Source organism: Cheilinus undulatus, linkage group 11 (assembly GCF_018320785.1).
Source record: "Cheilinus undulatus linkage group 11, ASM1832078v1, whole genome shotgun sequence".
Lineage (NCBI taxonomy): Eukaryota > Metazoa > Chordata > Actinopteri > Labriformes > Labridae > Cheilinus > Cheilinus undulatus.
In genome coordinates this window covers 18,219,820-18,363,998 of record NC_054875.1, presented here as the reverse complement: position 1 = coordinate 18,363,998, position 144,179 = coordinate 18,219,820, and the positions used below count along the sequence as shown (strand labels likewise).

General features: G+C 39.6%; 2 protein-coding genes across 2 annotated transcripts; one reads left to right on the top strand and one right to left on the bottom strand.

The window, feature by feature from the left end:
* Positions 1-861: 861 nt before the first annotated feature.
* hes2.1 (hes family bHLH transcription factor 2, tandem duplicate 1) lies at positions 862-2,012 on the bottom strand. Its single transcript, XM_041800238.1, has 3 exons — positions 1,886-2,012; positions 1,613-1,796; positions 862-1,497 (listed from the first exon to the last, which is right to left on the bottom strand). The coding sequence occupies exons 1-3, from the start codon at positions 1,973-1,975 to the stop codon at positions 1,166-1,168; spliced, it is 606 nt and encodes a 201-aa protein (XP_041656172.1). The 5' UTR covers positions 1,976-2,012; the 3' UTR covers positions 862-1,165.
* Positions 2,013-25,394: 23,382 nt separating this feature from the next.
* espn (espin) lies at positions 25,395-143,741 on the top strand. Its single transcript, XM_041799987.1, has 15 exons — positions 25,395-25,872; positions 36,986-37,179; positions 81,442-81,628; positions 82,015-82,197; positions 83,177-83,308; positions 87,080-87,335; positions 87,927-88,207; positions 110,662-110,820; positions 116,041-116,275; positions 116,982-117,035; positions 123,059-123,204; positions 123,737-124,114; positions 135,913-135,992; positions 137,126-137,137; positions 143,171-143,741. Exons 1-15 carry the CDS (start codon positions 25,573-25,575, stop codon positions 143,316-143,318), a joined length of 2,745 nt encoding a protein of 914 aa, XP_041655921.1. The 5' UTR covers positions 25,395-25,572; the 3' UTR covers positions 143,319-143,741.
* The last annotated feature ends 438 nt before the right edge of the window (positions 143,742-144,179 follow it).

The following is a 144,179-nucleotide window of genomic DNA, read 5'->3' as shown; positions in this document are numbered from 1 at the left end:
TTCAAGGCAATCTGTTTGCATGATTTTTTAAGTAAGGTTAACTAATTGGATTTTACAGTGTACATAAATAATGAATAAATTTAAGTAAGTGAAGAGTAACTGTACAGTACTTTTACTTGAGTACAATAGTAGTGTACCTCTTTTAAAGAGTCAAATTTAACAATGTTTCGAAGTACCCAGATTGGAATTACATTTACTTTTTATCAGCTCTAAATAGAGTAAGTAAAAAAAGGCTAAATGTATTCATTTACTTTAAAAATGTTTGCTAAAAGTTATTCAAATAAGTTTTTAGAGCTATTTTCACTATAGTGTTATAGTGAAAATGGGGAGGGGAGGTTATATAATTGATGTTTACCATGTCCAAGCCTGCTACAAACGAATGGATAATCAATTGTTTGTTGGGGTTGTACCAAATTTTTCATTCTAAGTAAAGAATGCAGTCGTCTCTATGTGTCCCAACCAGCCTAACTTCTTCCCACCAATTTGGCGGCACTTTGAGAGGCGCCTCACATCAGCAACAATAGAGCAGCTGCTCATCTGCATCAATGGGCTCAGTAGACCTGTTGCTTTATGCGTCTGCGCGCCTGTTTCACTGCTCTCATCAAACTGATATTCATCTCCTAGAAATGTATCCATCCCAGATTTATCCATCCCCTGGCTTAGGGAGATCAGATCAAGTTTTTAATGATTAAGGTAAGATTATTAGACCACATATCAAACAACACAGCCATCTTAATTTGAGGAATATTTATTAAAAACTTGACCCATTAGAAAACATTTTAAGTGTTACAAACTTTTTTTTCATGCTTCAATTAAATGTTTTATTAAATTAACACATAGTGTTTACAGACTATTCTTTTGCACAGACCAAATACTAAAAGTATAGTAAGTAATAAGTCCAGCGTGCAAACCTCAAACAAAACAACCCTTGGGGTTTTACAAAAGTGTTGTCAACAACCCATGTCTTTGAAACCCCAAAGAGGATTGCATTAAGAAACGTCCAAAGATCTGTGCTCAGTTCTCTGACATCAAACTTGTCAAGAAACAAATGCTGGATTACATCAATATCCAACAATAAAACAGTTCTTCATTGCTATGTCTACGGTTATATAAACTTGATAAACACACAAAATAAATAACACACATGAAATAAATGTCCATGTTATCACCAGGGTCTCCACATGGCCGCGCTGACAGCCTGTGGGACTGACTGCGCGCTACCATGAGCCACAGCGTCACTGCTGCTGCGGGAGTGGCTCTCCTGTCTGGAACCAATGCTGGATTTGAGGCTCAGGAGTCTCTGCTGGATTTGAGGCAGGGCCCTGGAGCTCTGGGCACAGCAGTTTAGACAAGTTGGGATGAGCGTCGCAGATGCTGACTGTTGAACGAACCCGTTCACTCGCTGGCACGCGTCTTGATCCAGACTCGTTTTGGGAAGTAGAGCGGAGACGCGCAGAAGACATGCTTTATACCCTTCTCTGTAACTCTCTGTGGGATCTGAAGAGAGGAGAGGGCTGATTAGTGGTTTGAAATGAAATTATAACGCTCAGTCTTTCACGGGCAAAATTTCAGATGCGTAAAGCTTTATTGCACCCCAGGAGACGGTGCTCACCTTTGACAGAAGTGGACGGAAGGTCTCTGAGGAATCGAACGGTCATTTCCAGAATATCAGCTTTCTCCAGTTTGGAGTAGCGAGCGTTGTCTTTGCCAATCAGAGGAAGAATTAGGCTTTTCAGGTGACTTAGACTGTCGTTGATACGAGCACGCCTTCTCTTCTCTAGTAAGGGTTTAAGAGTCTGGACGAAACGAAGAAAAAACGTTATTCAGCTGCACTTAGAAAAAGTCAAGCATTTCAGAGGTTTCCGAAGTTTATCTCTGTCCTTACCTTTCTCAGTTCGTTGGCTTGTTTTCTCTGGGCCACGGTGGACCTGGCAGGGAGAGACTGAGTAGTCTCGGCAGTGATGCTGGGACTCATTTCGTCTGCTGTTGTGCTTTTTGGGGGTGATTCTTGCTCTTGGATCAGCTGAGCTGAGTGTGGCTCTGAACTGCGAAGCCTCCTTTTTATGTCCCTCTGGCGCGTCAGAGGGGAGGAGACACAAGCCATCATGCAAAGGGGTCCGACACGGAGGGGCGGGGGTGAAGCCTCTGGGAGATGAAGGGAGCTCCGTTGGGACCATCTGGTTCCGTCGATCTCCCGCGTTTACCGCTGGTATGCGGAGTTTCGTTGTGATTAAGTATTCTAATGCTTTTCAAATTTAAATTGTCAACGTTCATCCAAATCTGATAATGCAAAAATGCAGATACTTGAAGATTACAGACTGTTAGACAAACGCTTTTTGCACTTTTTTGAGCAAGGCATGCATATTTTAATCTGGTATTGTCAATGAAGCTATAACGTTTATTTGTCGAAGTTTTATGTTATGTTTTATTCTTTTTTTAAGGATTGAGTTTCAATAGAAACTCACTGCAAACGAGAAACAAAAACTTACATTCCCCCTTCTCCTCAAAACAAAGGGCTCACAAAAACAAATCAGTAATTTTTGGGGTGACAGGAGTAATCTGGTCCTAAAATGAATAAAACAGAAACCCAAGCGACGCCATGTATGGATTAACATCTGCTTATGAACCATCAGCAGCTTGTTTCCAATGGAAACAACACTGTGTTTACCTGGAGCAATGTGGGAGGAGACTGACCGACATGATCAACCCTCAGCACAAACTCAGAGGTGCGACATCTGCGTGTTTGTCTGACAGCACAGTCTCAGACAAATGAAGACCACGGGTTTCAATGAAAAAATGACTCATAAGAAGGATATTCGGATATGTGAAAAAAGGGATAAATCAGCAAAAAAGTGACAAAACCCCACATTTAATAAAGTAAACAACAAGACATACCGGTGTATTTTTAACAATTAATAATAATGCATCTTAACTATCCTACAATACTTTTATTGAATTCAAGTATTCAACCAAACCGTTTAGCCAGCGTCCAGGGGGATTCACGCGTTCGGCACGCGCCACTACCGTGCAACAGATGGGAAACCCCCCTTTCTCTCATCTTCTGTCATTACAGCCCAAACCCTCCTCCCCTCTCACACTGCAACACCACTCTGCTTCTTCCATCAGCATTCCACCCTGATTTCCTGTGTCCCTTCACCGTCAATATGGGGGTTTTGGAGGGAAGTTTTGGTCACAGCGCACAAAAAACAATGGCTCATTTAATTTGAACAAATCAAAGCAATGAAAACAAGGTTTCACAGCAACACAGTGGAAAACATAAAGAGTGTTGAACAGTTATTGAAATTCAGAAAAACAGTTATGAATCAGAATGGTTTGGTACTGAATAAGTTTGGATAATACTGTACGTTTGGCACATTTACGCACGAACTTGTCAACTGAAGAAAAGACAAAAAGGAAACGTAATATCAAAATATCGTTGCCAGAATTTTTCGAAGCCCATATCATTTATAAAATTCTAAACTGCACCTCGACTGCAAGCTGCTCTCTCGTAGCTCGAGGGTTCTTGCCCATTTTTGAAAGCATTATGCGTGGTTTTGCACGCGTCCTGTCCCATGGGGCCCCAAATAACTGCCATCAGGTCCAGTCTGGGAACGGGCCCTTTGAGCTAAGATGGGGAAAAAAGGTCGAAGACAAGCTTCGGTTGGGACCTTTCTTGTCCTACTTTTAGCGTGGGTATCCATCTGTGCAAGATAAAAGCAGTTGGATCCTTTGTTAAAGGATGCAAAAGGAAGATTTTTGGAGCTAACCTGATGGAAAGAGACATGACCAGGATATCATCTGGTTCTTCTAGTTTAACCAAAAACTAAACGGTTCACTCGCTTTAATCAATTAATTTCGTAAAATGAGAATTTCAGACTCCAAAGTGTTTAAAAAGTGTTTAGAATTTGTATTTTAATATCACCAGTAACTGCAGTTACAAGTTATTTTAGAACAAAAGATGGAAAAATAGACATATCTTTCCTCTTTTTTCTTGATGATTTGATTCACTGTAAAATATTAAGTTGAAATGTCGATTCTGATGATTGTGTATCTGGTTGTATAAACGGCATGGGGCTTGACACGAGCCACACTTCAGACAGATGGAGTCTGCTCCCGTTTATTGATGCGTGATACCCAAACGCGTCAGCGCGTCGGGTGATCGTGTCCACCCCGGCTTTGCAGAAGCTTTCAGACCTCGTAGTATCCCTGCTTTTAAATTTTGACTGCAGTTGAAAAGAAGTCTGGCATCCCAAGCCGAATTGTACGCCAACAGGATCTGCATCAGACACAAGCATCTTATCCAACGTTTACTGTTTGGAGCAGACTCAATCATGAGGGAACAAATCAAATAGATCTCTGTCCCTGAGAACTTCCAAACTAGACTTTACATCTGGGTATTACGTCCAGCTACTACTAAAAGTCTTTGCATCAGTTCAAACTGTTCATTCATACATTCTTTATGAGAGGTCTGAGAAAAAAAATTGTATTTACACAAAGGTCTATAATAAACATGTATCAAGAGAATGCTAGACCTTTGTATGTAGCTATGTATTATTTCCTTTAATTTATTGTTGTAGAATTGATTGTTCTAAGCAGAGTATTCTGACTTAGTTTGGATATTGAACCTTTGACATTATAAGGCAAACTATAGAATGAAACTGGCTCCGTTAATTTAAGTTGAGCAAGTCCAAGAAATTTTAGAGTTACAATAAAGACTTCAAGTGCCCAATTTCCTGAATAACTACATCAGTTCAAAATGACTGACAAAGAAAAAACTTCTTCATCATTGATTATCAGTGATGGACAAAGTATTCAACTCCAGTACTTGAGTCAAAGTATTGATACTCATGGTCAAAGCTTACTACAAGTAAAAGTTGCTTGGTGAAATTTTACTCAAGTTAAAGTACTAAAGTATTTACTTTTAAAGAATACTTAAGTATTCAAAAGTACACGCATTTAAAAATACTTAAGTATTCAAAAGTACAAAGTACATTTTCTAATATCAGTACATTGCTGCATTGTTTTCTCAGTGCTTTTACAGAACCTTGCAACTCTCTGAAACCACCTAATGATGTACTGACTTACATGTAGAACCACTCTGCTACAAAAAGTCTATAAAAACACCCGTAAAAACTAAAAATACAATCAAAAACAATAAGGAAAATTATTGTCATTTAATTTTTTTATTTAATCATTCCCACCCACAAAAACAGGAGGGCCGTTTTTTTTTCAGCGTGTGGCCAGTGGGCTCTATGCACGGCAGGGGGTGGCGTATTTCCGGTGGAAAATAAGATCGTTTCACAACTTCCGCCCAACGATATGTGCTAAGCCAAAAAGGAGTCTAAACCCTCCTATACTGCCTTAATTTGTCAGTTTCATTGAAGTTTTTTGTTTCGATTGTTGTTTGTGTTTACTCTATCATCATCGCTTGGCATCCAAACATGCAAAAATTATGTTTCAAAAACAGGTTTAAAGCACTTCTGGACATCGTTGCTGCGTGCTGCAATGTCATCTTCAGCTAAATTTAACTCGTCATTGACAGTCAGCTCAGGTAACTCATGCAAACAGCGAGTAAACCGCAACGAATTTGCCATCATACGCCTTTCTCTTCTCCCAACTGGAAGTGTGGGAGCGGTCTAATGCCAAATGCGGAAGCAGTTAATGCATAGAGCCCATTGCATTTTAGAAAAGAAAAACACCAACATCTGACTTCAAAGCTATGCTGAACTTAAAAGGAACGAGTAACGACAACCCATTAGAAATGCAGTGGGGTCGAAAGTACAATATTTATCTTTGAAATGTAGTGGAGTGAAAGTTATAAGTTTAAAAAAAAAAAAAAAGACAAATACTCAAGTAAAGTACAAATACTGAAAAAATGTACTTAAGTACGGTACTCAGTACCGTTACTGTCCACCACTGCTGATTATTGATATGTTGCAGTTCTGTCTTGTAGAGAACAGATGAGGAATTGAGCGCACCAGTCCAGTCTTTTCTGCCTGAATGCTAATATTTTGATAGCTCTTAGATAAAAGTATAATGCAATATTTTTAAACATCTTTTCCTTCTGAAGTTTGCTGTTCTTTAAGTTCCTGGTTGGCCCTTATGTGGTGACAGATGCACAAAAGACTCCAGTCTGACAGTAAACTTAAGAAGATCACTCTACCTAAGAGATCATGTTGTGGTGTATTCGGACTGTGAGTTTTATTTTGTATTTTATTTTGATGATTTTTCCGGTCGCCGACTTCCGGCATCCATTGTTTTGTTGTTTAACTTGTCAGTGCTTCTCCTGAGGTTCACCATCCCCCACGGCGCTGCAGAGTAGGATCACACCTGCTACTAATCATCCAATCTCGACTACCTACAAGAGGCTGCTCGTGATTCTCTGCAGTGCCAGAGTTTTGCTCTTACTTACCTGTGGTAAACTTCCAGCACTCGGCCTTATTACCTTCGTGCATTATTGTATGTTTCCAGTATCTACCTGTTGGCTATTTTCTAACGTGTCTCTCTGTTCTTTTCCAGTGCTTCATTCTACGCTCACCTGCAGCTTTGTACAGCACTCTCTCCCACGCAGTTCACTCCCTGGACCTTTCCCCCTGTCTCAATAAAACCTTTAAAACTGCTTCATCGTCTGCATTTTGGGTTCAAACACCACTCACACGCAACACATGTGCTCTGAAACTACAAAGTTTAGGTATGTTTGACTCATTTTTAAGGTAACTGCCAAATATTTGCTGAATCTTGATACAAGCAACAGATAACAGGGAATAAACATTCCCCTCCTTCCCTGTGTGAGTCTCACCTGCCTTTACCAACAGATTTAACCTTTGACAATGTCATGTAGATATTTTAATACAGGCATTGACTGTGCAAATATGCTTTGTTGCATGTCTCATAATTTATAAATTCACCCTCCTTACAACTTCTCACTAAAAGTTATGATTCAGATTCATGAAGGAAGGCTACTGTTGAGAATGTTGGGGGGGGGGGGCAGTTCTCTCCCCTTTCAGATTTCAGTTTCTTCTGAATATGAAGCATTGCATGCATCATATTATGTGTCAGCAGATATCCTTCTTCACTCACAGCGACATTATTTAGTTGAAGTGAAATGAAGGCAAAAAGTTGAAAAGGCCTCGGGAGATCATCAATGTAGAAAACCTCATGAACAACTTCTTTCTTAATATATTTTACATTACACTTACAGAGAGCAACATGATCATCAACAAAAGCCAGAGAATAAGAATGGCTTGTTTCAGTGTTCTTATAAACACAAGGTTACATCTTCTCTGGTCTTTTCCTAAGGCCATCTATAGTGCCTATCAAAAGTATCAACGCCTATGGATGCTTTACCCTTTAATTGGTTTTATAAATCAGTCATGGTCAATATAATTTGGCTTTTTTGACAAAAAAAAACACTTTGATGTCAAAGTGAAAACAGATATCTACAAAGTAATGTCAACTTAATAGAACTATATAAGGTAAAATAAGTTGTTGCATAAGAGTTCACCAATAGAACTCCATGGTCAAGTGGAGAAAGTTCTTTGATCTAGTGAGACCCAAAAGAGGCTTTTAGGCATACCTACCATGAGGCTTGATGGTGGCATCATCATGGCTTCTTTTTGCAGCCAGCCCTGGAAAGCTCGTAAAGGTAGAGGGTAAAATGAATGCATCAAAACACAGTAAAATCCTGGAGGACAGTGGATGTGGTCTGCAAGAAAACAATGGCTTGGGAGACAATTTATTATCCAGCAAGACAATGCCCCGATGCATACAGTGAAAGCTACACAGAAATGGTTTAAAGGCAACAAGGTGAATATTGTGCAATTGCCAAGTCAAAGCCCAGACCTCAATCCAACAGGGAATTTGTGGCTGGACTTGAAAAAGGCTGTTTACGCCCTATCTGCCTGCAACCTCACAGAGCTTGAGCAGTTTTACAAAGATGAATGGAGTAAAATCGCAGTGTCCAGATGTGGAAGCCTGAATGAGACCTATACACACTGACTGAGAACTGATTGCAGCCAAAGGGGCATCGAGTAAAACTGACTTGAAGGGGGTGCATTTTTTGCAGTCACTTATTTTACATTGCATATTTTTATTAATTGAAATTACTTTGTAGAAATCTCTTTTCATTTTGACATTAAAAAGTGTGTGTGTGTGTGTGTGTGTGTGGTGGGGGGGGTTGTCAAAAATGCTTAATTATATTGGCTGTGGTTGAATTATAAAATCAATAAAAGGGTAAAAAACTAAGGGGGCGAATAACTTTTATAGACGCTGTGTAAGTTTTCCAAAGAAACAAAAGGAGTCAGGTGCAGGTGACTGTTTCACATGTTTGTTCCACATGCTGGTTCTTTAGAGGGTGATCACTATCCATGGTGCTGAAGAGTTACGGGATTCTCTGAAAGTTCTCTGTGGTTTAAGACTGTGGCCTAGGAGGGATCTTTTTACCCCTCAAGGTCCAGGCCAAATGATAGTTAACTAAGCTACTGAGGATGTTTAGATACCAACAATGGCACTTTACTTACCGGACAATCTTAAACACCAATTCCAAAATGGTGGGGTCACTTGTGAATAACAACAGAATACAATGATTTGCAAATCCTTAAACCTATTTCAGTTTAATACAGCAGAAAGACAAGAAATTAAATGTTGAAACCTATCAACTTGATTTTATATACACACATATTCAATTAAATGCCTGCTATATGTTGCAAAAATAAAAGTTGGGACAGGGGCTACAAAAGACAAGTGAAGTTGAGGAATGCTCAGAAAATGCCTGGAGCGTTCCACAGCTAAGTTGGTTAATTAGTTACTCCTAGAAGTCTTAGTTGTTCACAATCAACAATGGTTGTTGTTCTCCACCGTGTGAAAGACTGCTTGGCAAAAAATCCAGTCAATTTATAGACAACAATCCTCAACCTGCAATTTCAAGGAGTTTAGTGATTTCCCCATGTACAGTAATCAAAAGATTTAGAGAATTTGAAGAAAGCTTTATACATTAAGGGCAAGGCTGAAGACTAAAATTGAATTCAACCCCTCAGATGGCATTGCATAAAAAGCTGGCATCATTCAGTGATGGATATATTGTCAGTGGCTCAGAAACACTTCTGAAAGTTAATGCAGTACATTGCTACATCTACAAATGTAAGTGAAGACTTTCACACAAAGCCACCCATTTTTCAACAACAATCAGAAGTACCACCAAATTCTATAGGCTAGCTCATCTGAGCTGGACTAACCTAAAGTGGAGAAGTGTACTGTGGTCTGAGTCCCAGTTGAAAATGTCTTTGGAAATAATGGCCATCAAGTTCTCCAGGCTGAAGAGGAAAAGAGGCATCCAGCACAACACAAAGTTCAAAAGCCATCATCTGTGCTGGTTTGGGGTCCTATTACTACCCATGGCATAGCTAACTTGCATATATACTATACTGCCTAAAGTATTTGCACACCTGCCTTGACTTGTATATGAACTTAAGTGACATCCCATTCTTAATCCATATGGTTTAACATGACGCCAGTTCACCCTTTGCAGCTATAACTGCTTCAACTCTTCTGGGAAGGCTTTCCACAAGGTTTAAGAGTGCGTTTATGGGAATTTTTGACCATTCTTCCAGAAATGCATTTGTAAGGGAACACACTGATGTTGGACGAGAAGGCCTGGCTCTCAGTCTCTGCTCTAATTCATCCCAAAGGTGTTCTATCAGTTTGAGGTCAGGACTCTGTGCAGGCCAGTCAAGTTCATCCACACTAAACTCTCTCATCCATGTCTTTCTGGACCTTGCTTTGTGCACTGGTGCACAGTCATGCTAGAACAGAAAGGGGCAATCCCCACACTGTTCCCACAAAGTTGGGAGCATGGAATTGTCCAAAATCTCTAGCTATGCTGAAGCATTCAGAGTTCCTTTCACTGGAACTAAGGGGCCAAGCCCAGTTCCTGAAAAGCAACCCCACACCATAATCCCCCCTCCACCAAACTTTACACTTGGCACATGCAGTCAGACAAGTACCATTCTCCTGGCAACCGCCAAACCCAGGCTCATCCATCAGATTGCCAGATGGAGAAGCGCGATTCATCACTCCAGAGAACACATCTTCGCTGCTCTAGAGTCCAGTGGCAGCAGATCCAACGCTTTGCATTGCACTTGGTGAAGTATGGCTTGGATGCAGCTGCTCAGCCATGGAAACCCATTCCATGGAGCTCTCTACACACTGTTTTTGAGCTAATCTGAAGGCCACATGGAGTTTGGAGGTCTGTAGCTATTGACTCTACAGAAAGTTGGCGACCTCTGCGCACTATTCACCTCAGCATCCGCTGACCCCGCTCCGTCATTTAACGTGGCCTACCACTTCGTGGCTGAGTTGCTGTCATTCCTGATCCCTTCCACTTTGTTATAATACCACTGACAGTTGACTGAGGAATATTTAGGAGCAAGGAAATTTCACGACTGGACCTGTTGCACAGGTGGCATCCTATCATAGTACCAAGCTTGAATTCACTGACCTCCTGAGAGTGACCCATTCTTTCACATATGTTTGTAGAAACAGTCTGTATGCCTAGGTGCTTGATTTTATACACCTGTGGCAACGGAAGTGATTGGAACACCTGATTTCAATTATTTGAATGGGTGAATGAATACTTTTGGCAATATAGTGTACATACACTACTTTCCACATTATTATGCAAATGACATTTTTCTCTTATTTTCCTAAATATTTATGCAAATGACAGAATATTGTTCAATTCATCAGCCGTTAGAGCATGATTCAAATGTTTTTGAACAAAGTTAATAATGATAACCATTATTTTTTTAAAACAAAAAACCTCAAAATGCACTGTTCCACATTATTAAGCAGGCCACAGGCAATATGGTAAAGCAATATGGGAAAGAAAAAGGATCTCTCTGCTGCCAAAATGCCTCAAATAGTCCAATGCCTTGGACAAGGATTGAAAACATTAGATATTTCCTGAAAAATTAAGCATGATCCTCTTACTGTGAAGAAATTCGTGGCTGATTCAGAGCACAGACTGGTTCTTGCAGATAAAGGCATTATGAGGAAGGTTTCTGCCAGACAAATTCATCAGAATAAGAGAGCAGATGCTAAAAAGCCATTACAAAGCAGCAAACAAGTATTTGAAGCTGCTAGTGCCTCTGGAGTCCCACCAACCTCAAGGTGTAGGATCTCCAGAGGCTTGCAGTCATGTATAAACCTATTTAGCCACCCTAACCAATGCTCACAAGCAGAAATGGTTGCAGTGGGCCCAGAAATACACGAAGATTCATTTTCAAACAGTCTTGTTCACTGACAAGAGCCATGCAACCCTGGATGGTCCAGATGGAGGAGTAGTGGATGGTTGGTGGATGGCCACCATGTCCAAGGCTGTGATGTCAGCAAGGAGGTGGCAGAGTCATGTTCTGGGCCAGATTCATGAGGAGAGAGCTGGTAGGCCCCTTTAGGGTCCCTGAAGGTGTGAAAATGACCTTGGCAAAATATATAGTTTCTGACTGACCACTTTCTTCCATGGTACAAAAAGAAGAGCAGTAACTTCTGTAGCAAAATTCTTCATGCATGACAATGCACCATCTCATGCTGCAAAGAATACCTCTGTGTCATTAGCTGCTATGGGCATAAAAGGAGAGATACTCATGGAGTGGCCCCCATCCTCCCCTGACCTCAACCCTACTGAAAACCTTTGGAGCATCCTCAGGCTAAAGATCTATGAGGGTGGGAGGCAGTTCACATCAAAACTGCAGTTCTGGGAGGCTATTCTGACATCTTACAAAGAAATTCAAGCAGAAACTCTCCAAAAACTCACAAGTTCAATGGATGCAAGAACTGTGAAGGTGATATCAAAGAAGGGCTCCTATGTTAACATGTAACTTGGCCTGTTAAGATGTTTTTGATTGAAAAAGCTTTTGATTTCAGTAAATATGACCTCCTAATGCTGCAAATTCAACAAATGACCATTTTCAGTTCTTTACAACCTATGAAATGTTTTAAAACTCTGTTGTGCATAATAATGTGGAACAGTGTATTTTAAGATCTTTATTTTTTTTTTATAAATAATGGTTATCAATATGAAGTTTGTTCAAAAACATTTAAATCATGTTCTAACGGCTGATGACTTGAAAAATATTCTGTCATTTGCATAAATATTTAGGAAAATAAGAGAAAAATGGTATTTGCATAATAATGTGGAAAGCGGGTACAGGTTTTGGAGCAACATATGCATCCATCTAGGTGATGTCTTTTTCATGGGCATCCCTGTTTTTTTATTCCAACTAGGCAATGCCAAGCAAAGCCCCATTCTGCATGAGTTACAGCAGCATGGCTTCACAAAAAAAGAGCAGTACTGACCTATCTCCCATTGAAAATGTGTGATGCATTATGAAGTGCAACATACAACATCATAATCTCTGGACTGTTGAGCAATTTCAGATATACATCAAGAAAGAATGGAAAAGAATGCTAGTTTCAGTATTTCAACAATTAGGGTCAGTGGCGTGCACAGACTTTTCAAGGGCAGGGACGAAAAGAAAAAAAAGGGCACATACAGCGGGTTCTCACCACTGAAGGGGGCACTAAGTTGTGCGTGTTTTCGAGGGCACTTTAGACATGTTTATATATTATACTAATGGCACATTATATAGCCTCAAAAACAGACTGACTAGGCAGACTATTCAAGTTAGTTTGTAGTTAGGATCAGCATCCACAAGAACTGTGTAGATTCAACACTGGACTGTGAAGAACACACAGAAATAAATAAATAAATCCCTGGGGGGTCTGGGGATCTTCCTCCAGAACATTTTCAATTAAGTAGATGCCATTTCCTATATTCTAGCGCATTTTAACACCATATTAGCACTAGATAATCCAAACTGGTCCTGTAAGATAGAGTTCTGGCCCAGTTTAGATCAAAATAGGGCCCAACATAAAAGTCAGTGCAAAAGTAATGTTTCATAGAATTTCTTGGTCCTAATGTTCTTCTGCAGTTTAATGTTTTTTCTTCACTCAAGAGGGCAGTTTTATCATGTTTTAACCAACCAAGGGGGCAGTTTAGTGTGTTTTTCCACCCAAGAGGGCAGTTTAGTGTGTTTTGCCAACCAGGAGAGCACTTCAGCAAGCATTTTGGTCCCCAAAAAGGTACTTTAGCATGTGTTTTGGCTCCCAAGAGAGCACATCAGCATGGATTTTGGCTCCTAAGAGGGCACTTCAATCGCATTTTGGCTCCCAAGAGGGCACTTTAGCTTGTGTTTTGGTCTCAAGGGCACTTTGATTGAATTTTGGCTCCCAAGAGGACACTTTAGCGTGTGTTTTGGCTCCCAAGAGGGCACTTTAACACACATTTTGCCACCCAAGATGGAACTTTAACACGCATTTTGGCTCCCAACAGGGCACTTTAGAGTGCATTTTGGCCCCCAAGAGGACACTTTAGCACATGTTTTGGCTCCCAAGAGGGCACTTTAACATGCATTTTGGCTCCCAAGAGGGCACTTCAGCACGCATTTTGGCTCCCAAGAAGGCACATCAGCACGTGTTTTGGCTCCAAAGAGGGCACTTTAGCACATGTTTTGGCTCCCAAGAGGGCACTTTAGCGTGTGTTTTGCCTCCCAAGAGGGCACTTTAGCATGCGTTTTGGCTCCCAAGAGGGCACTTTAACATGCATTTTGGCTCCCAAAAGGACACTTTAGCATGCATTTTGCATCCCAAGAGGGCACTACACTATGCGTTTTGGCTCCCAAGAGGGCACTTTAACATGCATTTTTTTAACAATTGGGCCACGAGGGGGGACGACCCCCGCACACCACTGATAAAGTCCCCAGATGCCTTTTGTTAAAAGAAATGTAACAAGCATGCCCCTGTCCCAGCTTTTTTAATAATGTGTTTTAGGCTTCAAATTCAGATTGTGTGTATTTCCAAAATAACAGTTAAGTGTATCTATTTGAACATAAAATATTTTGTCTTTGTTCTGCATTCAGTTGAATATAGGTTGACAAGAATCAGTATATTATGTTTTATTCACATTTGACATGACATCCCAATTTTTTGGAATTGGGATTTGCACCTTGGAAGTGTTAATGAAATGAAAATAAAAGATGGATGTATTTTCATTAAATCTGTTTTTGTCATTCAGTAATAATCTGTTATTGGGTTATATCAGCGAAACAAAGTGCTCATGGAATTTTAAGCACATTGATCACTTAAGGTTCAGCCAATACAATCTAATGAATTTCAGTTAGTTTTACTTCCAAAAATAAGTGAAACCTGTTTTATGTTCATTATTTAAGTCTAAAGTGTTGTTATACTGCGTATGTTTTAAATGTAGGCCTACTTCTGTTGTCTTTTTGCCCCTCATATGAATCCATAGGTTTTGTAAGAGTGGAACTCTTGGAGCATTAACATAATGGATACAGGGGTTTGAAACAAAGTGAACAGGGAGTAAACATTTTGTCCATAGTGCTTCTGCTTTTATGATGCTAAGATATCGATATGTTTATTAAATATTATTAAATATTATGTTATTAGATATCCTGATGCCAATGAAAAGCACATTGTCTCAGAGTGTTACTAGCAGAACATCACAAAGGAAGACTATGGATCATTAAAGAAAAAGAATATAAGAAAAAATACTTATTCCTTATATTATAAGCCTTTCTTTTGGCAAAGGGCTTGTTTTTAAAATTCTGTTGATGAAGTGTGGTGGCGTTGTCTCTTACCTCGGGGGATGCGAAAAGAGACGTATAAACATTTGCCAATACGCTTCCCACGCCTAAAACAACGCTGTTTTCATAAAGCATCTGCCAGCAGTACCATTATCCGAAGTTTTTTCTTCCTTCAGCACAAAGTCCATTTGACGTCACTGATTTTGTTCCCGAGTCTGCATCACCATCCCTGCAGGCCACGTGATAAACGAGACGCTACAAGAGACTTCTTGTGGACTATAGCCAATAATTCATCCTTACTATAGCCAATAATTCATCCTTTGAGCAAAGATCACAAGTCAAGCTGAATAAATATAATGATGTATGTCCGTGCTTTGGGGGAGGAGGATGTCTATAAACATAATACTATAACATAAAGTTCTTAAAGTGATATTGAGTTTTCTATAAACAAATGTAATCCTTCTCCAGTTATTTTTCCCCCGGTGGGTAATTTGTTTTGAGGATCAAACACCATTGGTGGCTTTAAAATTAAGCAATCCAAGCACTGGAAACAGTCAAACATAACTATGTTTAACGATATTTAATGGGAAAAGTATCACAGCATGATTTGATTATACACATTGATTTTGTATGTTTAAAGATATATATACAGCATCATGAAGTGCTTTAATGCGGACTCTTTCATTTTCAGTGAGCTCTCCACGTTTTACCATTTTGAACAGGAATGAGGGATTTCAAACTGAATTCATTCAAATTTGAGCCGGCTCACTGGGCTTCTCTGAAAAGTCAGAAATTAATCAAGCATAACATTCAACCACTAAAACTCATTTTTCTGTTCAGGAATGCAAGTAAATAACTATAATTTGACATATTAATCAAGAAATATTAATGTGCTTTACTGTTTTTTCAGGGGGTTTTTATAAATCAGGAAATTTGAGAATTCATGGATACAATAATAATTAGATTTAAGCATTAAAAATATCATTTCGGTTAAAGAGCTTCTACATATGGGGTATTAACCATTGCAGAAACATAAAAAATGATTTTTGTAATTACCAATGCTGTTAATTTAGGGCAGATGTAGCATAAACCTTACTTTGGTTAGGGTTAAGGTGGTCTAATAAATTTGTTAAGCACTGTATTATATATATTTCAAATTAAAGGATGTGCTTTTGAGTTTTGGTTCTACAGGCTACTCATTTTCCTGACACTTTCCAATAATGCCATGGCATCGTTATTGTTTCCCTTTGTAAATGAAATTCACAGCATTGCAAAGCATCGAGTCTGGCGTCGTTTTACGTGTCAGAAAAGCTTTTGGATTGCGCACAAACATACAACCTAAATCATATGGCTCAGACGGGATTTGAATATCGTGACAACGCCAAAAGCCACGCTTTAAGACAGAAAACACATCTGGTGGATGTTTTTGTCCTTAAGAGTCAATAAAGGGAAACTTGTATTGTCGTATGGGTTTTTAGCTGTGCTTTACAGCCCTTTTTATACACCCCCATCTTTCCTAAAAATCCTGTGCCAGCATAGCGTTTACTTCGGTAACAGTAATGTTTAAAATAAGATTATTTAGTGTTCTTAGGTATGGGCTATATTTTTACCACTGTGGGCACTGGAGCCCCCCTCTGCGTGCAGCTACTGGACAGACAGGACTGGAGGCTTGCTGGCCGTTTTTTTTTCCCTCTCTCTCTTTTTGAATATTGGATTTGTGATTGAGAGTGATCCATTGTGCTACTGTATCAGGGGCACGAGAACAGCACGAGCCAGACAAACAAAGGCAGCAGATGGCTTTCCTACTCCCATGAATGATGCTGAAGTTACTGAAACACATGAACCACTTAGGGTTGTCAGAGGGGAAAATAAAACGTGGGGTTGTTTTTAATCAAGAAGATAGGCCTACACTGAAATCAAATGTTGATTATTTCAGCGATGTCCCATAGAATTACGTACTCTTAAAATCGGCCACACGCATGGACAGGTAGTTTCACTGTACATAACATGACGCATATTATTCATTAACAGCTTATAAAAATGGAGGTAAATAAGAATACAGTTGTTGATGCATCCTTTGAACTTCAAACTACAGTTTAGCATATGTGCATCGTGTTATTTTGATTGGGAAAACAGAACTGTTAACAACTAATGTACCACTGAATTTGATAACTTGTGTGTTAGTTCTCTTACGGAGAGACAAGAGTTTACAGGTACTATGCACTTAAACAGTTAAAATGACTAATGACAAAAATAATTTTAAAATAATGACTCATTCTCGTTATTTATTTAATTATGTATTTATTCATTTTTTTATTCATTTATCCATTTGTTTTAATTTATCTCCTTCCTGCCTTGTAGGTCCTGCACAGCACAAGATGCAGCATCCAAGCAACTGGGGCGTGGCTTACATGTGGTATCCGCCCACATAGAGACAGCATCCCCGTCATGAAGCCCCTACACCTCATGCTGGGAAAAGGGCGCTCAATACAACAGCAGTCGCCCACCATCAATGATCAGGGAGCACTGCGGGCCTTTAAAAACGGGCAGAGGGGTCATAAAGTCACAGCATGGTATGGTACTAAAACGTTTTTCATTTAGTATATATACTAGTATACACCTGCTTTTGTATGCTGTTTAACGTGTTAGGTCTAAGCCTAGTTGTAACTTAATTGATAATCGTAAAATGTGATTTCTACCATCAGAGCTACTCATCTTAAGCGAAGTCAATCTTTTTTGGAAATGAAGATAATGCATTTTAGTCTTACGCTTTTTATGTGAAATATTTTCAGTCGTCATTGCTTATATATTGATATTTATACAACAACTTTAGAATCATATCATAAGGACTGCAGCGTCTGGAACACGTGGACCAGTCAGAGTTTTGTGGAGTTATGCTAAGGTATGCTCTTCTTATTAAACTTTAAACCTGCCTGCTCATTTTCTACTCTGACCTATTTATGCGCTGTAGTCTACTGTAAGTGAATTGTAACTCTAAAATGAAAAAGAGAACATCAGCATCAGTTTTTATCCAAATATTTTGTGTTAGATATGATCATATTGTTTAATTAATATGGCAGTAATTTTCTTACATGTAATACATTACTGTATTGGTAAAACGAACATTATGTTGTCAGCTTGGATTTAATCAACAGGTGGATGTTTAGTTTACTTAAAAATCCAACAATTTTCTTTTGCCTTACTGAACTTTGCCCTTTAAACATGACATTTCCTAACTCACTTCCGTAAATGTGATTTAATAGTTGGACCTCTATTACCTAACTGTATGTCATGAGACAACATGACTATTCCTTGTATTTCGTAGTTAAATGACTCTAAGTAAATGGAGCCAATCTAATAATGACAATAAATTCCACTCTGTGCAGTTAAGTGTATTCAACTTACAACTCCCGGAATTATGTAAAAATCCAGTTAAAACAGATGCAGTGGCAGCGTGTATGAAATCAGCTTTTAAATGTCTTACAGATGATGTGTATGTGAGGTTTGTAGGTTAACTTAAGTCCAACAGAGCATGAGCCCCTTGTTCGTCAGGGGTCACACCCGTTTTCCCCGTTGGATAGAATCCTGGGATGGTCTGCTCTATTTACCGTTATTTTTAAAATATTGGCGCTTATCTGCATTTTCATTGTAAAGTCTGCGGTGTTGAAACGTTGTCATTTCACATTAGTTGTCTTCTGTCGATGTCTGTCTGTCATTAATGAGCCTGAGTGTGAGAAAGTCTGACCGAACATATTCTCACTGCAGATCACGCGTGAATGGGCGCTGTGGGAGAGGCAAAATGTCAGCATGGTGAGTTCACGGTGACAGAGGACATCTGACTAAGATCTTGAAGATTTAAGAAAGAGAGAAGAAGTAACAATAATCTGAGGATAGACTGTTTATCCTGTGCTTTGTCATAATGTTGATAAATTCAGATCCCTGCAGTTACAGTAGAAGTTATTCAATAAAGGGCGTGTATGTTGAAGTAATAAACGGGATCAACAGGTTTGTATAAATGTGATTTGTCATCGTCTTGAAACTACAATATTTCTTACAACACCTCTAGATACGTTGGTTTATAGGCGCTCTTGTTTCCAGAGGCCAAAGAAAGGCTTATGTTATGACTTGTGCTGTCACATTAGAAATGGGAATTTAATCAATTTAATTTGGCTATTCAATAAACATTTTGACCAAGGGGCGATTTACCTTTCTCGAAGACTTTGATGAGAAATCAGTCTTCTTCTAATTACTATCACATTTATTGCCTATAGCAGCTGAGTTTTCAGTGTATTCCTAAGTGAATGTTTCAAATGATAGCCTCTAGGAGTTGTGCAAAGAACAAAAGGAAGACAGAAGTAAAAACATGGGAACTTTCACATGACCCCAGTTTCCCTTGCAGGACGTGGACGGATAAATAAAGTCATTTGCTCTGTGTGTGCATTTGTCTTCTTTAAGCTGCGTAATAAAGTTAATTCTGTCTGGGCTCTTCTTTAGTAGGCCAATCTACTGTTTATTATTATTATTATTATTTATTAGTGCAGTGTGATTTTTAGTCTTTAGTGTGTGTTTAACTCGATATTTCTAACCAAGATAATTTACTTTACGTTTTTGATATGTAACAACCAGACGAGTCAGACTTGCTCATGTGACTTGCTCAGACTATCCTCCTTTAGTATAGCTATCATCAGTGTTGTGTTTAAGGCGGAACAACAGCAAAGAAAAAAAGAATCAAGCCAGCAGCCCCCTCTTTGCACGCGCCCGGGCCAGCAAAGCGAAACTAATTAGCTCATGGCACGCGCCTCCCAGTTTGGCCATTACAGATGGGCGTGAGGAGCGGCTCTGTAAATCCAGGTCTTTGCTTTAAATTGATCATAACATGTTTTTAAACGGGTTTTTAAAACTGATGCATGTAGATTTAAAGATAATAATTGTAGGCTAATGTATATTTTTTAATGTTTTCAATAATTATACTAGAAATAAAATAACGTTTAAAGTCCAAAGGCCTACATTTTTACTATTCTTCCAAGACACTGCAAGCAATGAAAATTTGAATAGTCTTTGTGCCATCCAAGACAGTCTTCATTAATAATCTGTGGCAAACATAGCACAGTTTAGCATAAACTCTGGGGGAGAAAAAAAGCAATATTTTATTTTAAAATCATATTTCAAATTGATCAACACAGCTTATTGCTGATGTTCCCCCTGTATTTGACTGCTTTTCCGAGTTATGATGCTCCTTCTAATGCAGATAGACAGTAGATTCTAACCAGCTTGAGGTTGAGCAGAAACTGTCCCTGTTTGAATGTTCCCGCTCAGCAGCAGATGTGACCATACAATAGAGGGCCCCACGCCTGAATAATTGAGTCTCATTTGAATAACTGTCGCACGCCTGACGCGTGCAAGAAATATCCCAGCTTTCCCAGGCTCTGGAGGAGAACCGTTGACAGTCCTTTCCACTTGGGTGGGGACTTAGCTTCTAATTGTTTTAAGTTTTGGGAAAGTCTTTAACAAAGCCTGGGAAAATACTCCACATCACCTTCACATGATTAAATCTAGTTACTGGGCATTTCATTGAAGAGGCAGGGCTGCAGCTGCGCCACGTTCTTCGTTTATTTCTGCACCTAACTTACCAAACATGATAAGTAATCGATTAATAAAGTCCATTCCAAATAAAAATGGGTCTAGCTCGATAAATCATTAAAAAAAAAGCTTCTTGTGCGTCTTCATGGTCTAATTTTAATGGGACTGAACCACAAAGCCACATGGAAAATAAAAACCGAAAAGTCCACCAAAAATGCATGGAAACATTATCAATTGATCTCTCTCACATGCACACACTCAACCCCACACACACACACACACACACACACCCCGACACAGTTCAATTCAGTTAGCTTACTGGTATATAAAACGTATGCTGACATTGTCAAGGTAGTGTACAAATACATGTATAAATGATGATGATATAAATATTAAAAGAAAAAAGATTGCAGTATTATGATTTGCATGTATATCAACAATCTAGGTATAACCTTAGAAGTTACAGAATCAAAATGAATGCTGTCGCTTAAAGTATTTAAAGAATACTCTCTATGTCTCTCTCTCCCTTCATATAATAAATAAGCGCATCAACATCAAGCGCATCGAAATTAAGCAGTATTCAAATGCGATCCAGTTATTCGTTGTTTTTTTTTTTAAATTAAATTCCTATCTGTAACCAGAAAAAGGGGAACCCTTCTCTAAGACTGTGTTCACGGTCCCACTATAATAACTATAATAACGATTATTAGTGATGTGGTTCCCCCTGACTCGTCTGGGGAGTTGTTACTGTCTATTTCCTTTGGGGAATTAGGCCATTAGTCATCACTCATGGGAATTTCCCCTCTTCTTGGCGCGTGGTGTCTATGACAGTTGCGCCAGTGCAACAGATGGTTCAGGGAGGCACGCGCCAAGCACGAGACTTGTCCCCCCCTTTACTCAGGGGGGACAATCTCCATATCTGACAGAAGCTACTCAAGCAGAAAGTCCATCAGCATAATCTGACAGGGAAGAATAAGAAAGTAACAGGAATTTTTTTCCTCCTAGGCCTAGATATGCACATGAGGACAAAACTATTGCCCCCTATGCAATATGCTTATTATTTTACTTTATTCACTGTGGGGACTGTGTTCTTTGGGTGATACACCTCTCCCTTCTAAACATAAGCTTTGAATTGCAAAGTTAAATCATATCATTGACATTTGTTTGTGCTATGGCTCAACTAAAAGGTCAGTTCTAAAGGGGGTTAATAATTTTGACCCAGGTAATTTTTGGTTTTGATGAAATAATGTTTCTGTTTGCAAAGTCAAATAATTTCAGCATCCAAAATAAAACTAGGATGTTTGGAAAAGCTGTGTTTAAAAACTCTCCACTCTGTTTAACAGCACTTGGAAAATACTTGGTAAAAAAAATTAAATTTTCATGGGGGGGGGGCTAATAATTTTGTCCTCTATTGTATATTTCTTAAAGGGAACATGTAAGAATATGTAGAGTAGACTAAGATATAAACATGATTTGATGCAATGAGCATGAAACTTAACTTTCTACAATGTTAAACGCTCTGAACATATAAATCTTTTTTTTTCAAAATCATTATTATTTTTTATATGTTTCATGAAATTTAGTGTTAGAAAGAGCATTGTAGTGCTGTAGCTGAAAACACCTCTGCAGGTTGATTTACCTTTGTGAAGGTAAAGCTTTCCTGCCATCGTTTGGTGGTTTCAAGTATTGCATGCTAATCTTAAATGCCAACCTCATGTAATTAAATGCTCTTTCCAATAAACCTACTTTATTGTAAAGCTATGTTGCCCAGTTAAGGTAGAACTGACGTCGAGATGTGATTGGTGCTATTTTATTCATGCAATGTAACCTAGATGTAGTCTGCTGCAAATGGAAATAAAAGCTGTTAATCGTCCAATATGAGTTTAAAACACGCAGGTTTCAATAGGCTGTTAATGTGTGGACTATGGCTTGGACTTTTATCTTTTGAAAACATTCAGTGTTGTACAGGGGGAACTTTGAGCATTTGTATTAACAATACAGTCTACAGTACTCTTACAAATAAAGCCTTTCTGTACGAATTGTTCTTTGGCCTAAGAATATCCAGTTTATTTCTCAATAAAATCCCCATAAAGAAGTCGACCAAATGTATGCTGTATGTCATCATTAGCCTGCAAAATATGCCCCATAAAGAGCAAGATCCTTTAGCATAAACTGCTCATAAAGTTTGCCCGTTAACAACATCTAGTGTTTCTGTGGTGGAACTACTTCAAATTAAACTCAACAGACCTATAAGACTGCATTTATAACTGCGCTGAGTATGCTACATCCACGACTCTATAACTCTCGTTTTAAATGGATATGCTCATGCTACTGAAAAGTAGCTGCCTTATTTTACTGATACTATTTTATTTCCTCCCAGCGTCAAAGGCAGTGATACGGTACATACCTCTGAATTCCTAGTGATGAACTAATAAGATTTACAGTGCCGTGAGAAAGTATTTGCCCCCTTTCTGATTACTGAGTATTTTGCATATTTATCACATTTAAATGTTTTGGATGTTCAAACCAATTTTTATATTTCACAAAGACAACTGAAGTAAATACAAAATGCCGTGTCTGAATGATTATCTAATTTTTAAGGGGGGGGCTATCTGGCCCTGTGTGAAAAAGTAATTGCCTCCCTGAACCTAATGACTGGTTGTGCCACCCTTGGCAGCAATAACTGAAATCAAGCATTTGTGATAACTGGTGATGAGTCTCTCACATCGCTGTGGAGGAATTTTGGCCCACTCTTCTTTGCAGAATTGTTTGAACTCAGCCATATTGGAGGGTTTTTGAGTATGAACTGCTCATTTAAGGTCACACCACAGCATCTCAATTGGATTTAAGAAGGAACTTTCACTTGGCCACTTCAAAACCTTAATTTTGTGTTTTTGAGTCATTCAGAGGTGGACCTGCTGGTATGTTTCGGGTCATTGTCCTGTTGCATAACCCAGAAGCGCTTGAGCTTGATGGCACGAACTGATGGCCAGATGTTTGCCTTCAGATTTTCTGGTAGACAGCAGAATTCATTGTTCCATCAATCACAGCAAGTGGTCCAGGTCCTGAAGCAGCAAAGCAGCCCCAGACATCACACTGCCACCACCATGTTTGACTGTTGGCATGATGTTCTTTTATATCAAATGCTGTGTTATTTTTATGCCAGATGTAATGGGATGCACATCTTCCAAAGAGTTCGGCTTTGGTCTTGTCAGTCCACAGAATATTTCTCCAAAAATCTTGGGGATCATCAAGACGTTTCTCTGCAAATGTGAGACGAGCCTTTGTGTTCTTGTTTTTGTCAGCAGTGGTTTTGGCCTTGGAACTCTCCGATGGATGCCCCCTTTTGCCCAGTGTCTTTCTTATGGTTGAGTCATGAACTCCGACCTGAGGCCAGTGAGGCCCGCAGGTCTTTGGATGTTGTTCTGGGTTCCTTTGTGACTTCCTTGGATGAGTCGTTGTTACACTCTTGGAGTCGTTTGGTTGGGTGACCACTCCAGGGAAGGTTCCCCACTGTTCCCAGTTTTCTCCATTTGTGGATAATGGCTCTGACCGTGGTTTGCTGGAGTCCCAAAGCCTTGGAAATGGCTTTGTAACCTTTTCTAGCCTGATAGCTTTCTCTCGATCAGTTTGTTTCTCATTTGTTCTTGAATTTCTTTGAATTGTGGCATGATGTGTTTATTTTTTAGATATTGTAACCTACCTCACTTTGTCTGACAGCTTCTATTGAAGTAATTTCTTGATTCAACAAATTTGCCAGTAATCAGGCCTGGGTGGCCAGTGAAATTGAACTCAGCTGTCCAGAAACTGTGGTAAATCACAGTTAACTCATAATTTAACAAGGGGAGTAATTACTTTTTCACAAAGGGCCAGATATGTTTGGATTCCCCCCCTTAAAAAGATTAAATAATCATTCAGACACAGTATTTTCTATCAACATGGGCTGTCTTTGTGAAATATAAAAATTGGTTTAATGATCCGAAACATCAAGGGTGATAAATACGCAAAAAAAATCCTCAGGAATCAGAAATGGGGCAAATACTGTTTTACGGCTCTGTATCTGTAGTGAGACATCTCATACAAATATTAACTAAACTTACGGTTATATCACACTGGATATGACCTAAAACATGCACAATTATAAAATCATAAGTAACTTAACAAATGCAGGATTATAACACTTTTAATTTGGTTTTAACTAAACATTAAAACTTGCATGAGCCTTTGCTCTTCCATTATTGTCCAAATTCCAAGTGTCTGAACTGTTGGGTCGCCACAATTGCCACAATGTTGTAGTTATTTCTACAACAACCTTTAATGGCTTATCGATAAAACTTTTACTGACTGACTAGAGCAGTCTACCCCCGTGAAAGACATTATTCTATTTTATTAATTCTATTTAATTGAGTTTTGATCTATTTTCGCAAGAAAGCAATACATTAATAGCAGTAAAGGAGACACTAAAAATGAACATGACGTTTTAGCACCACTCAAATGAAATATGAAAGGGCAGTATGGTTTTCAATAGGCCACCAGATGGACCTCCTCATTGAGAAAATTGCTGGTGTCTGGTGATGTTGGTTTCACTGAACTTATGTAAAATTGATGGCGCTTAGACTGCAAGCAAACATGCCTGGGCATGTGTTCAAAAAGTCCATCTCAGACTCACTATTTGGCTAACTTGACCGACCACTCGTCAAGCCCGTTTTATTACTTTCTCCTTCTGGAGAGTTTTAAGTAGCCACTTCGTACTGTCCCTTTAACTTCTGAGCCGATTTACAAAGAGAGCAACAACCTGTAGCCTAAGCTCAGTGATCCTCCCCCTGATGGATTATTTAACAGGCGCTGAGTCCCATGTCGCCATCTGCTATAGGCAGAAAACACTGCGTATTATTCTCCCAGGCACATGATCCGAGATAGCATAAGGTAAACAAAGAACATTTTTCTAAGAGGGCGCAAAATCAAATTCAAACGTGTGCAACAAGTGTTGAGCATCCCGTGAGCATCAGAGAGAAGAAACGAATAACTAGGACAACTCGTCGAAAGACAAACAGGTAGTTATCGATCTGAGAAAAGCTAATGGACTGAAGGTAGCTTACTATGATGGAGTATTTCTTTAACCTGCCATTCAGTAAGGTGTGTGTTCGGAGACGGGTGGTTCTTTTGTCTAATTTGGCTGGCTGTACTCGGAAGATGTTTGGCACAAACTGAGCTGTCCCTCATTAACCCGGGTGACTGAAATGATCTACAATGATAAGCCTGTCCGCACGGTGAAGTGATCGGGCTCTACTCAGTACACTGAAGGCAGGGAGGAGTCGTCCAATCTGCAACAGTCATGGTGGTGGAGGGGGACAGGGCCCTGCTCGCCGCCAGACAAGGGGACTTGCAAACTCTCAGAGCTCAACTAGCGGTAAACTTGCTAACCAGCGACATCAAGGACGTGATGGGGGCTTCCCCGGTCCACCATGCAGCCCGGGCCGGGAAACTAATATGCTTACGTTTCCTGGTGGAAGAGGCAGGATTGCTGGGGAACTGTCTGGCTAACAACGGAGCAAGCCCCGCTCATGACGCGGCAGCTACCGGCAACCTGGTCTGCCTGCAGTGGCTGCTGACCCAGGGCGGATGTCGGCCAGAGGTGAGTTATACCTGAGCTATTGTTAGCTTCGTTTAAGCGATGCAGACAGAAGCCTAATTCTCTGCTTCCTCTGACCTGGATGCCTTCTCTGTCCTTTGCATGCTTCAGTTGAGTCGGTTGCATTTGAACTATTCATTTTTAACTGTCGCTGTATTTTGATTTTGTAGACATATGTAGCAATTATTTGTGATTAATGTTATAATACTTTTCAAATGCATTCTGTGTGTTTTTAAACTGTAGTTTTCAACAGCTGGATCGGGACCCAAATGTGGGTTGCAGAGCTTTTTTCAGTGCATGGGTCAGGAATATGAGCCTGTAAAAAAGATGTAATAATAGTCTGTTATGTGTGGAAGCCCAAGCATACATACAGCCATGCATTTAACTTTCATCATTATAATAAATACATTTTAGTCGTTTTCTTCTTGAGATGTCAGCCTTTCTAGCTGCTGATCAAGGGAATAACAAAGCTATTTTTCCCATAATAATGTTATGGAGGTCTTTATCAAACAGCCAAATTGACTAGGGCTCCAGTTATAATGTACTTCTTAAACATTTTTTGTCCTTATCTTTGTTTATCTTTGTTTGATTTAATGTTTTGTTGCTTCTAAGATTCAAACTACGACACATTCTTTTTTTGTCAGATACATTTGAGTGGTTGAAAATTTTGATTTCTCATGGGCCCTAAGGCTGTACCACCAGAGACCCACTGTGTTCTCTTACTGTTAAAATGGTCTGCTCAGATCAAGGGATATCAATATGATTTACACTTCATTATTTATTTACTGTCCCCAAAAGTTCTTGAACCCGGGAAACAGAATTACTTTTTTATTGTTTTGTGAAGTGAAGAGAGTTAGTGGTTTGGTCATTAAAAAGATATCACAAGATGGCAGCTGCCTGCAGAATAAATTAATAACAAATTTAGAATCAAGATCTTATGAGATGACGAGATGTCCAGAACAAGATGTGACTGCTTAATCTCAAAGCACTGCTCTCCACCCGCACACTCAGCACCTGAATGCATTTTTAGTAACATATTAAAAGTCAGAATGAAGATACACTCCAAGAGATCAAAAAATTAAAACTTTATTTTCTTACCAAACTTCAGCCCACGTAGAATTATAACAGGGAAGATCTTAGTAACTCTTAGAGACTGTTTTGGTTTCAGTTTCACTTCCACCATGCTGTCCCCATCCATCCATCCATCCATTTTCTATACCGCTTATTCTGTTCGGGGTCACGGGGGGCTGGACCCTATCCCAGCTGTCATCAGACAAGAGGCAGGGTACACCCTGGACTGGTCGCCAGTCAATCCCAGGGCTGACATATAGAGACAGACAACCAGGCACGCTCACGTTCACACCTACGGGCAATTTAGAGTCACCAGTTAAACTAATAAGCATGTTATTGGTGGTAGGAGAAAGCCGGAGTACCCGAAGAGAACCCGCGCGTGCATGGAGAGAACATGCAAACTCCACACATAAAAGGCCCTGACCGGGAAGCAAACCAGCAACCTTCCTGCTGTGAGGCAACAGCACTAACCCCTGTGCCGCCGTGCCACCTAAGAATGATGCCCCACTTCAGTGTCTCTGCTGGTAATTTGAGGAGTATTTACTTGAGAATGATTGCAACCTAGATCCTACAGGAGTCTTGGTGTAAGCTGAATTATGTCTGTGGTGTTCTCAAAGAAACACTCTTATATACCACAAAGTATACAGTATGTGCATACACAGTATTGAAGTAGCCAGTCTGGTATACCTGTAACTCTAGTAATCTTTCTGTTTTACTCAGTTTTCTAGACTTGCTGAATTTGTGCTGCAAGATATCCCAGCATGATTTAGAAAAAAGTCAGGGAACACTTTGGGCAGATCAACAGTCGTACCAAATAAGGAATCTGAGGATGTATTACACATAAGGTACATAACGTAGCAAATAATCCCATTAATGCTTGCGGGTATCTTTTTAGATCTTATTTTAAGTGTCAAAAGTTGCAGAAACACCTGCACTACTTTACAATGATTCCTGAAAAACCTTTTTGGTTCAGGGCCACAATGCTAAGATTTTAGACTATATGTAAGATATCATGATTTCTCACAACACAAACAGAAGAAGTACCTCATTAATCAGAGTTAATAAGGTGCTTGATCTAACACCATAATCTGTGATTCTAAATATGAAACAGTCTTAAGAGCTCTTTCATCAACTGTCACCATGGCTTTTAAAAGCTGCCTTACAGACTGCAGGAGAGTGACAAGGAATAAAATTAACCTTTTTCATTTATAATTTACATGAAAAATATTCGGTTGTGTCTTTGCTTTGTGTTAGTGCACTCTGATCATGACTCTAATATTCTTAAAGTTAATGTAAAGCACTCAATTGAATGGGGCCGCAGCTTTAGCTTCTTTGTAGATAAATATTGAGTATCAATACACACCTACCAAAATAGCATGGTTTTTCCATATTTGTACCCCACATCTTGACACATGCTAAAAGTTGATTTTAAATCAATATAACTAGACAACAGGAAAGCCAATTTATATCATAAAGATAGACTTTAATATCAGAGCTTTCAGATTCATAGTTATTTTCCTCTGCTGGTCATGTTTGAGAGAAACAGCCAGTACATTCTGCTTCGAAATGCAATAAATATAATCTTGAGAATTCCTTTTTTTCATGATGTGTGTATGGACTGTATTCATGAACAGAGTATACATTTTAACATTAGTTCTGTCAAGTTTGCAAAAACTCAAAAGAGGACCCACATGCAGAAAACTCAAAAGGATTTATTTCCAACACAAGGAAAAGTCTAAACTAAGGAACCATAAAGGGAAAAATGTCCTTAACGAAACTCACTTAAAACCAGAGGCCTGTACAACTAAGCTGGATTTTCTCTTATCCAGATAACTTCAGGATTAACCCTGGATTTTCTGTACGACGAAGCTGGCTCACTTCTTACCGGGATAAATCACCGCGGTAACTTATGCTGAAGGGCTAACCTGCTCCAGAGCAGGTTATATTCTTGATAAGAGATCAGCGAGAATAAAAGCACCGCACTCTTGGAAAATGGCCTGCCCATTCTTAGAAGATCCTGGTTGGTGCTCAGAAGAAGAGAAGAGCGCTAAAGAGAGAAAGAATATTTAGGGATAGATGATAGATAAATTCCGGTGATTTCATCCATACAACAGAGACAGTGTAGAGAAATAAAGCTGTCACTCACTGCTTTGGTGTATGTTTTTATATTGGATCTTCACTTGTTCCCAAGTCCTTTTAGCTCCACCAGGGTAGCATCTGAAATAATGGGGTTAATAATAATGGTCATGCTGAAATTTTCATCTGTCATTTTTTTTGGGGGGGGAACAGGCTCGATTTTATATGAAATTTTGCATCAGTCCAAGTTATCTAAATGGGTGAGTGATGATTCAAAACAGTGTCCACTGCTTCCTCCGCGCTTGCTCACCCTCACCGGACCCCTCCTCCCTCTCTCTCGCCCTAAATCCTCACTTTAAACACCAAAGTTTGCTCAATTATTTTGTGGATATAAACCATGGAAATATAACTGATAGATGGGTGATAGGTGATTCAGATCAGCACCTGTTGCTTTCTCACTCACCCCCGTCCAACTCCTCCCTCTCTCCCACTCCCAAAACATTACTTAAAACACCGTGGCTTGCAGGTGTGTCATGTGGATATCAGCTATGGCGATATAACAGCTAAAGGCATAGGCTACATTTGTAGCCTACTCAGAGACTAAATTAAAAAAGTTGCCCTCCATCTCTCCAACTTGTCTCAGTGCTATGATGCATGAATGGGTGCTGAATGAAGCTCTGTGTCAGGATGGATCCAGCAGGATTTTAAAGGAGTGACAGAGATGCAGGCTCGCAGTATGAAACTATTTACCACCTTTTAGGAATTTTCGCAGTGAAGGCAAATAAAAACGTATCAGACCCAGTGTGCAAGGTCAGAGTGCGTGACGTTTTTTTGGAATAATCCGAAAAAAAAAAAAAACGCATCCGAAAATCACGGACCCAGTGTGTAAAGACCTTTACTGCTGAAACATGGATTACTGGAATGCACAACTACTAAATATATAATAACAAAGTCAAACTGAGTGATCAGAGTGCTGTCTGTTTATATTGTCCGATGAATTAATATTGTATAATCTGACGAATTTACACATTAACAGAGTCGGCAGTTTTCTGCCAGCATTCCTTCCTGGTGTTTGCTGCAGTGACAGTGTTGCTTCTGGCCTGGATCATTGATTTAAATTCCTCATTTTTTTTTTTTTTTAAGAACGATTGTCCGTTCCTCCATTGAGAAATACACTGCCCTGCAGACTTTCTCCATGGTCAGACGCTGCAAACCCCACCCCTTTTATGTGAGCGTGCACTGATCCAGCTTGGAAAACCCTGGCTGCAATTAGCGAGTTGATAACAGCTTCGTCGTACAGCTGATCTGGATTGTGAATGTCTTGATAAGTCAATCCCGCTAACGGAGAGATATCCCAGACTTGTTAATCCAGCTTCGTCATACAGGCCTCATGTCCATAAAAACGCAAAATGCACAGGAGACACAAGGAGAAAAGCACACAGAAGCACAAGAAAGATGTATGATGATCTGACCAAGGACAGGGAGAAACACAGAATCTTAATACACAGGGGGTGATTGCCCAAAGAGAGACAGGTGTGACTAATGAGACCCAGGTGAAACTAGTGAGCGTAATCAACGTGGAGGGAAACTCAGGCAGGAAGAAAAACTGGAATCAAACACAAGGGAAGGCAACTACAAAAAAAAACAAAAAACAGAAAACATGGAACACTTCACAAGACAGTTACCAAGAAACACACAAGGACTGAAAGACAACAACACAGTACACTAGAAACTTAACTAAGGAAACACTGCAAACACAGGAGGATACAAGGGCAACAAACTATCAACCAAAGGGAATACAAAGAACACAACACAAGGAGGGCAACTCAAACACAGGGAGGGAAAGGATTTACAAAACACACTAGAACTATACAAGAAATAATGAAACAAATGGTAATAACTAGGGCTGGGACTTTATCGCATTAAGATTAATTAATTACATAAAAAATAACGCAATTGAAAAAAATAATGAATCTAATCTCAATTTATTTTTGCATTCCAAACAGCGCGGAACGTTTCTCGTTGCACAAGTTCCCGGTATACCCGTAATACTGATGCACAGGACACAATGCGCCAAACACCATGGAAATGGATGAGAAGTCGTTGCTGGGTTTGGTGGGCGGAAAATTTAGTTTTATAAAACTACCGGATGGAGACCTGGATAAAAGCACAGTTGTGTGCAAATTGCGCAAGAAAGAATTTGCCTATCACCGGCGCTCTTCTAGCCTTCGCTGCCACCTCAATGCCAAACATGCTGCAGCTAGTGCAGACAACATTCCTAGGTCGAGCCCGAGCAGGCAGTGTCGCCAATCCACACTCGACAAGATGACTGGGTTCAGAGCAGCATTTCCGCTAGACTTTTTTGTCCCCGGTCAAAATGACCGGCAGTCCTCAAGAATTCCAGCCATTTAGAACAACTAGCAGATGTTTGCTTTAACATTATTTGCTGCATTAACAGCAGCAAAACGCATAAATCTCTCTCTTGCTTATTTATTTTTTGTGTGTAAGTGGTTTAAAGTATCAAAATGAAAGCTGCGCTTTTCCTTACACACGCAGTCAGTCACACAATATACGCCGTCAGCTGCTAATATCAGTCCTCATGATCATATATACTGTAACTTCTCTAAAGAGAGACAGAGCCTTCGTTATAAGCTCCAAGTGGTCCATGCCATTCTGCACGATGTGATTCTGTGTTGACTACAATCCAACTTTATCTGAGGATTGGTCATAGGTAGTTTATCAAGTCCACTACTACTCTGTCTAGTGTAGGCATCTCTCTCTCTGCTGCTGCATAGGTGTTTCAGCCACTCTGCTAAACAATTCAGCCTTTCCATTACTTGCAGCAATGACATAAAATCCCTCCATACCGCTGATGATATCAAGCCTTTGGCTAACCAGGAAAACCTCACTTACATTAAAATTCTGCTTTACGAGAAAGCTCTGGTCAAACTTTCCCACTTTCCCTGCATAGTCCCCAGCAATACTGAGCATGCGCAGAGCTTTGACGTCGTCGTGCATACATAATTAGCCATGTGCTTGCTGCCTGAGGAGATCAACAACCCCAGCACCTTAGCTCAGTAGATGTAGTAACATTAGGCAACTTTTAGTTTATATTAACGCATTCTTGCAACATATTCTTCTAGGTTACACAAAATATTATATGAAAGTATTCAGTATTTACTTATCTGGTCATTTGCATGTTTTCTGCCGGACATTTTGACTGGTTATATTTTTATCTGCAAAACTTCCACCCTTTTTACAGGCCATTGACTGGCAAATGCTGGCTAAAGGAAACTCAGGTTCAGAGCCAAAATGAGTAAGTCTACGACTGGCAAATTAACAAACTTACTGGCAAAATGGATTGAAGTGGACTGTCGACCACTCTCGGTGGTAGAAGATAAGGGGCTAGAAGCGGTGCTACAGATAGCATCGTCTGACCCAAATTATGAACTCCCATGCAGAAAGAAAATTTCAAACAATGCAGTCATAACATTCCTTATTCATATTGCACTTTATGTTAACACTCAGTGATGAAAATCAACACGATTTTGTTGTTTAAGCTCATTTATGTGTCTATTCATTGATTCAGTCATATACCAAAATCCATTTCAATTGAAAAATGTTGCTTCTTGTGTCAAATATTGGTATGCGATTAATTGAGATTAATTAATTATAAAGCCTCTCAGTAATTAGATTAATTTGTTTAATCTAGTCCCACCACTAGTAATAGCTAAACAACACTAGAAACATGATATAACATAGAGCGCACAAACCATAGAAATACAAGGGCTACAGTAAACACCAAAGAAACTGAGAAGCTAAACAAAATAAAAATCTTGATCATGACAAGTTCAGTGAGGAAAAAATTCCTCTTCTAAAATTTTTAGGGGGAAAAAATCCCAACAAGGAGTTTTTTGCACAAACTAAATCAAACATTACACTTGGAAACCTCGTGTGTTCCATTTGATCTGACAGAAAATGGCAGAGAATATGTGCCAATACCGATACTGATTCCAAGATATATATATATATATATATATATATATATATATATTTTATTTTTTTTTTTTTTTTTTTTTACAATTATTATTGTTTTTGGCATACTAGTAATGTGTGAGGTTACATGAAGCTGTAGTAAACCACCCCTCTTATTAAAAAGCAAAAAGAAAATACAAAATGAATTGAATTTAAATGTATTCCACACAAGTTTATTTGAACTTCTACTAAAAAGTGAATATCAACTGTATCCAAAAAACGAGCTGGAAATCCCTGTCTATAATGCACTTTAATGAACCTCCCGCCAATAGAGACTACTGTAGCTTCAGTTAATGGCTGCAGTCTTCCTCTCTGACCCTTTCTCTGGATGTAAGGTTGTAAGCTGTTAGCGTGTCATAAGAAGCCCATGGTACGACAGTTTTCCAAAGTAGTAATTGGAAATAAAGTGATATGTGGGCTGTTGAGGGTTAAGCTCATGTATGACTACTCACCCCAAGTGAAAAGAGGACAAATATGACAGCACAATATTAATCTGCAAAGAGGAACGAAGGCGGGCAGCGCTAGCTTTCAATGCTAGCCACGCTGTGGAGAGTATTATCATGCTTACATCACACCCACTATTCTTTGTGTTCTCTCATCTTTAGACTAGTTTTGACTATTCAAAATATAGATTTACGTTTAATCAACTAGGTAATTATGCCGCTAAGAACATCCTAACTAATACTAGCTCCAAGGCTCTCAAGTTTTGATGTGAGATTTATGCTGGCTTGGGGGGGGGGGGGGTATCTTCGGGTTATGGCAGCACTAACTACATTTTTAAATTAAATTAACAATTTAAATGTGTACATCCAACACAATTCTTTTTTTTTGCTTTTAATTGTCAGATGTGTCACATGTATACATTTAAATTGTTTTGGATTGAACATCTTTTTTTCAACACTTTTTCCTCCCATTGTGGGCATGCCCAGGGTACAAAATTGATACAGGCCTAAACATTTTCATTAAAAATGTGGTCTATAGGCTACCATAGGGACAAAATTGACAAGGCTATACAAAGAATTTCAATGGCCTTTAGGACTCTGTTCAACTGTTTGAGTCAAGCGTAAGCCACATAGGTGTGTGTGATAGGGTTGCCACCTTTTGTGCATTAAAATAAAGGACGTCCTGCAATCCTTGGAGCCACAGCCATCACAGGCCAGAGAATTGGGGTGCCTTTACCATGACTGCTGTGGTATCACTCTTTGAGTTTTGTCATGTAGGCCATTGTTTACTTTTTGGAGTGTTTTTAAAATTACAGATTTCAATCAGGTAACTTTTGAGGGGATTACTGTACTTTTGTCAAATTACACAGCATCTGTTACTAAGTAAAATAAAAAAAAACAAAATTTTATGAAATGGTGGTCCAAACAAAAAAGCTGTTTTTACTTTATCAGCCTCAAGAGATGTGTGGGAATAAAGAACTGCGACACCACAGTTTGGCTGTTTTGGACCCTGTGTCTGTGTTGTTCTCTGGAAGCATGGATTTTATGTCTGCCTGGCCACTGTGCTCCCCAGAAAACACTTGACAGCACACACTGCATTAGGAATTCTACTCACTTTCACCACTGTTGTCCAACCAATTGTTTAATTCTCCCGCTCACTTCTGTGTATATATAAATGCTCCTGCACTGCCAGTATTTGAAGCTGTCACGGTGTCACCTCTCCCTCCCGCTCCACTTTTCGCGAAGAGAAGATACGCCTTACTTGGCCTCTGATTGGCTCTAAGTTTTAGCTGACCAATCCAACCGACAACTGCAACAAGTATTAACCAATCAGTGGCAGAGTAGGAGGTGGGATGAAAATATGGAACAAATGGCGGCATTTAACTGTCAAATATGGGACGATTCCGTATTTTAAGGGACAGGTGGCAATTGAACATGTTCCACTGCATATATAGCGGTGTAACTTGGTGGATGTCACACAATAAATTTTCATGCGTGAGAAATACCAGGTGTGGCGGGTGAGAGTGTAAAAAGGTTAAAATGCGTGTGTCACACTCTGAATGCGTGAGACTTGAGAGCCCTGTAGCTCAATTACACACAGATTGTCTCATGTTAGACTGTGGTGCGTTCATGGTCTACTGCAAACTGTAGGATGGATTTGGATTGGTCACTTGGATTGGCGCCGTCAGTCAGATATCCGATATATTGATTACTTCCATATCAGACCCGATACCGATATTGGATCGGATCGGTCCCATCCCTAGTTGGAAGTCTTTGTGAGCCCCCTGAACCTGTTTCTAATGCAGTGCCATCTGAGAGCCCGAAGATCACAAGCATCCAATACTGACCTTCAGCCTTGTCCCTAGAGATACCTCCAGACTGTCTAAATCGGTGTTGTACTGTCGGTGTTGAGATACTCAAAGTCTTCACAGTTTTACGTTGAACATCTCTCTGAAATTGTTCCACAATTTAGTTGCAGTTTTTCACAGATAGGTGAACTTCTGCTTATGTTAACTTCTGACTGAGAGACTCTGCCTTTCCAAAATGCTCCTTTTATACCCATTCATGGTATTGACCTAATTAGTAATTAACTTGATTAGTTACAATATGCTCCTCCAGCTGTTTTTAATTAGTAGCCTATCACTTATTTTTCCAGCTTTTTGTTGGCCTTTCCCTACTTTTTTGAGATTATTTTCAAATTGAGATAACATCTTACATTTAAAGGTAAATTGTCTTTCTCAGTTTCAACATTTGACAGCCTTGTTTATGTTCTAATGTGAAAAAGACATTGGTTTATGAGATTCGCAAGTCATGGCATTTTTCACAGTGCCCTAACTTTTTTAAAATTGGGGTTATTTCACTTCTATTCGTCACCGACAGTAATCGATTATTGCTTCCATCCCTAACACATTTTATTGTCGATGATTCGTTTGTTGTGTCCGTGCACCTTTTTTAGGCAGCTTGTTGCTATTATGTTTGCAAAACGTTTTCTCAAGCTGAGATGCTTAGAAGTGAGCCATCTGTTATTCATACTATCTCTATCGAGAGTTGCGCGTACTCAACAGTGATCTACAGAAAAAGAGGAACAGAGAGAAATGGCAGCACCTGATGCAACGTCTGCACGTCCTAAAATTTCCAAAGTCTTGGAATATTCAACTCTTGATGGCCCAAAAAGAAAGACAGCTTGTAAAATAAAGCAGACTATACATATCACGGGAACACAGCAGTGCACGAGCATTTGAGAAGACGTCACGTGAGACTCATGACTGATGCAGCACGCTCAGCCAGCTAATGTTTTTACTTTATATGCTAAAGAAGGTTGGTCATCCACTGGCGATGTTGTCCTGGCTTTAAAATTAATGTAATACTACAGTCCTGAAGACAAAAGCCAACGCATTTCCCTTTTTACTTCTAATTTAATAGTATAACGTAACAGTGACATTTTTTTTCCTCATCCCATTTTCTACCTCTGATGTTAACACGTTACATAGGGAGTGATGTACGTCACCTCTTTCACTGCTTGTCAGCACGTAGACAGTGAACAAATACAGAACTCTAACCAACATACAATAATTTGCATATTTAATTAAAACATTTTTATGTAATTAATAACTAATGTATTTTTATATATCAGCACTTTTGCCTGTCCTTGGTTTTAAATGGACAAAAACTTTATTTTTTACACATTTTTTGTATTAAAGCTGCAACATAAGCAGTTAAGTGTTATTAATGCCATTTTTGAATGAAGAACTTGGACTTATTGTCTAGATTCTTAGTTAATACATGTTTGTAATTACGTCAAAGTTATTTTTTAAGCTGTTAGTAAAAAAAAAAAAAAAAATTGAGCCATCAAAGCCATCAAATGATCCTGCAGTGCACCACCCGACTAGTGGACTAATTGTTTCAGTGGTCAACGACTAGTTGACTGTAGAAATAGTTTAGTTGCATCCCTAGTTCTTACTCTCTCTCTCTTTTAATTTTTTGGTTGACAGCAAAGGGACAATTCTGGGGCCAACATTCTTCACCTTGCATCCCGCTTCAGCCACCATGAGATCACTGATTGGCTTCTTAAGAGTGGTGAGGTGGACCCCGGGATCCCCACAGATACAGGCGCTCTACCTATTCACTATGCTGCTGCCAAGGGAGACCTGCCCTCTCTGCGACTGTTATTGGGACACAGCCCAAAGTAAGAGCAACATGGTTTTCATTTTGAAGTTAAATCTTGACTATAATGAAAGTAAGGTTACATACTGCTATAAAATACTGTCCACAAAAAGGTCTTGTGTAGTTAAATTTGTGATTAAATCTGTTCTACAAACAATATGAATGCACTCTTTAAGCAAGCTTGCTATCATATTGTTTCATTGAAAAAAAACCTTTTAGTATGAAGAAAGGCGTAAGACAGTGGATGTGCTTTTTAGTGATCACCTCATAAATCTCTGTCCTTTGTATCATCACTTTTTGATTATACCTATCTGTTGAGTCTTATCAGTGTTTAAAGTGTTCAAAGATACAGTGCTTAACAAATTTATCAGACCACCCTAACCCTAACCAAAGTAAGGTTTATGCCACAGCTGCCCTAAATTAACAGCATTGGTAATTACCAAAATCATTTTTTATGTTTCTGTAATGGTTAATACACCAATATGTAGAAGTTCTTTAACCCAAATGATATTTTTAATGCTAAAATATAATTATTATTGTTATCCATGAATTTTCAAATTTCCTGATTTACAAAAAAACTGATAAATTGTTAAAACACATTAATATTTCTTGATTAATATGTCAAATTATAGTTATTTACTTGCATTCCTGAACAGAAAAATTAGTTTTAGTGGTTGAATTTTACGCTTGATAAATTTCTGACTTTTCAGAGAAGTCCAGTGAGCGGGCCTGAAATTTGGATGAATTCAGGTGAAATCCCTCATTTCCTGTTCAAAATGGTAAAACATGGAGAGCTCACTGACAATGAAAGAGTCCGCATTAAAGCACCTTATGATGCTGGATGGTGTTTGAGACAAATATGACAGGTGGTCTAATAAATTTGTTAAGCACTGTACATCAATATAGATTTTTCAATGGTTCTACTTGATATATTCTGGAGGAAATACACGCTCTCATACGTAATCTACCACTTTCATTTTAGTTAGGCTTGAGGGAATTTGCTCCTACTGTTTGTAACTGAGACAGGTGGCAGTAGATCCTCTGTTCAGATTCAGATTACACACTGTTGCTGCTGTAGCAGTCTGACATTGAAAAATGATCTGGCAGATTCCAAAGTAAATAAGTTAATTCTTACACGTGAATGCTTAACAGACAAAGCAGCAGTGATATAGTGAGTTTTTATCTGCAGATTGTCATATTTAGACTTATACCGATGATCACATACCGACATAAATATTTGTCAGTGTTCGGGAACAGCCTGTACCTTGCTTTTTTGATACCTGTGCAACAATCTTAATACTTTGTGCCCAAATCTCATTAAGAAAAGAAGCTCTTACTGGTTTAACTTTCCCAAAATACTGCACACTACCCAACAATACCCATGTGCTTCTTATGTAATGCATCTACAAGTATTTCCATATTGTTGCCAGGAGTCTTAAGTGCAGCGTGAGAGTATAAGCAAATGAGTGTGTTTATGTTATTTTAACCTGCCTGCATTGCACATTGTGAGTACAGCTCATCAATGTTGAGAACAACCCCCCCCTCCCCACACACACACACACACACACAACCTCTGGGTTGTGTTTAATTGGTCAGACTATTGGTTTGTAGGTAAGACTTTTTAAGCATTTTGCTTGTGTTTGTTTTTAGTCTGTATAGCTCTCTTAATGACATCCTATTGGGATATAAAGGAATTAAAAAAACAAATGTGGAGATAATTGTTCAGATGACTGATGTTCTCTCTCCCTGTCATGCCATGGTGTCCATGTCAACTATCAACAGTGCTTACTAACTGCTGCTATAAAGAAGTAGAAATCTAATGAATTTACAACATCCTCATTAAGCTTAACAACCTTGCATTGAATTGCTTTGAATTTATTGACCTCAGCTGGACCAGAAGCTGGCCCATGCACTAATCTTGTGCTCTGCGCCTCCAATATTGTCTGGTTGCACCCCAGACAGGTGCATGGCTGCTGAAAGTTTAATGAGCCTTGGGGACATGGTAGCTCCCTGATAGCTGGGCCCCATTCACACTTCCTCACCACCGCTGTTGCTGTTTACCACCATCTCCCCGGTGACACACAGTAGCACCAACCAGTGATAAGATAATGAGGAAAACAAATCCATTTGAATGGACAGGCTGCTTTTTAGTCTCCAGCTTCAAGCATTGTTTAGAATGGAACTATGCAAACGAGAGATAGCTTTTTTTGTTTCAGGGTTCAGTGCAAGCTGCAATTTGTGTCAGCTTGTTTTAAGAGGGAGTTAAATTGTTTAAATTTTTTTTAACCTGAAAATCACAGTGTTACATCATCAGTTTAATGACTAACACAGTACATAATAATGAGAGTTTGGCTGAGAAATTAGTAAACATCACCACTTTTCTAGTATTTTCTGTTTGCTGCTTTATGCTTAATCAGCATCCCTAAATTCAATAAAGTTAGAACATTTGTAAAACGTAAATTCTAAGCGCAAATTCTAGTGCTGACAATGAGAATTTTTTTTCATATTGAAAAAGGATATGCCCAGTTTATTCGTATACAGTTTATGTACATTTGATGGCACCCATGTAAACTTAGCAAAAAGTAAGGACGTTTATGTTTGATAGATTATTTCTTTGTTGTATTTAAGCTTCTTGGCAATAAACCTTATACAGCTGGAAAGCCTGTTTATTTACCTTTTAAATGGTGACATATTTGTAAGACAACGCTGAAGAAGACTACAGGTCGAAACACGTCTGTTGTGTCTTGCCTGAATAAAACTGCTTAAAAGGACATTTTTTGAGTTCTAACATCTCAGTTTAAGTGGGTTTTTGTTTTTGTTGAGATGAGATTCTTAAGAAGTTTATTGTTTGGAGGGTGCTCCTTTTTTTGCTTTCCTTGTGCCACATTTGTAAGGAACATGTATTTGTAGGATGAGAAGCAAAGCTGAGTATGTGGGTTGCGCCCATGGTAAATTTGCCAAACCCTTTCTGCCAATTCCAAACTGCTTATTCTGTCATTGAGTTTTGTTTGGTGTTTGTTGGATTGGATGATTGAAGTCAGAAGAAACAAGACATATTGGCCATTGCACAATTGCCTAAGTGCAATTGCACAACAGTTTATTCATTTAACAAACAGGAGCATCAGTAGCGTGTGGAAGAACCACACACAGCCACAACAGCCTGGCACCTCCTCCTCGTGCTGGTCACCAGCCTGGTCACATACTGCTGTAGAATGGCATCCCATTCTACAACCAGCATTTGTCGCAAGTCAGCCAATGGGGATCACTCTGGCACAAACACCATGTCCAAGCTGATTCCACAGGTGTCCAGTGGGGTTTAGGTCAGGACTGCTGGCAGGCCATTCCATCCTCTCCACTCCAAAATTCTGGAGGTAGTCTCTGATAAACCCGCTCTGCGGGGGCGTTGTCATCTTGGAGGATAGAGTTTGGTCCCAGATTGTGGAGATACGAGATGCCACTGGCTGCAGAATCTCATCTCAATACCTCACTGCATTGAGATTGTCTCCAATGATGACAGGCTTTGTTTTTCCAGTGAGGGAGGGATGATTTTGCAAATTAAGTATGGGTGCAACCCACATACTACTCAGCTCTGCTGCTCATCCTACAAATGCATGTTTCTTACAAATGCGGCACCATTTAAAAGGGAAATAAACAGGATTCCCAATGGTATAAGATTTACAGTATTGCCAAGCATTGTTACCACAAAGAAATAATCTACTAAACACAAATGCCTCTACTTTTTGTTAAGTGTATTTTAAAAAGTGGAAACAGTGACAATAAAAGACTATAGTTGTGGAATACTTAAAAAGACTGATGGAACATCACAGTTAATAAGGTTAACTGGCAATATGATAGAAATATAAATGAGGACAAAAAGACCACCAAAGAGCACATTTTGCACTGTTCAAACTATAATAACCACAAAACACACTTAACACCTGTTGGCAGTTTAGTTTCCAATAGTGGAAGAGTTGACGTGTAAGGTGTAGGGTTGATCACCATTCATTAAACATTATTATTGTACCCCACTTTTATATGACAAAATCAAGGATTCTATGGGTGCTTTTTAAGGTATTCTGTGGCATTTTTATGCCTTTTATCAGAGAGGAAAAAGTGGATATAGTTAGAAATGAAATGAGAGAGTGGGGGAGAGACATGCAGGAAAGGAGCTGCAGGTCAGAATTGAACCTGGGTGACCCGTGTACATGAGCGCGCCCCATTCTATTAGTGTTTTGAGCTGAATTGTACTAATGTCACAGCAACAATAACCCCTTAAACTCTAAAATAAAAACAGCAACTACGGATTTATATGCACATGCTCATTGGTTGTATGAAAAAAGGAACTTGTGACTCGACTGAGATGAGGTACATGTGTTATTGAACATTGAGTGCTTTGAGCTCCAGTTTCATGTAGGACTTGTTCTTTGTTTTTAAAGTTGTTTTAGTTTTACTTGATATTGTTAAAGTTTAACAGATTTTTTTATTATTTTTATTTATTTATTTATTTATTTATTTTTAATTTTTGCAAACGGGCCATACAACGATTGAATTCAATTAAAGATCACATTTTCATGAGTAAAAAACAAGCAACTTCACTGGCTAAAGCACATGTTCAGCAAACTACAGTTCTACAAGTGTGGCTGCAGAAACACTAGAAAATCACATAGACATCTGATGGCAAAATTAGAGCCCGACCGTTTAATTAGCGGGCCAATTAATCGGGCCGATTATAGCGTATCACAGATTACTCAACATCGGCCAATATGTAGCCGATATATTATCCCTTAGAGCTCACGTGGCAGGGATCTGTTGTGGCTTTCTAATCATGTCTTCCAAGCATTCTTAGCTCTTATGGCTAGTTCAGACCACAGATTCGCAATCAGGAAAGTTGAAACTTGCAACTGCTTGCAACGTTCCACTCTGCGACGTTCTAAACAACCCCCGGTTCACACTGCTGTGATTGAGTGAGATGATTCATCGTTTCCATGGCAACGGCTCTCACTGTCACTCACTTTAAAGTGATTTTTCCAAGTGAGAGCACACTAAATCTGTCTCTTAAAGAGGGAAAGTACTGCACATTCACTGTTTTTGTGTTTTTGTCATCATTATCACGCCTTTATTTCACACGCAGGTGCATGAGAGTGATTACTCCTTCTTGTCATCAATATCGCGCAACTTCGCAATTTCATGGCACATATAATACAAAAATGCTTTGCTAGAACAGTCTTGTTATAATGAAAATGTCCGCCATTCTATCGGCCATTCTACCATTAGATGCCAGCCATTCTACCTGCCTCGAGACTTTTCTGTTGTTATTTTGTTAGCAGTCTACATTCCACTGGACACTAATGCTAAGTTAGCACTTAGCCTTTTGCTAACAGCTATAAACAAACAACAGAACACTTACCCTGACGGCGTCCTCATAGCTATGGGCAACTTTAATCATGTTGATCTAAAGACTGTGCTCCCAAAATTTCATCAGCATGTCAAATCTGCAACAACGGGGAGAAACACACTGGACTGTGTCTACTCCAACATCTCAAAAGGATATCGAGCCTACCCCTCTTACACCTGGGCCAGTCAGACCACCTGTCACTGCTGCTTACTCCAGCTTACAAGCCCAACATCAAAACACCAAAGCCCATTATTAAAACTGTTGTTTCATGGCATAAAAATTCATCTTTACAGCTCCAGGACTATTTCCAGCGTACAAACTGGGACGTTTTTTTATGATCCAGACATAGAGATTTACACCACAGCTGTTCTCTTCCACATCGAGACCTGCACTGAAAATGTCACAACCACCAAGTGCATCAGAGTTTTCCCAAACAGGAAACCCTGGATGGCAAAAGAGGTCCAGTCCCTCCTGAATGAACGTAATTCAGCGTTCAGATCAGGAGACAGAGAGAGGTACAGCACAGCTAGACACAATCTGAAAAAGGGCATTAAGGGTGCCAAAGCAGCATACAAGGAGAAAATTGAAGAGCATTTTACCAACAGGGACCCAACACGGATGTGGCATGGAATACAAAACATTACAAACTACAGAGGGAACTGGGCGACATCCACTGACAACTCCACTAGCCGTGCAGAGGAGCTCAACTGCTTCTTTGCACGTTTTGAACACTCAGGAGCTGATGAGGGGGCACCTGTTACTGTTTCTGCCCCAGACCACCCACTGATCCTGCAGACACACGAGTCGAGGCGAACCCTGTGCTCTGTGAATGCCAGGAAAGCTGGAGGGCCAGATGGAATCCCAGGATGTGTGGTTAAGGACTGTGCTTACCAACTTGCACAGGTATTTACAGACATTTTCAATCTCTCACTCGCCCAGGCTGCTGTACCCACCTGCCTCAAAGCAGCTACAATTATACCAGTGCCAAAACAGACTAACACCACCTGAATGATTACAGACCCATGGCTCTTACTCCAGTTGTCATGAAATATTTTGAGAGACTCATTTTGAAACACATTAAAGCCAGTCTTCCTGTTGACCTTGACCCATACCAATTTGCATACAGAGCACACAGATCAACAGAGGATGCTATCACCACAGCTCTTCACACAGCTCTAGACCACCTTGACCAGAAGGGGACATATGTCAGAATGTTATTCATTGATTACAGCTCTGCATTCAACACCATTGTTCCCAGCAGGCTGGTTGCCAAGCTGTTAGACCTGGGCCTCAGCAGGACTTTGGGTATGTGGATCAAGGACTTTCTTACCAACCGCCCACACAGTTAGACTCGGCACACACCTCTCATCCACCCTGGCTCTCAGCACCGGTGTGCCACAGGGCTGCACACCATACAGAGAGGAAATAAACATGCTGGCTGGATGGTGTACAGAAAACAAATTAACACTGAACATCAAAAAAAAAACAAAAAAAAACAAAGAAGTAATCATTGACTTTAGGAGACATGCTGAGGCCCACTCTCCTCTCAGAATTAGAGCCGGGGTAGTTGAGAGAGTTCCCAGCTTTAAATTTCTAGGGACACACATCACTGACGACCTCACATGGACCATCAATTCCACTGCCCTGGTAAAAAAGGCTCAACAACGGCTTTACTTCCCACAGACACTGAGAAACAACAATCTGTCAGCAGAGCTGCTGAAAGCCTTCTACCACTGCTGCATTGAAAGCACTTTAACATACTGCTTAACATCTTGGTATGTCAGCTGCACAGAGGCAGATCGGAAGAGTCTCCAACGAGTCATCAACACATCCCAGAAAATAATAGGACTGCCACTACCACCTCTGGAGGACATCTTTAGGACACGCTGCATCCGCAGAGCCACAAACATCCTGAATGATGTGACTCACCCGTGCCACCACCTGTTCTCTTTGCTACCATCTGGATGGCATTATAGAGCTTTTAAGACTCAGACCTCCAGACTAAAGAACAGCTTTATACCAAGAGCCATCACTGAACTGAATTCTCTTCAACATAAATGACTTGATCTAAGTATGTGCACTACGACGTGATGCTGGCATCATCTGTGGACACTGTGCAATATTAATACAAGATGCAATCATCTTTCGTTTTAAAAATTAAACTCCTGCCTGCCTTATAAAGCACTGTGCATCCTGTCTGTGTGCAGCTGGAAAGAGAGCCTTTTCAAATGATATAATCTATTAACCTTTCATTCTTTTTTATATTACTGCCTATTGTGATCACATCGATCCTTTTTGTTGTTACACAGAAACTTCATTCTGTCAGCTGCACATAATCCCGATGTGCTGGAGGAGGCAGGAGTTTAAAGGCAGAAGTTTTACAGCATGGCAGTGCAGTTTAATGGGGCATAAAAACACAAAAATCCTTTCTAGCTCACTCATGTCATAATGAACATATCCGCTGAGAAAAATAATTTTTCCATGGATAGATTAAGCTTATTCAGCCTGTTAAAACCTCATGGATTATCTCATAATGCGCAGTGTGTCCCGTCCATGCACAGTTGGAAAGAGAGATCCTTTTCAAACGATATAATATATTAACCTTTCATTTATTTATTTATCGCATTATTTGGAAATGACCACATCGATCCTCTTTTTGTTTGTTATTACACAGAAACTTAAACCCATCAGCTGCGCATTAAAGCCTGATGCACTGCTGGAGGAGACAGGAGTAAAGGCAGAGGTTTCCAACACTGCAGCACAGTTTAATGGCACATATAAACACAGAAAAGCTTTTCTAACTCACTCATGTCATAATCAAGATATCTGCTGAAAGCTAATGTTTTTTTGGGGAACCAGTCAACCTTCTACAGCCTTGGATTTCTCATGGTTTATCACATGAAGCGCAGTGCTTCTTGCATACAATCGCAGCTGGAGAATGGGAGACTTTTCTAAAAGGTTGTTTCTATTTCCCTTTACCATATGTCTGCTTCTTGGAAATGACTAGCTATATATTCTTTTTTTTTTTTTTTAGTTTTCACACGTAAATCTCAGTCTAAAAACTCTGCCGTCTCCTCCATCAGCTGTTAGGCTGGATGACAGCTGATGGAGGAGACAGGAGTTTGGCAGGCTGAAGTTTCTGTTTCAAATAATTAAAAGATCGATGTTTGCCTAATATTTCCAAGAAGCAGATAAATTGAAATAGAAACATTGGGCCTCATTCACAAACAGTGCGTACACACAAATTTGTGCTTAAATCGTGCATACGAATGTTTGACGCACAAATCTGTGATTCATCAATATCTTCTTGCTTGAATTTGTTTTTACTCTGCAAAGAAGAGAACCTCCTCAGACCATGCGTATGCACAAATAATAAAGGATCAGCTTTCTAAAAACTTTAAACACACACCTTTTACCCAAGATTCACAACTTACTGAAACTACATAAATTAATAATAAGCTTAACGATAATAATTAAAACGGGGCTTTTGCTAATGAGTTGACTAAATGTACTAAATAACAATGAAATGGACACTTTTCCATCATTCATGTACTTAAAATCTTGAATTTCTTGAATTTAACATTTCATTTACAATAAAAAAATATGAGCATGTAAGTGAAATCAAACAACTTTGACCTTTCTTAATTCAAAACTGGAAACTACCGCCAACCATGAAATTACGCATCTGCTGCCAATTCAAACAATTAATTGTTGGTCTATAAAAGGAATGCATTATCTCAAAAAAACCAAAAAAGTAAAGATGGCAGATCTAGCCTTGCTGAAAGAAACTGCAGACCGTGCCCTCAGAAGAGAGCGCATTTTCAGAGACCGCAGAAACATGTTTGAGGAGAGTGATGAATGGCTTATCAGCCGATTCCAACTGCCAAGGCATGTGTTGCTGCAACTCTGCAATTCCATGGAACAGCAACTAAGCACCCAAACACACCGCTCTCATCCGGTTCCTCCTGATGTCCAAGTCCTGTCCACCCTGGCTTTCCTGGCAACAGGTACATTTCAGAGGGAAATTGTGGATCGGGCTTGGATTTCACAGCCTTCTCTGAGCTGTGCCATCCCTAAAGTTTTGAATAGCATTATAGCACAAATGGCCAACCACATCAAATTCCCCTATGGAGAACAGCGCCAGAGAGAGGTAAAGAGGGGTTTCCATGGCATCGCTGGTTTGCCAAACACGATTGGGGCAATTGACTGCACCCACGTGCGCATTAGGGCTCCAACTGCAGACTCCATGCAGTTCATGAATCGTAAAAATTACCACTCCATTAACGTGCAGGTAATCTGTGATGCTGACTGCCACATACTCAACGTGGTGGCTTGCTGGCCTGGAGGAACCCATGACTCCTTTATTCTACAGAACAGCACAGTGGGGATGCGTTTGGAGGCAGGGGCTTTGAGAAACGCATGGCTTGTGGGTGAGTGTAATTTATATTATCAAATCTGAAAACATCTCCAGTTTGTGCTGATCATAATTTCATTTCAATTCTTTTTATCATTTAGTTTACCGTGGATATGGTCTTAAAACCTGGCTGATGACTCCTTTTGCCAACCCAGAAACCCCTCAAGAGCTGCGCTTCAATAACATACATGCCCACACGTGCGCCGTAATAGAGCGCACGTTTGGGCTGTTGAAGGGCCGCTGGATGTGCTTGGATACAGCTGGTGGCAAACTTCTTTACGCCCCTGAGAAGGTTTGCAAGATAATCCTGGTATGCTGTGTCCTCCACAATCTTGCTATGGCCCATTGCATTCCTGCACCACCCGAGCAGAACCAGAACCAGACAGGGAGGAAGACGCACTGCCAAATGCAGGAGCTCCTGGCAGGGCTGCAGTTCAGGCTCGCTATGAACTAATGCAGCGGCTTTAATAATGGTGAGCACTGAAAGATGTTAAATGATTTGGTTCTTTAGACTTTCAGTTAAATTATGTATTTTGCACAACCTATTCACAAATAGACAATGTAATACAGTGCAGGAAGATGCAGAAAACTCCTGTGAAGCCTCCACCTAAATAATGTTAAAAGAAAACTGTCAAAAACTTAAATTGCTTCAATTGGTAACAAGTAATTGAATTAAGTTTGTTCAACTCATTTCAACAAGTTGCATGAACTTGGTACTAGTTGCAACTTGTTAATTTGAGTTGAACAAACTTAATTCAATTTAGAGTAGCAAAGTCAAAGCCGCATGCAACTGAGATACAGAATAAATGATGCACACACCAAGCTTAACTCAAAAAAGAAATTTAGTTCTCAACAAAAATATCCAACAGCTGTTTCAATGTTTCATTAATGTTATTAATGCCCGTTGCTATCTCCCTTCACAGCGTCCAGGAGAGCCACCTGATTTTTTAAGACTTCATCAGTCAGCACATGACCCTGCCAATGAGAGTCCCGAGAGGAAGCCTGAGGAGTGGGATGTGTGGCTGGCGGTGACAACGGGGACGAAGACGTTGATGGCATCACATCCTCCACGTCACTGTTACCGGGCCTACAAATCAATTAACTGTGCAATCAGCATTGGCAATTTCAGTTAAATAAAATTTTGTTTTTTCTGATTGCCTGCACTCGTTAATTGCAAGAGATTAAGAATTATAGATATAAACAAATAAATAATTAACCTGCAAGTGACGGCTGAATGTCATCACTTTCACCCTCGTTCCGCTGACATATGCCAGAGATGGATGAGTTTCCAATTATTGCAGCCAGTCGCTCATCCTGTGGAGTGAGATCAGGTGGTCCTTCTCCTCCTCCGGTTTCCTTCTTTCTTTTCTGGTCCGATATCCTTTTCTTTGCATCCACCTTGCTGTCAAACCACTTCTTCTTCACCTGAGCCACAGTGCGGACCTCAGGTGACACTGCATTGACAGCCTCTGTGATGGAGGCCCAGGTATCTTTTTTGCTTGTCAATAAGACTCCAGTGAAAACACTTAGAAAAAGTGTTGTTTATCTTGCCTCCACCTCTGACAGGATCACGTCAATCTCCGCCGTTGTGAAATTTCTTCCTTTGATTTTTGGGGCCATCTCTCGCAACTTCAAAATGGAGCTTTGAAGATCGTCCTCGCCGAACTCCGTTTGATGTGTCAACGGATGTCCTTAGAGAAATAGGGGCGTGGTTTGTGCTGATTGCAGATTGCGGGCACGAGCCTGTCAATTACAATGATTCTGATTCACTAACATACACACAGTGGTGAGAAGAAAATTGGCCGGTGCACATGTGTCATGAATCTGATGGTGATTTTGCGTATAAACTGAACTTGTGCGCAGAGTAAGAACATTTCTACGCATTTATTAGCGAATGAGGCCTATTGTTTAGAAAAGATTCTCCTTAACTTTATTTGGCTGCACTCATAAGTAGAAAGTACTGTGCTTTACTGGATAATCCATGAGAAATTCAAGGCTATAGGAGCTGAATATGTCAGGAGAACACCAATTATTTCCAGCAGATATCTTTGTTATAACAAGGCTGATCTAAAAAAGCATTTTAGAGTTTATATGTCCCGTGATAAGTGGTTATCTGTAGGATTGATAAGAAAAGAGGTGTTTTTAAAATTAATTACACAAATATCTGACGGAATTGGCGTATATAGCCTTTCAAAACAAGATTTATATTTCCCTTTTCACATTTCTCTGCTTGCTGTGTCCTCTCTATGACTTAACAGGCTGAATCTCTGGCGACTCCATCAGACGGCTTCATTTGAGCTGCAACGCTCAGTTCAGACTGCTGCGACTCATTCTAGAACTGTCTCATTCCATGGCGAATCTTTGGTCTGAACTGGGTTTTACAGAACACTAGTGAGCACGGAACTTGGCTGACTTTCTGGAGTCTCTTGGACAGTGTTGTCCTATACAACAATATGTGACACAGTTTATAAAAACAATAACTTTTGAACCATAAGTCATAGAAACGTACTCCTGTTTTCCTCTGAAAGCTGACCATTTTGTCGTTCGTTTGCTACCATGGATGTCTCCGTAGATCTGAAGGACACCGTTGTAGCAAGCCCGGAACTTTGGTGACTTTTCCGGGTCTTTGGAGATTAAATCCACAGCGTTACATCCGATAATCCATTTTCGATCCTGTACTTTGACTTTCCTCAGTGGGCAGCCATATTTGTTTGACATGCAAAGCATTGTTATAGAGTTGTAGTCGACCAGTTGCTTGTCTACTGCTTAGAGGAGTAGAGACGCAGGAGTCGAGAATAAACAATGATAAATGCAACTGTTAATTCATATGTCCACGATTATCTAATATAAGACTATTATACAGCGTTTTAACATCGTCTAAGTTGCATCTTTGTGAAATAAACAAAGATAAATGCAACTGTTAATTCACGTGCACCATTATCTAATAAAAGACTATTATACAGCATTTTAACGTCATCTAAGTTGCATCTTTGTGAAATAAACAATTTAAATATAAGAATCTGTGTTCATGCACAGTATTTATCCTGTGTATATCAATGTTCTTATTTCATATATTGGCCAATATATCGGATATCAGTTTTTTTTTAGCCCCCAATATCGGTATTGGCATCAGCCCCAGAAATCCCATATCGGTCGGGCTCTAGTCAAAATGATGATTTTTACAGCAAAAATTAATATATTTACAGCCTGGTTTAGAAAAAAAGGTGTGTTTGGAATAGTTAATGTCTATATGGGCACACATTCTATGGATGGGGGGGTATTTTTGAAATATCTAGTCCATTTGGTTTTGAATCAGGATATTGAGTTATGCATAATCAGGGTCATGGCTGATATGACAAGTCGGCATAATGCAGCTGTTTGTCAGGAGGGTTAAGACTACTTAGCTCCTCTTCATTTCTTGTTAATAAGTTGATCTGAAGTGTGACAGTGTTTTCAAAGCCACTAGAGATTGAACTCAAGTAACCAGTAACCAAATGGCTGACATCACTCAGGCTTTTTCCAATATTTCCTACAGTCAATGCTTGTGATATAATTAAGTGAAAACACAAACTTAAGTTGTACACTACAGCATCTGGTGTATTCAGCTGTCTGAATCATTAAGCTAATTTATGTTTGTTACATTTAAGATCAGAGAGACCTAAGATACATTTAAGACAGGCTACTCTAATGGTGCTTTCACACTAGGGGCCCGGTCCTGGATCCGATTGCACTTGAGCCCAAAGTCCGGTTCATTTTGGTTTATGTGAATGCAAATAAACCACGCCCGGACACTGGGGCCGGGCCCACATGGGGAGGTGGTCTCGGGTGTGGTTCAAGTGGACTCTGGCTCAGTTCAGATTTAATGTGAATGCAACCGTGCCTGGATACGGGAGGGAGCACCATATCAGCTCTATGATGTAATCGTAAAAGCTAAACTTCTTTCCACAATGTGGCAGTTTGTTCAATTTTTCCTCAATAAAGGGCGGAAATCATCAGAATCCAGTCAATAAACAGTCTGCTGTGACTCACCTTATGGATGAACACAAGTTGGAGTCAGTGAGAGGAGGTGCAAAGACAATAAAAGTCTCCTGACAACTCAAAAACTGATGTATCTGCACAGCGCAAGCCCATTTAATCCTCTGAGCTGCATGTAGATGTGCAGATATGAAGAGCAAAGTTGCTGGCATCTTAAAAGGTGATTTTAAATCATACATAGCTGCAGAAAAGACTTTGCGGGGTCAAAACAAAAATAATCTTCACTCTGGTCATGACCCCAGTGGGTACCACGGTAGCTTTTTCTTCTTTCTCCTCCTTTGCGGGGTTGTAAGCCAGCTACGTTCATACCACCACCTGCTGTTTCGACTGAGTAAATACGCAAGCGGGCACGGGCATGATTTGATGTTGTTAGTGTGAAAGCAAGCCGGCAGGGGAAGGGGGAGGAATCGCACCGCGGTTCGAACAACTGGGCCTAATGTGAAAGCACCCTAAGTTAACCTTGCAAAGCAGATGGATACGCCGTTTCCTTGTTTTTCATTGGCAAATCCATTTTGCAAAGCTCCCATCTGAATTGTTTGGGCCCGGTTAGAAAGTGACAGGACCAATCAGTGACAAGGGGCAGTACTGTCAGGTGCGGCAGAGTCGTGACGTAAACAAGCAGCACCAAGAGGCCGGTGCAATTATGGCGGAAGAGCTTAGCATGAATGCTGCTAAAGTGCCAGTTTTATCAGAACCTGACGACATTTCTTGGTTAAAGAAGAACAAAGAACAGCAGTGAGTTGTTTTCTTTTTTAAAACAACAAAAGTCGAGTACTTACATGTCTATAGTCGCCATGTTTCACGTTATTCCTCAGTAGCTGCGCACGTGAAGCTCGATAGCGGCTATGACAAGTGTTTTGTTGCTCTGATTGGCCCGTCAAGATGTGACAGAATGTTCATCCAATCACACTCCGAGTTTTTTTCAAAGCCTCTGCCTTTTCCCAAACATTTCCTATTGAAGCTTTCCCAGATGGATGTGTGAAACAAACCCATCTAAGTGCTTTTTACACCACAGGTCACACTTCTACACTCATACCCTTCACACACTGATGGCGAAGGCTGCTGCGTAAAGTGGCCATCAGTATTAGCTAATGCTATTCCTATGCATCCATACCTATTTACATGCCACTGTTGCAGCAGTGTCTTTGACATGTGACTGCAGGAGCTGTGGATCAAACCAAACTCCCAGCTCTGACCATCTCTGCCTACTGATCTGATCCACAGTCACCAAACAACATTTCAGTACATTATGTAGTTAATTATGTTTGTGAGCCACATCTGAACACTCTTGGTGAGCCTAAAGCAATAGGTGCATGTGCTGCTGATAGACTGTACACAAGGAGTGATTGGAGGGGGGGCTACAGACAGGTTACACAATCAATTAGTACAGATTTAGATTTCTGGCCAAACCATAATTCCAGCATTTTCCTGAGAAGGAAAGAGCTCTGCATTAAAGTATTATAGAAGGTTAGCAGTGTTAACTTAAGTTTGAACTGCAATGGCAATTAGGGACTGGCGTTTGGAAGAAACCTGCCAACTTGAGCATCTATAATGTTAACGATCAATTAATTGATTAATCGTTATGTATGTATAAAAACATACATACATAGGTATATATATATATATATATATATATATATATATATATACATATACACACACACATATAAACATTTCCCTATGTAACAAAAACAGGTAACTAATGAGTGTGTTTCTCAATGATTTATTTATTTTCACCCTTCGACAGCCTAGGGCTCTTAAACATAAACAAGGCATGGTCCCACTCACAATGTCATGACGGTAGATATTGTTGTGCATTGCAGAGTGAGACGTGTTCAGTCTCTTTATTTAATACCAACATCAGATCGACTAAATTCCCCGTGATCGACCAAATTCTTAACAAGCAATTAATTGATCATCGATTAATTGTTCCCATCCCTACTTACAATAATGTATACTCTTTCTAATTTTTATGTATTTTTATACTTTCATTACAAATGTTGTAAAAATAATTGAAGCCACAATATTTAAAGCCTGTTATCATTTGTTACATTGCACTGACTTAATTTTTGTCCCAGGACCTCCCTTCCCTCTGTGTTTCTCCATTCTGAGCGTAATATATGGTCATCCTAGATGGTCATTAACATGCACCAGCCTAAAGTCTGCCTTAGGTTTATATAAGTAGCATGCATTTATGGCTCTATCAGAGCTCTAAACAGAGTTTTTCAAGTTTTACTTGACTAGTTTTAAAGCTAGGGAATAGTTACCATAAAATATGGACGTGTAGAGTAAAAGGTTAAATATGTGAGTTGTGTTTTTCAGTCAATGGCCTAGCTGCACTTACTTCCCCAGCAGTAATCTTCTTAATATCCTCTTGGTACAAGTTGGATCAAAAACCCCTTATGTTCTGTCTTTCAAGGGGTTTAAGCTAAGAAAATGTGGTGTGACATGAAATTATTTTAGATGTTATGCCCCTTAGGAGCTCACAGAATGTCCCTGTGTGTATCTGTAGGCTTGTTTTTTGTGTTTGTATTTCTTTTTCTCCTGTAGTTCTTTGGCTCTGTTTGCAGCAGCTTCCTATACAACTGGCAAGTTTTCAGATTGGAACGTGCAAAATGTTTTAAAAATTAAACTCAAGAAACTTAGGTTACATACTTAAAGTGTGTAAATTCTTCCACAACACTTTATTATTTACACGAAGAAGCAATTGAGAAGCTATAGTAACAAGGCTTTATCAAGAGACTATTAGTACAAGATCAATTACTTTGTTACTAATGAAGATTACCTTGGTCTTTGTAACCATCTGCAGTCAGGGAGGGGATAAAGTGTAAGGAATTACGGAGACAACTTACTGGAGCTGAAATATATCAAATGTCTAAGTGTGTGTAACAAAGTGATAAGGTAGTGGTTCTTGGGCCACTTTGTAAATTTGCAGTCACACTAAGCTAGACTCTGTCCCAGCTCTCCAGCTCTTTGAAGTCTAAACCTGTTCCCAAAAAGAGCATGTTTAGGAGAGTGTTATAGTTGCTGAGTTTCCATTGCAGTTTTTCGCAAAATAAAAGCAATATTTCTTAAATTTCGACTAAGTACAATTGCACTTTGAAAGCGTTTCCATTGAAAGGAGTTTTGGGAATGAGCCTTGCAATTCTCGTAAAGTGAATCCGCTGCAGGGAAGCTGGACGCTCAAAACCTGTTGTGTGTTGGTACGTTTTGGTTACATCTACAGCGGTTCCCTTAAAAATTTTGAACAAAAGATGGAGGCAATCATCTATGGAGCCAACCGATCTATGTTACTTGATGATAACTGAGGCTGCCTCTCACATTCTTGTGATCTGCTCAATAATCCGCCACAGAGCTGTGTGAGTTTATACTGATGTTGTTCAGTAAAATAGGAATAACAAACGAACTTCTGCCTTAGTGAGGCCTTAATTCTTTCAGATTATATCATCCTGTATAAAGCTGTTCAGTGCACAAATTTATTCATTATCTTTGTTAAATTGTTTTATTTTAAGCAGATTAATGATGTGAGAATAAAAAAGCAGTCATGAACTGTGCAGAGGGGCAGCTTTTCGGCAGATGCCGCGCCTCCAGACCAATCATATAACGACTTTGGTAAAAATAATAATAATAGCTTGGACTTATATAGCACCTTTCATGGGACCCAAGGTCACTTTACAGAAGAATGGAAAACAAGACAACACAAAAGACAGACACTAAGTTGAGTGTATTTAGGGGGCAGGTTTAGGAGAGACTGTAAGCTGTGTTGAACAGGTGGTGCTTGAGGAGTTTTTTAAACATGTCCAAGGATGGAGTATTGCGGATGTTTTCAGGAAGGGAGTTCAAGAGGATGGTGGCTGTAGTCCTGAACACTCTGATAGGTGTGAAGTTTGGTGGTGGGAACTGTGAGAAGGCCAGTATCTGAGGACCGGAGGCTCCGGTTTTGGGTATATGGCTGAAGGAGGTCAGAGAGGTACTGAGGGGCAAGGGCATGAAGGGATTTGTAAGTGAGGAAGAGGATTTTGTATTTGATTTAGAATATAACTGGGAGCCAGTGGAGTTGGATGAGGGTGGGGGTGATGTGCAGCCAGGGCCTAGTGCAGGTAAGAACCCTGGCAGCAGAGTTTTGGACATATTGGAGCCTGTCCAGGGCTTTGTGAAGTACCCCAGACAGAACCCCATTACAGTAATCCAAACAGGAGCTGATGAATGAGTACATGAGTGTCTCTGCATTGGAGTCTGTGAGGGATGGTCTGGGAGTCTGGAGATGTTCTTTAGATGGAAAAAAACCTCTGATTGCCTTTAAACTTTACATGTATCATCAGGGTCTGCCTCTCTACATATTTCAATGTTAATTTTATGGTTTTGCTGTAGCACCCCCTACTGTAACACGCCAGTTGCACCTTGGACATAAAATGTCTACTCCTCTTTTAATTTAACATGATAAATACTCCTTTCTTGATCAATTCAACATATCAGCGTCCACTTTTATCACCTTAAAGGAGGATCTACATGGTCTGTCTCTCTCCTGTGTTGCAGCACTAAATCAGAGTGCTGGTTTGCTAACACCCCACTATTACCACACACAGGTGGTTGCGGCACATTCTGATGTGCGCCAGGGTGCAAGGGCCCTTCAGAGCTGCTTGCAGCCATAGTTATTTTTTTTAATACTTGGTATACTCACATTGTAAAAGAGACAATTTTGGGAATTTCTTTTCATTTTTTTGTCCAGGCTGGGACAAGACTGAACATAAGCACATAGCATGTGTCTATTAAATTTTCTAGAACACGTAGTTGTCAACATGTTTTTATACAGACTTTGAGTCATCAGAGCACGCCTCATTCTATTGAGGGAAAGTTTGGCTGGGTCATGTTTGCGTCTACAGGATCTGTGCGTCCACTTAAGCCCTGCCTCTCATTCCCCTCACCTTTTCTACTCTTCTTCACCTACTGAGTGTGCTTCAGGCACTTGCAAAGCTTCATTAAGCATAAAGCAAGTCAGGTAAAGCCAGCAGAGTGATAATCTTCTTAGGAGACTCATTGCTCATTTGTCAATGTCCAAATAAAGCTCAACCTTATGCGATTTAGTGGGGAAGCAGTCGTTCACTCCCTTACCTCCCGCCACGATGCAGAAGATCTAGGACGTGAAAGACTACAGTCATTGGATGAGCCTCAGTATCGGAGGCGGGAATAAGGGCCTTTGGAAACACAAGGCAGCAGGATTTGGCTCGACCTCACTTCTGTCTGCTCTCAAAATAGATGTGTGTTGTCAATGACAAAAGTTTGTTTTGCTGTAAGAAAACAAACCCTGACTTGCCCTCAGGTAAACCCCAGTGTAGATTTTTCAATTGTGTTTGATTATTGGATAAAGTCAGGTCTAAGACTATATTATGGAAAGCCATCATAACTATGGTGGCACCTCATTTCTTTCACAGCACTGGAATATACAATAACAGGCCACTTTAGTAGACACTCCTTGCTAGTGCCAGGTTTGAATCCATGTTCACTTTAAAATAAACTTTTTTTCTTCATAGCATAGATTCCAAAAAAGTTTTTGGTAAACATTCTTTACAGATTTTGGTTCATACTGACACGAATGCATGTTGTGGTAATTCAGCTTTGCTGTCTTCACATTGATGATTTATATCATACCAAGAGAGGTTCAGTTGTATTCAGATTTTGTGACTGTTTATCATGTACAAAAATACCAGGTTTTTGATGCTATAAGCTTTTTTATATGGTGCCTTATTGTGCTAAATGTACTCCAATATTGTTGTGTGACAAGCATTGACATGGTCAGCAGGTGTGGTCAGATATTAAGACTCTTAAAGTAGGTCTTATTTAGTTTCATAGCCCTAAAGATGGTTGTTCAATGACAGTCCCATTAGTTTATCAGTCTTCTTCCCACTAACTTGTTTAGTACGCCTCACTCAAAGTCAGTGAAAACACTTTTCTTCTAGGCAGACTGTCTTGACCATTTGTGCAAAGCCTGAATGCAAAGTAGCTGGTTTATTTTCTATTTTTTTGTTTTTTTGTTTTTGTTGTTTTTTTGGATGTGTCAAACAAGTTTACTTACTCCCTCCCTCCTTCCTATAGTTGCAGATGCAGTATAATGTTATTCAAGTTACAAGATGCAGAAATGAGTATGTTAATGTAAAAAAAAAAAAAGTTCTTTCCTAAGCCATTTTGGAAAGAAATCTATTATTTTTATTACCTCCACTAAGGAGGTTATGTGATTAGGAGGGTTTATTAGTTTGTTTGTTAGCAGCATAACTCAAAAACTTATGGACGGATTTTGATGACATTTTCAGGAAATGTCACAAATGGTATAAGAAAGAACTGATTAGATTTTGGAAGTGATCCGGATCACCATCTGGATCCAGGAATTTTTTGAAGGATTCTTTACTATTGGCAGATAGGACTAATGGCGGAGTTCTGTGCTCTTCAAGTGCTTTTCTAGTTATTATTTTTATTACTATCGTTATTGTTATATTATTACCGCCGCAAAGGAGGTTATGTGATTGGCATGGTTTGTTAGTTTGTTTGTTAACAACATAACTCAAAAGGTTATGGACGGATTTTGATGACATTTTCAGGAAATGTCAGAAATGGCATGTGGAAGAACTGATTAGATTTTGAGAGTGATCCGGATCACCGTCTGGATCCAGGAACTTTTTGAAAGATTCTTTACTGTGGGCAGATAGGGCTAATCTTAAAGGCCTGAGCTCTCAGAGTGCTTTTCTAGTAATTTTGTTATTACTATCTGATAAATTTGTGCCGATACAGATACTGATTCCAATATATTTATATATTTTTTTTAACAATTACCATTGTTGTTGGTTTAATGTGTGAGGTTACATGAGGCTTCGGTTAATGGCCGCAGCCTTCCTCTCTGACCCTTTCCCTTGATGTAAATATCGAGGCAGTGGCAGCTAAGCTGTTAGTGTGTAGTTGGAAGACCCCGGTACAACAGTTTTCCAAAGTAGTAAATGGAAAGAAAGTGACATGTGGGCTGTTGAGGGTTAAGCTCACGTATGACTACTCACCCGAAGTGAAAAGAGGCCAAATATCACAGCACGATATTAATCTTCCAAGAGGAACGAAGGCGGGCGGCGCTAGAGAGACTGTAGAGAGTAGGGATGCACTGAAAATTCGGCCACCGAAAATTTTCGGCCGAAAATGGCCCAAAAGTGCATTTTCGGTTTTCAGCTGAAGACTTTTATCACCGAAACAACAAGGCCGAAACACGATGTGGTGATGACGCAAGCAAAAACCGCGGCCAGCACGCGCTTGGTACAGTGGTTCTCAAATAGGGGTACACGTGCGTTAAGGCACTCCAGGGGGTACACAAGATTTTAAAATACATGCCAGCCAAATTAGAAAAATAGCGCCTTTCTTTGCACACCAGGAGCGACACTTTTTTGTGAGTATATTACGTACATTCTAAAATCACATTCGTGCTGCGAACGTCTGCAGTGTGTTTTCTCTGTGCTCTGATAAACAGTGATATTTTTTGAAGCGGAAGATAAAAGGAGGTTTGTCCCTCTCTGTCCTTCACTCCGTGCGTAACGCGGCACTTTTACACACAGCCGGGCTGTCAGTGCCGTTTTGTTTCACTGTTTGATTCACTGTGCCAGCCAACTTTGTAAGAGGAAGGACTGACTTTTCATTAATTCTATGTCAAATATGATCAATAAGAGTTATAATATTGCACAGCTGAGGCTCACGGTGAGAGGAGTTAATTCTCTCCACAGCGCACAGACTGGCCCACCTGTTTGTGTTCAAGACTGTCTAGAGGAGTCATTTAGCTGGTTGATTCGGAGCTTTTATAAGTTGTATGTCTGAGGTCAGAGGAGACTGTGTTGGTAAATATTTCACTAAAGTCCCGTTAGTTTAGAAACAGCTCCAGCTGTGTGAGTTTTGCTCCAACTAGCGCACATGGTGGTGGTGGTGCCGATTAAGGTAGACAGAGGAACAAAAACATCCTCCTCTCCAACACCACCTGAAGTTTGATATCTCCTCATATTTGTCTGTATCAGTGCTTGTGTTGTTGCCTCTTTTTTAGCCTGGTAGAGAGGGAGACAGGCAACAGGAAGGCCGACATGTCCACATGAGCGCAAATGCGCTACTTAAACATGCAGCAATGTCGTGCTGCGTAATGATGTTACAGGTGAGGAAGCTTGCTTTGACTCGCTACAGGTTCTAAATGTAAATATTTTGTGTAAATAATTTGCATGAAAAAATTGCGTATAGGGTGTAAGGACCTTAAGTTTATAAACTGGAGTTAAATTTTTTGTATGTTATTAAATTTAATCACCCTAAAACCCCCTGAGTCTCCCCCATGGCAGGATGGTTTGACCCACACTGGCACATGCCTGTCAATTACTGTATTTACAATCACTTCATTCATAAAAAAGTTTATGATTTATTTTTTGTGAAGAAATTCTGATCTATAAGTAAGTTCATGATTTCAGTTTGAGAAAAGAGAAGTCTGTTTATAATTTTTTTTATTATTTACAGTTTTTTAGTTTTCTCTAGCTCTATGTTTTTATTTCCAAATTGTTCCAGAGAGACCGCTGCAGCTGAGCAGAGTTTTGCACACTTCTGGGTTTAAAACCTTTCAGTCACTGTTTTCAATAGCTACATTAATTTGAATTCCCACATTTAGAGATGAGACGATGTGCCATGACTTTAGTCATGCATTTTTAACATTTAAAATGTATGAAAAAAAATCTAATATTTGTAATTTTAAAGTGTTTATCAGTGACAAAGTTTGATAAATCAGACGGCTGTCACAGCACTCTTAAATGTCTTTCTTTTTGGCCAAAAAGCTTTGCGCTGTTTAGGGGGTACTTGGCTGAAAAAAGTACTTCACAGGGGGTACATGACTGAAAAAAGGTTGAGAACCACTGATTTAATGTAGACATGATTACCGTCAAGTTAAACATTTTATTTTGTATTTTATTTTATTTTATATTGTGTATTGTTGGAATGAAGTGGTTAATAAATATTTAAATAATTTTGTAATTGATTTATTCTTTGAAGCATTAATATTAATTTTTGCAATTGCAGTTGATTTTAGTGAGGTTAGTACACAGTCATAGCCATAAATGCAATGGTACTAATAATTGGCATAATAATGTCTTTCGGTGTTTCGGTTTTCGGTTTTCGGCCTTGGTTTCCTCATTTTCGGTTTTTGGTTTCGGCCAAGAATTTTCATTTCAGTGCATACCTAGTAGAGAGTATTATTATGTTAACGTCACACCCACTCTTCTTTGTGTTCTCTCATCTTTAGTGTTGACTATTCTAAATATAGATTTACGTTTAATCGACTATGTAATTATGTCGCTAAGAACTTCCTAACTAATACTAGCTCACTTACACACAGACTGTCTCGTGTTGGACTGCGTTGCGTTTATGGTCTGCCGCAAACTGTAGGATGAATTTGGATCGGTCACTTGGATCTGGGCCGTCAGTCAGATATTGGATCTATTAATTACGTCCATATCGGACCCGATATGGACTGGATCCGATTGGATTGGATCGTCTCGGTCCCCCGATGCCAATTATTATTAAGAAATTTATATTAAGAAATTAATTCTTAATATATGTGTAAGTAAAATTTGTTGACTGTATTTTGATGAATGCTCTATTTTTACTTAGACATTCCAACAGGAGTAATACCAGTTTTAAATGGCAGTGAACACCTTTTTATTTGGCTGTGCTTAATCTATTAAACGATTAAACCCTTAATATCTATGTTTTGTTTTCATTCCTAGCAGTTCTCTAATAGAAGACTATCCAGAGTCTGTAATAGGCTTAATGATCACACAGGGCAAATACTGACATACCACACAGCTTTTCCTTAAGTTGACTTGGGGCACCCTTTAAAAACCCACTGGAGGTTTAAAAAGAAGTTTTTTTTATTGAGAGCCTCAGTTTGTAACCTGTTTCAGAATTTGATTTTACAGACTGAACAATTTGCACATTCACAAGGCCTCTTATCACCAGACTCATATCTAGTTACCTGAGTGTGAAACAACAGAATATATTCTCCAGTTGAAGGCAGAAGTTTGTGTGATATCAACCTTCCTTTAACAAAATCATGGCCTATTAGTGATCTCAAGCAAATGAAAAACAATCAGGCCCACCCACAGAACTGTCTGGGCCCCTGACAAACCCTTTGAATGGGCCCTCCCTAGCTGGGAATCGTCAGTATATATACGCACGTGTGTTGGATCAGAAGCATTGGTGCTAGCATCCTGGCTAGCAGTTCATTCACTTCATTTTGGAGCTGAAAGTGTGTCAGTTGGGTTCAGACTAGAAATAATACCTACAAAGCTTGTACATATTAAGTTTATATTGTTGTATGTTAATGTGTAATTCCTGTAGAAGTGGGTGGTAAACCAGTATAAATACCATCAACGTTAAAATTTTTGCCACGGAATGGATTTCTGCAACACCGTCATCACCAGTTTAAATGCCTACATTGTGCTGTGATGCACACACAAGGAAAATCTGCTCCCACAGCTGTAGGAGAGAGTTGTGACACACAGCACAGGCTGTCTAGTCAATAGCACATTTAGCTCTAGCATTACGTGTAGCCAGGTAGCTAACTGAATGTCAAGGACTCTTGCTGCTGTACCTAGGCACAATAACCAGGCAAAAACACCTGTTTTTTCCTCTGTCAGCCTGCCTGGGGCTTTAACACAAGCTAAGTGCTGCTTTGGCTGGTCTCAGAGCCCAGCGCTACAGCTCTTCCTCTTACAACGGCTTAAACAACCGTTTAAAAGTCTATTTTAACTTATGACTTTCTTTTCTAAGTCCACATTGAGACAAAGGTCAAGGCTGTGATGTTAAATGAGGTCAGAAAAGCTGCTGCAAACTAGCTGTATTCTCCGGTACGGCAGCCAAAGCTAAGCTTAGTCAATGCTAAACACAATACTTCCATCAAGCTCTTCAGAATAAAAGTCTGTGGCTGTTATTTTTCTGAAACACTTTTTATTGTGAATGCCTTCACTAGGAAACGTGTTCAGGTCATTAGCAGCTTAACACACCTCATCAGGTTAGAGAAGAAATGAGAAACTTGAAGAGCAAATAGAAGAAAACCTAGAGAGACTTAAAAATAAAATAAAACATATTTTCTGTGTTCCTATACTTAGACATTAACCGAATATGCCAACAAAGGCTTGTTTTAAGGGGAGACAGGGGTTAATAACACTTGAATTTGGATTAAAAAGCATTATCTCTTTTTAAATTTGTAATACCGTGGTATAATACTGTTATTGTCAAAGGCAAGAAAAACACTGTGATGTGATTTTTAGGCCATATCGCCAGGCCTTAATTTCTGTACATTAAGAGGAAAGCTAACCAGAGTCAAATGGTTCTGGTTAAGGCGCACTCCATGTACGCGGGCAGCCCGTGTTCGAATCCAGCCTGAGGCCCTTTGCTGCATGTCTCTCCCCCCACTCTCATCCCTGTTTCTGAGTCTATCCACTGTCCTCCTCTATCCAATAAAGGCACGAAATGGCCCAAAAATATATCTTTAAATAAATAAATAAATAAAATGGTTCCAGTTGAGTGAACACTGGCGCGACTTGCTGCCGCTGCTCACCAGTAACTAACATTTTATCATTTTGTGGTCTCGCGACCTAATAGACTATGGACTAAACTAGTGCAGCATTTAGGGATGGGAACAATTAATCGATGGTCAATTAATTGGTCGTTAAGAATTTGGTCGATCATGGGGAATTTAGTCGATCTGATGTTGGCATTTATTAAAGAGACTAAACACGTCTTACTCTGCACTGCACAACAATATCTATCGTCATGACATTGTGACTGGGTTTTAGCAAAAGCAATGAGACATTTTACCCATCGGGGGGGGGATTTAACTTAAGGAGAGAGGGAGAGGGCAAACAGGAGAAGTACTTGAGCAGCGCAATGCATTATCTCAATTTGCCGAAATGCAAAATGAAGAGAGCAAAGCAAAGTGTGGTGTGGGACTATTTCAGTTTAGAGAAACACACTCATTAGTTACCAGTTTTTGTTATATAGGGAAATGTTATATATACATATATATGAGTTTCCGTTAGCCGGCATTGGCCAGTATAAAGGGTGGAAGTCCGGCAGATAAAAATATGACCGGTCAATATGTTCAGCAGAAAATATGCCAACCAGATAAGTAAATACTGAATGCTTGCAGATTATATTTTGTGTAACCTACAAGATATGTTGTGAGAATACATTAATATAAACTAAAGGTAGCCTGATCTTACTACATCTACTGTCCTGCACTGTGGAGTTGTTTATCTTCTCAGACGGCAAGCACATGGCCAATTATGTATGCAAGATGACGTAAAACCCAAGCCTTCTCTCTGAGCATGCACAGTACTGCTGGGGACTATGCTGGAAAAGTTTGACCCGAACATTCTCAGAAAACAAATTTTAATCTAAGTGAGGTTTTTCTGGTTAACCAAAGGCTTTATATCATCAGCGGTATGGAGGGATTTTGAGTATGTCATCACTGCAAGTAATGAAGAGCCTGTAACAAAGGGAATTGTATAGATGAGCGCTGTAAACACCGATGCAGCTGCAGAGAGAGAGAGGCCTACTCCGAGCAGAGTTGTAGAGGACTATAGCCTGACCAATTTATTGGCGGGCTGATTAATCGGGCCGATTATAGTGTTTCATAGATTAATCAACATCAGCCAATATGTAGCCGATATATTAACTTTTTTTGCTGCACGGGGATTGTCTCTGCTCCTGGTGCTCTGTGTGTTTCCATGCCAAACTCACCCCCAGTGCCTGTCCCCTCCCCCTCAGACACCGAGTGCAGCAGCAGCTCTCCCCACTCAGTATTGCCAACTTAGCAACTTTGTCGCAATATTTAGCGAGTTGTCGGACCTCTCTAGCGACTCTTTTTCAAAAAGCAACTAGCAACAAATCTAGCAACTGTTTCTGGTGTTACTGGAAAGTTTTGGAGACTCTGATGTGAATGCACGTATTGTTGTTGCTGTTCTCACTGAGCAGCGAGTGCAGCCGTGGGCCCCTCTCCGTCCCTAAGCACTCACAAGCAGCCTCGTCCTCGTGCAGTTCAACTGCAGCAGAGTAGAGGACTACCGTTCGTTTTAGACTGGGAGTGTGAGTTGCTGGTTGGGTGTGCCGCGCCTGTCAGCTTTGATTCCTGCGGCTTCACACAGGGTGCGAGTTTTCTGCGTAACAGCCACATCTCCCTGCTCTCAAAGCCCTGCTCTCAAGGCCCTGTCCTCAAAGCTACTTGATTCAGTGAATAGAGGAAGTGTATCGGGAACTATTCAAAATAAAAGCATTCTGTACAAGTTAACGGAGTTTCTCTATAGAAATGCTTTTACTTTGAAAAGCACAAACCAGAAAAGCATTTATACAGTGTTTATCTTACCTGTGACATATTCTACCAGTGTGGAGACAGAAAGTTTCACTAATAGTAGATCTTTAGAGAACAGCTTTATAAAACAGGCACATTTAAGCATTTGGCCTTCCTCAGGGTTATCAAGAAACACATTGCAAACATATTCTATGTGCATATTTGCCACAACGATGTAAATATGGCTCTCCATTTATCATTTTCCTGCCTAATATGGTCCACAGCCACAATATAAGACTATTATACAGTGCTTTAATGTTGTATAAGTTGCATCTTTGTGAAAAAAAACAAAGATAAATGCAACTGGTTATTCACATGTACACATTTGTGTTCATGTACAGTATATATCCCGTGTATATCAATGTTCTTATTTTATATATCGGCCAAAATATCGGTTATCAGCCAATATATAGGATATCGGCCGATATATCGGATATCGACTTTTCTTAGCCCCCAATATCGGCATCGGCCCCAAAAATTCCATATCAGTCGGGCTCTATAGTGGGCTTAGATAAATTACCTATGACCAATCCTCAAATAAAGTTGGATTGTAGTCAACACAGAATCATGTCGTGCAAAACGACAGAGAGCTGGAGCTGATAACGACGGCTCCGTCTCTCCTCCTCGTATGTAGCTGGCTGTTAAGGCTCAGGATGTCGTGGCTAATTAGCAGAAGTAGTCTTGGATAAGCCATCAATGAGAGGAGGACTGGACCGGGCTATCAGCTGTGGAGCTTTTGTCTTTTCGGGACTAGTCCAAATAAACCAGGATGGTTGGATTTACAGCTTTAGCAGAGGTTACAGTTCTATCATCATGAGGACTGATGTTAGCAACTGATGGTAAGACTCATTTTTCATTTGAAATGTAGAGTTTTAACATGGTTTACAGAGCACTGGTGAGTTATGTGTTTGGATGCTTCGTTGTTGTAGGTGGAGGATGGTATTTGGCTGTTTTAAGCTGCTAAGTTAGGGTAGCAGCTAATGTGCTAATGGTGCTAATGTGAAGCTAACTGTTGTTGTTTATGAGTTGAACGTGGGTGTATACTGTGTAACTGACTGTGTGTGTAAGGAACAGCTTGCAGCTTTCATTTTGATACTTTAAACCACTTACACAAAGAATAACAAGAGAAAATCTGTGTGCAGTTATTTCTAGGGTTTAAATCATGTGTACATGTCTACCAGTCTGTAATAATGGTAATAAATATAGCTGCAAGCAGCAATTTGCGGGTTCTAACCTTTTCTGCCCTTTCCAATGGCCAAGACCAGCCCTATATTCAATTAGTCCATGGGCTCCAAGCTGCCCAGAAGCAATACCTGAGTGGTCCAGCATATGGTTTAGCCAAAAAGAAGCAGAGAGAAACACATTTCTTGAGAACAATCTGGAAATTCCTACAGTGCTTCAGAACGTAAAAGCAACAAAGTAGCAATTCATGTTGTCAGCGTGTTTAGATCAACATATACATGTGAGTCAAGGTTCTCACACATGAACACAATCAAAAATGGCTGTCATTGCTCCCTCTTTGACAGCACTCTTCACCAGTGCCTTTATAGGGACATCTTATGAGCCAAATATCAGAAAAACAATGTCACTTCTCCCATTACGTACTCCTAACTGTGACATACATGTCAACACAAAGTGAGATGTGTATCAAAGAAAGTCCTAATGATCACATGTGGTGATTTAACCCTATAGAACCCAGTGTAGCGCCGGCGCTACGATAAGCATATTCATTTTTGATTGTGGATACATTTGAAACTGGGATAGATCAATCATTCTTTTTGCATGTAAAACCTGGAGAGTTACTCTAACATTTCACACATTCACCAGGTTTCAGAGCAGTGATGGAATACATTAAAGAACTTTGCCTGCACACATACCTGCCCTCGCTCTCATTTCACCCCTGCTTTTTTACAAAAACACTCAGAAACACAACCCACACACACCAGACATCCATCACACATACATATGTAGTTATGGATTGGCAAAACCCTGGTCGTGCCAAACAGTTTTAGAGCTGGCGCAAAGCTTTGGAACTAATTACAGTGTTGGAAGAAGAGTCCAACTAGTCATATGGCTCATTTACAGGTTACAAAATTGACCATATCTCAAAAAGCAAGTTATGCAGAGACTCCAAATAAATTTCCTGTGATTTCAAAGGATATTGTGCAACTTTTTTACATTGACAAATTTGAGGGATACAGCTGTGCAATTTCTGTATTTTGAAATATATGTAAAAAAACACATTATGGCATGGGGACTCAAATACCACTCAATACTCGGATTGACTCGGCTACATTTTTCGACCAATCGTGCTCATTTATAATTGAAATGACCGTCTCGGTCCCCCGATGCCATATACCAACATTGGTGTTGAAAGCATTAGTATTTCAAAAGTTCTATTCATTTGACTGTTTTTAGCATTATGCGAATTAGCAAAACATCTGTAATAACGGCGTTGGTGGTGCAAGAGGCTTTTTTGTAGAGGTCTATCAGGTGAAGCTGTGTGAGAAATTTCAAGTCAACAGCACTTGCTGTGTGTGAGGGCGGGGCTTTTGAAGTTTTGCACGCTATGTTATAGCGCCCCCTTTAGGCCAATTTGGATCAAATTTTAGGAGCAGCATTTAGACGTAATTTATACTGATCAACATGCTGCTCAAGACATTAGTTAATACTCTCCCCTAGAACATGCACACCAAATTTGGTGAAATTCCAACCAATGGTCTTTGAGATATAGACATGTGGTGTTTATAGCGCCCCCTATGGGTTGAGCTCAAAACGCTTTGACAGGCAGCTTCCCAGTACTGTTGTAAACCTACCTGCCAAATTTGGTGATGATCGGGCAAAAGGTGTGGGAGTTATCACCAATCATTTTCTGGCTCTGCCCAGTAGCAAGGATATTTTGGTGCGTAGCGGCCATGTTTTTTAACCGATCAGGCTCATTTATAATAGAAAATTGACGTTTTGTCCTCTGAGGCCATGTACCAAAGTTGGTGGTGATAGAGTAAATATTTCCCAACTTCTATTCATTTGACTGTTTTTCAAATTATGCTAATTAGCAACAAATCTACTTAGGCGGACTTTAGGGGTCCAATTGGCTTTTTTGTAGAGCACATTGAGCTGCACCTGTGGACCAGTTTTCAAGTCAATCGGATTCACGGTGTGAGGGGCGTGGCCTTCCAAGTAAAAGTGCATTTACGCCTTAATTATAGCACCACCATGTGGCTGACTGGGCTCATGATAATTCTACTTCCTTTTCATGGGGAAGAAAAATTCTCCATGGCCACGCCCCTTTGAATAATGAAAAATTTCTAAGGAAATTTTCAACTTTGACATGTCTTCTTACAATATCCCTAGCATGATGGTGTTTGGATGAATTCCTCATGAGGAATTTTGAAAATTGTGAAGTCTGCAATGTGCTGCTTTTTGACCAAAAAAAAATCAAAATGGCATACTTCCTGTTTGTTTCGCAGCATGGGTCCAAGAGGCTTTTTTTGTAGAACTTAAAATGATGTATAAGCTCAAGAATATTCAAAATCCTAGGTTAAACCTGGTGCAGGGGCTGAATTTTCAAAAAATTGTAGGGGGCTTCCACTGAGCATAAAAGCCACGCCCACCAACATTTATATTATCATTTATCTCTTGTTACTACTGAGTATTTTCCTGCCAAGTTTCATGGCTTTACAAGTTTTGTAAGCCCTAGATAATTCTACTTCCTGTTACATGGTGAAAGAAAAATTGTCACCACCACACCATTTTAGGTAAAGACTCTTCAAATTTCAATAATACCAACCTTGAGGGATGTCCCTGGGCTAATTTCAGCGGGATTTGGCTTATCTTGTAGTAAATGGAAATTTTTTAGTGAGCACCAGCCACTTTTTTCACATGATGAGGCATTTAAATTTAAGGGGCCGCCATGGCCACGCCTATCGACTAATGGGAAAACTCCAAATAACTTTTGACCTAAGACATCTCTTCTTGCTCTCCACCAAAGATCAAGTAGTTTGGATAAACGCCCTAGGACAAGTTCGTTCAAATACGACCCCTAAGATATGCCTCGTTTTACCAAAAAATTCAAAATGGCCGACTTCCTGTTTGACTTACGATATGGCTCCAAGAGGCTTTTTTGTGCGTCCTGACATGACGCATCTGCCCACACATGTTTCGAAATCCTAGGTCAAACCTGCTGGGGGGGCTGAATTTTTGAAAATTTCTTAGAGGGCGCCTTGAGCCAATAGGCCGTGCCCACCTCAAATCATCACTTATATTATCTCAGCATGCTCATGAGAATGTTTTTGCCAAGTTTTATTGCTCTACACATATCACAAGCCCCTGAGAATTCTACTTCCTGTTTCATCCAATGAAGCTAGTGGACTTCCTGTTGAGATTTCGGCATGGGACCAAATAGCTTTTTTGTAGGACTGAGGATGACATATATGCACACCAAAATTCAAAGGCCTGTGTTAAACCAGCTGGAGTGGCTGAATTTTTGAAAATTTGTAGGGGGCGCCATTGAGCCAATAGACCACACCCACCTACAAAATGAATATCAATCTTCTTAGCAATCCAAGGGGTTTTTTTTTTTGGCAAGTTTCGTTGCTCTAGGTGTCTTAAAACCATTTGAAAAATCTACTTCCTCTTTCATGGCGAACAAAAAATCACCATGGCCCTGCCCTTTAATGTAGATCTTTGACCATTATATATGTGTAAGGCCAACTCCTTGGGAACAGCCTGAGTGAATTTTCAGAATGATCTGCCCAACCATGTAGGTTCTGCAACGTGAAATTCAGGAGTAGTGACTTTCTGTTGCCAGAGGGTGGCGCTGTACAATTTTTCAAAATTTCAAGTATGGATGTGTTCTGGCCTGGACTGTTATCAAGCACATGAAATCTGTCTCAAATATGATCATGTATACTAGAGTTCTGACTGTTTAAATATTTTTGATGAGACAAAATGGCGACTCTTGACTTTGTCGCCCCGCCGAGGCCAGGCCCTCTGACGAAAAGTCAGTTTTATTTTTCACAAAGCTAAATGCACTTCTATAGTCCTTCCTGATATAAATTTGAAGTGGATATCTTGGATAGTTTTTAAACTGTAGCTTGCACGATAAACCTTGACATTTCCTGTCACCACTAGGTGGCGCTTTGATCTGTAAAAAATCTGACCATATGAATGGGTGCAGGCCATGATCGTCAATATACCTGAGCAATATGAGTCCAATCGGGCTATGCACAGCTGAGTAATAAACTACTTCCTGTTTACCAGAATCTTATGCAAATTTGAGGGTTCGCCATGGCCACACCTTTCGACTAATGAGAAAACCCCGAATAACTTTTCATCATCCATGTCTCCTCTAGCTCTGTATCAAAGTACAAGTTGATCTGATGAAATCCCTTGAATGAGTTCGTTCAGTTTTGACCCCTGGAAAAGGCCAAAAACAGCCCCGTTTTTGCTTATTTATTCAAAATGGCGGATTTCCTGTTGGAGATAGAGTGTCGACCCAAGAGGCTTTTTTGTAGATCTCACCAAGCTGCACCTGTACACAAAATTTGATGAATCTATGACAAAGTCAAAGGAGGGGGCATTAACTTTGAAAACTGTTAGGGGGCGCTATTTTTGCAATTCTGAATTTTCATGTTGGAGACCCAAAAACCATCGAAATTTTCGCAAGACTGGATGTATGTGCAAAGTTTCCTGCGAATTCATAAATGTTAAGGGCCTCAAAATGCCATGCAATGACGGCAAATGATATGTTGAATAATCCTAGCAGATACAATTAGGTCCTCGCACCACTCGGTGCTCGGGCCCTAATAATCCAAGCAATTACAATTAGGTCCTTGCACCACTCGGTGCTCGGGCCCTAATAATCCAAGCAATTACAATTAGGTCCGTGCACCACTCGGTGCTCAGGCCCTAATAAACTGGCACAAAAACAATAGGGTTCTACCCCTTCAGGGTCAGAACCCTAATAAACCGGCACAAAAACAATAGGGGTGGAACCCTAATTACTCAGGTTTACTGTCAGCTTGGTTTCTAGTGTCTTGGATTTGGGTGAGGCCTGGAAATAAAAATATGTCCTCTCTCCCATTAAGCGCAGACTTTTATCGATCAATGTACCCCCCCCATCAGATTTATGCGTTTTGCTGCTGTTAATGCAGCAAAATAGTGTTAAAGCAAATGTCTGGTAGCTGTTTTAAATGACCGGAATTCTTGAGGACTGCTGGTCATTTTGACCGAGGACAAATCAGCACCATATTAGCACCTGATAATCCAAACTGGTTCTGTGAGATATAGTTCTAGCTCAATATAGATCAAAAAAGGGCCCAACATTAAAGTCATTGCAACAGTAATGTTTCATTGTATTACTTCTGCAGTTTAGTGTGTTTTCTTCACCCAAGAGGGCAGTTTAGAGTGTTTTGCCAACCAGGAGGGCACTTAAGCATACATTTTGGCTCCCAATAGGGCACTGTAGCATGTGTTTTGGCTCCAAAGAGGGCACTTTAGCACGGGTTTTGGCTCTTGAGGGCACATCAGCACACATTTTGGTTCCCAAGAGGGTACTTCAATTGCATTTTGGCTCCCAAGAGGGCACTTTAGCATGTGTTTTGGCTCTTGAGGGCACTTCAATCGAATTTTGGCTCCCAAGAGGGCACTTTAGCATGTACTTTGGTCCCCAAGAGGGCACTTTAGCATGTGTTTTGGCTCTCAAGGGCACTTCAATATGCATTTTGGTTTCCAAGGAGGGCCCCTCCCCTGTGCCCACCACTGGTCTGCTCGCAGTAAATGTTTGAGTGTTTGACTTCACTACCTGTGGTGTGTCACCGGAGTTCCACTCCTTTCCTGGCTTTCCTGCTGGCTACATCCTCTATCCGTTCATCATGTGGATCAACGGACTGGCTGTATGGTGTGTCCTCATTTGGATTGTCCTATCCAGCATACTAAGACCATCGACAGCCCTTCTACAGTTCACAGCTGCTGAGCTCCTCCAGCTGCAGTTGCACCTGTATGATCCACTGCCGGTGCTGCACCTCTTCCTGGACATCGCATCCCTACCCTGTCGGAAATATATCCACCGCCAGCACCGCCAGAGCATCCACATCAACGACTCCTCGGCCATCAACTCCATATGGTCCACAACTCGTGGTCCGCGGAAGAAACCCAGCAGGAAGGCGAACTGTGGTGCGTTAGCCAACCTAGCCAGGTCAGCTAACCATATTACCACCTCTGATTGCAGCGACATCAGTATTGGATTATTCAACATCCGCTCGCTCACAGGCAAAGGACTTCTTCTCCGGGACCTCCTCCTCGACCATAAACTGGATTCTCTGTGCTTGACAGAGTCATGGAAGCAACCCAACAACTTTTCCCAGCTAAACGAGTCCACACCACCTGGGTTTGTTTGCCTGTCAGCCCCGCCTCACCAGTCAGGGAGGAGGTCTCGTGAGAATTGGAGGGTCTCACCTATCTCTGTCCCAACATTCAAGTCATTTGAATCATTGGTCCTAAAAGTGGATGGACCATCTCCAACTGTTTTGGCCACTGTTTATCATCCACCCAAACCCAGCAAAAATTTTATTGATCAATTCTCCTCCCTTCTCACCCTCATCTGCACACACTCCCCTAATGTTATTGTGCTTGGGGATTTTAATATACACATGGACAACATGAATCACATACTCACTAGAGATTTTACATCATGTCTGGACAGTTTTGACTTTCAGCAACACATACATTTCCCTACCCCCCAAAGGTCGTGTGCTGCTCTGGTGTCTCCCCTTTTAACTGCTTTTCAACTAATCTCCCCATCTCTGACTATATGTTCATATCATTCAATTTGAATCTGACCATTTCCAAAACTAAACCGGCACGTATGATTTCATTCTGTAACATCAAGGACATTGATCTGACAACTCTCACCTCTGCCATCGAGTCAATCCCCAGTATTTGCCTCCCTGTCCACTACAGATGAACTGGTTTCCAATTACAACAATAGTCTCCACACTCTGTGTTGACCTCACTTGCCCCCCTGAAAAACCCAGACTGTGTCATATACCCACTCTGCATCTTGGTTCACACCCCAACTCAGCCTTCTCAAAGCTAAAGGACAACAACTGGAACGACTCTACAATAAAACCAGTCTAACTATTCATAAGGACATGTATCACCACCACATCCTCCACTATAAGGACTCAATCAACACAGCCAAATCAGAATAATAGGGGTATTCTGGGAATACAGGTCTCATCAGTGCTGGTGATGGCAACTCTCGACTCTGTTTTCATTAATTAACAACTCCCTGCACCCACCGGACTGTTTCCCCCCACACTTCTACTCTGTTGACCGCTGTAATGCACTCATGAACTTCTTTAATGCAAAATTGACAATATCCACCACCACCTGGCTTCTCACATCTCCTACAACTCTCTCCCTCCTGTTCCCCAAACTCCCTCCTCTCAGCCATTCTCAAGCTTCCAACTTTTCCTCCGCTGCTGTCATAACTGAACTCATCAGAAAATCTAAATCATCCACCTGTCAACTGGACCCCCTCCCGACACCTTTCGTCAAAGCCTGTCTCCCCTCCCTGTCATCTCTCATCACCACCATCATCCACTCCTCCCTCACCTCTGGTTCAGTCCAATCACCTCTCAAATCTGCTGCAGTAACGCTGATTCTGAAGAAACCTGGCTCAGAACCCAAAAATTTCAGTAACCTCCGTCCTATTTCCAATTTGCCATTCCTCTCTAAAATCCTGGAAAAAACAGTTGCATCTCAAGTTCACTCTCACCTCTCCAACAATAACCTTAATGAACAGTTCCAGTCAGGCTTCCGTCCCCACCACAGCATAGAAACAGCTGTTCTAAAAATAACCAGCGACCTTCTAATGACAGCAGACTCCGGACTCTTATCCATTCTGATCCTCCTCGACCTGACCGCAGCTTTCGATACCATCTCCCATTCCAGCCTTCTCCATAGACTGGCATCCATGGGCTTATCTGGCACCCCACTTGACTGGTTCAAATCATATCTCTCTAGCCGTACTCAGTTCATACAGTTAAAAACATTTATATCCCAGCCATCTCCTATCTCCTCCGCTGTCCCCAAGGATTCTGTTCTCGGTCCTATGCTCTTCATTATCTATCTCCTCCCCCTCAGCCACATATTCCGTAACATTCAGTTTCATTGCTATGCAGATGACACCCAGCTCCACCTTTTCTCCAAACCAACCTCCACCCTCCCTCCCACCTCCCTCTGTGACTGCCTTCAGGAAAACAACTTCTGGTTCTCCTCCAACTTCCTAAAACTTAACAGTGACAAAACTGACGTTCTCCTTCTTGGTTCTAAATCCACCCTTGCAAAAGCTAACAGTTTCATCTTCACATTGACAACTCCTCTGTCTCCCCCTCCCCTCAAGTCAAGAATCTGTGTGTCGTCCTTGACGGCACTCTGTCTTTCCAAACACATCAGTAATGTCATCCGGTCAGCATACTTCCATCTACATAACATTAATTGCCTCCGTCCTTCCCTCACCCCCGCCAGCACCACCATCCTGGTCCACTCTCTGGTCACCTCCCGCCTGGACTATTGCAACTCACTTCTCTTTGGTCTCCCCCTCAAGTTCCTCCATAAACTGCAACTGGTTCAGAATGCTGCAGCCCGGATTATCACCAGGACCCCTTCTTTCCATCACATCACCCCTGTTCTCCAACAGCTTCACTGGCTCTCAGTCACACACCACATCACCTATAAAATCCTTCTCCTAACCTTCAAAGCCCTCCATAACCTCGCCCCTCCATACCTGACTGAACTTCTCCAAATAAACACACCCAGCCAGACTCTCAGATCATCATCCTCCATCAGCCTCACTATCCCTCGGCACGCATGACCACCATGGGGTCCAAAGCCTTCAGCCACTCTGTCCCCCGCCTCTGGAACTCTGTCCCACCGGACATCAGAAACATTGACACATTGACGATTTTTAAATCACACTTCAAAACCCATCTGTTCAAACAAGCATACTCAACCTGACTGTCACTATGCAGATTTCCCCTCTTTTTAACTTTTACATCTTTTTTTTTTTTTTTTTTTTTTTTTTTTTTACTGTTTGTTTTTATCAGTTTTGTATGGTGTCCTTGGGTATTTTGAAAGGCGCCTAGAAATAAAATGTTTTATTATTACTATTATTGCTGCGTAAGCGTATTTGGCCAATAAAGCTGATTGTGACTTCAAACCTGCTCTGGCCCCAAAACTACACCTCACTATGCCCACTGACTTCTGTATTGTCAATACATCTCACTCATCTCATATACACATTTGCACACATTCATCTCTCTCCTGTAACTTAAATTACTGTGGTAAAATGCCTCACCGCACATGCACATTTGCACTAATATTTTATACTAGGGGTGTGAGTCTCTCCTTATCAAGAAGATTCAATTCGAAATCTTGATTCACTGACTACAATTTGATCCACTGACGATTTCATAAAATACAGAACAATTCCGTTCAGTCCGATTCGATCAGGCACAATCTGATTATAGAATCAAAATAGGTCGGTTAACCAACCTCGACGTCAGCGGTTTGAGTGCATCGGTCCGCTGAGCCCTGGATCGGTAAAAATGCAGCACAAACCGGTCTTTGGAATGGTTTTAACATCAGAGATGGGTTCACTAAGGCTCTCCTGCTTGTTCTCATAGCCCGTTCCGCCATGCTCTGGCTCAGCGTCTGTAATCTCGGATGACCTGCAGCGACCTTTTACCTTTAAACGAGAGTTCCGTTCGCCGTAGGTGCTCACTACGTAGCTGGATGTTTCACCTGTTGTCACCTAAACCCCTTTCAGTTATAGTTCTGCACCGCAGGAAAAAGTCGTGGACGTTATAGGAAGGAAGGATAACTTTTGAAATCTCTGCTCGTCTGTACGCTTTGGAGAAAAGCATTTAAGAACTACAGCAGCTCATAAATCTCATCTGTTGAGACAGCGGAGCTAAAGTTTAGTTAAGACGCTAACGCTAAACGTAGCACAAACAGACCTGAACATAAACACTTTTCTGAGTTAAAACTCGGAGAAGTCTTCAGTTATCACTGTAACAACAGCCCCTTTATTATAATGGGGTTTGCAACTGTAATGTGTTGTTGGGGGTGGTTGATTTGGTGATATAATCAATACATCTGAGCCCACTGATAAGATATTAAACAGAGAGGACTTCACTGAGCTGTAGATCACCTGTTCTCCAGTGTATTAATTTAAAAAAAAAAAAAAAAAGTTTAAAAAAATGTAAAGAAATCGGTTTTAATTTGACTGTTTTCAGTATTATTTTAAAGACGATTTCTGCAAATAGTATTTTAGTTTACTCACAATATGCAACGTAGCAGCGTACACAGAACAGTAACTGCAGAAAACCCCTCTCTGTTTGTAGCTGTATCTAAAGCTTCTTGAAAAAACCTTCAAACCTAGAATTCTTTCTATTTCTGCTCACTCTATTCTTTGATTTCTTCTGATGCAAACTTGCGTGTTTGTCAGTCCTCAGGGATTTATGATGTTTTCATTCAATAAATTCACACAAATTCAATTATGTTTTTGTGACTGTAAAGTTGTGTCCAACCTAGGGATGGGTACCGAATTCGGTACTTTCATAGGCACCGACCGAATTCCGTTGGTACTACCGAGTACCGATTCACGTAAAATCAAACGGTACCATGTTTCGGTACCTAAACGCATCCTTGTGACTGCAAGAGAGTGGAAGAGTAGTCAATTTTCCATGCCAGACGCGAACGCAGCATTGCACGCACGTGAGTAATGACGTCAGCAGTAGCTAACTGAATCAACACAAGAAGTATGGCTGATAGAAAGCGGTTGAAGGTAGCGCCCCACTTTTTAAAATACAATACAGCTTACGCTGCAATATTTGTGACATGAAGTTCAATGTTTACCAAGGCAGAACTTCTAATCTGAGGAAGCAGTGTGATGATTGATGATTCAGATCGGCTCCCGCTGTTTCCTGCTCATTCGCCTCTGTCGCTCTCTCTCTCTCGTACCAAATTCTCACTTGAAACACCGTGAGTTGCCCGTTTATCATATGGATATCAACCATGGAAATATAGTAGATAAAGGGACACATTTGTTCACCCAGTCACCTCACGGAGACTGAATTAAGGCACAATGCGGACTGCCTAGTGTGAGTGGTCCTAAAAGTTGCTCTCCATCTCTCTAACTTGGCGCAGGTGGTGCCGTATGAAGCACTCTGTCAGGATGGATTCAGAGTGATTTTGAAGCAGTGACAGCCACAGGCTCATCCGTACAGCTTGTTTAATTTGCAGAATAAAACAATTTGCCACTCTCTGTTAACTTTTTGCAGTAAATACAAATATAACGTAACGGACCCTGTGCGTGACATTTATGCTTCTGTGTGGTTGGTCGCATAATTGATGGATGAGTGAGAAGCAGACTCTGCTCTTACCAGGGAAAAATGACGTCTTAGTTTTGTTGGAAAAAGAACTGCGTGAGGAAATAAGATGTGCAGTACATGTAGTTCATGGTAGAGTAAGTAGTTTGTTTTCTTTCATTTGTAATACTTTAATTGGTAAAATTTTATACCTATTATATATTTATTCAGTTATTTTGACTCCATACTCTGTTGTTCATTTGTTTTAAACTTATTCGTTCTCCATGGACCCCAACGCACATTTTTCCAAGAGGGGAAATTTGAGGAACAGGAGGTAGTGGGCTGGGCTTTAATTTGTACAAGATAACTACCACTGGGTAGTTATTGTACTTTAGGTTTTCTATGCAGGAGATTTTTTTTAAACACTTTTTTTTAAAACACTGATATTTGATAGTGTTTTGATATTGAAAATTTAGAAGTTTTGAGGTTATATAACATTTATTATTGCATATTTTTCACACTCAAAAGTACTAAAAATGGGTACAGATATTGGTTCATAGGTACCGGGAATCAGTACTGTACCGGTTCAAATGTGAAAGGTACCCATCCCTAGTCCAAGGATGGATGCAGCGTTTCACTTATTGGATCTACCACCCTATATCCCCCATGCCAATATGTCATTTAGACCACAAATTCACATATTGATTTCATAATGTCTGCAATGTTGTTGTAGCAGCACTGATATAATTTACTGTGTCCTACATGTCTATGGAAAACATGCTAGAGACTTTTTCTATAAAGCAGATCGCTGTGCCAACACTGAATTCTAGGGGCGTGACGAAACACTTATCACACGAGACGAGAAGACACAAGATTTGGGCCCACGAGACGAGACAAGATTTTACACTTTTTTTTCAATTTTGGAAAAAAAAAAATGGGTGGATAATATTTCCTTCATACAACTGAAAGTCATAATTGCAACGCATTCAGGTCTATTCAAAATGTTTAAGTACTAAATAGGCTATTTTTGCTTCCAAAGAGTATGTTTTGTCTAACTTTGACTTAAACTGTACATTTTAATGCTATTCAAATCAAACCTTTCATAAACAGTCTACAAAATCTTTAATTTACTACACTATGCACTCATTGCTACAATTACAATAGCTATTTTTAATATTAAACTTAATTATATATAATAAAATCATTTAGATTATTTTAAAAGTACTTTAAGCACTGTTTACAACAGACTGAAATATAAAGAGGTGCATCAGTAAAATCAAACTATTTTTCATCCTCTTTAAGGACATCCATATTTTAAACACCCAAAATAAATCTTTAAGTCAATAACATGTTGTAATTTAAAGTAATAGATTATTGTACCGTTTTGTGGTCTTTTTTCTCATATGAGCTTTAACAGTGTTGGACACGATGCACAGATGAGCGTGCGTGTTAATGTGTGTGCGTTGGTGAGAGAGTGTGTGTCTCCGTCTGCTGTCATACGGCAAACAGGGTGCATTTAACTGAAGCTCTAACTTCGCTTTCTGGAGCTAACAGTGGACTCTATGGCGCTCAAACAGAGTTTGTTTTGCCAAGTTTACCGCTGCAGTATGCAGACCCGTTGCGCTACGCATGTTAAGCTTCTGACTGATGATACGCACAGCCAACAGCTGATGGATGTGTGACTGACAGACAGTGAGACGAGAAGGAGACATGACAAAGCTGCGACTTAAAGTTACAAAGTCACAAATAGCTGCACTACGAGCGAGTCTGCGCGCATACACAAACTAAATAAACGCTGTATTCTCCTCACGGAGGCTGCACAGGCTTTCACTTGCAGCATTTCATCAATTCACACCATTATAATAATGATGCATAGGCAGATCATGTGCGGCCCAAGTAGCGCACGCGAGGGGGTGGTTGGAGCGGTCATCTTAATGGATACCGGATCAGCTCCGTTTCCTCAGTTGCTCTTTCACCAACAGTTTTATAGTGTCCAGGGCAAGTTTGTGATCTTTAATAACTTCCAGTTTGGTATTGTTTTCTGTAAGGAGAGTTGCTGCTCCATGTGTCTGCGCAATATTGATCTTACGAGATTGATTTTTCTGCGATGAGAAATCTTTTGGCGTTTTGATCTCGCGAGATCTCGTGGCACAAGATCTCGTCACACCCTTACTAAATTCTGATGTGATCATGTCTCTTTCATGAACTAACTAATCTAGGCTACACTGTGTTATCTTTATGGAGACTGTAAATCCAAGACTTTAGGTCTTCATGTGATTACTTTTCCATGTCAGTTTACCACTTAGTAGCTTCAAGGTGTCTTGTGTTGAGTTTATTGACAAGGCTTTATTCCAGACTTTCCACTGGCTCTGTTTCACATGCAAGTTAAAGCTCATCTCATTACGTGTTTGTACATTGTTAAGGTTCTCACCATGTCTCTTATCCGTAACTTTAAAACAGCAAGGCATTTAAAATAACAACTGAAAGGCATAAAATGTATTAAATAACATAGGTTTTTCATTTTGCAAATGGTTAACATTGAAACTGGAATTTCAATATTTGTTTTTGGCAGGATTTTAGTTTATTTTCCTTGCATTGTTTTAACATTTTTTTTGGTATTTTGATGTCAAAACGGACTATAAGTGGTGTCAGAAGACAAACAGCTCACTTCAATAACAGTTGGCTTTTATTGGAGCAGCAACACACCCTGGCTATTATAGAAATAAGGTCGTCTTGTTTTTATCAGGTACATTTTAGAATTATGCCTTTGTTATTATTTTTATACCTCTGTGTTGTTGATAACAGCTATTTACTAGCAATTTAAGCACTCAATCATGTAGCATACCTTAACCTACATCAGATTGGTAAACTGTAATATCAACAAGGTGACATATATGAAATTGGCCCCAACATCGTAACATTTTTCTGTTAATTGTGGCCCTCAGTGAACAAGAATAAGGATAAAGATAAACTTTATTGTCCCCGGGGGGAAATTTGTCATGGACATAAGTGCAGTGCTGCTCACAATCAATACATTCATCACAAAGAGCGGTCCACATTGACCCAGAATAAGAGAGAGTTGCAGGTAGAGTATTGTATTGCACCTGCCCTGCAATATTGCACTGGCTTCCCTGCAATAAGCAGTTTGTAAAATATATTGCACATTCCCCTGGTGCAAGATGACAAAATTGCCTGAAGAGAGCACATTTAAAAAAAATGCTGTCACTGTGGCATACCAATGGCATAACAAGATACCAATAATACAATAGAATACCAATGTGGCAGTAAAATGTATTGTCACAATAGAATTAATGCAAGAGTAAGACAACACTCATACTGGAGAATTATCCTAGTGCAGATTGTTTGTTGAGTAGAGAGATGGAAGTAGGGAGGAAGGAGAGCTTGTAGCGATTACTTTTATATCTTATCTTTTATCTTTATCTTTTATATCTAGCTCTGAAACCATCTTCGAGAGGGAAATAACTCATATTCTGAAAAAAGAACATGAGAAGAGTCCTTCAAAAATTTTTGTGCCTGATTGACAACATTTTTTTTCAAAGATAGTTTGAAGGGACAGGTAATTTTTCTTACAAATCACTTTCATGGCACATTTTAACATTTTTTCAATCTTAGATTTACATTGAACAGACAGCGAGCCAAACTAGGCTGCCATCCCATATCTGATCAGACTTCCCATGACAGCATTATAGAAAGTCATCACGCTCATACTCACACCAAACAATCTGAATCTGCGAAGAAAATGCAGTCTTTGGACCAGTTTGGCACACAAGAAATCAGTTAAGTTATTTTGATGATTGCTTCTGCAGTCGTTAGTACAAAGTATGAAGAGCTCACAGGTGTACCCGGGGTACCCCTGTACTACATTTTTTAACAGTAGAGAGTGTACCATTAACAACAGTAACTTGTTGTGACCTGTCAGTCAAGAGGGAATAAAACCAACTAATAATGACAGCGTTAACCTGTAGGTTGAGGAGCTTCTCAGCAAGCAGATGCGGTCTAACAGTATCAAAAGCAGAACTAAAGTCAGCAAATAAAACTCTGGCATAAGCCTTTGAGTTTTCAAGATGTTCACTAATAAGATGAGACACCCTGAGAATCGCATCCTCAGTGCTACGACCCTTCCTATATGCAAACTGTAGGGGGTCAAGAAGAGGAGATATTGCAGGTTTAATTATAACTATGGGGCCAGATGGCTTGCCTGCTTGCTTGCTAAATTATTGTTCATCTGAATTAACTGAAGCTTGGTACACTATCTTTCAACTGTCCCTTGACAGCTAAACTGTTCCGGCACTGTGGAAGAAGTCTACTATCATTCCGATTCCTAAAGTGTCATGACCTACAGAGAATAAGGATTTTCGACCTGTTGCATTAACTTGTATTGTTATGAAGTGTTTTAAGAGAGTCAGTGTTGACTTCTTGTTGCACACTTTTTTAAAAACAGACTGAACCTGTAAAGGGTCAATTTTAACATAGTGTGAAGGATCACAGATGAGGTCTGACTCTAACTAAGATATCAGTGAATCACAGCAAAGACTCAGATCAAAAGCTATGGGGTGGTACTTTACCAATTAAGCTGCTGTTATACCCCCTCTTTAATTAACACTGTTTTTTATTCATCTACTTTTTTTAATCATCTGCAGTGCTGTAAATGCCCAAACCAAGAATGGTGCCACACCACTCTACCTGGCTTGCCAGGAGGGTCATCTGGAGGTCATCCAATACCTGGTCAAGGATTGTGGGGCAGATCCAAGCATCAGAGCCAATGATGGGATGACCCCCCTGCATGCTGCTGCCCAGATGGGCCACAACACAGTCATCGTCTGGCTGGTATTCATGCAACAATAATTTCTAGCACATATATCTATGCCCTGATTTATCGTCTTAGCTTTATAGATATGTTATACTTTAATTGTACATATTTCTTAACTTAGTGGAAAGTCAGACTTTTCCATTATCTGTGAAATAACACTTAAAAATCTATTTTAATCCTCATTTAAGCATGTTCTATGCTGAAAATGCTACCAGCAGAAACCTGTTGAAACTTAATTTAATTTTTGATGTGAGGGATTATACGCAGTTGAATTTGAATAAGGTTTTACTGTTGTCATGTCACAGCAAGGCATTTTGTAACTTGTTTTGCCCAAATTGTACCTTTTATTTTGTCCTTATATGTTTTATGACATTAACTTGTGTTTTCTTCTTCCTGACTTTAGATGAGTTTCACAGACATCAGTCTGACAGACAGGGATGGTGATGGGGCCATGGCCATGCACTTTGCAGCCAGTCGTGGACATTCTAAGGTGCTTAGCTGGCTTCTGCTGCATGGTGGGGAAATTGTCACTGACAACTGGGGAGGAACACCTCTTCACGACGCTGCAGAGAATGGGGAACTGGAGGTTTGTGTTTGGTTATTTTCTTTATTGCCTTAAAGTGCAGGGTCAGACTGGAATTTACAGTGAAATAGAACAAAGCTGAGCAAATGTCTAACTTTAGACACTGTTTTGGTATCTTTGTAACTTGGGAGGAAAAGAGGAGACACAAAGCACTACAGCACTACAGCAGTAGTGATATAATATAAAACCTCCTGTTTTTTATACAAGAATGAGGATGTGGATTCTTGGTGTTTACTTCTGTGAACATGTTACACTTAACCACTTGTTTTGAATGAATGAATAATCTCCAGGCTACCACTTTACCACCACTCTAACCTCTGCTTTGAGTAACAGGGTGCTGATATTTTAAGCAATCCCAGCACAATCTGAATACATAAAATAAAGCCACAATATTTTAAAGACTTAAACTAAAATTTGCCCCAGTCCCTCATTTGTAGAGTGCTAGCCCAATGCTTCCTCTGCAGTGAATGTGGTTAAGAGGCTAACTGAATAAGAATATGAAAAATGGCAGCACAAAGCTTTCTCAGTCCAACAGCAATAAGCTTTGTCTGGCTGTCACATAGAGCACAGTGGGTTTTTTAAACCAAATACTAGTAAATAGTTGTTTCTTGAAATCACCAAAGAGAAATGCTCATTTTCCTTTGTTTTTGTCATTCTGATATCACTGAAGCAGTCCTTTCAGTCCTACACTAAATGCTCAGCCTTTTTAACAGATACTTAATTGTACATTGTCTAGAACGATGATTTGATGTAAGCAACACCATGTCCAAAAATCAATGAATAAGAGAAGGAAAAAGGACATCAGCTGGGTAATACTGTTAATCTGTTTGTTTCTGTATAGCTATTTTGAAACTATGGTATTAACTGGATTTATTTTAAGTAACTGAAGCTGGTTTTGTTTGCAGTAAATAATAATTTTCTCCAGTATATTCATATCTAACTTGCTCACTTTTTCTGCCTTAATTTTCTTTCTCATCTTTAGTGTTGTCAAATTCTTGTGGTCAATGGGGTGGATCTGGGCATCAGGGATCAGGATGGTTTCACAGCAGCAGACCTGGCTGAATACAACGGCCACTCTCAGTGTGCCAAGTACCTGCGCACTGTAGAAAACATGGTGAGAGAACATTTCCTGATGGCAGGCATGCTGAACTGATGATCTCACAAATATTATGACCAAAGGTAGTATGTATTAAATTCAGGTATCAAATTGTTTGTAATTGGTTAACAATATCAAGGAGTATGATCAGGCTTGGGGATGCATGTCTTATATACATGTCTTACCCATGACCATTACGTTTTCCTACATTAAATAGTCCATTGTCAGTTTTACAAAAGAGAAGGGATAATTTCTTTTTAACCACTGCACAGATTTCAAACTTCCACTTGATTTAACTCTGCAGTAGATAACTTTTTATTATGTCTGCCATCATGAAAATGTAACAAATGAACAAACTTGTCCAAATTGTATGAATGTAATTTAAATATTGTAATTAGCAATCTAATCTTTACTTTTACTTTAATCTTTACTAATTTCTACTTTTTACTGCCTCCAGTAAAAAGAATTCCTGGAAAACAGATGACTATAGGTATTGCAGAAAAACCATCAGCTGACTCTGAAACAACATGTCTTTTGGTTGACATTGGGTGTTAATAACAAGAGCTTTTAACACTAGAACCACTGGGTGTCTCTACTAAAACAGCCAGTGGACAAATTTAGCAAGAGCAATTAATCAACCACAGACATGGAACAGCTGATTAACCACACAGAGAGAACTTAGCCAGTGTCAGATGGTGATCCGTCACATTCAAAATTGTCTTTGGACTGATTGCTTGGTCCTGAAACTTCCCCACCACCAGATTCTTCTTCACTCAAAGCGCTGACTTTTCACAATAATTAATCTTTTTATTGCCTGTGGTATCCAAGTTGATGGCTGATCTCTGACTTCTGATTAGGTAGTGACAAAATAGAGAGAAGGTGTTCCATGGCAATGTCTATCATTAACTTCTGGGGTGAAATAAAATAAAAGGAAAATTAGGGCTTTTTAATGGGGTAAATCTTACCCACAGGGTGGCTCTTGGCATAAATGGTCAATTAAGAAAAATCTGGATTTATTGAAACAATGTCACAACAAATTTTATGACTACAAAGTTTAAAAAAAATAGCTCCTGATGAATTTTACCCAGTGGTGGTTCTAGTGTTAACACTTGTCATATAGTGGCCTCCATGGCCAGTTGGCAATAAGATAAGATGTACAGTGCCGTGAAAAAATATTTGCCCCCTTTCTGATTCCTGATTTTTTTTTTTTTTTTTTTTTTTTTTGCATATTTATCACATTTAAATGTTTCAGTTGATCAAAACAATTTTGATCTTACAAAGACAACCCAAGTAAATACAAAAAACAGTTTCTTAATGATGATGATATTTATCAAGGGGAAAAAATCCAAACCTATCTAGCCCTATGTGAAAAAGTAATTTCCCCCCTCGTTAAATCATGAGTTAACTGTGATTCACCACAGTTCTTGGAAAGCCACTCCCAGACCTGATTACCGCCAGATTTGTTGAATCAAGAAATGGCATAAATAGAAGCTGTCAGACAAAGTGAAGTAGGCTACAAGATCTCAAAAAGAAACAAATCATGCCACGATCCAAAGAAATTCAAGAACAAATGAGAAACAAAGTGATTGAACTCTATCAGTCTGGAAAAGGTTACAAAGCCATTCCAAGGCTTTGGGACTCCAGCAAACCATGGTCAGAGCCATTATCCACAAATGGAGAAAACTGGGAACAGTGGTGAGCCTTCCTCAGGAGTGGTCACCCAACCAAAATTACTCCAAGAGTGCAATGACAACTCATTCAGGAGGTCCCAAAAGAACCCAGAACGACATCTAAAGACCGCAGGCCTCATTGACCTCAGTTAAGGTCGGAGTTCATGACTCAACCATAAGAAAGGCACTGGGCAAAAATGACATCCATCGGAGAGTTCCAAGGCCAAAACCACTGCTGACAAAAAAAGAACACGAATGCTCGTCTCACACATGATCTCCAAGACTTTTGGAGAAATATTCTGTGGACTGACAAGACAAAAGTTGAACTTTTTGGAAGATGTGTGGCCCGTTACATCTGGTGTAAAAATAACACAGCATTTAATAAAAAGATCATCATGTCAGCAGTCAAACATGGTGGTGGCAGTGTGATGGTCTGGGCTTGCTTTGCTGCTTCAGGACCTGGATCACTTGCTGTGATTGATGGAACAATGAATTCTGCTGTCTACCAGGAAATCCTTAAGTCACAAATCAGTTTGTGCACTCAAGCTCAAATGCACTTGGGTTATGCAGCAGGACAACGACTCAAAACATACCAGCAAGTCCACCAATGGCTCAAAAAACACAAAATTAAGGTTTTGAGTGGCCAAGTCAAAGTCCAGACTAAAATCCAATTACATGCTGTTGTGTGACCTTAAACGGGCAGTTCATGCTTGAAAACTCTCCGGTATGCCTGAGTTAAAAAAATTCTGCAAAGAATTGTTGGGCCAAAAAATTCCTCCACAGCGATGTGAAAGACTCATCACCAGTTATGGCAAATGCTTGATTTCAGTTATTGCTGCCAAGGGTGGCACAACCAATTATTAGGTTCAGGCAGCAATTACTTTTTCTCATAGGTTTGATTTTCTCCCTTAACAAATCAAATTACATTTTTAGAAACTGCACTTTGTATTTACTTGGGTTGTCTTTGTGAGATATTAAAATTGGTTTGATGATCCAAAACATTTAAGTTTGATAAATATGCAACTAGAAAAGCACTCAGAGAGCACAGACCTCCACCATTAGCCCAATCTCCCAATAGTGAAGAATCCTTAAAAAACATTCCTGGATCCAGACAGTGATCTGAATCACTCCCAAAACCTATTTTGCCGATTACTCCCTCCCTGGTGGGGTGGAGACACGGTGAGGCAAAGCATTGGCTTTGCTATAGGTGGACTGTCATGGCAGAATGGTCTCCTCGACCGGGTGTGCATCTTTCAAATTCTATAAATTCCAAAACTTTGAATAGAAACACACCAAAAACATCCTGCTTGGATTGAAGTTACTCATGCCGCCATCTCCTGGTGTGAAGTGGTAACAGCACAGACCTTGGCCATTAGCCCTATCTCCCTATAGTACAGGATCCTTTAAAAAAATTCCTGGACGGTGATCCAGATCAGTCCCAAAATCTAATCAGTTCTTCCTTATGCCATTTCTGACATTTCCTGAAAATTTCATGAAAATCCGTCCATGAATTTTGAGTTACGTTGCGAACAAACTACCAAACAAACATAAGAAGAAACCCACCTGATCACATAACTTCCTTGTCGGAGGTAAAAAATATCAGAAAGGGGGCAAATACTTCTTTACAGCCCTGTATTTTGATGTCTCAATAGAGAGATTTGGATGGCTCTTTGACACTGTACTCTCTTTAGTGTATGGCAAACATATTTCCCTCCCTTGTACTGCTCCCACAAGGAACATCCAGCCAAGTGAGAGGTGTGCTGTGGGAAAAGCAGATGGCCCCAGAGCTTTTTTGATCAGCTGTGAGATATTTCATTAGTGTGCAGTAATTAAACCCCTAATGGTATTCTCCTCTTGGACACCATCAGAGGCTGAGAGGTAGTGGGATTTCATATGAAAAAATGAACATATAGATCGTTCATAGACAATTAAGTCATGTCTTGTGTAATGACATTGGTTCCTTTTTTAAGTTTAAATAATGTGTTGTAATACTGAGGGATTTTTTTTAAGACTTCATGAGTAGAATGTTTGTTTCTTATGACTTTGGATATTATATCATCTTATAGCACAGTTTACCAGAATAAACACACTCTTATTGATTGACTACATCCTCTAACAGAGTGTGGAGCACCGTGTTTTGTCTCGGGACCCATCAACAGATCTTGAATACAAGCAACCAGACTCAGGCCTCTCTTCCCCAAACACCACCATGCCCCCGACCAGCCAGACGGCACACTTTGACATCAGCTCGCCATCCAGCTCCCTGTCAAACTATGACTCAGCCAACTCCAGCCAATCCAGCACTGGGGAGAAAAGAAGCAGCCCAACAACATCACGAGGCCCACCAGTCAAGCTGAATGCAGTTGCACATGCAGGTCTGCAACACAGTAGAAAATATTGAACCTATGGAACTTCAGAGCTGAATTTGGCTTGCTGGGTCAACTCACATGATGTAACAGCAGTTTGGAAGATCATTTAACTAAAAAGAATTCTAGAAGATTTTCCTTTGAGTTCTGTATTTAAACTTAAAAGATTGATAAGCTCAGCATTTGAGGTATTCTTAAACAGCCAGTAATCAAGATGGCAAATTGAAGAAAGTGGTTCATTTTCAACTTTTGGTTTTTATTCATTAAACGTATCTCAGTAGTGCAGTTGATATAAAAAATGAAATGGAGTATGCATTTCACAGCAGCCTGTTTTTGTCTCCTATCAGTGAGGCATGGAGTACTGGTACCACACCCTAGTGGTCTATTAGTACTTAGTTACTTTGTTTTGCATGGGAAGTTGACCCTTATAGTTTGATCACTGTTTTTCATTAGTGTTTTTAAAATTTGTTAAGACAAAAACATTTTAGGGCTTCCTTGCTTTGTTTTGCTCATTTGGATCAGCAGTAGATATTGTCTGGGTTCTTGTTAGAGACTCAGTCTGCATCAAACATGCCTAAATGATTTGTATCTTTGTCACAGGTGCATCTGAATCTGCCATTTCAGACATGCAGGCATATATGGACATGCTTAACCCAGACATTGGCTCTGACACACATAAGAAGAATGAGATACCTGCAAATGCCTCCAAACCCCCACCACCCCCCACATATCCACCCCCACCTCCCCCACAGTCTCCCCCAGCACCACCCCCACCCCCAAGCTATCCAGCGCCACAGCCCCCCAAAGAACCATCATCAGCAGAGTTTTTGAAGGTGAAAAGCAACTTACGGCATGTGGAAAGCAAGACAGGCAAGAGGGAGGTAAGTAAAGACATTTCATTTGATGTTTGTAATAAAGCCACACACATGGCTGTTTGTTATGAAAAGTAGGTCAGGGGTATTTTGTCCATACTGAAATTACTTTCTTGTGACTTAACCTATTTGTTAACAAGAATTGATACGGAGTTCAAAATAGGCAGGAGAAAATTGGCCATTTGGTGCTTTTTCCCTTGTGTCTAATCATGGCTATTTCTCTTGTGTAACAGTGAGCCTTGTCTGGGTTCCCACAATGATGTTATTGTCCTAGCAGAGCTAACGATTCTCATTACTGTGGCAGGTCTTCTGCGTTGATGCACACGAAGGTTGTTGTGATGGGTTTGATCTTAATTCTAGTAATTAAGCTGGCTTCAGATCACTCAAAAGTATTTTTACAATGCTGACATGGACTTGCAATTAGTGGCATCAACATGTGTTTCAGTGCTGTGTCTGGTGGTTCAGTGTTGCACCTCATGGGATGCAATGAAGTATGTACAAACTGGTTGTAAAATGAATGTTGCATTCCCAGCTAGAATGAGCATGACTCCTTGGCACTGATGGTTTGTGAACCCTTTTATTTTCTTAGATCCATGCATTTTCTTTATCACAAACTTTACTGTGGTCAAGAGCTGTGCATAGCAGACAGAAACCAAACATTATCAAACCATGTCATTAACATAACAGACAAAATAACCTCTGAAACAAAAACGTATAAAGATAATTACCCCCTAATAACTCAAAAACACAGTAGGTTTCATAAAACAAACCATTAAACAAACAAATAAAACACAGTGGGATTCGGCTATCCTGATAAAAACATGCTACTCAGAGCCATACGAAAACACACTTACTGAAAACCCTCACAACATGCGGGTCTGTTGAATAAACAGAGGATACGCCCACTTAGGAGAAAAACGATCTTGAAATGATCCATAGACCACCGTGGTTGATAGATTTGCCAAATTTACCTCACAATGCACAAAAAAACAGCATTTAACTGTAAACTTCCAATAAAGGCAGTGACATAAGCTAACAACAGACTGTACTGAGATGAACTGCTCTGTGATTTTATATCATTAGAGTGATAGAGGGGCGGGATTATTCCTCACTGTGGGCTCATGACATCATGAGCCCACATATTGGCCCTGCCCACAAAACCAATCCAGGAATGAGGTGAAAAAATTTCTAACAGTCTAAATCCAGAATTCAGTCACATGTAGATCTCAGTGGTTTCACATGTTTACAGCAACCATATTCCAACATATCTTGTGTGTTAAGACAACAACTTTGTTTTTTTGTTTGCTTTTTTGGCTTGGCTTGGCTTTTTTTTTTTTTTTTTTTTTTTTTTTTTGGAGTGGCTTGGCACAAGGAATGCGACAGTTGTAGCCTTGGATATGTCTGTGCATGGTGGATCCTGAAGCACTGTCTCTAGCCTCAGTCCACTCCTTGTAAAGCATTCATTCTCTTGAAATATTTTACTTTGTACGAGATCAATCTAGAATTTCTGGAAATTTAGTATTTGTAATAAATCACAGTGAAAAAAAAAAAAAAAAAAGACAACTTTGGATTCCACTTAACAGGGTCTTTAACTAGCATTAAGCCTTGCTAAGCTACTGCTAAGTCAACAAGTAAAAAAGAGGACACTTACTATTGAACGCATAATTGCATCACATTCAAGCTTTAAGCCAACACACCAATCCCCCCAGTAACAACAATACAAAAATCAAAATAAAGATTCATACCTTGGTCACCTACTAGCAGGATGCTGAGATGAGAAGCGAGGAAGACAGTGATTTTTCTGTGCTCTGTTAGCTGTCGGCTGTGATGCTGGCATTTGTTTATATCCAGTTTGAGACCGGAAGAGGGAAAACAGGCCTTCAAAATAAAAGCCACACCAAACCTTACAATAAAAAAGAATTACTTTTATGTACATTTCAATTCTTAAAAAAGGGTTATTGACAAAAGTTAATATTTTACGATTAGCATTTTTTTCATAGAGCATTTGTACAATAGTAAAAGATGTTTGCTACAGAGGACTTCCGGTTTCCGCTTGATGGAGTAGGTGAGTGAAGAAAGGAGCTCCGTTGAAAATAATCATTAAGACAATCATCTGAACCTTTAACAACCGATAAAGTGCATCGAAGTCCATATTAAAGTCACTTAGCAACAAATCGTTTGATATGAGGAGTTGTCTACGGAGGAAAAACAGAATACAAACACAAAGAACCATAACTCCATTCACACGCAACAAACAACAAAGCGGCATCTTAAGCCACGCTGTCCCTACGGATGTTGAGAGAGGAGTTACAGGCATCCAGAGACACTGTACTGGTTCAAGTAAAAGCTGAGATAGCAACATCTTTTAAGTAAACAAAAACAGACTTGTCCACTCTATCTCTCCGGGCTGGACAGGTATAAGATTATATCGTCGACAGGAGACCTCTGGTATGGCGGCATGCTAGGTGGATTGTTATCTCGTCCCTCCATAAAATTCTGATGAATTTCCTGCAATAAACTAAACTAATTGACACCGTGAGAAGGCAGAAGAGTCGCTGAAAACACCTGGATGGCAGCTTCACAAAGCAGGGCCAGAGGTCGCGGCAAAGTTTTACAGCCTAAAATACAATTTACTCCGGCTAATCAGAGTGGGGTGGCTATGGCTAATGCTAGCACAATGGCGGAGAAGAATGCTAACGTAAACGAACCTGAAGGAACAACTAATCAGCCAATTCTTGAAGCTATCAGAGACTTAAAAACTGACTTTTGCAACAGGTTTGATGGAGTCCTTACAGCTCTTTCCTCGAGGCTTGGATCCCAGAGGTCCTGGGCTTAACCTCTAATAAAAAAATAATCTTGGAGAGAGCTCACCGTGTGGGGCCGAGGAGCGACCCCTCAGCACCTCCAAGAACACTGATTATGAAATTCATGAACGACAGAGACAAGATGAGAGTTTTGAATGCAGTCCAAAACAAAAAGGCAGAGGCAGAAACTTCGCAATATGGGAATAAGAAATGGAATAGGATTTCCTACAAAGCTGTTGCTAACCCACAACGGCAACACATCGACTTTTGATAAACCATCGGAGGTGGGGGACTTCATCAGACGTATTCAAGAGGAGGAAAGAAGGGAGTAGCTATAATGAGTTAATTTCACTGGCTAGCTTAACAGCTTAGCCACTGTTAGCAGCTGGTGCTATTGTAAACAATGCTTGTGAAAATTTAATCCTGTTACCGAGGCTTTTTCTTCTCTTGTTTATGGTTTACACAACCTGCCCGATAAAGTGTCTGATGCCTCCATATTTATTATGGATAAGAACTTGTTGAACTATTATGGGAGTCAGTGTTAACTGTATTACCATCTTACTGCCTTACTGGTTAGCATAACGACTTAGCCCTCATTGGCAGCTTGAGAAAACGTTAATTTAGGCGACAACCGGTAATGTGTAAGTTTCTTTGTTTCAATATGAGACGCTCAACGTGGGAACAGTTAGCGGGTCTCGCGGTTGCCTTTAAAAAGTTTGTTAGAGTTATGATTTATCTAATTTTTAAGTGATTGAATTGGCATTTTCTAAGTTTTCAGGCTGTTTTCTAGGCCGGACAAAATTATTGGCACCTTCAACTTAATATTTAGTTGCACAACCTCAGAAAAAAATAACTGAAACCAATCCCTTCCTCTAACCATCAACAAGCTTCTTACACCTCTCAACTGGAATTTTGGACCACTCTTCTTTTGCAAACTGCTCCAGGTCTCTCAGATTTGAAGTGTTCCTTCTTGCAACAGCAGTTCTGAGATCTCTCCATAGGTGTTCAATGGGATTTAGATCCAGACTCATTGCTGGCCACTTCAGAACTCTCCAGCTTTGTCTCCAACCATTTCTTGGTGCTTTTTGAGGTATGTTTGGGGTCATTGTCCTGCTTGAACACCCATAACCTCTGATGCAGACCCAGCTTTCTGACACTAGGCCCTACACTGCGGCCCAAATTTTTTGATAGTCTCAGATTTCATGATTCCTTGCACACAGTCAAGGCACCCAGTGCCAGAGGCAGCAAAATAACCCCAAAACATCCTTGAAGCTCCACCATGTTTGACTGTAGGTACTGTGTCCTTTTCTTTGTAGGCCTCATTCTGTTTTCTGTAAACAGTAGAATGACGTGTTTTTCCAAAAAGCTCTACCTTAGTCTCATCTGTCCACAAAATGTTCTCCCAGAAGGATTGAGGCTTACTCAGGTACATTTTTGCAAACTCCAGTTGGGCTATTTTAAGTTTCTTTGTCAGCAGTGGGGTTCTCCTCGGTCTCCTGCCATAGCACTTCATCTCATTCAGATTACGACGTATGGTCCAAGCTGACACTTTTGCACCCTGAGTCTGCAGGACAGCCTGAATTTGTGTGGAAGTTGACTGAGGATGTTTATCCATCATTCCAACTATCCTGCGATGCATTCTTTTGTCAATTTTTCTCTTTCGTCCACATCCAGGGAGATTAGCCACAGCTCCATGGTTATAAACTTCTTGATTATATTATGCACAGTGGACTAAAGAATTTCAGGATCTCTGGAGATGGTCTTGAAACCTTGAGATTGTTCTTAAAGGGAATCTATGCAAGGTTTAGAAAAATATCAGTGTAGCGACACCGCTGGCCATTAGGCGAACTACAACAACATTGTGTTGCTCGTCCATGACGGCACGCTCCTTGCTCATGAAGGAGCCTCCGGTTTATCAGCTGATACACAGGCAGACCAAGGTGATTTACCAGCATCATGCATACAGAGGAGGTAAGTGAAGAAACACTTAAAAGTTCCACGAACTAAAAATGAAAATGAATAAAGCATATTTGAACATCTAGTGTGGACACGGCACAAAGGCTATTAAAAAAGGACAATATTTTCGCGACCATTTCTTTGTATGAACAACTTAGCGACTTAGTGCAGCACTGACCAATTTTGTTGTCTTGTTACCTGTGTAATGTGTAATGTGTATTGAATGGGACACGTTTTAGAGCAGAAGCAACAGGGCTAACATTGCTTAGCTCTGATAATGGTGCTTGACCACAGATATCAGATAGCTGACATTATGTGTTGAAGATATTTTACGAACTAAGTATCAAAACATAAATTCAGTAAGTTGAGTCCAGTGCCAGGACGCAAGAAAAAGATGAAATATTATCTGGAAAACACTAAATGAGTAACGTGACATTCTCGTTGTTTGGATAGCATCTTTGTAAAAGCAAGCTAACGTGATGTAGCCTATGGTTTATACAACGAAAAACACTACATTGTATTACATGGTCCAGAGTGATGCTTTTACCTTTTCCACAGAAAGACGGCCATCTCTGGATAGGTATTTATCACGAGCGCCGAGCTAAGCACCTTCTATTTCTCAAATGCTCCACCGATATTCATCCTCGATTTCCCCCTGTGTCAGTCACACTCTCTTTTAGCTTGATGGGTTTTAGCAGATGAAACTGTCTTCGTTTTTTATGTTTTCACAGAGTTTGTGTGGGTGTTTGGGCTGAGCCAGCCGGTCGTTTTTCGTGGAAGCAGCCTTCTCCATAAAACACGCCGTTGTCAGGTATAAACAGAGCAACGGGGTGCGCACATGATGTAGTACCCAATGTCACTTCCGTTGAGATTTCGCGGAATATTCAGCTCGAATTCTTCACAGAGAAACGACTCCACAGGCTTATACAGGCAAACAAGGAAGACATAAAGAGCCTCATTCTACACATCGGGATAAAGTGCGCACCATTATATACTCAAAAGTGGGACGTTTTAAAGCAAAAATCTTACATAGAGCGCTTTTAAGTCCTCAGACAATTCTCAGCTCCTCTTTCTCTTCTCCATGCTTGGTGTGACACACACAGGCACACAACACAAAGGTTGAGTCAACTTTAAGACATTCTAACTGGCTTCAGGTGTGATGTTTATATTGCCAGCACCTGTTACTGCCAAAGGTGAGTTTAAATGAGCATCACATACTGGAAATAAAATGATTTACCCACAGTTTTAAAAGGGTGCCAATAATTTTGTCTGGCCCATTTTTTGAGTTTTATGTAAAATCATGTCAATTTCATCTTTTTTCTTCTGATTTTTTGTGTTGTTCCAATGCACATAAAGGAAATAAACGTGTATACCAAAAACATTTGTAATTGCAACAATTTCTGTGAGAATTAGTAAATTTTAAAAAATATTCCAGGGGTGCCAATATTTTCGTCCATGACTGTATATTGGTTAAATAATGTGATCATATCTAACATATATTCAGGACTATCTTCATTTGGTGCATAGATGTTAAGCAGTGTTAGTTCTTGCCCATATAGCATTCCTTGTATTAGTACATCTCTATCCTCACAGTTAGTATGTTGATCTTCAAAAAAATGAAAAGCAGATTTTTATGAATAAGTATTGCTGTCTCTCTTTTATTGCTATTGAAGCTAGAGAAATATACCAACCCAACCCAGTCCCTTTTAAGTTTTTTTGTGCTCCTCATTGGACAGATGAGTTTCCTGTACGAAGGCCACTGCTACTTTTTCTTTTTTCAAAAATGTGAGAACTCTTTTCCGCTTAATTGGATGGCTAAGGTCTCTGACATTAAGTGTTATTATGTTAAGTGCACTAGGCAAACTGAGATCAGAGTCTAATATAGACTGTGTTTGACCACGGTAAAACAAAAGGGCAAATAATAAAAAACTAACATAACGTTAAAGGAAAAGAAAACACAAGTAGAGCATAAGGGGCCCCCTTCTACTCCCCCCACCCTCCCCACCCATAGCCCCAGCCTAGTCCCCAAACGACCCAGCAACCCTATAAGCACAGGTAACACCCTTAACTTGTCAGGCAGGTAGCCGTTATCGGTTATCCTTCAACAACACACAGTTTGCTTGAAGAAAAACAAAACTACTGCCTTTGTACAAAAGAAATAGAAAAGGCCAAAGAGGAGAGAGATTAGTTTAGCTTCCCTAAGCAGTGTTATGCTCCAAGCAGTGGCAAAATTGCAGGTCAAAGAAACAGAAAATAGAGGCAGGGCATGGCAACGTGGGCATCCATTTAACAAGTGCTAGGTAATGGTGGTACCGTGCATATCAAAAGGGCTAGATTAAATCAGGTGCCATCACCATTGAAGGGCAGTTATGTAGCTTCTCAAATTATGGCAAAGGAGAAAGGGAAAATATAAGGACTTTAAGATAATTAAGTAGGGCTGTCCGTGATGTAGTTTGTCCTGAACAGAAACATAAGTTTATGTATAAATAAAAAGGTGAATGCTAATTTAAGCTATAAAAATAAGGTGTCTAGCTGCCCTTAACACTTTCTATAAAATAAAAAGTATGCAGATTTACATTCTACTGTTTACATACCACCTCTGCCCCATTACCCACTCTGGCGCTTACTCAACCAATGAAAACAGACCTCTGAAACTAAATGTCAGTCAGATATGAGTGTTCAAAAACAAAAAAACAGAATTGTGACATTGTCGACTTGACAGCAACCAGTATGTACCTGCTAATTATTGTCCATGTTAACTCATGTTGTGGAGCAAATCAACCCAGGTGGCAGCCAAGCCTGAAAAAGTTAAAGATGGCATGCCGATATTTATACATGTAGGCTAATGCACTCACCCCTCTTCATGTACAAGAAACAGTTCAACCCAGGCCACGTGTGGCTTATTTGGTCATGATACTGTGGTGAAATTCCACTGCTTCTTTTGGGGATGAAAACATCTGAATCTTTCCGCCATGTAGCACCCTCAACTTGCATGGTTGGTGCTGAAACCCTCGGAAGGCTCCTATGTCGATAAACTGCTTCTTGACAGCGTTGAACTCCCGTCTCTGTCGCATCGTTTCTGCAAAGAAATCCTGGGCAAATGTGTGTTTTGATCCATCATGATGTCCCATTGTTTCGTGGAGTGTAGGATGAACTCTCTGTCTTGGTACTTGTTGAAACGGATAAGAATGGCTCTGTTCTGGTTGGGCTTTGCTGGGGCCAGCGTACGGTGAGCTCGTGTCAGTATGAATGATCTTTTAGGCCCAGTGCCTAACCATTGAGGTAGCATGTTATGTATGAAGTCTAAAAGAGGACGTTTACCGTCAGCTCCCTCCTTAAGACCAAACAGCCGAATATTTTTCCTTCTCCCACGGTTCTCCAGATCCTCCATCTTCTCTTCCAGGTTTGCGAGTCATTTTGCCACCACAGCCGGCGCCATCTCCATCTTTTCCAGCATGTCCTCCATAGCGGATATGCAAGCTTCGGCCTCCTCTATATGTTTTTCATTAGCTGTAACCTTTCGTTTGGTTTCGACCAGGTTATTCTCCAGCACTGAGATGGAGTTTATCAGCTCACCCAGTTGGTTGTTTATTCCGTCCAGCTTCGAGCTGAACTCAGAGCAGAGTGCTTTCAGCTCCGTTAGCACTTCGGCTAAGCTTTGATCCCTGCCAGCGTTGTTGCCTTCGCACTTCTTGAGCTTGTTTTACAAGCTTTTTTAAAGATATCACATTCCTTGGGTGCTGAGGGTTTTGGCATTGTCTGTTTCATGTAGTTTGCCAGGTTTACAAAAGTTTGGAGTGGTTTTGTGTGCGAAGTTATATGGAGCCTTCACACTATGCTGCCATCTTTTTCGGGCTCCATAGCCCCCCCTCCCCCCTAGATTATTTAATTTGTGTGTTTAAATTTCTAGTAAAAGAATTTTGAGTAACCTTATTTGAGTCTCCTGAGTTTGATTATTGATAGCAGTTTTTTTCTTCCTCTTTTCGAGTGTAGAGTCTTCTGAGTTAATTTATCCTTATTTTTTATGTTGCTTATAAGTTTATTCTAAATAAAGTTTTTAAAAAGTAAACTTGTGTGACATAAATTGGGGCGAGCTAGCCAGGAGGAAGACAACTGACTATCAATATTTAATTTCTGATTGATCAAGTGTGATAATTCATTATGGATGTGTTTGATGAACTTGGGGTAAAGATTTCAAATACTGTGTTTGTGAAAGGGTCTACTGAGTCAGAAAATGTCAAAGAGGTGATTGATTTCTTGAAACAATAACAAAACTGAGGTAGTGAGAGAGCCAAAATCAGAGTTTGATCTAAAGCTAAATTTAGAGCCAATATTGCCTTATACCTTTGTTTCTGATGACCAGAAAAATAAATATATTGTTTGAAGTTTATCTAGTGTTTATACTGAGCAGGTAGGCACAAAAACAAGACTAGGTAAAAACCTAGTATATGGCTGACCGCAACTATCTGGGATGCCTGTTGAAATGCCTGACTGAAATGTGTGCTCTGGCAGAGTGTTGTTGTCATGATTGTTAGTAGTTTATTATTTTTAGCCAAAGGTATAGTAAGTGGTTACTGAAAAGTAAAAAGCTACATGTTGCTCTGTCTCTCTCTGTCTGACTCCTGTTATGTGTGTGGAGATGAAACCTTAGCAGCGTCATCCCCCCTCCCCTCCTGCTTTCATCAACCACATCTGATTGGTTTAACACAGACACACATCATCTCAGCTGCAGGTGGAGATGAGAGGGGAAAATACGCTGTCTGTATTCTTTGTTATTAATGGAAGACACATAAAGAAAAGGGCAAAAGCCCTCCTCTAAACAAGACAAGCTGTTGGTGTGGCTTTGTGCCCTGATTTCAACAAGAACAGCGCTTAGATTGGATTAAACAGCAGAGGTCCTACTGCGACGTCCAAGCTAACAGCTAACGCAGCTAATGGAGTAAACAGGACAACCCTACCGCCATGATCGGAAAACATGCAGAAACAGAACGGGAGTGGACAGAGAACATTTGTTTTTCTGTCACAGAAAGCTTTCAGTGTTGCTCTCTGCGCTTGTTTAGATTTAGACACGATCTGTGGTTCAGACAGAAGCGCCTCTCGGTAGTGCGGCCATTAGCTGGGACACAACAACTCATTAGCTGTATACAGCAAGTAACCCTTTCCCCTGTAACTATTACATTGTCATGCCAAAGCGGGGCAGAAGAGCATCATCTTCGTTTTCATTGGCAGAGAGCTGTCCGTGTTTCCCTCAGTACTAGCTGTGATGAAGAAATGTGTTGTTCTGACGTTACGTCACAGAGCCTTTGAGACTCGATAGCAGTATCAATAAGCGAAAACGTTACTGATTTCGGGTATTTCAAAAACGCAGACCCAGGTCCATTTGGGCTCAGGTTTTGATCCCCATCCCTAACATTGACATGACTTACCTTTAGTTTGGCGTACAACGCCAGGTGGTTATCCCGCAGGTGCTGAAGTATTCCCTGATTTCACGGCAACTTTTTTGTGGCATGTTTTACATTTAGGCTGGCTGTCTTCCACAATGATACCTTGGTCATTTTTTTTGTATCGAAAAAATCCCACACGGCTGATTTCAACCATTTATTCAGAGGGAACAGCTCTTCCTCTTCCATGCTGTAGTTTGTTTGGGACTGTGACACAGGGGGCACGCGGATGTTGTGTAACTTTCTTTTTGTTCCAGGCGAGTTGCGCTGTCCTACCAATATGGCTCCTGGCATAATCTTTTCTGGAAATTGATGGTATTTAGGAAATGTCACGATTAACTAATCGTAAAGTTTAATACCACAATTAATCGTGAAAACGGGTAATCGTGCCATCCCTAGTTCTGGCTTAGGCCAAGCTAACATTCGGCTATAGTCCACAAGCATTTATACCTTTTCCCCCTCAACTTTCACATAGTCATGCCAAAGCAACTCAGCAGAGGAGTGAAAACATCTTTCCCAATATGAAAAGCTTATAGGGTTGTTTTAGTCTTTGTCATGCAGAAATGTGGCCCAGTTCTGGTGAAACAGGCTAAAGCTATATCTGAGAATTTAGAGCAGTGGAGGCAGCCATTAAAGGGCTTTCAGCACAAGTAAACCCCACCCATAGAACAAGTCTGTATAGATGAGCCATACATAATGTTAACTGGAGTCTAGTTAACACAGTGGAGGCAGCCATCACTGCCAGCATTCAGTCCAAACAAACGCAACTCGGTAGTATATGCCTTATTCAAAAGCGTCACTCACTCAGATACCGACAGACACACTCAGACACAGACCCATGTGTAGGGCTGCCCTCAGTGGTCAGCCAAAAAGACTCAGTCTTACCTCAGTGATCTAAAAACCTTAGCAAAACTTACCGGCAAAGAGTATGCTGTAGTGTTACGGGACATGATGTCACAAATAGGAGAGGAGATCTCAGAGCTTGATCAAGATGAAGAGGATTCTTCCGAGGAAACGGCAGGTGTGACAAAAAGCTCACCCCAAACACCTTTCCCATTAATTATTCCTCAATCTACCCCCAGGGAATAGCCAACTAATCCTCCTCTTGATTTTAACCCCCCGGAAATTCAACATTATGTGGTAGAACACATTGTAAAAGGGGACAACGCTGTTCACATGTCACACAGACTGAGAGTTTCTCTGGCAAAATTCCCAGACCTGCACAAGAGGCAGACTATGACACATGGCAGTCAAGGGAAGATTTGATAATGAAAGATCCTGCTGTATCTGACCTGCAGCACTCCAGAAAGATTGTAGACCAATCCTACAGCTGATTTGTGGGCGCCGCCATCTTGAGCGGCCATCATTACTGCAGTTGAACTGCTGTGTCCACTACCATCTGCGAGCTGTGACAGCAGCAGAGATGTTTGTAATAAAAACCTTACAGAACCACAAGAGTACTGTAAACAGAGGGCTATGACTTCAATTATATTTCACAGTTTAAGGATTTTACTGATGTCTAATGTCTATTTAAAAAATACCGTTAAAAAAATGTGAAATTAGGTCCAGAGTTCACACTAGACTTTCGTAACTGACCAACCTCCAGAATTCACTCCTATACCACTATCGGGCATAATCATTATTAACAGCAACAAAACAGACAAAAACACAAACACTGATCCAGTATCATCTCTCACAAGAACAAGTCTGGAGCCACATATTTCTGTACAAAATTCCACCTGAGTTCAAGACAATAAAAACAGAATCCAACCTTAGCCCAAGCTGACAATCCTGTTATTACAGCCCCTCTTTTAACACAGATTACACATGACCGGAACTCAAAAATGACGGATAAACAACATAATTCCATCTATTTGCTTGCAAGTTGAATAGAAAAGATCATAAAATATGGCGAGCTGCTTCTTATTTGCCTTTTGTTGCATTTCACACATTAAACAACCAGCAGCTTCAGTAAACTCCCAGTGAGCTCACAGCCACATATCTTCCACACAATACACCAACAAAAAAAACCTGCATTTTAATTGAACTATGTTGCTCACCGATTGATGATATTGGTCCTCATGCTGAAGAATTCAGCTGCAACCGCTGTTCACTTTAAACTTTAACATCTAGCCATCATGCTTTAATTTGAGTAGCCTCGCCGTGGAAAGAAAAATGGGTCCTCTGGTTCAGTAATAGTTAAGTGTTGTCCTCTGCTTGATGATAGTTTAGTGCTGTCCTTTTTTTTGTTAATCCCTCCATCAACTGAAGTTACGTCTTCACTGCTGTGAGCCTGGATAGCCTTTAGCATGCTGCCCAGCTCCTACTTAGTGTTTATCTCATGAATATTCAATTAACCATGTGCTGCTTTCGTGGATCAATAACTCTCCTCCGCCATTCCAGGAATCTGTGTAGTCCATAAGGTGTCATACAGGGACACTCCTCCCGAAGTAAAGGCTTGTGCTCAAAACACTCACTTTTTAGTTTTCCACTGCTGTTATGGCAGCCTAAAACTGCACGTTCTCCCAGATTGACCTGGCATTGTTTTTTATAGTGATAAAACAAAAATACTTTGCTTTATGTTGATTCTTCAGAATGCTTTCATGCAAATTTATGCTAGTTAAGGGGCTTTTTCCACCACAGTAACAGCGGCTCGTCAACTTCCGGTGTTTCTCTGGATGTTATAGAAAGCCTTCTACCTCCAGCTGCAGACATGGTTAAACATCTGAGTGCAGCTTGACTCAGCTTCCGGAACGGTACAGGATGGTGATGAACTTTATGCAAAATTTATGGACACTTTTCAAGATGCAGGTGAGACACCTTCAGCTTACCTGAAACGACTTCATAATGCCTTGACTCTTGCTGTAAAAAGAGGTGGTGTACCTGTTGCTGCCATGAACAAAAATCTTCTCAGCCAATTCTGCAGAGGTTGTTGGGACAACAACTTAATTTCACGTGCTGGGCCTGGTTGGAATGTTTTGTATCATCACAAGATGGCAGCATAGCCTTAATTCTGGTTCTATTAAGAGAGGAGGGAGCTTTGAAACTTTCACCAAAAAAAAACAAAAAAACATTAAAAAACTTAGTTTTGGTTTTACAATGTGGGCCCGAGAGGCTTTTTTGTAGGTCCTGAAATGGCGGGTATGCTCAAGAATTTGTAAATGCCTAAGTAATATGTGCTGCCAGGGCTGATTTTTTTAATACTGTAGGGGGCGCTACTGGGGCCAAAAGCCACTCCCACCCACAAGACAAAGAGAGGTCATCTCAGATTCCCACCATGCCTTTTTTTTTTTTTTTTGCCAGGTTTCAGGGCTCTGCAAGTTTTCTAAGCCATGGATAATTCTACATCCTGTTCATGGCCAAGAAAAAAATTACCATGACCACACCCCTTTGAGTAATGCAAAGGTTTCAATGAAATTTTCAAACATGACATGTCGTCTGACTATACATTTACCCACAGAAATCAAAATGGCGGACTTCCTGTTTGTTACATGGTATGGGTCCAAGAGGCTTTTTTGTGGATCTTTAAATGATGTAAAAGCTCAAGAAATTTCAAAATTATAGGTTAAACATGCTGCAGGGGCTGAATTTTTGAAATACTGCAGGGGGCGCCACTGAGCCAAAAAGCCACGTCTTCCAACAATCATCCTATAAATCATCTGTTCCTGTTTACATGGCAAATGAAAAATTGTCATGGCCACATCGTTTTAGGTAAGGACTCTTGACCTTCAAATTTGAGTAAGGTCATTATTGGGGGATGTGCCTGATGTAATTTCAGCAGGATTTGGCCAATCTTGTAATAAATGGAAATTTTTTTTAGTGAGCACCAGCAACTTTTGTCGCATTGTGAAGCATTTAAATTTGAGGGGCCACCATGGCCACACCTTTCAACTAATGAGAAAGTTGTTAGCAACTTTTGACCTAAGACATTTCTTCCTGCTCTGCACCAAAGATCAAGTTGTTTGGATGAATGCCCTCGGACTAGTTTGTTCAAATACGACCCCTAAAATATGCCTTGTTTTACCAAAAAAGTCAAAACGGCCAACTTCCTATTTGACTTGGTCCAAGAGGCTTTTTTGTGCATCCTGACATGACACACATGCCCACAAATGTTTGAAAATCCTACGTTAAACCTGCTGGGGGGGCTGATTTTTTTGAAAAGTTGTAGGGGTGCCATTTAGCCAATAGGCCACGCCCACCTACAAAAGAACAACCATCTCAGCATGCCAGTGAGATTTTTTTTTTGTCAAATTTGTTTGCTCTACATGTCTTATAACCATTTGAAAATTCTACTTCCTGTTGCATGGCGAACAAAACATTGCCATGGCCACGCCTTTAGACGTAGATCTCTGACCATTCAATACGTGTAAGATGAACTCCTTGGATACCGCCTCAGCAACCTTCAGCATGATTTGACCAACCATGATGGTAAAGCAAAATTCAGGTGTAGGGACTTTCTGTTGCCAGAGGATGGCGCTCGCAGTTGATCAAAGTTTCAAATATGAATGTGTTTTGGTGATACTGTTATCAAGCACATGAAATTTGTCTTAGATACAAGGATGTATGCCCGAGTTATGGCTGTTTAAAAACTGATAGCAAGACAAAAAAGCAACTTTTTTGTATATCGCCCAATAGAGGCCATGCCCTCTGACAAAAAGTCACAGATTTTTGTACAGACATAAATCCACTTCTCAAGGCTGTCCTGACACAAATTTCATGTAAATATCTTCAAAGGACTTTGAACAGTGGCTTCTGCTATCAGCCTTGACACTCCCTGTCACCACTAGTTGGTGATATGACTAAAAAAAGTTATAACCATATGAATGTGTGCAGACATGGACCTGCCATAAATCCAGGAAGTTTGAGTCAGATTGGACAATGCATGGCTGAGTTACAATTAACTTCCTGTTTTTCCAAAAATATGCAAATTTGACTGCTCGCTATGGCCACACCTTTTGACTAATGAGAAAGTCCCTAATAACTTTTCATCATCCATGTCTCATATACCTCTGTGCCGAAGTACAAGTTGATCTTTTTTTTTTTTTTTTTTTTTTTTAATAATAATTAGGGGGCGTCACTGAACCAATAAGCAAAGCCAACCCAAAACACAAAGGGCAGTTATCTCAGATTCCCAGTGTGAATTGTTGTGCCAGGTTTCAAGACTCTACAAGTTTTCTAAGCCCAGGATAATTCTACTTCCTGTTCATGGTGAAGAAAAAGTCAACCTGGCCACACCCCTTTGAGTAATGAAAAAGTTGCATGAAATTTTCAGCTTTGACATGTCCTCTTACAATATCCTTAACATGAAGGTGTTTGAATGAATTCCCCGAGAAGAATTTTGAAAATTGTGACGTCTGCAATATGCTGCTTTTTGACCACAAAATTTAAAATGGCAGACTTCCTGTTTCTTATGGCATGGGTCCAAGAGGCTTTTTTGTAGATCCTGAGATGTTGTATGAGCTCAAAAATTTTCGAAATCTTAGGTTAAACCTGCTGCAGGGGCTGAATTTTTTAAAATATTGTAGGGGGCGTCACTGAACCAATAAGCAAAGCCAACCCAAAACACAAAGGGCAGTTATCTGAGATTCCCAATGTGAATTGTTGTGCCAGGTTTCAAGACTCTACAAGTTCTCTAAGCCCGCGATAATTCTACTTCCTGTTCATGGTGAAGAAAAACTAACCATGGCCACACCCCTTTGAGTAATGAAAAAGTTGCATGAAATTTTCAGCAGACCGAGAAAAGACAAATGCCTTTAAAACTTGGCCAGTTCCCAAAAACCTGAAAGAACCGAAATCATTTCTTGGTTTTTCTGGTTATTATCGGAGATTCATTAAAGACTATGCTGCAATTGTCAAACCACTAAATGAACTCACCCGTGGTTATCCTCCACAGTGAAAAAACCTGAAAGAGAAAAATCCCTCCAACCAATATCTCGACCCCAAACAACCCTTCTCAAAGAGATGGACTCCTGAATGTCAACAAGCCTTCACATCACTCATCGAAATACTGACCTCTGCTCCAGTTCTTGGTTTTGCCAATCCCAATCAGCCTTACATTCTCCATACTGATGCTAGCACCACTGGATTGGATGCAACTTTATACCAAGAACAGGAAGGAAAGTTAAGAGTTATTGCTTATGCAAGCCGTGGACTCTCACAAAGTCAATGATAGAAGAAGAAAGTTGCTCCCCCTCTTCCCCCTCAGCTAAGCTGTTTTCATCTCTGGCTTCTATGCATTTTGATTCACTGGTCAACCCTGTAGTAACTCATACACTTAAAATCTGGTCCCAGATTCGAAAATGTTATGGATGGCAGACTGGTTCTCTTCAAGCCCTCTAAATAAAAATCATTCCTTTGCACCCTCTTTTAATAATACAGTTTTTGATGACTGGTTTGAAAAAGGAATTCATAACTTTACTGATCTTTCTATTGATAATGTATTCCCATCATTTGAACAAGTTCTAAAAAGATACAATATTCCTCAATCAAACTTTTTTAAGTATTTGGAAGTGCATAATTTTGTAAAACAAAACAATCCTTCATACCCTAATTTTCCAAGCCAGTCTTCAATGGAATCAGTACTTTTACAAGATCCTTACAAAAAAGGGGGTACATCTAAAATATATGTAAAACTTTTACAGCTAGCAGGAACCCTTACTATGGCTCATCTGAGATCAGCCTGGCAGGATGACTTGAGTAGGGATGTAGCTGAGGAGCAATGGTTGACAGCCTTGGAGCATACCCATGATGTTTCAGTGTGTGTTAGACATTGTCTCTTGCAATTTAAAATAATACACCGGTTACACTGGTCTAAAGAAAAGCTCCATAAAATATTTCCAGAGGTAGATCCATCATGTGATCACTGTGGAGTTGCACCAGCTTCATTGGGTCATATGTTCTGGAGCCGCCCAAGGATAGTAAATTATTGGAGCAACATTTTTCAGATGTTATCCAAAATATTGAATAGACCTATTGACTCGGATCCTTTAACAGCAGTCTTAGGAATTGTAGATCCTAGTGTAATAAAAAATAGTGCAGAACACAATATGGTTTCATTTGTATGCTTGATCGCAAGAAGATTGATTGTTCTTAACTGGAAGCAGAGGACTGCACCAACAGATTTAAATCTTTTGAGAGGTGTAATGACACACTTGGAGCTTGAGAAAATAAAAACTCTCCCAAAAAACCAGGAGAGAAAATTCTCCAAGATCTGGAAACCTTTTATTGATTATTTCAGTCAAATAAACACAAGTTAGTTGGGTTCTTTAGATGTAGCATGGAACAAGAAAAATTAGAAAATTAGGAAAAAGAAGAAATTCTAACATAAATATGTTCTGCACCCCCCCCCCCCCCCCCTTAAATAATTTAATTGTTATGTATTATGTTTATGTTATGTATTCAACCATTGCTGTATATTTTATGTATACAGCACAAGCAAGATGAAATGTTACCTTTTGCTTGAAACTTGAGTAAAAGAGCAGAGGTGCAAATTTATACAGCAGCAATGTTAAGTTTTTCATTGTCTCATTTCAGGACAGGAAACATCAGGATCAACCATGCATTCTACTTAACCATTTTCCATTACTTCATTCTCATCAGACAAAAGTTAATGACTTATTCAGTCACACAACTTGTCTGAGGGATTTTATCTTATTGGCTCCAGTTGTTTTTTTACTCAAAACTAGACAACCTTGAGACCCAAAGTTGTTTGAGGCGTGAGTTTTCACCGTAGGGTGGGGCTGTTATCGGAGCCCAAACTTTAACTTTGCTTTTGTATATTTTTTGCTTTTAATTTACACCAATATTGCCTTATACCTTTTTACTGCTCATGTCAATCATCACCAAATGTCACATGGATAATCGCACATTTCTCATGAATACATCCATGCACAAATATCATTACTTTGTCACAGTGCCCCTTTCTGCCAGGTGACCGTTTTCTCAGTTATTTTTTTTATGTGTTTTTTTATTGGTTGCCACAAAAAAAAAATCTACCCCTGTACACCATTCATCCTAAGTCTATCATTTTTGTTCTGCATAGGGATCATAATCAGACCTACAAAAAAGCCTCTTGGACCCATGCCAAAATCCCAACAGGAAGTCCACCCACTTTACTGCAAGTTCAAAATAATGACTCTTTTTGGAAAATTATTCACAGAGAACTGATGTAACTTTGGGGGAGATCATTCCATAGTCTCTAAAGTTTTATGGCAGCACAATCGTATCACACTGAACATGCTCACATGGAAACAGCTCATCATGGCGCCCTCTTCTGCCAACGGGAAGTGATGCAAATGGGTATTTTCTTTATTTCTCTTAGTGTATTAAACCTATCATGCTCTGATTTTGGCCTGAAGTCCTCAATATCTGTCCCAACATCAGCAAGTGTCATTACGGATGTCTCAGTGGCCATGGGGGCCATTTTGATCCTTCGCCAGCAGTCAAGTGGGTGTAGCTCTCATATGAAACATCCGGTCAAATTAAATTCAAATTTCGCTTGTATCATCAGGGTCTGCCTCTACAGATTTCAATGTTAATTTCATGGGGTTTTTTTGCTGTAGAGCCCCCTACTGTACACCAGTTGCACCTTGGACTTAACATTTCTACTCTTATTTTAATTTTACATGACAAATAGTCCTCCCCTGATCAATTCTTCAGTTCACCATCCACCTGTGTTGCCACCTACTGTTGAGGGGCAGTACTACTTGGTAAACAAAGTTTACAGTGCATAATTCTTTCACTTAAGGATGCTCAAAGGAGGATCTACATGGTCTCTCTGCCATGCCACAGCGCAAGGCACGGGTTTGCCAACACCCCACTGTTGCCACACACATGGGTGGTTGCAGCACACCGCGACGTGCACCAGGGTGCGAGGGTCCTTCAGTGCTGCTTGCAGCCCTAGTTAGAAATTGTATTTATTTCAATTTATGACTACTATTCATATTAATATTCATACAGAACACCTGTATACCAGTCTTATTAAAGGTTTCCAGTGCTGTACTGTTTCACTAAAAAGAAGAACAACACTACCTCTTGCCAGCTGATTTTATGGCAGTATGTATTGTGTAAACAGAAGGCCTTGTATAGAGATACACTATGCAAAGTAGTTTTTTGTTAGCTGTTATATAATTCACATGTAGCAACATTTTCCTGTCTCATGTGATAGCTGTCTGTGCATGTGTGTTTGAATGCATGCACTACTACTCATACGAGGGGAGAGTTTTAAGTATTGCCACCTCTGCTTCTCTCTCCACCCCTCCAAATGAGTTAGTACCCAGGCGACGAGCACAGGGCACAACCTCATTAATATTTTAACAAAGCTGGTGCTTGGATGCATGAACACACACAAACACACTCAATTAAGATCAGCATGTACCTCATACATTTGAAAAAACAATCTACCTTGGGTGCTATAGTAACAAGGAGCAGCAAACTCATCCGAGGACATAAGCCGATCTCATGGACTATCATTCACAGCCTGTAGATGTTACATCTTGGTAAAGAAACCCATATAAAGCTCCCATTATTGACTCATTTAAAGATAGTGTCAGAAAGTTGTTGAATGCTGCTGTAAGGGAAGAAAGTTTCAGGTTCCTTTTTTTGCATGTTTGTTGAAGACTGTTTGCTTTCTTTGCTGGTGCTTCTCTCGCCTCATTTGTCTGTATTTGTTTTGACTGAAGTCAAATGTCTTGTGTGGAGCAGCCATACTAAAATAAAGGCTCATTTTCTTCCTTAGACCTACAGTAATCCCCCCAGGAAACGTGGACTTTGAACTCTCCCCATTGATTAGTAGACCTTCTCCTGTTTTTGCTGCTAATTCAGGGCATTGGAGGCTAAAATATGCTAATGCTTCTAAAGCCTGCGAGGTTTGAGAATGTTCAGTCATGATGGGGGCGGCACCTGAGTCTTTGTGTTTTGCATAAGAGGTACTGGACAGGGTTGGGGAGTGGTTGGTCTGTGGGCCAGTGGTGACATCATTGCCACTGCTATGGGTGATCTGATTGGTTATTGAGCAGGTCTGTGGGTAAAGTGAGAGGGCAGGTAGAGTGACAGGCATAGCGCTAAGCAGAGGGGAGGTGACGCTCTGGATTTGGTGACAGCTATTCTCTGTGGTTCAGTCTGGAAGAAAGGAGCACGAAAGGATTCTCAAAACGAAGGTTAGTTGCATTATGGAGAAAGAAAGATTTGTTTTTTAACATTAGCATAATCAATGTTACTCCAAAGTTTGGGATACAGCAATGATATCAGCTATGTTGCAAAACTAGAGGAATTCTTGGGTCTTGGACTGTTAGTCATTGAATTTGTTGCATTTATTTTCATTTTAACAATTTATCTTTCACTTTCTGTTTTGATATGCTATTTCAAAGTATTCTTGCACCTTTTTTTCATCTTAAAATGACACAAAAAAGCCAGTCTGTGTATGGTCTCTAATTACCCTTGGGAAAAAAATCACAAAAAGATACTGGACTCTTTCACAATCATTAAGGCACACTTGTATACACACAGGTTAGACTTTTTAACAACCATATTACAATGTTATTTGCTGATGGACAGATTTGTATAATGGGGCGAAGGCTGTCTGGCTGGGTACTTTTCTGTCAGAGATGGGAGGGGGCAAAATAAAATGCTTTGTACATTTGCTATTGTTGGACCACCTCCCTGAAGGATGACAATCAAACCATCTGTCTACCCCCCCCCACCCCCCACCCCCACCGAGTCACATTACCCTCCCACCTGATGAGTGCTCAGGGACCATTTCTTTAACAGCAGATGTGAGTCATCAGAACTAAACAGGGACTCAGACTATGACACCGCATAGGCAAGGAGGTTGGAGGTCAGTTGTCAATTATTTCTGCTTATGATGCATCAGGCATCTGCTTAATGTCTGAGGCTCTTGACTGGATTTCATGAGAAGCTGTTGCATCAGTATGAATTAAGATGTAAATGAACATGGGTCTTATGCAGATTCTTGGATTTGAAAGGCAAAGTATCTATGCTATGATGCTAAGGTTTGCTTAATGTATTGCTTCAAGGTAAAACCTTCAAAAAACCCACTGATAAGAAGCTTCCATTTCCTAACATTTCAACCAACTTTGTATTGCATGTGGTCTAGGGAAGAAATGTAGGTAAAGATTTATTGTAAAAATGTTTAAGATAGGCAAAATGCAAATAAGAGACTTTTTGTATTTGGAAAATGCCCTTACAGAATAAGCTTAAGAAGAAATAGGTTACCAATTATGGCTGCACAAATGGTAAGCTGAGCTTATCCATTGCAGATGCCCTGTTCCTCTGAAATACATATTGCAATCAATAAGTATACCGACAGCAACAAACAGAAGGGAATCTCTAAAATGACAAGAGATATTGTGCCCCACTCACGTTATGTGTGATATTCTCAAAGCTGAAAGGGAGAGTGCCTTACTGAGGGGCCAAGTGAGTAACCTCTAACCTTGCTCTGTAGACAGACAGATCTCTCTTACATTTGATCAGAGGGTGCGTGTGAGTGCTCAGGTTCCTTTTCCCCTGTCCTTAAATGAAGGATAAATGCTAATGTTTTCCTGCAAATGAATTAGAGCCTTGTTCTGCTGTTCAAATAGGTCACGAGAATTCTAATCTGGCAACAAAAGCTACTAAGTATGTGTTAGTAGCTTGTGTTAAAGTCTATTGTACAACAAATGAAACACTCGAAACAAAAGTAAGGTTAAGCCATATTAAAACTATTTTCTGCCATTCAATGCTCAATTAGTAGAATAAATGATCTCTTATTCATCAACCAGATGCTTATACCTGTATACCTATATTCCTTTTTTCCCACATTTGTCAATACAAGAAACATTTATTGTATTTTTTATTAGCTCATATTTTCATTATGAATTCTCAAATATATGTATTACCAACTAATTTCTATTTTATTTTATCCTAGGCTGCAAATAATATTGTCGGAGATATTAATATGGCATTTGCTTTCTTGGCTGATTCATTGCTTTGTAAAGTAGAAAAACTACTCACAAAGCAGAGTAATAATTTCAACTGTCTTGATTGATCTAAACTTCCAAAGCATGTTTCATCAGACGGAGTAGTTCATCTAAACACAAAAAATGAATGGTCACGTTGGATGTTGTTTCAATTTAAAAGTAGAAAAGGAAAAAATACAGCCTAATGAAGAACATGTAGAATGAAACAAATGAACAGATTAAACCAAGGCTGTTTGACTTTTACTACTGCAATTTCTTATTCTGTTTTTTTTTTTGATAACAAGCAGCTGACACCTGGAGAAGGCCATGAAAAACTGAGGCGTGTGGATTCAAACAGAAAGTCAAGGAGCTTCAGCAAGCAGCCCAGCACTGGGGACTACTACAAGAACCTGGGCAGTGACGCAACAGAACCCCAAGTGTACAAAGGCATGGCGCCCAATGAGGAGGTAAATCAGACCCTTACTTAACATGAAAATGAGGTCCAGTGCTACACAGGAAACATTCTATGTATGGACGCACTGTAACAATAAAGTGCTGTGTTTGGGAAGATCACCACACCACCACCATTACCATAAACCAACAAACTCTACAGTGAGGGCTGAATAGATAATGGTGTCTTTATTTGAAAGTTGTAAAGTTTAATGAATATATTGGATATATTATGCATTGCTGTGGAACCTTATATTTAAATATGTCTATTTCTTTCCTTTAGAGAAGGAAACTCAAATTGACTTGGGGTCACTTTTGGTGCATCCATCTTAAAGGAGGTTCAGTTTTCATATGCTAAAAAACAATGGAATATTTTTGAAAGTGAATGTTTTTTGTCTGCATTATTCACTTTTTTGACCTACTTAAAGATGCAAACAGCAGTTAAACATTTTAATAAGCTCTTATTTTAACTACCTGTATTTCATATCTTTCTTCTTGTTTTTTTTTTCTAAAAATAGCTCAGTTTAGTTTGCTTAGTTTTATATAAATATTTTTCTAATCTACATGTGCAAATCTTTGTAACTTGTTTCCATTTTTTTAAAAACAACCTATTAAATATTGCTTGACTGACAGGTTTACTATTTGCAAACTGTAATGTTTTTGATTGTATCTCTCACTAAATCCCTGATGAAAAATTTGCTGTGCGTGTTAGTCTGTGCTTTTATAAGGAGTATTTTCCTCCTCTTTACAGCAGCTTTAGTGTTGTAGTTTCAAACTGTGAACCACGCTAAGGTGGTCTGGGACAGTACATCTAAACACAAAGGTTTGCTTGGTGGTCACCTAAACATCAGAAGTATATTGCCAAAAATGGACCAAATACAAAACCTGCTTGTGGACTCAAATTTGGACTTTTTATGTGTGACTGAGTCTGAGACCTGGCTTACCTGTAACATACCATCCAACCTTATAAATATTCCAGGTTACACATGCTTTAGGAAAGACAGAGTGACACAGAAAGGGAGAGAAGTTAATACATAAATTCAAGAAAATTTTAGATGTACAGAAATACAGCCGAACTGTGATCTTGAAAGCCTGGGGGTGAATATTATTCTATCGCCTAAAATGAATTTTAATGTTATTGTTTTATATAATACTCCTTCACATGATGTAAGTTTTTATGATCAACTGAAAAAAACTACTAACTACTATGGCTATTCGCTCATTTGAATGCATTTTACTTGGGGATTACAACATTAATTGGATGAATTAGGGAGCAAAAAGAGAACTGAAAGCACTGACTACAAAATTTAATAACCATCAACTGATAGATAAAACAACAAGGATAACAAAAACAAGTACAACTTTAATTGGCCTTGTTTTCACAAACAGGAGAGAAAAAATAACTAAAACATATGATCTGATGACAGGTCTATTGGACCATAATATGACATTGGTGGTCAGAAAGCTGACCAAAAAAATGACTGGTTAATCATACAAAAAATAACAGTAAAACTATTAAATCAATTCCTGAAAATAAAATGGCTGAATTTGAAAATTACTTGATGCAACTTGTGGATTGGTCTATAGTAACAGAAACAGATGACAGTAACACATGTTGTGATAATTTTGTATCAACTATCACTTGTTTGATGGGCAAACACACTAAAACATGGAACTTAGAAGGAGCTCACTCCCATGGTTTAGTCAAGACCTCTGGCTGCTGATGAAAAGGCGAGAAATAAAATTCCTTCTCTCCAAAACTAATACTGATTACTTGGTTTATACAAACCTAAGAAATAAAGTTGTAACTGAACCGTGCAAGGCTAAAATGAATTATTTCTCAAAGCTTATTGAATAATCTAAGGGTAAAAGTTCTACACTGCAGAAACACATCAATAGTGTTACCAACTCCAGTACCCAAAAGCAGAGAATAAAGGGTTTACAGATAAACAATTAGTATATTTCTGATAATGCATTCATTGCAAATGAATTTAATACTTTTTTGTATAATCAGCTCAAGAACTTTCAAAATTTTAAACCTGTGGAGTTGACACTAAATATACCTTGTGAAATAATCCAAATTTATTTTATATCCAAGAAGTAAATTCTGAAAAACTTAGTAAATCATGAGTAATCTCAATAACTCAAAAGCAAGGGATGTTTATGACCTGATCTTTGAAATTATTAAGATAAACACAACACACCTACGTAAACCAATAACACATCTGGTGAATATGTCACTCAAAGCAAGAACTTTGATAGTTGGAAGAAAGCCGTTATCAGTCCACAAAAACAGATTAATTATAGACCAATTTCCATTGTTCCGGTTGTGTCTAAGATATTAGAAAAAGTTATTGCAGAGAAACTTATTCTACATCTTGAGCATTCACTTACTGCATCAACAACAATTTGGATTCAAACCAAAATACTCTACTGAGACTGCAAACCCCTATTTAACTGAAAAAAATTAAGGGCTTTTTGGACAGTGGAAACATTGTGGGAGGAGTTTTCCTAGACTTTAAAGAAAGCCTTTGACACTGTGAGCCATGATGTACTACTGTCCAAACATTCTAGATTTCAATTTAGGCTTGAATTTTGAATGAAACATATTGACTAGATGTGTCTTTTCCAATCTTGTTTTCTACCTACATGTATTTGATTTCAGTCATCTTTTTTGTGGTATATGCTTGTTGTGTATGTTATGATAAATATCACTTTATCATTTATTTATTAAAAAAAAGAGGCATGTGCCAGAAATCATAAAATGTGTGTTTATGACCAAAACAGCTCTTTGTCCTGCATTAAACAATGCATTAAACCAGACAATTCAGTCCATGTCCTGTGTACCAAGGAATATTACATGCCTTTCATTTTGAATCATCTACCGTACAAAATCTGGTATTAACTTTTACAAGCTCAGGTCTTAAAAATATTGGCTGTTATGTGTTGATATAGGTGTTATGAAGTTTTTACAGCTGAGTTACCTTAGAACCTTTTTATTATTTTATGTGATGCAGCTTTAATGCTCAGTTCAGCAGCTGATATCAGAAAAGTTTAGAAAAGTTCTGCTTTTTTAGAATTAGAATATTTAATGATGATGCAGAGGAAAGTATTTGTGAAATAAACAAAAAACATACAACCTCTACCTCTAAATGTATATTTGAATGGGGTTAAAGTTGAAAATGTAGTGCTCTTGCCATCTTTTAAAGGTCTAGTTGGCATCTCAGTCCCTTTTTATAAAGTCAGTCTCAAGGATAGCTCTTTGCTATGATTGTTTCCCGGCTTTTAGCTAAGACACTGACTGCTCTATCTGACTTTCCATTATGCTCTGTTACATAATTTGGTGTCCTCTTGAGCTTTAAGTTCTACTCAATGCAAACTGCATTTAAATCACCCTTTGAGCCTCCACCCTCTTGTGAATACAGTCTAAGACATGGGCAAATACTGAGGACAATAATATGGAAAGTTATCTGTCCATCTAGACAGGAAAATGGTAAATACAGAGCCATGTTTACCTTCTTGTAGCAAATATTTATGTCCACATCTGCAGAATATGTTTGGAATCTGTTTCTTGATGAACCCCATGAAGGCCATGAGCTAGAATGCGTCTGTTTAATTAAGTTGTTCCCCAAATTTCTTTGAATTCAGAAATTCTTCCGGTTTTCTTTTTCATGATAAAAAATTGATGTGATTTACCTATGAACATGACATTGTGATGACTTTAACAAAGGAATGTTTGAATGGAATAGTAAATGGCTTTGATCTTGTATAGTGCGTCTACAAATGTCCGACTACCCAAAGCATTTTCACACCACAGGTCACACTTACCTATTCATACACATTTACTTCATATTCATACACTGAAGGCAAAGGATGTGTAGAGTGTCTGTCAGTTTAAGTAATCCCATTCATACAACATACATCCATTTTACCAAACACATTCAGACACCACTGACGCTGCAATGAGAGCAAATTGCATTAAAATGTCTTGCCCAATGTGACTGCAGGAGTAGGGGGTTAAACCCCTATCCTTTCTGGTTGAGGGACAGCCAACTATATCTACTGATCCACAGTCTTGGGCATAACTTTGTACATGGTTAGACACATGGGTATGATATGAATTGTGTTAATTTAACCTGACAATGTGATTCACACTTTAAATTTGTCTTACTAAAAATTTAATGAAGTAGAATAGGCTAATTAAAATTAAGACAAAAGATTAACAATATCAACTATTTTCTCCTGTCTTGTTTTTTAATTACGTGAAGGAAAACTTTTGTAACTGTATTCTAGCAAAAATTATTGGTTAAAATTGTGACTTTTTTATTCATACCTACACAGGAAGCTGTATGAATAGAGTATGATCCTTTCATTTAAGATCCCTTGAGAGGTGTTCTTGTAATCTAATGGGTATCAGGAGAGGATATGTTCTTTGTGAGCCAATTAAGGCCTCAGAGGGGCCCCTCCTAGTCTCAGAGGGACTGTAGCAGATGGACTAGCTAATCAGCAGGAGAAATGGCATGTACTCCCAAGACCCATCTGGACACAGCCCTCCCCCAACTCTCTCAGAGGGTGAAAGCAAAAGGTGCAACAACAGGGGGCACGCGTCTGAAGATTTGTGAAGGGGCGGGGTTGAAGTAATCGTCATGGTCCATTAATTTGCTTCCAGCAGAGAAATGGCACGCTTTGGGGGGGGGGGGGGGGGTTAAAGCATGATAACTTGCAGTGACAGATGGCTTCTTCCCAATGTTTACCCTCTGATTTTCCCCTGAGAGATTAGGTCATATAAGCCATGTTATAAGTGACAGGCTATTTTGTCTGCATGAGTTAATTAAAAATGACAGGAAACAGAGGGAGGACATATCTAAAGCACTGCACACATCTGTCACTGTTGAACATCTCTGTGCAAGAATTTACAGACCTCACTAATCCAGCAGGACTTTTCACTGGCATACCAACACAAGTAGGAAAAACTAAACAAAAAACAACATTCAGTTTTTCCTTTTATCTTCATAAGTTAAGTTCTTTTATACTCCATGAAAGGCTGTTGAAGAAGCATGTCTTAACTGTTAAATGTTAACATTTTTGTTTCAAAATATAGAGCTGGAAAATGGAACGAAAAAAATCATCCAAAATTTGTGTTAATATCTGACTCTAAGTGGCGCTGATATGTTGTATTTCACAGGCTAATAGGCTATGTGTGCAAAATATGACCAACTCTGCTTTGTCCTTCCCAGGGCTCTGTGTTATTGGAAGAACCCAACGACAGCTCCACCCATAACTCTGAGAATGGTGCCACAGAGGAATCTGTTGGGCCCCCACCTCCTCCACCTCCACCCCCTCTACCTCCTAGCAATCCAACGGCAACACCCCCTCCACCTCCTCCGTTGCCCCCAGAGATGCCACCCAGCCAGAACCACTCTTCCAGATGCAACTCTATCAACCAGCGACGCCCATCTTCTTCATCAGGAAGTAAGAATCTCTTCTCTTTTTTTCCCTTTTCCATTCTAAACATCTAGGTTTTTCCCTTATTTCCTACTTTTCCTGACAGTAAATGTATGTAAAAAATCTGAAAGAGGAAATCAGTATATGTATGTGTGTTTTAGTACCTTCTCCTACACAATTGCATTGTTAGCCTGAATGTAGAGGTTCTAAAATCAGTAAACACAAGTTATCATCTCACTGGGTCAAGATAGGTTGAGTCTGAGTGTAGCATCCTAAATAACAGATTATAAATTAATGATGTAGGTCTACCATTACCCTGAGAACTGGTTTAGTGTTCAGCCATTTCCTTAAGTGCCCCAGTTTGTCCTGGGTGCTGCTATCTTACACTGTACATGCTGTTCTTGTCCCAAGAAAGTTTAATTTTTTTTTTTTCATTTTGTTCAATTTAAGTTGCAAATTTTTTTTTCCAAAAGCCACAGAAATGATAAAATTGTCAAATTTGATTTTAAAAATAATTCTCCTTAAATTTGTTTAATACTTATGATTCCGGTTGAAGTTAATTGCTCTGATTATTGAACTAACCCTGTTCTTCTGCTTAATCTTGCCCAATCAGTCTTCTTATGACTCTTTTTTAACACTTCTTCACTGTCTTTGAATTTCTCCTGTTCTGTTTTGTTTGTTCTTTATTCTCTATTTGCCCAACATGGTGTGTCTTTGCTGCTGCTACCACAAGGCAGGGAAATGTCTGCCTCTCAGGCAGAGGGAGGGGCACCAAGACAAATGAAAAGTAAGTAGAGTTTACCAACCAGTCTTTAAAGTGGGGGTATTATGCCTTTTTTCAAAGCTTTCCACCATCTCTCTGATACCCACGTAGTAGTTTAACATGGTTTACAGCTCAAAAAACTCCTCATGTTTCTCACACTGGCGTCCTGAAAAACCCTTATTTTAACCTCTGTCTGAAATGCTTCGTTTTCGCTGCTGTCTATTTAACACCCTCCACAGACCTGCTTTCCTCTGACTGGCCGATTTCCAGAGGCTGGCCAGCGGCAGGACTCAATGTTTTGTGCCCGCCCCCTCCAATGTGGCTATGTTGCTATGCTAGTACTTGTAAACTTTGAATGAACCAGTCCAACTGAGTAAAATATGGCAAATTTTGATATACGTCTGTACGTGATGGACCCAGAGTCTGACCCTGATAGTTTGGAGAGAGAGGGAGAAGAAAACTAGCAGCAGCGAAGGATAGAGAAGGAGGTATCTGTTAGGTAAGTGCTTAATTACTATGTTACTAAATGGCTTTGATAATAGTGGACTTATCCCTCACCGCACTTAGGGGTGTATTTATTCATCTTTGTTCATCTTGTGGGGGCGGTCTGTTCCGCTTTGCCGGCAGCATGGACGAACCAGTCAGGAGATCCTATTGCGATGACCTCATCAGTTTGCTCCATCAAAATCTCGTCTCGGGAGAATCTCGGCGAGAGATTCCCAAGGAACCGTTTTCATTAGTTTACACTCTAACTCCAAGATTACTGCCACATATGTTTATCTTGTGGTTTGAAAATTAGCAGATGTGATGTATGGACACCCAACATTGTGACTATATTTATGTTTTAAAAATCGGAAAAGTATAATACCCCTCTTTAAGGCAAACAATGCCTTGAACGATAGAGACAAAAAATATATCTTTTGAAAAGGAAAGAGGAAAACGGTTTATTAGCCATGTTTAGAAAGACAAAAGAGTGACCACAGTAGAAAGCAGCTGTGCTTCGCTGAAGTCTACCAGTGTATTTATGAAAGTTTACTACAAAATCCAAGATATTTTAGAAGAGGTTAAGTAAGCAATGATTTTCTCTGTTATTCTTGAAAAACTGTTTTTGTCACAATACAATGAAGAGTTGAATTCAAGAGAATTCTCTGGTAGCATCATTATATAACATGGAAGGGTGTCATAAAGAGCAAAATTTCTAGGATGGCATGCACTATATGGACAATTGTATTTGGCAACCTGACTATTACACCAACAGAGACTGTAATGACATTCTAATCATAACTATGCACTTAAATACGGAGTTGGTCTCCCTTTTAAAGCTATAACAGCTTCCACACTTCTTAGAAGGCTCTCCATAAGATTTTGGACTGTTTTTGTGGGAATTTGTGCCCATTCATTCTCTAGAGCATTTATGAGATCAGGCACTTATGTTGGTTGAGAAGGCCTGGCTCGCAATTTTCAATCCAGTTCATCCCAAAGGTACTCTAGGGGGTTGAGGTCATGGCTCTGTGCTGGCCAATCAAGTTTTCCAAACCTGACTCATCCAACCATGTCTTCATAGTCCTTGCTTTGTGCGCTGGGGCACAGTCATGTTGGAATAGAAAAGGGCCTTCCCCAAACTGTTGCCACAAAGTTGGAAGCATAGCATTGTCCAAAATGTCTTGGTATGCTGAACCTTTAAGATTGGCCTTCGCTGGAGCCAAGGGGCCGAGCCCAAACTCTGAAAAACAGCCCCATACCATTATCCCTCCTTCATCATACTTCAGAGTTGGCACAATGTGGTCAGGCAGGTTAGTGCTCCCGGCATCTGCCAAACCCCAACTTGCCTATCTTACTGCCAAACAGAGAAGTGTGATTCACCACTCCACAGAACACATTTCAACTGCTTCACAGTCCAGTGTCGGTGTTCTTTAAGGGTGCTTTCACATTAGGCCCAGTTGTTTCGAACCGCGCCGCGGCGCAATTCCACCCCCTCCCCTTTCCCCCCACTGGCTTGCTTTCACACTAGCAATATAGAAGATTAGAAGATTATAGAAGATTGCTTTTGTTTTGACCCGGCAAAAAGTGCATCCTGCAGCCACGGATGATTAAAATCACTTTTTAAGATGCAAGCAACTTCGCTCTTCGTATCTGCACATCTACGTGCAGCTCAGAGGATTAAATGGGCTTGCACTGTGCAGATACAGCAGTTTTTGAGGTGACAAGAGACTTTTATTGCCTTTGCACCTCCTCTTACTGACTCCAACTTGTGTTCATCTGTAAGGTGAGTCACAACAGACCATTTATTGACTGGATTGTAATGATTTCCGCTTTTTATTGAGGAAAAATGTGAATAAATTGTCATACTGTTAAAAGAGGTTTAGTTTTTACGATGATGTCATAAAGCTGATATGACGCTCTGTCCCGTATCCGAGCATGGTTGCATTCACATCTCATCCAAACCGTGCCAGAGTCCACTTTAATTGCGCCCGAGACCACCTCTCCAAGTGGGCCCGGGCCTGGTGCCCGGGCGCGGTTCGTTTGAATTCACACTACTCAAATGAACCAGACTTTGGGCTCAAGTGCACTCAGATCCAGGACCAGGCCCCTAATGTAAAAGCACCCTAAGCCACCCCATTAGACACCTGGCATTGGACTTGGTGATGCGAGGCTTGTATGCAGCTGCTTGGCCATGGAGACCCATTCCTTGAAGCTCCTGTTGCACAGTTTTTGTGCTTCCTGCCAGTGACATTTTGAAATTTTTCAGCTAATCTTTTATGCACCATGCGCCTTAACGGTCAACCCCTCTCTGAGATTTAACGTGGCCCTCTGCTTCATGACTTTGTTGCTGTTGTTCCTAAGCGCTTCCACTGTCATATAATATCACTTACAGCTGACTAAGGAATATCAAGCAGGGATAACATTTCACAAACTACCTTTATGCAAAAGTGGCATCTGTTACAGTACCACACTTGAAGTCACTGAGCTCTTCCGAATGACCCATTTTGGATCTCAAAGGTTTGCAAATAGAGACTGTGGGGCTAGGAGCTTGATTTTATACACCTATGGCAATGGGTCTGATTGAAACACCTGCATTCAATAATTAACAGGTGTGGCCAAATACCTTTGTCCATACAGTGTTTAAAAAGAAAAGGTTTAAGCCAAGGTTCAATTACAAAAGAATACAGCATCAGAGGTTTACTGTCAAAGCAAAAAAGCTATGTGTTGATACATAGTAAAGTTTTATGTGCAGCAATAACATACCAACATATAACATATGGTGAAGCTGTTAACTATTTATTACCTCTCACAGGGACCATTATAAATAATATTGTGTTTTCCAACCAATATCAGTTGTCTTAAATATCCATGTTAAACCTGCTGCCTAACAGTGAAACAGCAATAAAATACTTAGAGGAAAAAGTAAGAGCATGATGATTTGGGCTTCATTGTTAATCAGGTAATAAACAAGCAGTTAGGAACCATAATATTAAAAGAATTCACAAGTCTAACAGCTTAAGATGAATTTACTGTACACATTCTTATGTCACAGACAGAAGTCACTCAAAAAACATCTCACACCTCAAATGACTTACAGTAAGAACCCTCAGAGTAAAAATAAGTAATTGAAAATGCTGCTGCAACTAGAGCTTAGAAGATCGATCACATCTTTATCCACTTGAGGACATTGCTCCGCATTGATTAATGGGATAGAGAGATTTCTATTTTTATATAATAGGGCTTTGCGACAGCACAGCTATTTACACAAGCAGCTTGACCGCTCTTTAATTTCTTTCCCAGAGCAGACAATCTTTTGTGTTGTGATAGCCATCAAGAACAGGTATTTGTAATTTGTCTGCCGGTAGCAGCTCCAGTCTGCTTTGCACTCACCTATGGAGTCTATGCCTTTACAGCCTTAACATACACAGTATCTTACTCCATTACCCAACATTTACTCAAAGCAAAATTACAAAGCAGGAATGGAAACAATGTAGCTTATTTCAGTTTTTTTTTTTTTTTTTACCAAGCTTAAACCCATTTTTATCAAATCTTATCATGGACAATGGACTCTGTCCTGGACCTCAGAAATTAAAAGATTAGTCAAAGGAAAATGGTTAGCTTTTTTACATTTTTATTTTTTTATTTTTTGCCTGATCTGGTTAAATTTGTGTAGTTTTTTGACTCTTGCAGCAGAACTTATTAAACAATGCAAGCTTTGTAACTTAAAGAACTTTCACATGTTGCTTCGAAAGAGTGTCAAGATTCAGTATCTATAAAGATATCAGTTTGAGTGAGTACAACTAAATGTTAATAAAGGTAAGGAGGTTTCTTGGTTACCAGTCTACTTTTTCTGATTCAGTAAATTTGAGGTAAGACTGTATGCGTGTCATGATTTTTTCCAGATCTGAACTGTGTGTCCATCAGTGATTGGTCTGCCAGAGAGGGCAGACTAACAAAGCTGTTGGCTGGTGGCTGATTCTTTGTGGGTGTGTGGTTGTGTGTGTGTGTGTTTAGGTGTGTGTGTGTGTGTGTGCATCCGTTAGTTAATTCCTTGACGGCTTGCCAGTGGCTTGCTGTCACTCTGAGTTACCGGTGATTCCTTTAGATTTCCTCTGACTGTGATGATGGGTCTTTAATAGAAAGCTGGGCTCTCCTCCCCAAGAGAGAGAGAGACAGATGGAGGGAGAGCAAGGGAGAGTGAGGAGGGGTGGAAGGCTAGCAAGGGTTTATGTCAAGCTAGAACGTTGTGGTCACCTGAACGGGAAACACTTTTACAGGAGGAATATTTCCTCATTTCCCTAGTAGAAAGATGAGCGACCATTGAGGGACCGGAAATATTCGTTTCATTGGAGGCTTATATTCGCTAGACAGGTGAGAAAGCTGTTGGCTCTTTGCATGTAGACATGAATATCTTAAATTTAAATGTAAAAAGCTGCTGTAACTGCTCAAAGAGAAGTGGTATTTTTGATCTGGACCTTTTTTAGCCAAGTCTTAAGTTTGTTTGAAAAATTAAACTAAAGCATTTGCTAGTTTTTATATCTTGGTAACTGTTACTGAGGTTTTCTGTTAAAAATAGATTCATAAGATTTCTGTTTACATATGTTACTCATTGATACCTTTATTTTTAACAACAGATAACTGCCAGATAACTGTCCAATAATTGGACCTCTCATATAAGTTGTGCTTCTGTATGGCATGATACAGATTTTGCATTCCTGTCTTTTTTGACTGTCTCTTACATCTGAAGACATAGTTTCTTTTATAATAGTGGTTACAATAGAGGTCAGAGTTGAAGTCTTAAGATGTTGCCTTGTTCACAGTAAGTAGATCAGGCTCTGAAAGCTGAATGTATACATTTTGCCGTTGACCTACTTTGAAAAAGTTACAAGTTCAGATGTAGCTTAGCTGTGTATACATCAGGTGACAGGATGAAAAGGATTGTGTGCCTCCTCTCTTTGAGTGCGTTGTAGTGAAATAATTTTGAATTGATCAAATTGCTCCTCCCCATCTATTCCCGGCTCCATCCAACAGTTGCTTAATGTGTGATCAAAAGGCATGTAGTTACTGAAAAGGAGCTGTTTAATCAAAATGAGGTCAGGGGTTTTAGGAGCTATCCAGTCAAAATGATGTCATGTTGAGAGACTAGACTTTAGCAATCTCTGAATCACGAGATTCACAGGGAAATTAGATAATTTGGACAGGTGTTGAAAATTAGCACTAGTGCTATAACACTTAAAACAATGCATCTGATGTTTTCCAATGTAATTGCTATGTCCATATTAGACAAATAAATAAATAAAATAAAATAATTTTAAGAAGAATCTTAAGCTTTTCTATTAGAGACAGTAGCTTAGTGCTCAGTAATGGCCTCCCATCACTGATGAGCATTCTCCAGGTCAGTATTGTTACCTGCCTGATCATATGAAATATTCAACAGTGAAATGCCACCCAACCCTTCTCTCGCTCCCTCTTCTTCAATGTCTCTCTCACTCTCCTCATTTTTCTTTCCCGCTGTTCTTTCTCTCTTTCTACAGGGTTTCACTTTTCTGCTTCACTGTCTGCAGGCACAAAATCTTTCAACATGATGTCCCCCACCGGAGACAACTCAGAGCTGTTGGCAGAGATCAAAGCAGGGAAGAGCCTCAAGCCCACACCTCACAGTAAAGGCTACACCACTGTGTTTTCAAGCACTGGACCCACAGGCAATAATGTATGTCTACAGACTTCCTCCTCAATAACACAGTTATGCTACAGATACAGATTTGAAGAAATTATGCAGCAGTTCCTGTAATTTCGTATGTTCCTCTGAAAATAAAGAAAAAAGTCAAAAAAAGCAAGTGAACCCTGCAGGACATGGCAAAGTAATGATTAAGAATTCATACTCCAGAATTTGTCAATGGCAAACCTTTAATAATATGACAAGAAGACAACAAAGCTGTCCGGCCTCAATGGACAGATCACCTTGTTATGGGGAGTCAAGTATTGACCAATCGTATTTAAACCCCAGTTTATGATTCATATGTAGATTCACAAAGAGCAATAATCAGATTATGATTGTCTCTAAAACACTGTGTGAGTTCCTTTGCTCTGTCTTAACTGTGTTGCTCTACTGTTTTGACATCACACGACACATTTAACTTCCAGGATAATTTCCCAATACCACCTTAAGAGAGTGTCCAAGGAAACTGTTCATTGGTTAAAAAAATCTTCCTGTGTTTTTTCTGTTTGTTCTATTCCTCTAGGGCAACACCATTTCTCCACCAGAGACCCGCACATGTAGTCCACCACCCAAACCGTCATCCCCCCCACTGTCCAATAAGTCTGTCAGCCCCCCACCCATTACCCCTAGTCCCAGCCCAAGTCCAACCAACTCTGGATCTGCCAGGACCATGTCAACCTCTGCAAGCTATGAGCAACTGTCCTCCAACTCAGCAATTAATGGTAATAGTGGTGGTGGCATAGCTGGAGCAGAGTCAGGGCGGAAGACAAGCATTGCAGATGTGGAGGCACTGGTTCCCACTCATGACGAACAGGGGAAAGCAATTCCTGAATGGAAGAGGCAGGTGATGGTACGAAAGCTTCAGGTCAAGATGCAAGAAGAAGAAGAGCACAAACGCAAGGTAGGAAAGATGTTTAAAGGCTCCGGAAATGTTGTGTAAAAGCTATTCCATTTGTGGTCATGTAAATTTTAAATTCTCTCTAGCTTTGATTGCATATTAACCTTAGTTTTTAATAATTAAGTGCACAAAGGGGATAGCTTGAGCTGGATTTGTGCATTAAGCATGGATTGCTGTGATTTTGAACAAGGCGCTTGTTATAATGTATTATGAGGACAGAACCAGTTAAAATTAAAGCATTCTCCTGTAACTGTCCACCAGCTTGTTGAGGTTCAGTTGAGGTTAGAACTCTGAGGGTTTTTTTTTTATCTTTTAACATACATAGAGTAATCTACAGACCAGATACCATGGCTAAGTCATTCACAAATGTTGTGGCCAGGACTTTGTTTAAAAAGTTTTAACTCTTGGTCTCTGCCTTGATGAATAATCATTGCAGTGAATAGTGATACTGTTTATTTAATTACAGCATGGAATGCTGTGGAAATCTTGTTTTGATTTGATCACATAACCTGTTTGTTTATTCATCAATTGCCAGAGAGTGCCATCTCATGCTCCCAAACTATCAAGAAGGGATACATTTCGCCCATCTATCCTTCACAATGCTGAAATTTAGTGTTTTTTATGTCTTAAGTCAATCTAGCAACACGACAATGTCTATATGGCTTTAGGACCCTGTTAGATAATCAAGTAGTTGTTTCATAAAATGATATTGGAAAGAGATAGCTCTTATGATGAATAATGTGCTCATCAGTTTTTACATCACCTCTTTTTTGTCTTATTTCATTGTTCTGCATGTATCTTTTTATGTTTTTTACTCTTCAGTGATATCAAAGGATTCTTTGGGGTGCAGTGTTCTGAATACTTGGCTACAATTTCCATCCCAGCATTAACACACTTGACAAATGGCTTCACTGTGTGGGTTGGTGTTTAGGGATGGAGTTTTGCGGCTCCAAGTGTATACATGCTGATTCAGTGGTGTGATGCCAGGCCTATTCACACTACAGTCAACCAGTTATATATATATTTTTTAAAAGAACCAGTAACATGTGTAAACCTCCTCACAACTAAACTGACAAAGTGCTAACATAAATTGTGTGGGCAGTGAGGACAACAACATTTAATATATGTATGTCCAGGTAGATTATGATATCTTGACGGGAGACTTCACTTTGAGTTCCTTAATAAGTAAACATTAACATGCTTTCCTGTCACTGCCTGGTGTGGACTGAAGTGTGTCAGTCTGGTGAACAGGTGCCAGTACCCAACAGTGACCTCAAAATTAATTGTATTACACTTACGACAGAAAGGAAATTGTTTTATTTCATTAATATCAAAGTGAAATTATTTAAAAAAAAACATACAAATAACAATAGGATGGATAAACTGCAAAGAAGGATGAAGCAAGTGTAGATTTTAAAACTTTGCAGTACCAAGTGCTGTACTTGCCAATAATCTATTGGTAAAATTGATAAATAGCCATTTAAAAACCAACATTTGAAAAATAACAAAGCTTTCTCTGTTCTCCAAGGTTCAAAATTAAGTAGAAAGTTCTGTGCTTAAAATGAGGCAGTGCCATTGCACCACTAAATCCATGTAAATCCTGTTTGTCAAGATGGATTTGTACTGAAGCTTATGCTCAAACCAGGAAGTTCAAGCTGAAGGAATTCCTCCCTCCTTCCCCTCTCTTTTGTCTTTGGTCTCCTTTAACATCTGATTCAGTTTGTGGCAAGCGGGCACTACCAGCCTCAAGAGTGGCACTACTCCCACATCCACAATGCCATTTTGGGCCCATTTGGAGAACTGATGACAGAGGATGACTTAAACCGTATTGAGAAGCAAATTGAGAACCTGGAGGTTATGCACAAGGTCTCAGAAGTTGAGAAGGAGCTAGAAGAACTGGAGCAAGAGCTTCATCAGCTCCTACCAGTTTCTGCTGCTCTCAGTCAAGGACACTTCTCAGTTAATCCCAAACAGGTACATGGCCAAGCTGAAGATCTTCCAGCATGGTGCAGCAAGATTTCTAACCTGCTCAAGAGTATGGCTATTCTTCTTGCCACATTAGGGGGGAAAGAGATAGATATCTTGGATCTCATTCAACCTGGGTACTTCCAAGAAGAGGCAAGGAATGTGAGTACAGATCAGTCTGAACTAGCGGGATCAGCTGGCATTGGATTTATTGGACGGTCTCAGTCATTCTCAACAAGAGAGGATGTGGAGAAGGAGATAAAACAATGTGGAGTTTCAGTAAAGAATCTGAAGGCCAATTATGAAATTCAGAGCCAGGTCCAGTCTGCAGATATCAAAGCAAATAGGGTGTACAAACGGAAGAGGTCACTGCCTGTAGTCAGTGAGTCTTCTTACTGTCCAGAGACAATTCATGAAGATGACATCCCTTGTTTTTCTGTTGAGGTCCCTCAATCACATACCAACGGACATACATCTTTACCTGAGGAGCCAGTTGTACCACTTGTCCAAGATCCAGTCATTGTCCAATCTCATGTGCCTCAGACATATGCATCCTCAGAGGCAATGGCCCCAACCAACATTGAACAGTTTAACCTGATTCTTTCTGCAGACCCCATTTTAAATAATGACCAACTAACACGAAGCTTGGAGGTACAGACAGATCTGAGTTATGTCCAGGAATGTATTGAAATGAGGAAAGAGAGAATTGTCTTCCTGTTCCTGGAGCACTGGAGGAAGTACACTATCTCAGAATGTTATCAGACTAAATATACTGAAACAAGAGGAAATAATTTCAATGCTGGATGGGAGGACTACAATCAGTTTAGCACACAGAAAGGTGGGGAGATGCAGAGTGAAGATGACAAACTCTTCCTTTTCATGAAGTCAAAGCAGGTAGTAGGGAATCTGATTGGTCACTGGAGGACAATCATGAGCCAAGTGCCCACACGCCAGATCCGCAGGCTGAGTCGTGCCCAGATGATTTACTGGCCAGAGCACTTCTTGCCACATATCAACGGGTCACCCATGAGATACGAAAGCCTAACCCTTGACCTCTTCATGCTTGGATACTTCCAGATGCTAGAAATGAGCATGTCTCGTTGTGAGCGCAAATTCCGCCACCTCTTATGTTATGAGATGTTTGACCGTCTTGGTAGTCATAAATGGGAGACCATTAGACAGTTTCACAAGGAGGTCATGGAAGAAATTGAGAAAGGAAAGCGCGACTGGGCTGATGGGTTTGAAGACATAAAAATCAATTATTTTGGAGAATTTCAGGGTGTTGAAGGTGTGATGACAGCCTCCCTGCGCTCCATGTCTCCTGACATGTCTATAATGCCAATGCAAGAGTCACTCCCTCCCCCACCTTCTCATCCTCCTCCTCCACCCCCACCCAGGCATCTTACACCCCCACCACTGTCACCACATCTTTCCCTGCCACCCTCGCAATCAGATGTTTCTCCATCATCATCACTGGCTTCAACACATGATAGCGTATCTGTCAATGGCCCAGTAGTTGATGAGAGCATCTTAACAGAGATGTTGAAGGATAATGCTCAGGGGGATGCTAAAACCAGTTTGCAAATATCCCCAAATGAGGAGGATGTCTTTCAAGGAAAATTTTCAAAGCAAGCCCCTACACATAGCAAGACTACGTGTGATTTAGTGCACAAAGATGAATCAGCAAAATCGGAGATACCACAGGAGTTTACGGAAGGCTTAGGAAAAGGTCTTGTTGCTCCACCTGTTACTGATAAAGTCTTAGAGGAACCTCGTACTGAAAAAATTCCGCCTAGATATGAAAAAAATGAATACTCAATTAAAGTGATATATGAGCTCAAAGAGTTCAGCAATGAGGAGATCATCAGATACATTGACAGAAGTTTTGCTTTTTGGAAAGAAAAGGAAGCAGAGCTGTTTGATCTCTAACAGCTTTGTTGATTTAAACTTTGCCAAAGGCCAGGTTCTCCTGTTTGACCAGAGAGGAAATGCATACAAAGCAAGAATAGAGAATCTAACCTATAAAGTGCTGGAGTCAGGTCAAAACCTCCTATCTTCATTTTTTAAATTTTATTTATTTTTATATAAATCAACTTTACATGTCACTCTTTACACCAGTCAGTGGGGTTTTTACATTTTAAACCTCTGAAAAGTGTCAAGTATAATGCTGACTTTGGCCATTTAGTGTTAAATTGTTTGAAAAATATAGCTTTTGTCCCTTCCCTAAAAGATGGTGATTTTGGAGGTAGGAGGTTATGGCCCAGTGACAGGGAAAGTTAACTTAACTGAGAGAGTAAAATGATTATCTGGTGCATGTTAACTTTTTTGACCACTGATGCAGCAAAGCAGAGAGCATTCACTTAGTGGTATAAACTTAACCTGATGTGGATAGTTAGATGGGTGAAAAGGAAGCCTGTGACATCAGGATGCACAATGTGGTTAAATTATCAAACTTTGTTGGAGATTTTTTTGAATACAGAATGACTGATTGCCATGGTATATGTACTATTTCTAGCACTTTCTTAGCACTTTGAGATTTCTCGAAATGAAAAGTGCTTTGTAAATAAAATTTCTTTTTATTATTATTATTACTATTTCTTGAAAAACAAGGTTTTTTTAGAGGTTTTTTTTTGCCATAAAAGACAGCTAGCATGCTTTGATCACCTTTTAACAAGCAATCTACTTTGAAAACAACTTCACACTTGTTAATTGAAAACTTCAAATTCTATTGTATTTGTGATGAATGGCTTATATTGTTCAATATATCAGGAGTGCAAGGGATTTTCTTAACTCAGGAAAATATAGGACTTTTAGCAATCTTCATTCAATATCAAAGGCAGAGAATGTGTAACCTTGCAAAGCAGATGGATACGCCCGTTTCCTTGTTTCTCACTGGCAAATCCATCTTGCAAAGCTCCCATCTGAACTGTTTGGGCCCGGTTAGAAAGTGACAGGACCAATCAGCAACGAGGGGCAGTACTTTCAGACGCAGCAGTGCCGTGACGTAAACAAGCAGCAGCAAGAGCTGGTGCAGTTATGGAGGAAGAGATTAGTGTGGATGCTGCTAAAGCGCCAGTTTTATCAGAACTTGAATTTCTTTGTTAAAAGAAGAACAAAGAACAGCAGTGAGTTGTTTTCTTTTCAAAAATGACAAAAGTCGAGTACTTACATATCTATAGTTGCCATGTTTTATGTTATTCCTCAGTAGCTGCTCACACACAGCTCAATAGCGGCTACGTCACGTGTTTTGTTGCTCTGATTGGCCCATAGAGATGTGACAGACAGAACGTTCACACAATCACACTCCGAGGTTTTTTCAAAGCCTCTGCCTTTTCTCAAATGTTTCCTATTGAAACTTTCCCAGATGGATGTGGAAAAAAAATCCATCTGGCATGTCAGGTTAGAGAATGTGGTCTTCTGTGCTAGATTATATGGTGGCTGACAAATTGCCCCTTGTCTTTCAGTCTCTGACCTAATGGCTTTGTTTTACAATCTGTGGCTTTAAATGTAAAATATATGGTACATGTAAGGTCTGGGTACATATCTTAATAACCCCAACTAAAAAGTTTTAAAGTTTTCAAAATGCTGTCAGCAGCATCACATGATTTCAACTGACAAAGCTAATATATTTTCAGTGCTTAACAAATTTATTATACCACCACCCAAAGTAAGGTTTATGCCACAGCTGCCCTAAATTAACAGCATTGGTAATTACCAAAATTATTTTTTATGTTTCTGCAATGGTTAATACACCAATACGTAGAAGCTCTTTAACCCAAATGATATTTTTTTATGCTAAAATATAATTATCATTGTTATCTATGAATTTTACAATTTACTGATTTGCAAAAAAACTGAAAAAACAGTAAAGCACATTATTATTTTTTGATTAATATGTCAAATTATAGTTGTTACTTGCATTCCTGAACAGAAAAATGAGTTTTAGTGGTTTAATGTTATGCTTGATTAATTTCTGACTTCTCAGAGAAGCCCAGTGAGCTGGCTCCAATTTGGGTATGAAAAGGTGAATTCAGTTTGAAATTCCTCATTCCTGTTCAAAATGGTAAAATGTGGAGAGCTCACTGAAAATGAAAGAGTCCGCATTAAACCACTTCATGATGCTGGATGGTCTCTGAGACAAATATTACAGGTGGTCTAATAAATTTGTTAAGCACTGTATATGTAAAAACATATGTATATACATATATATATATATATATATATATATATATACACTGATATATAGATATAGATATAGATATAGATATAGATATACACATATATATCTATATATACTTGCTCCATTATATCATTTCCGTCTTTCACTTTTCGAATAAAATTTTGAGGGCTTTTAAGGGATTTGCCTAAACTTTCTCATTTTAGAGGCATTGCTTTAGTTTTATATTCTTGTTTGAACTAAAGTTTGCTGACAATTTTGTGATGAAAAGATTTCTGTTTTTATCTCAAAGCAATTCATTCATACTAAATTGGTTTGGCTACGCACTGAATGTTATTATTGTAAAGGTTTCTGTACTATCTGATTATAGGATTAAAGATTTTGCTTAATTTGTTAGATTCTCAATAATCTTATGTCTGTTTGAACAGATTAAAGAACTAGTCAGAAACCCAAAGCTCTTGACTGTGCAGTCCTTCAGTGTACTGCTTATAGCAGTGAAGAGTTGCACTTTACTCATAGTGTCTGATTTACAGCATCAAGATTACCTTTGAATAACCCTCTTAGCACCACCTGCTGTCATGCTATCTGTGGCTTACAGGAGTCATAAGGAGGTTACAGTGAATCTTGACAACTCAGGGCCCAAAAGGGAATGCATTTAGCTGGTAAACTTAAAGGTTTATAAATAGATTTGGATTTAGCAGCAGTATTTGATTCCAATTTGGTAATTACAAATTGCATAGTAAGCAGTATTGTGAGCAGAGATTTTTCAATACTTAAAATAAAGTTATATAACATTATTAATCAAATACAGAACTTAAATGTGTTGCTTGTAATCTACAAAGTTAACACATTGCAAGAGCAAGTAATGTACTACTTCCCCATATGGGCCAGTCCACACAATAAAGAGCATTAATACATTAAACAATAACATTGGTAAACAATGTCAAAATAGCTGAATTCCATGGTTATTTAAATCCTGAAAGTACTTCAGTAGAATGTATCAAGAGGTGTAAGTCTTACATTAGCAGAACTATCCTGTACTCTCAAACACTGTAATCAAATGGTGCTAAAAAAAAAAAAAAAAAAGTTGCTTTTTTTAAGTCTAAAAAAGCCTGACCGGAACCCACTGTAACTTGCCTACAAACTGAAAAAAATTTCCCTATCATAGGAACAAAGTGTCTACCTTACCTGTTATATCCTGGCCAGCCTGCCTTTTTATAGAATACATGAACTTGGCCGATTTATATATGAAAAGTTATTTAAAAAGCTCAGTCAAAGGTGAGACCATTTTTACATAGTTGCTGGGAATTGAGGAAATGCTTGTTGTATCTATTATGGATGAAGTCGATCAATTCATCCTTGTGCTAAAACCCTTAATCTATAGGTTGGTAGCAGAAACTTAATTTGGATAACCAGTGTTTTGTTTTATTTTATCTGGGGTTTTTTTTCTATTGTTATTGATTTGCAAACAAAGTGGCAGAGCATCTCTTCAGTCTTAACAATTATTTTCTTCATTGTTTCCTTTCTTTTTAGTTTAATGGCATTTACTTAATGAAGTGGTCAGCAGGTTGTAGAATAACCACAGAGTGGTTTGATATTAAGTTTTCTCTCTTTGTGTTTCTTTGGGCTCCATTCAGTGATATGCCTTTTAAAGACAGTTATATGAATTTAGTAATGGTGTTCATTAATGTGAGCTATATACGTGGATAAATTGAGTCATATTGTAACAATGCTAGCTAAGAGGCCACTGTAAAAGGGCCTGGATGCAACAATTCAACATTACACTAATTCCAAGATGAACTTTTGACAAGATACATTCAAACAGTCGTACAGTCGATATTAATTAATTTTATACATACAAGCTATGTTTAGAATAGGATGTAGGATATTTAAAGCAGACAAATGGGTTGAATTATTTTTTGAATTATTTTTTGTCACTAAGCCTTTATGGATGCCATACCTCACGTCCAAATTATCCAGTTAGAAAATATACAAAAATGTATCTGACTTGTACACAAGCAGTTAGGAACCTTATTCACATGGGAATATGTATATACATGGGTTTGTGTGTGTGTGTGTGTGTGTGGGTGGGTGTGTGTGGGTGTGGGTGGGTGGGTGGGGGGGGGGGGGGGGGTGTTAACAGAACATAGTTCCTTCTGTTCTTTTACCAAGTCTATCCCATTTTTATATGCTTTGTAATTTCCAAGGTAATACTGGGGAAAAAAGACTGGGTAATATGTATTCCCAATCAGTCAAGATAAGAGTCAAAGATGGCTTCCATCTATTTTTGTCTTTGCTCTACCTCCAATTACAGCTGCGAAAAGAAGGAAAGGGTCCAGTTGCAATTTGTGTGTGCTTTGGCAGAGCTCATTCCGTAAAACACTACCCTGTACTGTCCAATGGCTGACCATTATTAAAGTAAACTATTGAAAAGTACCTTTTGTAAGCTTTCTTTCTGTGCAATACATCATTGGATACTGTATCCTTTATGCAATGTTTGATATCTTTTGTATCAAATAGGGTTGGTTGTCCAAGAGTGGAATTCTGATATTAAAAATTATTTGTGCTATTTTAAAAAGCTGTTTTTATCCATTTGGTTTCCTGAATGTATAATGTATCAAAATGGTTAGATATGTTTAAAGAAATGTACCACCTAAAATCTCAACACTGCAGTTTCAGTAATAAGTTTATTGTGTTGTCTGGATAACTTTGATGAGTAAGACCATTGAAATGCCACAAAACTCAACACACAACACATGTAAGTATGTGAATGAGTGCTGTATGACTGTTTTACCATTTTGGTGTTTCTGATTGAATACATACACAGCGTTCCACATTATTATTCACATGATATTTTTCTCTGATGTTCCTAAATATTAATGCAAATGACATTCATAATATTTTTCAAGTCATCGGCCATTAGAGCATAATTCAAATGTTTTTGAACAAACTTCATAATGACAAAAAATATTTTTTTAAAAATAAAAACCTCAAAATGCACTGTTCCACATTATTAAGCACAACAGCTTTTTAAAACATTTTATAGATTGTAAAGAACTGAAAATGGTCATTTGTAGAAATTGCAGCATCGGGGGTCATATTTACTGAAATCAAAGCTATTTCAATCAAAAACATCTTAACAGGACAAGTTGCATGTTAACATAGGAGCCCTTCTTTGATATCACCTTCACAATTCTTGCATCCACTGAACTTGTGAGTTTTTGGAGAGTTTCTGCTAGAATTTTTTTTTTGCAGGACGTCAGAATATCCTCCCAGAGCTGCTGTTTTGATGTGAACTGCCTCCCACCCTCATAGATCTTTAGCTTGAGGATGCTCCAAAGGTTCTCAATAGGGTTGAGGTCAGGAGAGGATGGGGGCCACACCATGAGTTTCTCTCCTTTTATGCCCATAGCAGCCAATGACACAGAGGTATTCTTTGCAGCATGAGATGGAGCATTGTCATGCTTGAAGAAAATTTTGCTACAGAAGGCACGATTCTCTTTTTGTACCATGGAAGAAAGTGGTCAGTCAGAAACTCTATATACTTTGCCGAGGTCATTTTCACACCTTCAGGGACCCTAAAGGGGTCTATCAGCTCTCTCCTCATGATTCCAGCCCAAACATGACTCCGCCCCCTCCTTGTTGACATCCCGGCCTCATTGGGACATGGTGGCCATCCACCAACCATCCACTACTCCTCCATCTGGATCATCCAGGGTTGCACGGCACTCATCAGTCAACAAGACTGTTTGAAAATGAGTCTTCATGTATTTCTGGGCCCACTGCAACCATTTCTGCTTGTGAGCATTGGTTAGGGGTGGCTGAATAGTAGGTTTATACACGACTGCAAGCCTCTGGAGGATCCTACACCTTGAGGTTGGTGGGACTCCAGAGGCACTAGCAGCTTCAAATACTTGTTTGCTGCTTTGTAATGGCATTTTAGAATCTGCCCTCTTAATCTGATGTATTTGTCCGTCAGAAACCTTCCTCATTATGTCTTTATCTGCACAAACCCGTCTGTGCTCTGAATCAGCCACAAATTTCTTGACAGTACGATGATCATGCTTAATTTTTCCTGAAATATCGAATGTTTTCATTCCTTGTCCAAGGCATTACACTATTTGACACTTTTCAGCAGCAGAGAGATCCTTTTTCTTTCCCATATTGCTGAAACCTGTGGCCTGCTTAATAATGTGGAACATGTGGAAAAGTGCATTTTGAGGTTTTTATTTAAAAAAAAAAAATAGTTATCATTATGAAGTTTGTTCAAAAACATTTGAATTATACTCTAACTGTTGATGACTTGAAAAATATTATGACTGTCATTTGCATTGATATTTAGAAAATCAGAGAGAAACGTCATTTGCATAATAATGTGGAACGCCGTGTAAGTGTGGGACACAGTTAATGCATTGAAAATAAATGAAACAATAATCTTAAGGATTTTACAAACAAATATCTTTCACTTTAAACCTATTGACTGACTGACAGTAAGATAAGTTTAAAGTCTTTCTAATAAAAAGGCTCAAATTCCTACGACTAAATTGAAAATGATTAAACTTTTTTTGCATTTTGATCATTAATGCTCATAATGATGTTTTTTAACAACAAAGTAAGAAGTGTTGTAAGGATGGCCTACTGGGTTAGGCTCAAAAAGGAGTCAAAGGTTTCAAAAACTGAAGAAGACTGAGCTTTATACAATGCTCTGCTGCAGCTCTGAACACACTTTGTTTCGTTTGAAATGGCTCTCATGACCAATAAGCTCTGACACCGACCACCAACTCCCTCACAAGGCCTCCAGCCTCCTCTTATATAGGAGTGGGGGTAAGGTACCAAAGCCCAAGAGCTGAGATGAAATCAGTTAACTTTCCTAGACAAAATTAAAGACTGCAAAAGGTATAAAAATTTGCCAAATTCATATTATCATAAACAACATCAAAGGTAAGTAAAATCTTCACATTATCTTAAAAAAAGACACACCTCCAAATCTACCACACTAGGGGCCTTCCACCCAGCACACCACTATGTAAGCCAGTGGCGGAGCTCTGCTCTTTGCCACTTCGTGGTTTTAGAAGTGAGCACAAGAATGCACATGGAGCAATGGGTGAACAAAAATACATTTTGACATCACTAGCAACAAATAAATGTGTTTCTGAGTTTAAAATATTCATGTGTGTCTATCTGAGCAGCACTTGAAACAGTTTTGAATGTTTTATTTGTCAGAGAGGGCTTTTTAAAAAAAAGTTGCTGTTTGCTAGCAATGCTAAGCTAACATGACACAGGCCTTTCAGCCAGTTTGATGTATTCCAAGAAAGGCTGTGTGATATTAATGTATGCATGCTTTACTCAGTTTAGAGGGCATGGGGTAGCCCTGTGACAAGTGTATTTTACTATTAGAGGTGGGTTTAAAGTTGTTTCTGGTGAGGTCTTTACTGAGAAAAGAATTTGATTTGATTACTTACCCTTACCAAATATACATAAAGATACAAATCAAAAAAATCAATTGAAATTAGGTTGAGATTCATATTTTTTTAAAAGAATGAGGTGATGCATACAGTAGTAGGTTGGGAGGGCCACATTCAGGATAAAAATCCTTTTGCTAACTGGTATGGGCCTCTATCTCTGTCTGTCCCTCGACCCTCTCTGTCTCACTCTACAGGCGGAGGAAGAGGCTGCACGCCTGGCATCAATGCCAGCCTGGAGAAGAGACATGATGAAGAAGAAAATGGATGAAGAGAGGTGAGTAAAAGAGTTGTTTGGTCTACATATTTGTTTATGTGTCTAATCCAATGATTAGGATTTTATTTTTTTGCTGAGGTCATGGCATTAAATAGTACTTAAAAGATACTTTGTTGGCCTAAGTTCCAAGAAAACACTGAATGAAGTGTTACACAACTGTTTAAAATATATGCTGAACACAATAGACTCACTATCACAAGTGAATATGTAGGCTGTTAAAGAGTTTGTCTTCTAAATCAATAAGTATAGGAGGTCTGTATTTGATTTGGCCTCCAAATTTGAAAATTTAATTATTTTGTACTTTGAGAAAACCTCTGCTCTACTTCATTAGCAGTATTTTAATGATACTATCATATTAAAAATTGAAACAGTTCTAGATTCACTTATTTTTACTTATGTAAAAATAAGTAAATCTAGAACCTACTTGATTTATAATTCGATATTTGAGCCAGTATTTCAATGATACTAACATATTAATGATTGAAATACTTCTAGATTCACTTATTACAGTTATGATAGTCTCTTAGAATAGTTCTGCTTTGTGAAATACTTTACTGTAGAGCTTAACCTACTTTTGTTAGTGGGACAAGCATACAAGCATAATCACTTATGGACAGTATTTTTGAAGATTTACAGAATAATACATTTTACAACTGATGGGCAAAGTGTCATATTTAGTGAGTGAATTTTCAGTTAAAATTGATAATGGTGTGCATCAATGGTTTTCCTCAAAAACATGTCAGTTTCGAGTCGAATAGACATGTATGAAACTACTGCTGTTATTGGCACATGTGCCACTAAAAGCCATTTAGTCAAGAGTGTGGCTTAAAACTCATGATGCTTTATTACAAGCAATGATGTTGGCAAACAGAATGTTGGAGAAAAGTTGTACCTTTTAACCTGCTAGCATTGCAGACTGGAGTCTCAAATGCCTTGCTGTGCTCTTTTTTCACTTTGTCTGTTCATTTTAAAAAAATGGTTTTTTTTCTGGTGTGGTTTCTGCATTGTTCAGTAATGTGCTGTTTGCAAAGCTTAAAATAATATCTATAATATGTTTACTTGTGGAATGATGTTGTCTTTGTTTAAGATATTTATGCCTTTCTTTTTGTGCTTATGTTCTCCTGATGTGACAGGGAACAAAAAAGGTAAGAAAGAATTTTTTCCCACTTACTAATACTAAAATGAATTTAAGCTGTAAGATGTAAGGAAGATGATGGCTATTTAATTAAAAATAGAGTAACTGTAATTTGTTTAAGTTAAATAACTTCCATTGGGACAGTTATTCAATAATGTTATTCAATATTTTCTATCAATGAAATTAAAAAAAAAAAAGACAAAATGAAATAACAGGAAGCATTATCAGACTAAACTATTGTTTATGTAGTGGCTGAAGACATCAGAAAGCGCTTTCTTACTTCTGTTTTCCTAGCTTTTCTTACTTACATATCTACCCCGACTAAGCAATACTGTTGGAATGATACAGTGCCATGAAAAAGTATTTGCCCCCTTTCTGATTCCTGATGGTTTTACATATTTATCACACTAAAATGTTTCCGATCGTCAAAGCAGATGTCAGCTAATTGAGCTAATGAAATGACGTAAAATGCAGATTTTTTATCAATTTGGTGCAAATGTCAGAAATAACACCAGCACTGATGTGTTTTATCTTAACTCAGTTAGATACCTCAGTGTTCAGCTGAAAAACAAATGTTAAAGTGTTCACTACTTCTTTATTTTTTTAAAAAGGGAAAAAATACAAACCTAACTGGCCCTCTGTGAAAAAGTAATTGCCTCCCTGAACCTAATAACTGGTTGTTCCACCCTTGGCAGCAATAACTGAAATCAAGCGTTTGTGATAACTGGTGATGAGTCTTTTGCATTGCTGTGGAGGAATTTTGGCCCACTCTTCTTTGCAGAATTGTTTTAACTCAGCCATTTTGAAGGGTTTTCCAGCATGAACTGCCTGTTTAAAAGGAACCCTGCATGGTCAGACCAGTTCAACTTGTTGGATAGATATTTGTTTTCCTTCATATACATATTGAAATAAAAAAAAAACTCCCTAGATATCTGCATTTCGAGTAAATTTGAGTTTATAAATTCTCCAGGAGGACGCCATGTTTTGGTCCACACTGGCGCTGTGACGTCACAGTGCCACAGCACTTCTCACCATTCCTATGCAGCAACCACTGATTCAGACTGGAAACCTGTGTTAGGGCTGCATCTCAGAGATGTTGCACGTCTCATGCACAGAGAATTTCAAAATTTGAGGTCTCTTCTATTTTTTGTTTGCACCATGAACAGTTATCTGTCCATCCAGACAGGAAAATGATAAATACAGAGCCATATTGTATTGTATATTGTAGCAAATATGTAAGTCCACATCGGCAGAATATGTTTGAAATCTTTTTCTTGATGAACCAGATGAAAGCCATGAGCTAAAATGCATCTGTTTAATAAAGTTATTCCCCGAACTTCTACTCTTTATGAAGCTTTCTGTTTCCACAGGGTTCAGGTAAAGATAAACACAGAACGAAAGCACTTCTGGTTTGCGCTTTTCAGAGTAAAAGTCCACTTTAGCATTTCTTTGGAGAAACTTCTGAAGTATGTACATACTGCTGTTATTTTGAAAAGTTGAAGCTTAATCCAGTCACTTGTAGCAGTGTTTATTGAGGTAAAATGTAGGAGGAATGACGTTTCTTTGACAGCAGGGAGACAAAACCAACACGCAGCAAACTCGTGTCTGGTATGAAAGCTGTTATGGCAGCAATAGCTGACAGCAGATAAATCGTCTGAAAAACGGTTACTGCCTAGCAACAGCTGCGGCACTGTGATGTCACACTATCAGCATTGACCAAAACATGGTGGTTTAAGAGCTCATATTTACTCAAAATGCAGACATCTGGGATATGTAGCTAGTTCTTTTGTTCAATATATTTTTTAGAGATACAAATATCTATCCAACAAGATGAACTTGTCTGATCATGCAGGGTTCCTCTTAAGGTCACACCACAGCATCTCAATTGGTTTTAAGTCCTGACTTTGACTTGGCCACTCCAAAACCTTTTGTTTATTTTGAGCCATTCATAGGTGGACTTGCTGGTATGTTTCGGGTCGTTGTCCTGCTATATAACCCAAGAGTGATTGAGCTTGAGTGCATGAACTGATGGCCGAGCGTTGGCCTTCAGGATTTTCTGCAAAGCAGTCTTTTTTATCACATTACACTGCCACCACCGTGTTTGACTGTTGACATGATGATCTTTTTATTAAATGCTGTGTTATTTTTACGCCAGATGTAACGGGCCATACACCTTCCAAAAAGTTCAACTTTTGTCTCGTCCGTTCACAGAATGTTTCTCCAAAAGTCTTGGGGATCATCAAGATGTTTCTTGGCAAATGTGAGGCTTTTTTGCCCAGTGTCTTTCTTATGGTTGAGACATGAACACTTACCTTATTTGAGGCCACTGAGGCCTACAGGTCTTCGGATGTCGTTCTAGATTCTTATGTGACCTCCTGGATGAGTCTTTGCTGCACTCTTGGAGTAATTATGGTTGGCCGACCACTCCTGGGAAGGCTCACCACTGTTCCCAGTTTTCTCCATTTTGGATAATGGCTCTGACCGTGGCTTGCTGGAGTCCCAAAGCCTTGGAAATGGCTTTGTAACCTTTTCCAGACTGATAGCTTTCCCTAGATCAGTTTGTTTCTCATTTGTTCTTGAATTTCTTTGAATTGTGGCATGATGCATTTCTTTTTGAGATCTTGTAACCTACCTCACTTTGTCTGACAGCTTCTATTTAAGTCATTTAAGTCATTCAACAAATCTGCTGGTAATCAGGCCTGGGTGTGGCCAGTAAAATTGAACTCAGCTTTCCAAGAACTGTGGTAAATCACAGTTAACTCATGATTTAACAACGGGAGGCAATTACTTTTTCACACAGGGCCAGATAGGGTTGGATTTTTTTCCCCCTGTAAAGAATTAAATAATCATTCAGACACTGCATCTTTAATTAACTTGGGTTGTCTTTGTGAAATATCAAAATTGGTTTGATGATCCGAGACATAAGTGTGATAAATATGCAAAAAACTCAGGAATCAAAAAGGGGGCAAATACTTTTTCACGACACTGCATATCAATGAGGGTAAAAAATAAACAAATAAAGAGACTTTATAGTTGCATGTTTTTGCCCACACAGATAGGCTAGCAGAGATGCACACAAGTCATTTTTTGCAAGTCCAAGTCAAGTCTCAAGTCTTTGGCCACGAGTCCAAGTCAAGTCTCAAGTCTCCAATGATTGTAATAAGTGTTCTTTGATCTGCCTCTGACGTCCAGTCTGCTTAGACCACTGCATTTTTCTATCTGAGGAATTTAAATCCTGTACTGTATTATCACTATCAGTAGGGTTGGGTATTTTCTGTGGCCATCTCGCCATGGTGTGCACATGTGTACACTTACATATGAATTGGGCTCAACATTAACTTTTTTTCACACTAGCAAATGTGACTATTGGCTAATAGCCACTCAGTGTTTCACTAGCCACAGTTCTGTTGTTGGGAATGTATGTGCTATATATCATATGTACCTCTGCTATAAGATCCCTCATCAACATGATTAATATCAGCCCTCCTCTCAATAAAGCTCCTCTCTGTGTACATATGAAACACTACAGACACATGAGTCACACTTTAATGATAGAGATGGACACTGAGACATTGGAGATTAAATGTTCTTGTTATTTGTCAGATATATTTCTTAAATGGTGGTAATTTTATACTAACACAAAAATACTAACTGTTAATGAACTGTTTATTCTGAAATAAAATAAAAACTCAATGAGCAATTCAGACAGATCTTCAACAGAGTCTGCTGAGTATTTCTCCATTGTCCTATAGAAACTTCTGTCATCATTTATGGTGTAAATTTCTTTATATGGGTAAAATCGAGCTAAATTTTACTTTATTCAGCTGAAATCTCCTGGACTCCTTAGATACTCATTTATCTGTTACAGCCATCTGTATCTGTTTCTCGCTGCCTCCATGAAACGTATTTAAAGTTTTAATGTTCCTATCGTCTTTTAAGTCCTTTCATTATCAATAAGCAGCAATGCAGAGATTCTAACATTAATTTGTTCCCCACAAACATATGACATTAAGGAAATATTAACCAAATCATATTTTAACATTTCCCACACCCATGGCTCACGCGGGCGACACAGAGAGACACACAGCTGGAGCGCACACACACACACAAAAATAGCGCTGACACTGATCCTCCATGGTCAGAGGAGCTTTAATGCAGGAGAAAAGAGTTTAGGTATTCTGAAACTTTTGACCTCAACAGACTGAAGTCTGAAGTCTGCAGTCTACCAAGATTTTAGCGTGTGTTTCAGAGTAGGTGTGTGCGTAGGCGTCGCAGTTGTGTGTCATTGTGATGCAGCATGAACAAAGATGAGGAAGAGAGGAGAGCGGCTGTTTGTTGGTACTGCGTAAAAGGCGCACGAACCGTCAAACATAAGGGGAGGAAAGGGGCAAAAAATAATAGGGGGACAAGAGATCATGATGGAAAATTTAAAAACCGAAGATCGTGCACGAGTCCCAAATCACGAGTCTGAGTCGAGTCTTGAGACTTTTGCACATAAGTCCAAGTCAAGTCTCAAGTCACTGATGTGTGCAGTTTAAGAGCGACTTGAGTCCAAGTCACGGACTCAAGTGCCCATCTCTGGAGGATAGCCAGCACTGGCTACCCCAGGCTCCGTGCTAACACCTGCATAAGTTATCACACATTCCTGTTAGGATGGACTCATTGAAAAAAAAGTTAGGGTATAATTTAAAAGTAGAGAAGGAGGTGTCAGCACTCAAAAATGTCCTTTTAGGGGGAGCGCAGATGGTCGAGTGGTTTAAGGCGCTACCCATGTACGTGGGCGGTCCGGGCTTGAATCCGGCCTGTGGCCCTTTACCGCATGTCTCTCCCCACTCTCTACCGTGTTTCCAAGTCCATCCACTGTCCTTCCTCTATCAAATAAAGGCATGAAAAGGCCAAAAAATAAATCTAAAAAAAAAAAAAAAAAATGTCCTTTTAGGTAGTTTTATTTAGGTACAACGAACGCGTTTCGACTTTTGGTCTTCCTCAGTGTTATTTTAATAACATTATCATTTTAATTACATCACTACTTCAATTGTCATTTTGAATAGCCAATTTTGCAATTTAGAATGGACATCTTTGACTGGAGAGTTGTTCCCAGGGTCCTTTTAGTACTTGCAGTAACTTGTTGTTCATTTTCTAATTGTTGGTGTGATTTATTGCAAATACACATCTATATTGAAACTTACATAGGTCTTTGTACAAAGTATTACTGTGTGGTAGAACCCCTACCTGGAAGCCAAAAAAGTTTTATTTCGAAGGTTGTACCCGTGATGCTTGGTATGCTTCCTGTATTTAAGGTGCTCTTCCGGGTATTGTTCACAACGCTGAAGAAGAGCACGAGTCGAAACCTGTTCATTGTGCCTTGCCTAAATAAAACTAAAAGGACATTTTTGAGTGCTGACACCTCCTTGTCTAGCAAATCTTTTATGTCGTGCACCTTGAGGAGTTTATTGTTTAGATGGTGCTCCTTTTTCACTTCCTCTATAATTTAAAAGTGTCACTGTGGCTTTTTTTATTTTAGGTAAGTCTTTGGGACATAGTAGCCTATTGCAGGCTTACCTTCTGGCTTGCTGGCTCATTGAGAGACTTGATAGAAGTGAACCAATTGTTAAAATGGTTTCAGTGGTGCTTCTCATGCTATGGTAAAACATGTCCCCTGTGAAACAGTGTAGTGAATAATATAAATGCCAAAAAATTTTAAGAACTTAAACTAGTATTTTAAATCAAAACAAAAGCTATGCTGTGAATGTGTGCCTTGAGCTTTCATGTTCAATATGACAAAAATCCCTTACATAGAGGTCCATCAGTAAAAGGCCCTTCATTTAGGCTTATCCAATGCACTACATGAATGTTAAGATCAATCCACAGTTACTGTATTCCTACACTAGACTAAAAAACTTATTTTTTTTTATCAAATCAATTTAGTATAAGAATTGCTGATATTTTTTTTTCAATTAAAATGCATATTCAACAAATACTCTTAGAAACATTTTTTTTTCTGTTTTGTCCATTTTCCACCTATCGTCGTGGATACATGCAGAAAAGCAGAGCAGCAAGCCAAACAGGCAAAAGAGATGGAGGAGAAGACAGAGCTGGAGCGACTACGGACCCTGGGTTATGACGAGACCAAGTTGGCTCCCTGGCAGCGACAAATCATTCTGAAGAAAGGGGATATAGCCAAACATTGACCTGGGCCATCTCCCCCTCCTCTGGCCCACAGCACTCCCAACGTTCGCCAACTCCAAGGCCTTTACAGAACATCAAGCCCTCCCTGCTCCTCCACCCTGTACTCTATACGGGACAGTGGGTTAGAGTTTTCCTTCCCTAAACCCTGTCTCACTGTCTACTCTTCAGAAACACAGGACCATACTTTGGTCCCTTTTGTCTATACCAGCTTTGAAACCCTTATATTGAGAGGGAATAGGCTCTTTGTCCTGTGTTAACAGTACCCGTAATATGCACTGGTTGAACTTGTTCAAGTCACTTGCATGCATTAGCCTAATAAATAGAGCTTATCTCAAGTATCTATGTTGTTACTTCCTGCAAATCAATAGAAGCTTCTTTACATAGAAGATGTAATCAGAGAAGTTTGAAACGGTGTGAAGGGGCCACCTGTGACCATTTTGGTTATGGTGAAAAGCTAGTATATGTTCCCCTTCATTACACTATAATCAGAATGTAAAGAATCATGTAGCTCCATAACAGTCAAGTCATCTAAAGATGGCATGGACATATTTTGCTAATGCATTCTGTATCTAGACAATATCTCAAATTAATCATGTTATATAGTTTTGTTTCAAGCTCATAGAAGCACTTTCTTATCAGCTTCATTTTACTGCCAGAACTGTAATCCTAACAGTGCTCAAAACTAATCTGTGACTTTAGATAAGCTTGCTGTCTTTTTCTTTGACTCTACCTTACTTTAATGATGTAAAGATTATGTAGCTGTGTAAATTGAATTGTAATAATCATCACTCAAAAAACTGTGAGTGCAAAACATTTTTTTCTATATGTGACCTAAATGTTAAGCTTGTTATCGCAAATGTGAA

Bases quoted from the DNA above. Each gene is read 5' to 3' on its own strand.
- hes2.1 (XM_041800238.1), bottom strand. From the start codon at position 1,975: ATGAGTCCCAGCATCACTGCCGAGACTACTCAGTCTCTCCCTGCCAGG. The intron at 1,797-1,885 runs GTAAGGACAGAG...CGTTTCGTCCAG, and splicing joins AAGCCAACGAACTGAGAAAG to ACTCTTAAACCCTTACTAGA. The intron at 1,498-1,612 runs GTGAGCACCGTC...TCCTCTCTTCAG, and splicing joins TCCGTCCACTTCTGTCAAAG to ATCCCACAGAGAGTTACAGA.
- espn (XM_041799987.1), top strand. From the start codon at position 25,573: ATGGTGGTGGAGGGGGACAGGGCCCTGCTCGCCGCCAGACAAGGGGAC. The intron at 82,198-83,176 runs GTTTGTGTTTGG...TCTCATCTTTAG, and splicing joins CAGAGAATGGGGAACTGGAG to TGTTGTCAAATTCTTGTGGT. The intron at 124,115-135,912 runs GTAGGAAAGATG...CTCACTCTACAG, and splicing joins AAGAAGAGCACAAACGCAAG to GCGGAGGAAGAGGCTGCACG.